At 42.4% G+C, this 144,179-nt stretch overlaps 9 protein-coding genes across 13 annotated transcripts; 5 read left to right on the forward strand and 4 right to left on the reverse strand.

Moving 5' to 3' along the window:
• The first annotated feature begins 5,354 nt into the window (after positions 1-5,354).
• On the forward strand, positions 5,355-6,552 carry LOC120064817 (zinc finger and BTB domain-containing protein 40-like). The gene is made up of 3 exons (XM_039015415.1): positions 5,355-5,936; positions 6,054-6,157; positions 6,289-6,552. Exons 1-3 carry the CDS (start codon positions 5,489-5,491, stop codon positions 6,550-6,552), a joined length of 816 nt encoding a protein of 271 aa, XP_038871343.1. The 5' UTR covers positions 5,355-5,488.
• Positions 6,553-6,738: 186 nt separating this feature from the next.
• Positions 6,739-9,018, forward strand: LOC120065349 (zinc finger and BTB domain-containing protein 40-like). Its single transcript, XM_039016273.1, has 2 exons — positions 6,739-7,031; positions 8,564-9,018. The coding sequence occupies exons 1-2, from the start codon at positions 7,001-7,003 to the stop codon at positions 8,797-8,799; spliced, it is 267 nt and encodes an 88-aa protein (XP_038872201.1). The 5' UTR covers positions 6,739-7,000; the 3' UTR covers positions 8,800-9,018.
• Positions 9,019-10,606: 1,588 nt separating this feature from the next.
• Positions 10,607-13,673, forward strand: LOC120065348 (zinc finger and BTB domain-containing protein 40-like). The gene is made up of 3 exons (XM_039016272.1): positions 10,607-11,131; positions 11,245-11,466; positions 12,574-13,673. The coding sequence occupies exons 2-3, from the start codon at positions 11,302-11,304 to the stop codon at positions 12,796-12,798; spliced, it is 390 nt and encodes a 129-aa protein (XP_038872200.1). The 5' UTR covers positions 10,607-11,131; positions 11,245-11,301; the 3' UTR covers positions 12,799-13,673.
• A 5,926-nt stretch (positions 13,674-19,599) lies between these two features.
• On the reverse strand, positions 19,600-29,814 carry LOC120064621 (ataxin-7-like protein 2). Its single transcript, XM_039015240.1, has 10 exons — positions 29,685-29,814; positions 28,442-28,510; positions 26,177-26,495; positions 25,599-25,972; positions 25,247-25,329; positions 21,768-21,982; positions 21,501-21,681; positions 21,229-21,350; positions 20,189-21,056; positions 19,600-20,038 (listed from the first exon to the last, which is right to left on the reverse strand). Exons 1-10 carry the CDS (start codon positions 29,812-29,814, stop codon positions 20,021-20,023), a joined length of 2,379 nt encoding a protein of 792 aa, XP_038871168.1. The 3' UTR covers positions 19,600-20,020.
• Positions 29,815-33,839: 4,025 nt separating this feature from the next.
• LOC120065350 (synaptophysin-like protein 1) lies at positions 33,840-78,824 on the reverse strand. Its single transcript, XM_039016274.1, has 6 exons — positions 78,614-78,824; positions 78,346-78,420; positions 39,513-39,631; positions 38,920-39,118; positions 34,434-34,607; positions 33,840-34,237 (listed from the first exon to the last, which is right to left on the reverse strand). Exons 1-6 carry the CDS (start codon positions 78,626-78,628, stop codon positions 34,112-34,114), a joined length of 708 nt encoding a protein of 235 aa, XP_038872202.1. The 5' UTR covers positions 78,629-78,824; the 3' UTR covers positions 33,840-34,111.
• A 2,832-nt stretch (positions 78,825-81,656) lies between these two features.
• On the reverse strand, positions 81,657-82,916 carry LOC120064622 (gastrula zinc finger protein XlCGF48.2-like). The gene is made up of 2 exons (XM_039015241.1): positions 82,668-82,916; positions 81,657-82,462 (listed from the first exon to the last, which is right to left on the reverse strand). Exons 1-2 carry the CDS (start codon positions 82,843-82,845, stop codon positions 81,708-81,710), a joined length of 933 nt encoding a protein of 310 aa, XP_038871169.1. The 5' UTR covers positions 82,846-82,916; the 3' UTR covers positions 81,657-81,707.
• Positions 82,917-99,084: 16,168 nt separating this feature from the next.
• On the forward strand, positions 99,085-114,920 carry LOC120065352 (zinc finger and SCAN domain-containing protein 31-like). 5 transcript variants are annotated; one of them, XM_039016275.1, is made up of 6 exons: positions 99,086-99,217; positions 103,721-103,921; positions 104,046-104,208; positions 105,419-105,564; positions 107,973-108,135; positions 113,799-114,920. In XM_039016275.1, the coding sequence occupies exons 2-6, from the start codon at positions 103,721-103,723 to the stop codon at positions 114,623-114,625; spliced, it is 1,500 nt and encodes a 499-aa protein (XP_038872203.1). In that variant the 5' UTR covers positions 99,086-99,217; the 3' UTR covers positions 114,626-114,920. The 5 variants fall into 5 exon arrangements, with proteins under 5 accessions (XP_038872206.1, XP_038872208.1, XP_038872203.1 ...); XM_039016277.1 differs by having other exon boundaries at positions 107,982-108,135; XM_039016276.1 differs by lacking the exon at positions 99,086-99,217 and adding an exon at positions 99,249-99,362.
• Positions 114,921-120,000: 5,080 nt separating this feature from the next.
• On the forward strand, positions 120,001-122,654 carry LOC120064623 (zinc finger protein with KRAB and SCAN domains 8-like). Its single transcript, XM_039015242.1, has 2 exons — positions 120,001-120,303; positions 120,918-122,654. The coding sequence occupies exons 1-2, from the start codon at positions 120,117-120,119 to the stop codon at positions 121,916-121,918; spliced, it is 1,188 nt and encodes a 395-aa protein (XP_038871170.1). The 5' UTR covers positions 120,001-120,116; the 3' UTR covers positions 121,919-122,654.
• Positions 122,655-131,564: 8,910 nt separating this feature from the next.
• On the reverse strand, positions 131,565-136,083 carry LOC120065353 (SUZ domain-containing protein 1-like). The gene is made up of 4 exons (XM_039016281.1): positions 135,872-136,083; positions 135,128-135,177; positions 134,752-135,021; positions 131,565-134,655 (listed from the first exon to the last, which is right to left on the reverse strand). Exons 1-4 carry the CDS (start codon positions 135,920-135,922, stop codon positions 134,541-134,543), a joined length of 486 nt encoding a protein of 161 aa, XP_038872209.1. The 5' UTR covers positions 135,923-136,083; the 3' UTR covers positions 131,565-134,540.
• Positions 136,084-144,179: the final 8,096 nt, after the last annotated feature.

A 144,179-nucleotide genomic window follows, 5' to 3' on the forward strand; every position in this document is an offset into this window, starting at 1 on the left:
CACTAGAGGGATATCTTCAACCACCAACTTACCATCCTGAGACAAGGCCGAGTATAGCCCACAAGATCTCCGCCACGGCACAACCCAAGGGGGGGCGCCAACCCAGACAGGAAGATCACGTCAGTGACTCAACCCACTCAAGTGACGCACCCCTCCTAGGGACGGCATGAAAGAGCACCAGTAAGCCAGTGACTCAGCCCCTGTAATAGGGTTAGAGGCAGAGAATCCTTGTGGAGAGAGGGGAACCGGCCAGGCAGAGACAGCAAGGGCGGTTCGTTGCTCCAGAGCCTTTCCGTTCACCTTCACACTCCTGGGCCAGACTACACTCAATCATGTGACCTACTGAAGAGATGAGTCTTCAGTAAAATACTTAAAAGTTGAGACCGAGTCTGCGTCTCTCACATGGGTAGGCAGACCATTCCATAAAAATTGAGCTCTATAGGAGAAAGCCCTGCCTCCAGCTGTTTGCTTAGAAATTCTTGGGACAATTAGGAGGCCTGCGTCTTGTGACTGTAGAGTACGTGTAGTTATGTACGGCAGGACCAAATCGGAAAGATAGGTAGGAGCAAGCCCATGTAATGCTTTGTAGGTTAGCAGTAAAACCTTGAAATCAGCCCTTGCCTTAACAGAAAGCCAGTGTAGGGAGGCTAGCACTGGAGTAATATGATCACATTTTTTGGTTCTAGTCAGGATTCTAGCAGCCATATTTAGCACTAACTGAAGTTAATTTAGTGCTTTATCCGGGTAGGCGGAAAGTAGAGCATTGCAGTAGTCTAACCTAGAAGTAACAAAAGCATGGATTAATTTTTCTGCATCATTTTTGGACAGAAAGTTTCTGATTTTTGCAATGTTACGTAGATGGAATTTAAATATGCTCCTTCTAATTCTCCTTCCCTCCCGGGGGACCTGAGCCCCTGGATCATGCCTCAGGACTACCTGGCCTGATGACTCCAGGCTGTCCCCAGTCCACCTGGTCCTTCTGCTGCTCCAGTCTCAACTGTTCTGCCTGCAGCTAGGAAACCTTGACCTGTTCACTGGACATGCTACCTTGGCCCGGACCTGCTGTTTTCGACTCTCTGTCTACCGCACCTGCTGTCTCTACCTCTGAATGCTCGGCTATGAAAAGCCAACTGACATTTACTCCTGAGGTACTGACCTGTTGCACCCTCTACAACCACTGATTTATTATTTGACCCTGCTGGTCATCTATGAACGTTTGAACATCTTGAAGAACAATCTGACCTTAATGGCCATGTAATCTTATCTGCGCCTGGTACAGCCAGAAGAGGACTGGCCACTCCTCAGAGCCTGGTTCCTCTCTAGGTTTCTTCCTAGGTTCCTGCCTTTCTAGTTTTTTCCTAGCCACTGCTTCTCCATTGCTTGCCTTTTGGGGTTTTAGGCTAGTTTTCTGTATAGCACTTTTTGACATCCCTTTGAGCCAGTCAGTACAAAGATACAGGTGTCCTTCCTATTGATTACACTTTGGGCGGTGTATCAATAGACCCAGTCAGTACAAAGATACAGATGTCCTTCCTAACTCAGTTTCCAGAGAGAAAAGAAACTGCTCAGGGATTTCACCAATAGTGATTTAATACAGTTACATAGTTTAATGGCTGTGATGGGAGATACCTGAGGTTGGAAAACAACATACTAACATACACAATACTAACATAAATGAGTGAAAAGGAAGCCTATACAGAATTCAAAAACATGCATCCTGTTTGCAATAAGGCACTATACAGTGGCGTGCCGTGGGCCTGGGGCCTGGGCCTTCAGTGAGGTCCTACACAGTCCCACCTGAATTAATCCACCTCTTATTACCATCATTATGATGCCATGGCTCTAGACACTATACATTTAGACAGAAACGCAGTATAACCAGGCGTTGCGTCACCTTGAAATTGACATTTTTGGGTAAACAGTGTTTACCCAAAAACATGACACAATCAATGAGTCTTTTCAATATTTCCCTTCACCTTTTCATTGTGCAGCTCCGTTGCCCTGCGCGCTTGTTCGTTGAGCTGTAGATCCACTCCGGTGTCCCCAAAAGTTTTCAAAAGCACCATTGCTTGTAAGTGCCCAGCCGTACTTTGGTGTCTCGTTGCTGCCTTGGTTAGACAACTCAAGTTTGCAAAGCCAGTGTGGCTCCAAACACCAAATCGATCACTTGCAAATAATAGGCATTCCCAGCAGTACAGTTTGCAGTGCTTCTCGGAGCCTGTGAGCCATTGATAGCGCTCGTAGTTGAAACTTTGAAAGTGGCGAGCGAACGAACCCCTTTCCCGCCTGTGACAGGCTTTGTGGCGTCGGGCGACCTCTCCTTACAATGTCTAACTTTTCTTGAAAAGTTCGTCTTGAGAATGGCGTTATAATTATATCCTCGACCAAATCGATATCTTCTCCTCCTTCCGCCATTGTGGGTTGAAAAAACAGCTTAGTAGTACGCGAATTAATTCGTTTATCAAATTCAGTTTCCTAGATCTGCATAGACCTGCCCATGGGACCTGCCTCTCAATATTGGTAATCCAATCAAAAGACGTGCACGCACTACGCCTGCTAGCTGGCTCCTGTGTAACACTGGAGCCAGCCAGCAGGCGTACAATAGCCAACTCTAAAGCTGATTGGTTGACACTAAATTTTCATTTCCATTCACTATAAACTACAAGCGCCCGCACTGTTGATTCTGAAGGCCTGAGGGCAGATTTTAGACCCCTGGCAACACATGATGGCTGAATATGATTGGATAAAAGATCTAACAAAAAGACCAGCCCTCCAAATCTCAACCTGGGGCTGGAAGCAGTGCAACCAAGAGGAAAGCTATGAAATGAAGAGTATAACTCTTACTCTGGGGAATAATTTAATACATATTTGTGGGAAAATATATTTAAAAAAAATATATATATATTCTGATGATGTTTAGGCCAGCAGAGAAGGCCTTGCTGGCCCTGACGGCCCACCACTGGCACTATAGTAAAACTGCAAAGAATGTGATAAAGAAAAATAACTTCTTGTCCTGAATACAAAGAGTTATGTTTAGAGAAAATCCCAACACATCACTGAGTACCATTCTCAATATTTTCAAGCGTGGTGGCTGCATCATGTTATGGGTAAGCTTGTCATCGGCAAACACTACAGAGTTTTTCGGGGTGATAAAAATAAGAATAAAGCTAACCTAGTTCAGTCTGCTTTCCAACAGACACTGGGAGACAAAATCACATTTCAGCAGGACAATTACCTAAAACACAAGGCCAAATATACACTGGAGTTGCTTACCAAGACGACATTGAATGTTCCTCAGTGGCCTAGTTACAGTTTTGACTTAAATCATATTGAAAATCTATGTATAATCCAGGTCTGCAAAAATCTTAGATTTAACCCCCCGCCCCCCATAAAATAAAAATGAATGTTCTAAAGTTAATTTCCTGCAATTCTACACATTTTGCCATGGGGCGTAGCGAAAATGTTTGTTTTAAAGCATGCTTTCTGCAGTTCTACATATTATGCCATGGGGCCGAGGTAATTTTTAGCAGTTTCTCAACCAGCTTCACCTGGAATGTTTTTCCAACAGTGTTGAAGGAGTTCCCACATATGCTGAGCACTTGTTGGCTGCTTTTCATCCCGGAGTTGCCTCTTCACTGTTGACGTTGAGACTGGTGTTTTGCGGATACTATTTAATGAAGCTGCCAGTCGAGGACTTATGAGGCGTCTTGTTTCTCAAACTAGACTATCTAATGTACTTGTCCTCTTGCTCAGTTGTGCACCGGGGCCTCCCACTCCTCTTTCTATTCTGGTTAGAGCCAGTTTGCGCTGTTCTATGAAGGGAGTAGTACACAGCATTGTACGAGATCTTCAGTTTCTTAGCAATTTCTCGCATGGAATAGCCTCCCTTTCTCAGAACAAGAATAGACTGATGAGTTTCAGAAGAAAGTTCTTTGTTTCTGGCCATTTTGAGCCTGTAATCGAACCCACAAATGCTGATGCTCCAGATACAGGGGGCGGCAGGTAGCCTAGTAGTTAGAGCTTTGGACTTGAGATCGAATCCCCGAGCTGACAAGGTAAAAATCTGTCGTTCTGCCCCTGAACAAGGCAGTTAACCCAGTGTTCCTAGGCCATCATTGAAAATAAGAATTTGTTCTTAACTGACTTGCCTAGTTAAATAAAGGTAAAATAAAAAATAAAATACTCAACTCATCTAAAGAAGGACAGTTGTATTGCTTCTTTAAATCAGAACAACAGTTTTCAGCTATACTAACATAATTGCAAAAGGGTTTTCTAATGATCAATTAGCCTTTTAAAATGATAAACTTGGATTAGCTAACACAATGACCCTGTCCTTCAAAGATAATTAATTAAAATCCAAATAACTTCACAGATCTTCATTGTAAAGGGTTTAAACACTGTCCCATGCTTGTTCGATGAACCATAAACAATTAATGAACATGCACCTGTGGAACAGTCATTAAGTGTGTGTGTGTATATATATATATATATAACATTTATTTTTTATTTAACTAGGCAAGTCACAATGACGGCCTACATCGGCCAAACCCGGACGACGCTGGGCCAATTGTGCGCCGCCCTATGGGACTCCCAATCACGGCCGGTTGTGATACAGCCTGCATCCGAACCAGGGTGTCTGTAGTGATGCCTCTAGCACTGAGATGCAGTGCCTTAGACCGCTGTGCAACTCGGGAGACGTGTGTGTGTGTGTGTGTGTGTGTGTGTGTGTGTGTGTGTGTGTGTGTGTGTGTGTGTGTGTGTGTGTGTGTGTCCCAAACTTTTTCACTCGGGGGGCCCCCCATCCAGCATTGGGGGACACCCCAAATCTAGCTTCTGATGCTAGCAGGGCTATCGTTAGGTTGTAGCATTTGGTTTACTTTAGATTTTAAAACCATAAATGTTTGTGATAACTAGCTAGCTAAGGTACTGTGTTTATACACACACACACACACACACACACACACACACACACACACACACACACACACACACACACACACAAAGAGCATTTGCTAAATGGCAAAAATGTGTTGTAACGAAGCTTGCAAGTAATTTCCATATTTCCTCCTTTACCACATCTGTGCAGCTAGACTGATTTGTAATGGAGCTGCCCAATTACAGCAGGCTGCTAATGCAGCAGCTCCGCGCCCTGAGGAAGGAGGGTAAGTTCTGTGACTGCTCTATCCTCGTGGGGGACACCCCCCATCGTGCCCACAAACTGGTGCTGGCCGCATCCAATCCGCTATTCAGGTGGAGTAATTAACCATTATTTTCAATAAAGCAGCTTTGTCACCTGTAGTGTCCAATGAAATAGCAATGGCCTTATTTATGAACATTTCATAGCCTACGGAACACACATTGTAATACATATCCTATAGTACACCCACAACAAACCACTCCTCTGTCTCAGGTCTCTGCTGGAGGGCACAGACAGCATCTGCATCGACACGGCCTTAGTGTCTTCCCAGAGTTCTCCTGCGTGCTGGACATGGTATACACCGGAAAAATGTCCCCAGGGAAACACAACTTCACCCGCATCATCGCCGCCGCAGACAGCCTGCAGATGTTCGACGTAGCTGTGGGCAGCAAGAACATCCTCACCAACCTGATGAGGCAGTCGACTACACAACCAGTCTCACCTCCACCCACCGCCACCCAATCACAGCTCAAACAGCTTCAGAGCCAGGGGGCCAAGCACACAGCTTCCCCAGAGACAGCTGCCTCTAGCATTGGAGAGTGTGGTGTGAAGATTCCCTTCCCCTGGACTCCAGAGGGGACAAAGGTGGGTGAGGGAGGTTTGGAAGGTGGAGTGACCACAGAAGCCAGAGTGACCACAGTAGCCAAACATAGCGAGTCAATGAATGTGAAAGAGGACAGGAAAGAGAAGGCCGGCCCACCATCTAAAAGAGCTCGCCTACAACTTCCAGAGAGCACGGGTGGGTTTCAATTCAAATGGAATAAAACTTTATCACAATGTTCTGTTCTGGCATTTCAATGTTCTGTATCCTGTTTTTTTATGCTCAGGTGACTAAGATTGTATTTCCTGGTTGCAGCTGACGTGGACCCCCTGTCTCAGGGAGGTGCCAATATGGAGGATGTGCAGCAGTGGCTGAGAGCACTGCAGACCTGGGACGATATCTCCACTGAGGAGAAACAGGTGAAACTTTGGCATGACTGGAAGACAGTGGTCTCTAATATGACAGAGCGCACAATTCAACACAACACTCCAGTCGTTAAAGTGTGTGTGTGTGTCGACCACTGTGTGTGTGAACCACTCTTCCTCCACAGCGTTTACAGCATTATTATCTCTGTCATGCTGTGAGGGAGATCCCAGGGGTCCTGCAGTGTTCCATAGGCTCCAGAACAGAGGTGAGGGAGAAAAGGAGTTTCTCAGCCCAGACACTACTCACCCTGCTGGGCCTGCTCAAGGAGTTTAACCCCAATTTGGCAACACTGCTGCTTTGCAAGGAGAGAACAGCAGACAGGGAGCTAAAGGTACAGAGTAGGGGAAATAAGGGCAGCGGCATGGTTACCAGTCTGTTTCAGTTTTAGCCAACAAGTCCGGCAAGACAACAACTGAGGTTGACTTAAGTGTGTTCAACTTAAGTTTGTTTATGTGATCCACCCATCTCTTTGTTGTGTTTGGACTTGTCTAGACCCTTCTCAGCCAACAAATTAATGATCAATCAATTCATAAATTATTTACTGCATTGATCCACAGGCTCCGAGGCTGAAGAACCGGAGGAGCAGCCCTATACACCCACTACTGTAGACGCAGACATAGCCGAGGAGGAGGAGAAGAATGAAGAGGAAGATAAGATTGAAGGAGAAGAAAGGGAGAGGAAGACTAGATCCAAGGCTAAGCAATCCTTTAACAATAAGTGTGGTATGATGGCCCACACCAAGCACTGTACCATGTCCCAGGAGACCATGCTGCAGCAAGAAGGCACACCCAGAGTCCAAAGCCGCCAAGAAGAAACGGCCACAGGTGTCCTGCGATATGTGTGGCAAGACCTTCGCTCACCCCTCGGGTAAGTTTTCCTGATCAGTGCTGCGAATGTATTGTGTTGGTGTAAAGGTTCTGTGTATTAAAACACTTTACATTGAAGGGGATTGACTCACCATCTTACCCACTACTTATGTATAGCAGACCTACCAGGTCTTAACCATTCTGCAGGAATACCTGCTGTGATATAAGTGTCTAAAGTTTCATTGACTCTGTGTGTACTCCTGCAGATCAAATCAAATGTTATTGGTCACATACACATGGTTAGCAGATGTTAATGCGAGTGTAGCGAAATGCTTGTGCTTCTAGTTCTGACCGTGCAGTGATATCTAACAAGTAATCTAACAATTTCACAACAACTACCTTATACACACAAGTGTAAAGAAATGAATAAGAATATGTACATATAAATATATGGATGAGCGATGGCCGAACGGCATAGGCAAGATGCAGTAGATGGTATAAAGTACAGTATATACATATGAGATGAGTAATGTAGGGTATGTAAACATTATATAAAGTGGCATTGTTTAAAGTGACTAGTGATACATTTATTACATCCAATTATTAAAGCAGCTAGAGATTTGAGTCTGTTTGCAGCAGCCACTCAATGTTAGTGATGACTGTTTAACAGTCTGATGGCCTTGAGATAGAAGCTGTTTTTCAGTCTCTCGGTCCCCACTTTGATGCACCTGTACTGACCTCGTATTCTGGATGATAGCGGGGTGAACAGGCAGTGGCTCGGTGGTTGTTGTCCTTGATGATCTTTTTGGCCTTCCTGTGACATCAGGTGGTGTAGGTGTCCTGGAGGGCAGGTAGTTTGCCCCGGTGATACGTTGTGCAGCCCTCACTACCCTCTGGAGAGCCTTACGGTTGTGGGCGGAGCAGTTGCCGTACCAGGCGGTGATATAGCCCGACAGGATGCTCTCGATTTGTGCATCTGTAAGAGTTTGAGTGTTTTTTGGTGAGGAGCCAAATTTCTTCAGCCTCCTGAGGTGTTCCCTCTGCTGTTTCCTGAAGTCCACGATCATCTCCTTTGTTTTGTTGACGTTGAGTGTGAGGTTATTTTCCTGACACCACACTCCGAGGGCCCTCACCTCCTCCCTGTAGGCCGTCTCGTCGTTGTTGGTAATCAAGGCTACCACTTTAGTGTCGTCTGCAAACTTGATGATTGAGTTGGAGGCGTGCATGGCCACGCAGTCGTGGGTGAACAGGGAGTACAGGAGAGGGCTCAGAACGCACCCTTGTGGGGCCCCAGTGTTGAGGATCAGCGGGGTGGAGATGTTGTTTCCTACCCTCACCACCTGGGGGCGGCCCGTCAGAAAGTCCAGGACCCAATTGCACAGGGCGGGGTCGAGACCCCACTTGTACCACAAGCGCACAGAGCACTTTGAGGAGAAGCCATTTGCGTGTGAGGAGTGCAGGGCCAATTTTGGGGCCAACTCGTCGCCTGAAGATATATTTCAAAGTTAGATTTTTTTTTTTTACATTTCTATAAATATGCCTTTGTTTTCACCCTCCTCTCTCTCTTTTTCTCTCCCCCCGCCCTGTCTCCAGACATCTCAGAGCTCCATGACTGTCAGAAATGTCATCTGACTTTTCCCTCGTTGGAGGACCACTGGAAGCACATCCAGGAGTGCCACCCCAAGGAGTTCCACCAGTGTCCTGAGTGCAACAAGATGTTCACCAACCCCGTCCTGCTGGAGAAACACATAGCTGTGCACGCTGGGGGAACACCATACAACTGCAAGCTTTGCCAGAAGTCCTACCTGAGAGAGAGAGATTCCCTGTAACACTGACATCCTTGGCTTGAAAGGAGTTTCTGTATTGTGACTCTATAACAATTACATTTTTTCTTTGCATCTTTGCATTTAACCTCGTTCTCTCTCAAACACACATTGGCCTATAGCACACACACATTTATTCTCATGCTTTACTATTAAAGGATGAGTTGGTAAAGCCTTGTGCTTGCAACGCCAGAGTAATGGGTTCGATTCCCGGGAACACCCATATGTAAAATGTATGTACGCGTGACAAAGTTTCTTTGGATAAAAGTGTCTGCTAAGTGAAATACAGTGGGGCAAAAAAGTATTTAGTCAGCCACCAATTGTGCAAGTTCTCCCACTTAAAAAGATGAGAGAGGCCTGTAATTTTCATCATAGGTACAACTATGACAGACAAAATGAGGAAAAAAAATCCAGAAAATCACATTGTAGGATTTTTTATGAATTTATTTGCAAATTATGGTGGAAAATAAGTATTTGGTCAATAACAAAAGTTTATCTCAATACTGTGTTATATACCCTTTGTTGGCAATGACAGAGGTCAAACGTTTTCTGTAAGTCTTCACAAGGTTTTCACACACTGTTGCTGGTATTTTGGCCCATTCCTCCATGCAGATCTCCTCTAGAGCAGTGATGTTTTGGGGCTGTTGCTGGGCAACACGGACTTTCAACTCCATCCAAAGATTTTCTATGGGGTTGAGATCTGGAGACTGGCTAGGCCACTCCAGGACCTTGAAATGCTTCTTACGAAGCCACTCCTTCGTTGCCCGGGCGGTGTGTTTGGGATCATTGTCATGCTGAAAGACCCAGCCACGTTTCATCTTCAATGCCCTTGCTGATGGAAGGAGGTTTTCACTCAAAATCTCACGATACATGGCCCCATTCATTCTGTCCTTTACACGGATCAGTCGTCCTCGTCCCTTTGCAAAAAAACAGCCCCAAAGCATGATGTTTCCACCCCCATGCTTTACAGTAGGTATGGTGTTCTTTGGATGCAACTCAGCATTCTTTGTCCTCCAAACACGACGAGTTGAGTCTGACCATATGACATTCTCCCAATCTTCTTCTGGATCATCCAAATGCTCTCTAGCAAACTTCAGACGGGCCTGGACATGTACTGGCTTAAGCAGGGGGACACGTCTGGCACTGCAGGATTTGAGTCCCTGGCGGCGTAGTGTGTTACTGATGGTAGGCTTTGTTACTTTGGTCCCAGCTCTCTGCAGGTCATTCACTAGGTCCCCCCGTGTGGTTCTGGGATTTTTGCTCACCGTTCTTGTGAACATTTTGACCCCACGGGGTGAGATCTTGCGTGGAGCCCCAGATCGAGGGAGATTATCAGTGGTCTTGTATGTCTTCCATTTCCTAATAATTGCTTCCACAGTTGATTTCTTCAAACCAAGCTGCTTACCTATTGCAGATTCAGTCTTCCCAGCCTGGTGCAGGTCTACAATTTTGTTTCTGGTGTCCTTTGACAGCTCTTTGGTCTTGGCCATAGTGGAGTTTGGAGTGTGACTGTTTGAGGTTGTGGACAGGTGTCTTTTATACTGATAACAAGTTCAAACAGGTGCCATTAATACAGGTAACGAGTGGAGGACAGAGGAGCCTCTTAAAGAAGAAGTTACAGGTCTGTGAGAGACAGAAATCTTGCTTGTTTGTAGGTGACCAAATACTTATTTTCCACCATAATTTGCAAATAAATTCATTAAAAATCCTACAATGTGATTTTCTGGATTTTTTTTCCTCATTTTGTCTGTCATAGTTGAAGTGTACCTATGATGAAAATTACAGGCCTCTTTTTAAGTGGGAGAACTTGCACAATTGGTGGCTGACTAAATACTTTTTTGCCCCACTGTATATTATATTACTTATCATATCTTTCCGCACACAGCAAATGTCAGGGCTGTGGTATCATAACCGTACCAACCACCCAGAGGTGTTTGCAGGACAGACCCACCGACAGCTCAAGTCTCTGATGCAGTGCAGTGTATGTTGTAAGTTCTTCCCTAGTGCCAGGAGCCTGGCCAAGCACCAGAGGAACCCAGGTGAGGACACCCACAGCTGGGGAGAGACCCAGGAAAGGCTTCCAGACCTAACCTACCCTGTCCATGCTATTACATTACAACCACCCCCCCTTTTATTTGCTTGGGTACACAACTGACGTAATATCTTCTTATTGTTGTTGTTGGATTAGTGTTGTCCATCCCTGTTAAGGAAAATGCCATTTGGGGTTTTCATCTCAAATTATGTATTTGTATTATGTATTCCTTCCAATCCCTTGTGTCTCCTAAAGGCATGTTTGATTCTGACGTGCTGCTGGTGGGGAATCCAGATCTGCCATCAGGTAAGAGCTGTGATGTCTTACTGCTATACTCCTAACATACAGTTCTATCTGTCTGTGGCCGTGTCTGCTCTGTGTGTATGTGTATTGAGCTCTTCTCCCCTGTATCCTCCCAGACTCGTCAGTGGTGAAGTGCCTGTACTGCCCCAGCCTGTTCCCCCAGCGAGGCTGAGATGCAGGAGCACGCCAGCACCAAGCATTTCAGCCAGGAGGGGGCAGTGTTCGGCTGCTCTCTCTGCCTGCTGGTATGCCCCTGCCAGCTGCAGGTCCAGGAGCACTTTCTCTCCTGCTACATAGGGGCGCTAGAGGAGCAGGAGCAGGCCTCCACCTCCCAGAAGGTAAAGTGCATCCTAAATCAATCCTTAAACTCTAATCCCTATGCACTTCCGAAAGGTTTGAATAGGGGTAATTAAGTGTAATTAATTAAGGGTTGACTAAGTGTAATTTTTCACCGTGTAGAGCCCCACAGTGGAGGTATCATAATACCCATAAAATCTAGTTGTCAAACAGGGAAATGGTTCCAATCATTTTTCCACCATTCATTTTTCCCATAGACGATTTTAGAAAGGCTTCAAATAAGGCCTGTTTCTTTCGTGTAGGCTTACCCTGGTGTGACGTTTTGATAACCATGTAAATCTCTCTAGGACAAGGTGACCTTTTTCAATTGTTTCGGCTCCTTTTACTCCGATTCAAATGCAATTGGCATCAAAATAGACATCATACAAAACTATAAATCCCCGCAAGGTCCTACAGGTCATCTCTAGCTGACACCTTTGCTAACAGTTATTGTGTCAATTTAAAATTTTCACAAGACAGTTCACAGAATTGTCCATTTAAGGAAATGTAGACAATTTATTCGTTACTACATTTAACTAACGTTAGATAGTTAATCCAGAGATTCTTAGCTTTGTCTCGATTCTGCAGTCTCGTCCAGATCATAATGGCATTTGTAGTTCTTTATGATAGCCACATTAGCAGCTAATCATCATTTCATTTTTGGGGGGTAAATACATGTCAATATATTGATAAGACACCTTGTCCTAGAGCGATTTACACGGTTATCAAAACGTCACGCCAGGGTAAGCCTATCAAAATACTTCCCTGTTTGACAGCTAGGTTTTATGGGTATTATGACTCCTACTGTGGTACTTTATTGCTTATAATATCCAAAGCACTTAGTCAAGTGTGTATACATTTTTTACATATGGGTGGTTCCGGGAATCGAACACACTATCCTTGCGGTGCATGTGCCATGCTCTACCAACTGCGCTACAGAGGAAACAGCACCTATCCAATCCTGTCAGCTCTACACTATTGAATAGGGGTTGGGATGACGGGGTGTGGCTTTGGCTCTAGGCGCTCCTATATGTTTTCTCCTATGTTAGTAACTATGAGAAGGTAGTGAAATGTGAATGACATGTCATTCCTCCTATTATGTGATTAAGACAGAGGAGGACACTGCTGGTGGAGCAGAACAAATTATCTCTGTGGACCAATCCCAGCAGGTGTTTGTTGCCCTGGGAGACGGAGAGGATGGTCTCTCAAGCACGGAGGTGATGGCGGTTAATGTGGAGGACCTACTGAACGGAACCGTCACCTTTATATGTGGAGGTGACCTCTGGCCCCTAGTCTCTACTTCCTGGAGAAGGAGGAACTGTCCTTCTCAATAGTGGCAGCTTGGAATGAATGAAACAAACTTGACACTGGCAATGCCACTGGTTTTGTATCCTGTAAGAGCTGTAAATATTGAGATGGTGTGTACACTTATACACTAAGTGACAAAGCGTAACCTTTGAACCCTCAGGATTGGTGTCTTTTTATTAATAATCAGTCACTCTGTTATTGCCCTGTGTAGAGCTGTATATGAATCTTTCTGTATTTATTTCCTTTTGAACTGGCGTGTGAAGGTTTGGTTGATAAATCTGTGAAATCCAGCACCGTATGAGTTTTTTTTTTATATTTTTTTTTTAAATACTACTTTCCAGAATCTTTAAATAATATTTACCTACAGTAGAATTATTCCTCAAACAAATAATGGGATTCAAGGTTTTTATTGAGACACAACACATCAGCAGGTTCACAGCAACCTTAGAGTTCTGTCTATGGCCGCGAGCTTACATTAATGGTTCACTAGACGGAATCATAGCGCAGCGTTAGTCAGTCTGGTGTATATACACGCTTGACTGAGGAGGTATGAGGTATGTGCCTCCTTAAAAAAAAAAAAAAAAGATGACTGACCATTAATATATACTCAGCTTATTCAATGAACACACTTGAGGTCGATGTTGCCGTCAAACACAGATCTATATATGATCAGATTTCCTCAACCTGATATTAATGCTAACAGGGGGATGAGAAAATATCTACTGCTGGATCAGTGGTTAGTGGCCACTTCTTCCTATGCTAATAAGCACACCGTTTGGGTTTGAAGGTCATAGCCCTGAGTAGAATAGCCTACCTACATTTGAGGTGCTCATTTCAAACATTGAAGAAATCGTACTGTGAACTTGTTGCATTTGGAAAATAAATATATTCTGCAAGTATACATACATTGGTTTGATTGGCCTGGTCCCCTCAACTCAAACATGACAGACTCATACCATATAATCACACTGAAAGACCACCTTAGAAACTACATTCAGTCACTCGTAATCAGTAAACGCAACAAGCCTTGTGTTAGTTAAAATGAGGTCATAAGCAGAATTTAAAAGAGGAAGTTGCATTGGTTTTGCAGGCAAGTCAAGCAGAGAGGAGATGTGTGTTTCACAACATGGGTACAATGCCATTTCATTAGCCATACACCAAGTAACTTGCTAACTTTGACCTACATCAGGGGTATTCAACTCTTACCCTACGAGGTCTGGAGCCTGTTCGTTTTCTGTTCTACCTGATAATTAATTGCACCCACCTCATTTCTCATGTCTAAATCCGTCCCTAATTAGAGGGGAACCATTTTAAAATACTCAGTGGAACTAGCTTCGAGGTCCAGAGTTGAGTTTGCGGGACTTACATTATATAGAATAGCAGGGAATATACACACAGGGGTCTCGGTGGGCGCTGAATACAACATTAACAACCATCTCCTTTACGCAAATGTTTTTTTAACGAGGTGCCTGTTTTTTATTCCTCGGGTCGCAGGGAAGACCTGAGGAATAAAAAACAGGCACCTCCTTAAAAAAAATATTTGATTATGGTCTCATAATATATTTTTCCCTTTTCGTGTGTAGTTTTACTTATTTACACTTTATCAAGCATAGAAATGGTCCAAATGGACCAACAACATTCTGGTATTTGGTCACTATTTCTTTAAATAGATAAAGGTAAATTGATCATTGTATTATGACCATTTGTTACATGTTTCTATCTACTGAACAAGACTGGGAGAAGTTTAGGCGTTGTGCTGGCACATCCAATAGGCCTTTGTGCGCCAGGGCTTTCAAACAAAGTTTAAAAATAGACCAAGACACATCCTCACTCAGAAAAAACAAATACCTTCAAGTGTCAATGAAACTGCCACAAGACACACAGTTCTCCCATTGACTAAGAAGACAAGACAACCAGCATGGGTTAAACATAAGTGGGTTAAAATAAAAACAAACGTGTCATAGAGGCTAATGTTCAGTAACATAGGGTGACTGACAACACACACAGACAAATCATGAATAGAACATATAAAGTAGGGGTCGGCAACACGCGAGCCAAAACCGTCCTGTGAGTGATTTTAGTTTTAGGTACAACTATACTAATATCACCAAGAATTCAGCTAAAAATGAGTTTAATTTAGGAAATCTTTTCCCATGTATTCTCACAAATGAAATAAAAAGATATGTGATTGTGTCTCAATGTAATCAAGGTATGAAATGATTGTTATTTAAAAATAAAATCTATTTTTGGACTTAGTTGTGGCCAATTTGCAGTGTTATTTGCAAATGTACATAATTATGTTCCGGCCCCCTGACAATTTGCTGACAAAAAACATTCCGCGGCTCAATCTAGTTGCCGACCCCTGATAAAAATGGGTTGGTAAAATACACATCCACATAGCTGCTCTGCTCACAACCACACATTCAGGTTGATACACAGTAAAGTAGGTACTGTATTCCCTTAAACCATCCAGATACAGTAGTGTCTCAGAGTTATTGTTTGCTGGATAAAATTTGCAAAGTAGCATCTAGAGAAACAGATGAAGCAAAGGAGACGACAGTTACATCCGCTCTGTCCCAGTAGTGGTCCGCTTTCATAAGCCTCTCAGGGCAGGTCCCATACAAGGTTATCAGGATACAACGGCCACACCCAGGTGTTTATAGGTGTGTGTGAGCACATCAAACGTTGTCTCTAGTTAGTCGTTTGTATATGTTTGTACTTGTGTAAGACTGAGTGCCAGGTGATAATCTTTCAAGATACCTAGTATGTATATCTGTGTCCAGTGGTGGCGGTGCCTGGAGTGGTAGTATACTGTAATTTTACCAAACATTTCCCTTAACAGCCTGCCTGGTGAAGGAAAGGCGCCCTGTGTGAAAAATTGGTAGAGCATGGCACTTGCACAGCCAGGGTTGTGGGTTTGATTCCCGGGGCAAACCATACATAAAATGAATGCACACGACTAAGTCGCTTTGGATAAAAGTGTCTGCTAAATGGCATATACTATATTATATACAAATGATATGAGAAACAGTGACATACACTCTGAATGACTTAAAATTATAAATCTCATATTAGTCTTATTAGTCATACACACTCTGTGCTGTGCCAGTAGGCTAATAGTAGGCCTACTACTGAAACATACATGAGTCTGTCATTCACAGGTTTCATTTTTTTTTTAAGCTAAACATTCTGATCTGATGCATCAGCCTTATTCATTGATAGGCGTATACCTTCACACACTACTTTTATACGCAATGTGGGGATTAAGGAGTATACGCAATGCCCACTGAAAAAGACGTGGGTAAACGGCATATACCGGCTTATACCCTCCACTACACCATTGTCTGTGTCTATCTTTTAAGATACCAAGTATGTACAGGTAACTGCCAAAATAAAAAAGCGGAAACACTTGAGTACCGAGGGACACAAAGTATATTGAAAGCAGGTGCTTTCAAACAGGTGTGGTTTCTGAGTTAATTAAGCAATTAAAATCACATCATGCTTTGGGTCATGTATAAAAATGCAGTGCGGGCCATTATTTTGGCGACCAAGGCATGAGTGGTTTGATGAGCATGACAAGAATGCCAAATTAGGAGAGGAAATCAAGTCATCATTATTCCTTGTTTGCCATTATAGCTAAGATCCAATGGTGGTTATTGGTGAGAGTGGAGATGTGCTCTATTTGAGGGATTGGGACGGGTGGCTGGGAGGGAGGGCATCAGACATTTCCCTGAAGTATGTGTGGTGCCTCTTCACTCATATTACTTCGGTCTTTCGGTGGACCCACTCTCCCCAACTAGAGCCCCACCAGCCACTATACTTTAATTCACAAGGTATTATAAACTGACCACAGTATTTAAAGATGCACTATGCAGAATGCAGAGAGGGAGGAGAGAGGAGAGGGGGAAGACAATCAGAGGATAATCAGAGGGTTAAGAATTGGAGGAGAGGATGAGGGAGGAAATGGGCAGAACGGGAGATTAAATCACCCTTAAACTTTGAATTTCTTCACTCTGATGTTACCTCAAGCGGTTTGTGTATGCATGTATGTAAGGGAGACATTTGTTGTGTATCTCTGTCGGGTCAGGAGTTCATGCTATGAATAAGTCCCTAAGGGACTGACTGGATTTATGAACACTATCTGAGCATAACGCACAGAGAGACAATGGACAGTGTTGTTACGTATGTGTGTGTTGTCAGTGTGAGAGAGGGAGAGAGATATTGTGTAGGTAGGAATCTCTTGTGGTAGGGAATTAGTGTTTATGAGATTTCTTAGAATGCAGTGTCAGTTCTGCCCAGTAAATCTCATCTGCAACCTATACTCAGCAGTGTCCCACTAAACAGTGGTGGGGTGACCGCTTTATAACTGTTTCAAGTCCGGACTTATAAATTAATGATATATACCAATAATAAATGTATGATATAAACCCTAGATTGCTGATGCTATGCATTGGCCATTGAGTCTTTGAAGCCCACAGGTCAGCTATGTTGGCACTCCCCAGTTGGAGCAGTCCTCCATAGAAATGAATGGAATTCTACAGTATTTCAATAAAAATGCTTTAATGACCAAATTACATGTATTTATGTATTTTTGTTGTAGTGGGGACATTTAGAAAGCTATAGAAATGCATTTATTCATGTTTAAATTGATTTTTGACACGCTTCTTCTATTACAGACACCTTAATGCATACTTTTAAATGATATTATGTGAACTAAACATATAGGAACATTTTATATATTTGTCCTTTAGTATTTAAAAAAAAAGATTTGTACTAATGTTACTATTAGTACTCTAAAATGTACTTTAAGGAAAATGTTATATATAGAGAGGAAAGAGAAAGAAGGAGAGAAATAGAGGTGGATGTATAATTCCTTTGCGGCCTCTCCGCGTCAGAGGCATGACATGACAGTGTACATGTCACAGCAGAAATAAGATGGTCATAGAGCTTAATCTGCCACAGTGACATTACCTTACCTAAAACTAGAAGTAGCTGGTATTTTGGTATAGTGGTACACTTCAGCCAGTGTTTGTGTGTGTGTCATGTTTATGCCATTAGGATCACTTACTGCGCTAGACATACAAACAGGATGCCAGGAAAAGAGACCTGAAACACAGATGCATTGTTTAAATGTAGGTTACTACTGTAGTCATCAACCCTAGTCCTTGGGATCAATGCTTTGCTGTTTTTTTCTCCAGCCCAGCACCAGAGCAACACTCTGATAATTGATCAACTGATACTTGATCAATACTTGAGGTGCTTTCGTGCTGGTGTGGAACAAAACCCACCAGTTCCCCAGGCCTGCAGGTTTTGTGCTGAAGAAAGGTTAGGATGTCATGTCAATAGGGCAACAAATTACTGTTGTATGACAACAGTACAGTTAGTAGTGACAGACATTTAGGGTACTCACTTGTTCCAGGGCGAGACAGTAGTGAAATCAGCACAGTGAGACCAAAGGCAATAACATGGGCAGCGATCACCGCGACCCTCCGCATCCACACATGGAGCCAGAACTCGCTCATCCCCAGCCCCTCGCCGACCGTGCTGTACTCCACATCAGCCCGCATCTCCCCTCGGCTATCTGATAGCATTCAGGCTGACTGTACAATGGCAAACCGACGGTCTCTGTACAGTTGCAGAAACATGGTGAATAGTTCGGAGATGAATATGGTCAGTTATTCTTCTTGAACCGTTGGCGCCAGTTTACCTGTGACCGCGCTGGGGACTTTAACTTTAGCGCTGCAACAATGTGTCACAAACTGTTGACCAAAACATCACAAGAAAGGGATGTCGCGAAACGATAGACATGCAGTCTCTTCAACGGATTAGTCGACACTCGACAGTAAATCCCCTCTCGTTTAAGAGATTATGAAAGGGTAGCGTTTTCCTGTTCCGCAACTCCATAGACTAAATCAAATTCCACACCGGCCGGTTTAATTCCGGGACATCCCGCAGACAACAAACCGCTTAAATCTAGCAGCCACTTTTAGTCCTGCGCACCTAAAATTACACTGTAATTACTACTGGTTCAAATCGATCAGGTGGGTTCTTCAATCCACTTCCTGGGTAGGACCAATTGGTGGATAAGACATTTTACAGGTTTGCACAGCCACAAAGTCAAAATGGCTATATCGTATTAAATCATTCATGAAAACAAAAATTAGCTTTTTGGACTTAACTTTATATTAAGGTTAGCCTGGTGGTTAAGGTTAAGTTTAGGTTCAACATCACATTTTAAGAAGATAAAATGTAGAAATGGGCTGGGCTAATGACTGTGGCAACTAGTGACGACCTTTTAGAGGCTTAGAGAAAGAAACATCGCGACCTCAGATCAGGGAGACATCCGGTACTTCAGCAGCACGAGCCGGTATCCTACCAGGAAGAGCGCGCATTGTCCTAATTGCACGCACTCGTTATAAATACGTAACGGTTGTTATGAACGAGAATGAGTCAAATGTGTCTATACCATATAAAAATATATATTAAAAATAAAAGGGTGTGGCCCCAATTGCATTGACATGACGTGAAGGAATGCGGTCCATTGAGCGATAAAATGTTACCGAGCGCTCCTTGACCTACCTTGACGCAGAGGTGTGTAGCCTACCCTACCAGTCTGTCACCACTAAATATACCGGCATCATACAACAGTAATTAGACAATACAGTGAGATAATTTCTCAGACTGCCATGCTTGTATAAAATAAAACAGTATTTGGGACACAGAAGTATCTGTCAAGGGTGCAATAAATAATATTTTGGTAACCCGCTCGCTCTACCTATACCAGCCTCATAATAAAGGAATGGCCACAACTTCAAGCAAGTGTAAAGGATATTTTTAATCCATTTTTATAAACCAACGTATTTATTTAGCAGCATAACCAGAAGGTCTTGAGGTATTTCTAAATTCATACACAGAAATTCACATGTCCCCTTTGTCCTGCACACACTCACCAACAGCAGCAAACTCACACACACTCACATCCGACTCAGGAACTGAACACATAACTCATACTTTATTGGTCGTAAGCACTCTCGCTCATTCTCTCTCACACACACACACACACACACACACCTACCTGTACACTCATATAGGAGTCAAAAGACATACACCTGCACACACACAAACATTGGCTTGAATATCAAGTCACACTCACACACATCTCTTGAGTCCTGTAGCCACAGTCTGAGGCATGATGTCTGACAGCACAGGCAGGGCTGACTCCCTCAGTAGCTTGTAAGGCAGGCACTCTTAATGGTGCAGTTTTGGCTGTGGAGAAAGCAGGACAGTCAAATGGCTGCTTTATAGTCACAAAAACTAGGATAACATAACAATTTAATTTGTACCATATGAAAATAACATATTCCTTATATAATCGTAAATTGCAACATATTACTTATAACAACTGCCTCAACCCACCTTCTGTGTGCCCATTTTCTTCTCCACCCCACCAGGCAGTGTTCCCCCCTTACTGTCCTTCCAGGGGTAGAAATTGGAGTGAGGGGAGGAGGGCAGGCGGTGCGGTTTGGAGGGGGGAGAGGGTTCACTGCTGCCCCCCTTGCGTTTCTTCCCCAGACCCCTGTGCTCGTACCCCGTCGCCCCCCTCCCGTGCAGTCCTGAGTCCCCCCTGCGGAAGTGAGGATCGGGTGGGGAGGAAGTGTGTCCAGAGGGTGGGTGTGTCCGTTTAAACAACCAGGCAGATGCTGGTGAATGGGGCTCCGAGGGGGATGGCTGGGGGCGGGGTTTGCTGCTGGGGGAGAGGGTGCCATTGGTCTGGCTGTGAGGGGTGGGCGGGGCGGTCTTAGAGGAACTGGTTGGGGGCCGTCCCCGGTCCTGTAGGATGATAGAGTTCCTGTCTGGGCCGGAGTGCTCATCCTCCAGTGATGGGGCTTCACGTTTACGGAGTGCTGCTGCTGCCGCCTCCTCCTCTCTGAATCTCAGTTGCTGCTTGCTGGGTCGCCCCACCGGGTTCTTGGGCCTCCCGGGACCTGGCGGCCGCCCTGGACCTGCCTGGCGGACAGGAGGGGGTGCAGGGGCTACAATATGGCTGCCACTGCCACTGGAATTCTCTGATTGGTTAATGGCTGTGGAGTGGGAGGCGATTTGTAGGCGTGTCTCCCTCCCTGGTCCGTGGGAGGAAGAGGAGGAAGGCCTGAGGGACGGGGTGGTTCTGTGGCTTCCTGTCCTGACTTTAGAATGTAGAGAGGAAGAGAAGGATGAGGAGGGAGAGGAAGAGATGCTCTTCGCAGAGGGACTTTGGGACTGGTCTGATGCTTGAGGTATTTTTCTGCAGAGAGAAAATATATCTGTATTAGATCCAGACAGAAAACTACAATTCAATACTTTGTCCAGAGAGGAAACAATCAGGAAAAGAGCACTATGTAGCTGTTATGCCAAACTGTTACACCAGTAGACCTCGTATACAGCTCCCACAGGACACACATTGAAAGAAATCTTACTTCCAGAGGTGTGCGCTGATGTGCTGCTCCACCATGGCATTGAGCGCTGACCGAAGGTGGTGGAGCCGCCGGTCAAAGGTGTACACACCATGACCCATCATATAACTGCCAAACGAACACCCCTAGGTAGAGGAGAGGAGACCGAGCACGGGGAATTAGGGGAGTGATAACATTGTCAGTGTTGGCAACATCCCTGCATTCTACAGCTGTCAAAAGGTAAACATACTGCAGTAATAATACTAGGAGTAGTTGTTGACATCCTGTAATCTTACCGCGGCTGGTTTAGGGTGCCAAGAGGACGAGGGGTATTCGATTTGTTCCTCAGGCCCCTCTCCCTCGCTCTCATCGCTGGAAATGCGCCCATGGGTGAGGGGTGATGGGGCTTGGGTGCTACCCTCCTCCTGATGAGGTTTTTCCTCCTCTGGAGCACTCTCCGAAGAAGCCCTGGACCGACTGAACACAGACATTCATATTTTGTCCACATCTACCACAAGACCTTAACTATGATTTGACCACAGCTGATAACATTAGTCCCCCACCTGAAGGCAGGGTTGTTGGTGAGGGGCCTCCTGCAGTGGGGGTGTGCTAGGGGGTCCCCGTGGGCCTCTGGGCTGGGGGACCGGCCTGAGCCACTCCCCTCCTGGGTCTGAGCCCCCCGCTCACGGATCCGGACACCCGTCTTCAGCTCGGTCACCAGCTGGTCAAAGTTTTTACTCCGACCAGAAACCTTCCTCCGCTGGTGAATAGAGTGAATCTAAGGAGAAGAGAAAGAAACAGACGAGGGAGACAAACTACACATTAATCATTGTTTTGTTTATAAAATGTATTTCTTACACAAAAGGTGGTTGGACAAAAATTTGGTCAACTTAAAAATGTTTAAAAAAATTACATTCTGCCTGTGCTTCTAGTACGGTGAATAAACGGGTGATGCTGTCCAAACTCCCTTCTGTTTTTGAAATGAAAACTATAGCGCCCAGCCCCTATGACAGCCAAGTCCTAGGAACCCCCGATGGTCTGAAATGAGTGATTGAAACCTATCTAGTTCACACATGTTTGGATATTGGTAAATCTGTTCTCTCATCAACACATTCTGAGACACAGATGGGTCTGAGACATGGTGGGATTCATTACCATTTAACTGTGTTGCTAGAGATGACCTGAATCACATAACATACGCCTGAGACAATCTGTTCAGAGCAGCACAAGGGTTGGGGATGAGGGGAGTGACAAACTATCAGGAAAGAGATGATTTGAAGGAAACAAGCATCAGAAGACCTGGCTTTGGTACTTCCAAGCAGACAGGAAACTAGAGCCTAAACCATCATGAGAGATTTGTAGAAAGCATTTAAAAAGAGGCAACATTTCATCAACAATATGTAGGTATAACAGCTGATGGCAATAGACTGCTGTATCAAATAGTCTTGGTAAAGAGATGAAGAAAGATACAGTGTGGCCGTCTGAACGAGGAGCGAGGCCGTCTGAACGAGGAGCGAGGCCGTCTGAACGAGGAGCGAGGCCGTCTGAACGAGGAGCGAGGGAAGCCGTTTCCTCAGGTCCTTTCCTTTTCCTTTCCATTTCCTGTACATGGGGTTCTCTACTCCTGCCTACACGTGACCCCTCTTTGCACTGAGCGACACGGCCGGGTTCCTCTTTTAGACAAACCAGCAGCCTGCGCCACACACACACACCCTTCCTGTGCTCCCAGCTCTAGACAGTGGCCATGTGAGTACCTTGACAAAAGCCTAATCTGAACTTGAAGTAATCACTGACCTAACATGGCGGGATGGGTGAAAGTAAGGTTTCTACTACTTTGCAGTCACCTTCCTAGTCATGTCAGATCAGTGATTTTAACAAGGAAAGGAGGAGGTCGTTTCTCTAACACTAACTAGACCAGGGCTCTAGGACTAGGGGTCATATTTAATTCCACAATGTCCTCAATGCCCTACACAAAATAACCCTTCCCTTATATGGCATATTTTTCAAATACTAAGGCAACACCACAATCACGAAGCAACATGATATTTAGACGCAGTGTATTATGCTGCTATAGCAACAAATAGCGGAAGTGTAGACAACAGGAGACAGGTGAGAGGAAGACAAAAGAGAACGTAAAATGGAGAGAAATTAGTCACCCCCATAATCCAAAAGGGGCACTCCGCAATTAGGCCTACTAGTAACGTCATCCATTTTTTGTTTAAAAGTGTCTGTATGAAATCCATGCCCGATGTAATTACTATGTTATCTACGGGATACTAGTTTTAAAGGGGACCATTATCATTGGAGCTCCTCCTATTATCATAGGATAGTAATAATAACCTAGATATGTCTCTTATCTGTGTCTGATAGTTCCCCTTTTCTAAATGTGCCGAATCATCACAGATAAAAATAAAGAGCCGTTATTACTCTCCAGTGGTGTAAAGTACTTAAGTAAAAATACTTTAAAGTACTACTTAAGTCGTTTTTTGGGGTATCTGTATTTTACTTTACAATTTTTATATTTGATAACTTTTACCTTACTACAATCCTAAAGAAAAAATGTGTACTTTCTACTACATACATTTTCCCTGACACTCAAAAGTACAATTCACACACTTATCAAGAGAACATCCCTGGTCATCTCTACTGACTCTGATCAGGCGGACTCACTAAACACAAATGCTTTGTGTGTAAATTGTCTGAGTGTTGGGAGTGTGCCCCTAGCTATCCGTAATTTAAAAAAAATAAAAATTGTGCCGTCTAGTTTGCTTAATATAAGGAATTTTAAATGATTTATACTTTTACTTTTGATACTTAAGTATATTCAAAACCAAATAGTTTAAGACTTTTACTCAAGTAGTATTTTACTGGGTGACTTCCACTTTTATGAGTAATTTTATATTAAATTATCTTTACTTTTACTCAGGTATGACAATTGGGTACTTTTTCCACCACTGCTGACTGTCTTTTGGAAAGGAATTCCGATCTCTTGCCGGTGAGACCTCCAATGAAAGAGCCAGATAAGTTATTCAAACATATACACATCAGTTGTAACCAGGGGTTAAAGTAGGTTTAATTTCTAACCGGCATGGTACCTCCTATGCGATTTTTTTGGCTGGCCTAAACATTGAATTACATATAGACTCCTAATTCATTTAATAGGATCTCTGTGGGCCTAATAGTAAAGAATTGTTGTTGAACATGTATTGCCTTTTAATGTGGCATTAACATAACCAGCAATGTTTTAATCCGATTGCCAAACAATCACTTCAAAAGGCCCCCTGCGCACGTTCGTCCACCTGAAAATAATTTCCGCAGCCATACAGTGCACCTGCCATTTGATGAATGTAAAGAGACATCTGTAACAAAACACCAATAAGTGTAAGGAATGACATTGACATTCGGTCTACACTTATAACGTGAATTGATGCATCCACTGTCCGCACGCGTCTCGGCCACGCGTCTCTGCCTTCGCAAAATGTTACTGTTATCGTCGAACCACCTCGCATTTTGGAGCCCATTCCACACGTTTTCCGGTACATTTGCAAATGTTTCATGCGGTTGACATGTGGTAATGATAAATAATAGTGTAACAGCCAACAGTGGTAATTGTTGTGACAGGCTCATGTTCAACCGGTATGGCACTATTTCTTCTACCAGTACTCGTCTCGGACAGACTTACTTTCACCCCCAGTGTTGCCAATGTAGCAACTTTGTCACTATATTTAACGTGTTTTCAGACCCCTCCAGCGACTTTTATTGGTAAAAGAGGCTAGTGACAAATTCCGCTACTTTTCAGGCTGCCTTTGGGGAGTTTTGACACTGAAGATTTCTATGGTTTTGATAGCATTTAGAGACTTTTCCCACTAAATTCTGCCGCAAACGAGAGTGTCACAGCCCTGGTGCACAAGGTGGGGAGTAGGGGAGGGGGGCTGCGGGAGAGGGGGCAAAATTGGTGCTGTGACGTCATCGCTAGGACAAGAGGAGACAGGGATAGGGGAGGAAGATGAGAGCTTACATGAGAGGGTGAGTGTGAACTTACATTGCAAGTTAGGAGACGAGTGCAGACTTTCTTCCTCTCGGAGTCCAGTACTCCGCAGTGCTTGTCTAGATCACACTCTCTCCCTGGAGATGAAAGGAAGAGAAGAATGTCTAAATAGCAATCAAACGGCTGTGAATCAATAGTCTACACTAGCTTCCTTTCCTTGTGTCTTTTCCTCTTTGATCACTAGACTGGTAAGATGTCACTATATTTTAACATGAATCTATTCAAGAGACTCTTGATCCAACAAACAGGTTCAGAGGGGGAGGCCTGTCTCTCTAAAAAAAAAAAAACATTTCATCTCAGTGACCCAAACCTGCATGAATTACAGTTAAAGGAAAGAAAGACTCACTGGAGGCCACTTTGTTGTAAGGTCTTGGTCCACGGAGATGGCCAGGGAGGGTAGGGACCGTTATGGCCTCCTTCCTCTGGGTGTGTGTCCTCTCACTGGTGGAGGGCCGGCCGGGCGGGGGGGTGGTGGAGGGCCGGCCGGGCGGGGGGGTGGTGGAGGGCCGGCCGGTGGAGGGCCAGCCGGGCGGGGGGGTGGTGGAGGGCTGGCTGGGCGGGGTGGTGGAGGGCCGGCCGGGCGGGGTGCCTCCATGGGGCCAGGGTGGGTCTCTGAGGGAGGGAGGTGGGGAGCTCAGGGGAGGCTCCAGGGGTGGAGGCTGCTTGAACACAGCTGATTCAGAATGGCCGCTGAGGGGGCTCTTATCCAGGTGGGAGTGGCTGAAGAGACAAGAGAGAGTGAGAACATGGTCAGATGTTTAAAACACGTAAATTAATAATCAGAATACATTTTAAAAATAAATCTCACAGATGGTTATGGATACAATAAGATGGTTTTCACCATGGAAAATAGAGAAAGATCACCCCCATCCTCCAATCCCCCCTCTTACTCAACCCCTGATCCATCTAGCCCTTCGCTCTTACCGTACTCCTTCCTTGGGGGGTTTGGTGTGTCTGAACTGTGGGGGTGTGGATGGGGGGGCTGCTCTTGGTGCCCCAGTCCCTTGCCTCCTCCCTTCCCAGGATGAGGTTGCGTGGGCGGAGGATGGGGAGTGGCTATGGCGGGGGCGCTGCTGGGGTGCTGGAGGGGGGGAGCGGAGGGGGGCGTACAGTTTGCTCAGGGGGCCGTGTCTCCTCTCACAATGCTTCTCAAAGGCCTGGGGCTTGACCACCTGGCCACAGTGGCTACACACCACCAAGTAGAAGTCATCTTGGCCCGGGTAGTGGCCGAAGATGGACATGTCTGGTGGGTGGGGAGCGAGAGGAGGAACAGGTGGTGAGAAATCACAGAGAAAGTATGTATAGATACAAACACACATCACTGTGTCTCCCTCTCTGTGAAACACAGGAACAAAAGCAGGCAGACAAACACACACGAGGCAGCGTCTGTCAGACATCTGCTGCTGCAGACTGCCAGGCTGGTTGCCAGAGGGCACCTGGGTACAGAGAACAGTGCCCCCCAACCCCAAATTCATCTCTTAAGACAAGACACCCACGAGCACAAAAGGAAGAGGAAACAAATCTGGAAAGACACGCACACATTGTTTGGGACATACAAACACACACTTTGTGCTGCAGAGGCATGTTTGGCTGTGGCTAGCTAAAATGCCCGGATTAGTAATGTTAGAGGTAAATCTAAACCTAAGTATGAAGGTTGTAATCTTACAAGCGTCCCAAAAAATACACTGCTCAAAAAAATAAAGGGAACACTTAAACAACACAATGTAACTCCAAGTCAATCACACTTCTGTGAAATCAAACTGTCCACTTAGGAAGCAACACTAAATTACAATAAATTTCACATGCTGTTGTGCAAATGGAATAGACAAAAGGTGGAAATTATAGGCAATTAGCAAGACACCCCCAATAAAGGAGTGGTTCTGCAGGTGGTGACCACAGACCACTTCTCAGTTCCTATGCTTCCTGGCTGATGTTTTGGTCACGTTTGAATGCTGGCGGTGCTTTCACTCTAGTGGTAGCATGAGACGGAGTCTACAACCCACACAAGTGGCTCAGGTAGTGCAGCTCATCCAGGATGGCACATCAATGCGAGCTGTGGCAAGAAGGTTTGCTGTGTCTGTCAGCGTAGTGTCCAGAGCATGGAGGCGCTACCAGGAGACAGGCCAGTACATCAGGAGACGTGGAGGAGGCCGTAGGAAGGCAACAACCCAGCAGCAGGACCGCTACCTCCGCCTTTGTGCAAGGAGGAGCACTGCCAGAGCCCTGCAAAATGACCTCCAGCAGGCCACAAATGTGCATGTGTCTGCTTAAATGGTCAGAAACAGACTCCATGAGGGTGGTATGAGGGCCCGACGTCCACAGGTGGGGGTTGTGCTTACAGCCCAACACCGTGCAGGACGTTTGGCATTTGCCAGAGAACACCAAGATTGGCAAATTCGCCACTGGCGCCCTGTGCTCTTCACAGATGAAAGCAGGTTCACACTGGGCACGTGACAGACGTGACAGAGTCTGGAGACGCCGTGGAGAACGTTCTGCTGCCTGCAACATCCTCCAGCATGACCGGTTTGGCGGTGGGTCAGTCATGGTGTGGGGTGGCATTTCTTTGTGGGGCCGCACAGCCCTCCATGTGTTTGCCAGAGGTAGCCTGACTGCCATTAGGTACCGAGATGAGATCCTCAGACCCCTTGTGAGACCATATGCTGACACATGCACATTTGTGGCCTGCTGGAGGTCATTTTGCAGGGCTCTGGCAGTGCTCCTCCTTGCACAAAGGCGGAGGTAGCGGTCCTGCGGCTGCGCCTCCATGCTCTGGACACTACGCTGACAGACACAGCAAACCTTCTTGCCACAGCTCGCATTGATGTGCCATCCTGGATGAGCTGCACTACCTGAGCCACTTGTGTGGGTTGTAGACTCCGTCTCATGCTACCACTAGAGTGAAAGCACCGCCAGCATTCAAAAGTGACCAAAACATCAGCCAGGAAGCATAGGAACTGAGAAGTGGTCTGTGGTCACCACCTGCAGAACCACTCCTTTATTGGGGGTGTCTTGCTAATTGCCTATAATTTCCACCTTTTGTCTATTCCATTTGCACAACAGCATGTGAAATTTATTGTCAATCAGTGTTGCTTCCTAAGTGGACAGTTTGATTTCACAGAAGTGTGATTGACTTGGAGTTACATTGTGTTGTTTAAGTGTTCCCTTTATTTTTTTGAGCAGTGTACTTACCTTCCTTCCTAAGAGACATTGCCTCGGCTGCTTTCTTCCCATTCTTGCTGCAGTCATCTCCATCGGAGCCTGAAAACAGAGACTGTGACTGAGGTGTACATACAGGATACACATGCAAGGCTAGTGTAGTAACCTTTGGGTGCCTCTCAATAGTCAAGAGGTGGTTCCTCCATTACATCTTCCTTTGATCCACAATGATCTGAAAGGCAGATCAAGTGAAAAAAACATGGAAAACAAACACCTTTGCCAGTCCAGTTCTTCAACATCAGAGGATAAGGGATGAGGAGATGAGGAAAGACACTATTAAGAGTCATCCCCTTGTCTGTGTTGACTAGACAGGAAGTCAGGAGCAGAACCTGGACCTCTGGTCTCATAACTGGCACACAGATCAGAGATAAGCAGCAGGTACAGGTTTCATGCAGGATGTATATATGGGAATTCACTTTCAATGTGGACGTTAAATTTGAAGAAAACTGGATAAGTGACTTAATTTTGTATGGCGAATTTGGCACCTCTGTTGCTTGATTTAGGCTACGAACATGATATTTGACCTAATACACGTGTGGACTGATGAAATTATGTTCATTCACACACACACACTTGGAGCTTTGAAGACACGGATCTCGCCTGGCAACTAAACAAATTAATTGTGTCTCGAATAAACAGTATTTCCAAAAACTGTTGTTTTATTAGGTTCACATCACCATTCCATCAATCGATAACTCAAAATACGCCCTGAAATAAAAAGCTAGATTACCTAAATGTTACATGGTGGAAACAGCATCAGACTCCTCCTTCGTCACCGGTGTCTATCATCCTGCTATAAGTATTAGCTTAGCTTCGTTGCTAATACGGCTAGCTAGCTTTTCATGGCAAGAAGTTGCTCGCCCAACCATCGCTACAACTAATACAAGACACATTCCGCTGTAGGGCCATAGTTCTATTTGGGTGTGTGCCGTTGTAATGAGAGAATATTGTCAAATGGTTGCCATGGTCTGTCTGTGTACATAAAACGACATAACGAGGATCAAATAGAAACGATTATCACTTATTTTATGGGAAGACGCCGTATGCGCTAGGACCTGGGAGAGAGCAACACGTTAGCCTCCCAGCGCTAGGACCCAGCCGGGTCTTTGTTTGGGTAACATGGTTAAGGCTGCCGCCCGTTTCCTCGAAAATAACCCTCAACAGAATGACCATCGGTTTGATATCTAACAATACCAATGTCAAAGTGCTCCCTTACCTTCCGACGCAGTCACACTGGCTCTCTCGGCCCAGGCGCTCCAGCTTTCGCCCACGAAATCATCGAGACTAGGCACCCGCCGTTCCAGAGCAGCCATTACTTTTACTGCGCGTTCACGCACCGCCATCATCACTGCGCGGCAAGTGACTTACGTCATATTCCGCGTTCACGACAGGGATGGGAAGTACCTGCGTGCGCATTCATGAAATGCCCTCATGTAGCCTGTTGAGTGGAGGTCACTTGACTCTCTTGAGTGTTTATGGATGCTATGGACGAGATGGGAAGGCGTAGCTATTTCAAGCTCTGTTGTGCTTTAGTAGTAAACTTGAAACATACAAATGTCGGGTGGCCAGCCCAGACTGGGTCCCCTGGGGTGCATGCACAACTCCAGTCCTTGAGGACCACAGTCTGCTGGTTTTGGTCTGTCATGTACAGTTCAATGCCATAAAATGACCAGGCATTGCTTCTAGTTTCTCAGCTAACCACGTTTTAGCAATCTGGTGCCCGACGGTACAGTCAATAACCTGGCGTGCAACCATTGGTTGAGGCATGCAACGTCTATACTTAACAGAGCCGTTATTTTAAAAGCATGGGAATCCGTTCATAATGTTCTTTCACGTTCCAGGCATTTTCCCCCCAGTACAATAGAAAAACACAAAGCGCCTATGCAAAGCCCTCCCTGTCACTCAAACTTATTCCAGTGTCTGTCTGCCAGCTGAAAATCTTTGCCAGTGTGTGCAGGCTACCTGCCCCTCCAAAGCATAGTCTACTATAGCCTACTGAAATTACAAGCGTGATTCAGAAATTAGGGATAGATGTGTTTTAAATTAGATTCAACGCTAGTTAAGAACATTGAATTTAAGTACAAAAAGTTAAGACGTAATTTTAATTATGCTGCTGCTATGCATGCAGATCCTTGTTAGCGAGCTCTCTGATCCAGATTTATTTTATTTTTAAAGGAAGATCAGTGTTTCCAATGACTCCAGTGTACATTGTGATCTTAACCAATTATGAGTAGGCATTGCCTAATTGGTTGATGTCATCTTTTTGACAAAACAAACACAATTTTTTGTCATTTTTTTTTTTTTACATATGTTGTTGGGGGTGGTGCTGGAGTGAATATGAAGCTGAAATGATCATTTCCCTTTAAGCCAACTCAAGTTGGACGACGTTCAAAGTTCCATCACAGAAGCCGCTCCTCTGTAGGTATAATTCTATGGGACTAATTCAAATAATGCATGTCATAACGAGATACCAAGCACTTCAAGCCAAGCCTCCATCTCTCGCCACCCACAAAATTTCAGTCACATCTCACGCCCTACACTTGTCTGTCCAATGCATGCAAATAGCTTGCCCACTCCATAGAAAGCTGCTCTCTGCACTGATTGGTTAAGTAGTTTAAAATGTTAGGCTAAATGTAAAAAAAAAAAATTACATTTGAGGTTTAAAAAGGAACGATAAACCGTTAATTTCTGGTTCCAACCCGTCCAGAACTTTATTTTGCTGGTCAACCTACCTCATACACTTGCACAACTTTTTTATTTAGTTTATATGTAGATACAAAAGGGTTTATGGTTGGGACTGAGCATGAAATTGTGCCTTCTAGTCAAATGCAGGAAACAGTACTACCCCCTTGTGCCCCCAAAAAAACATTGTTACAATTACTTTGCAGCCTTAGTTATATGAAATACAATACTACCATCTTGTGGCTACAACATTAACTGTAGTCTTAATTAACTGGTAACATTACAGTCAAAGCAGAGTGAACAAACATCAGTTGTTGCAGCTCTCGTCCTTTAATGCATTGTCAATACTGAGGATGTATAGACATGTTTTTTTTGTACAAACAAGCCACATTTTAGAAATCCCAACAGATAAAGGCCTACAAGCCTGATTTATCCTAAATAGCTAGATTATTTCTATTCAAATTAAAAATGGCACAAATAATCTAAAAGATCAGTGTCCTTTCATGACTGACTCAAGCCTTCCCTTTGTAAATCACTACAGAGGCCAAGGCTGAACAACCAGCTGTGTGGACGGCAATGTCTGCATATCCCTCAAATCCCAACACTCATAAGGAACAGGATGCCAAAATGACATTAATTACAAAATAATTAGTGCAAAGCAAAAAACACAAAAAAATAAACTAAATCAATAAGTTCCATTCACTTCCCATAGGAGCGTGAATACCGAAGGATTCATTAATTTTGGCACCTACATGTTGCCATGTGTTAAATGGCAGCGCCATTTACCATTCTTCAATGATAGTCTGTAGCTTGCCCAGTGGTGTGACAAAACAGAAAATACGAAATTACAACCACGAAGGCATAAAACTTACTCAGGGAGAGAAGTTGCACAAGTTACAGATATTTTCTAAACACACAGAAGCCATGAAAGGGCTTATTGTAAATTTACCAATTAATGTAGTTTAAAAAAAATATGACATTCAAAAGTTGCCTTTTCCTGCTCAAACTAGAGCTGGGCATCAGACAAAAATCCATATCACGATAAACTGCCTGAATTGATGAAATTATAAATAGAACTATAATTTTATAACAAGTTTAAAAATTACCCTTTAAACTACTACTAAGCTTGTTTATGGGTCAATTGACAGCTATAACAAATCCCCCATATTAGCAAACTTATTTCATTTCAAACTTTACATTTCTCTAGTATAGGCTACTTATCGTAGTGAATGTTATCTGCAAAATGCCTGCAATAAGTGGTCGGTGTCAATCATTTTCCGGTTTATCGTCCCAGCTCTAGTTCAAACATTTTGAGAAGTCAAATACTGTTGGGAACTTAGTGTTTTAATTGTTTCAATGTCACAACTTCACATAATACTTTAAAAAAAAGTTAGGCTTCATTGAGTAAACAATACACCAACCAGCATTGCGGTGAAATATAGGCACTGACAGTTTAAATAACTAAAACATTGACAGCAGTTACTAGAAATGTGTCCTCAAATTGAATGTAGTCCATATTAGTTAGTGTTACTGCTATAGTTGGTATAAATAACTAAGGCACTGTTCATATGTTCCTCCACAAGTAAGCATTTCACGGTTAGCCCACACCGGGTGTTTATGAAGCATGTGACAAAATAATTTTGAATCACAAAACAAAGACAAAAAAAACATACATTTCAAAGAGGAACGCATTGAACATCAGGAGCGATTGTGGGATCAAGTAGCTAACAACTGACGAGTTTAGTGCACCAAGCAGTAGGCTTTCAGAACATGACAGAAATGCAACGTCCATGTATCAATGTCTGTTTCAAAACATGTAGTAGTGGAATATTGGAATTATTGATATGACAGTAGTTAAAATTGTTTATTTTAATTTAAAGGACCAAATTTAGGCCTGAAAGGCAACAGAGCAGTGGATTTCAACATTACCTTCGACCTCATCTCCTTTATTAGATTAATGGTAAACGAGGGGACTGACGGTCAGACAATTTGTGTATTTCAACCACAGGAGGCTGCTGAGGGGAGGACGGCTCATAATAAATGGCCGGGAAAGGAGTAAATGGAATCAAACCATGTGTTTGTTGTGCTCAATACAGTTCCAGCCATTACTAAGAGCCCGTCCTCCCTAATTAAGGTACCACCGGCCACCTGTGATGTCAACGCAGCATTACTTAACATCCCCATATTAATCACAGTTCAGCTACAGTAGTGTGTCTGTGAGCCCTGTTGGGACATTTTGTACTTGGTCTATGCGTTTGAAAGTACCTGCTCTAGAGGAAGCGACCAAAATCAATCATTTTGAAAATCACACTCGATACCCAAATTCCTTTCAAAGTGTTCAAGCCATGTTCACTAACTGAATAGATGTTATGTACAGTTCTCAAGGCACCTTTTAGAATGTTTAAAAATAAACAGTAAAAAATAAATAAAAACAGTTGCGGTCACTCAGTTTTCAGGGTTTACACCTGTAAATTGGGGTCGTGTTGACTGCAGCTAGCAAATCATTCACACTAACTGACCAACTTCATGCAGAGTATAAAAACAACATCCAAGGGTAGCTGTGTTGGAGGTATAGAGTTGGGCAACTTAGGCTGTGTTTACACAGGCACACCAATTATTTTATTTTTATTTGGCCAAAAGGCCAATCACATCAGATCTTTTTCAGAGCTGATCTGATTGGTCAAAATACCAATTAGTGAGAATTTGTGTGTGTGTGTGTGTGTGTGTGTGTGTGTGTGTGTGTGTGTGTGTGTGTGTGTGAATTGGGCTGCCTGTGTAAACACAGCCCGACTACTTTCCCTGAAGCTTGAGCTTAACGCCCATCATTGAAAAGGGTTCTCTGTGGTAAGGGTGATTAAAAAACACAATTTTGCTTGAGGTTTTATTTCCCTTCTTAATAGGGTTAAATAAGAAACAGTGTGGGTCCAAAGCACCTTTGCGATTGGCATGGGCTCTATGCAATTAAGAGCTGGGGACTCCGCCCTCTTCCATGGTGGCTGGTGGGTTGTGGTTCTTGTGGAAGGGAGTCTCCTTAAAGATGAACCAACAGTTACCGGTCCATAGGATGAGGTTCAGAAATCCGAAAATCTGGACGAGCAGGAAAGTGTGAAACAAAGACAAAACCACAGGATACAAACAGAAAGGAATTACAAATGCTACATTAAGTGACACTTATACCTTTAGAACCGTCATTCATGCTTGACTTGTACATACCTGTAAATTACATTGAGAAATGGCTATAAATTCCTCTGAATTTTTTAAATTACTAAATCAAATTGCTCACCACAGAGGCATTGAGTTTTCCCATGGAGGGGAAGTTTCCAGGTGAGCACAGGGGCTGACAGTTCTCAACCAGGTGGTTTGGGTTGGTGGCCCACTTCACGTCAGTCAGGCCCTTCCCCCAGGCAGAGGAGGACACCAGCCACAGGAAGGCAAAAGCAGCAGTCACCAACAGGTCCTGAGAAAAACACAGGGGAGGGTTGTCACTATAGGACCATGTTGAAGAGGATGGAAGAACGCAGCTTTTAAATCATGAATCGCTTTTGAAAACTATTAGGCTCACAACTTAACCTGTCGTCTCAGCTGTTAGAGCCATACCAGGCTTAAAATATGAACCTAACCCATCAGCCAGAGACAAATGATTACATTGTTAAATCAACAGTTATTTAAAATCACAAAATACTTCACATTAAAACACAAACTGAGGATGTATGAAACTCACTTATTAGGGGCCTCCCGGGTGGCGCAGTGGTCTAGGGCACTGCATCGCTAGCTGCGCCACCAGAGTCTCTGGGTTCGCGCCCAGGCTCTGTCGCAGCCAGCCGCGACCGGGAGGTCCGTGGGGCGACGCACAATTGGCCTAGCGTCGTCCGGGTTAGGGAGGGTTTGGCTGGTAGGGATATGTCTTATGTCTTATCGCGCTCCAGCGACTCCTGTGGCGGGCCGGGGGCAGTGCGCGCTAACCGAGGGGGCCAGGTGCACGGTGTTTCCCCCGACACATTGGTGCGGCTGGCTTCCGGGTTGGAGGCGCGCTGTGTTAAAGAAGCAGTGCGGCTTGGTTGGGTATTGCTTCGGAGGATGCATGGCTTTCGACCTTCGTCTCTCCCGAGCCCGTACGGGAGTTGTAGCGATGAGACAAGATAGTAATTACTAGCGATTGGATACCACGACAATTGGGGAGAAGGGGGTAAAATTTACTCACTTATTAAAAGCCCAACTAAAAAGGTGGGTTTTTAAAAGTGATTTAAAAACCTCTTATCTGCCCCTCTTACCTGACAGAGCAAGGTGTTCCACAACTTTAGAGAACTAGCCTAGATTAAGCAAATACATGAACCAATTTTTCAGCATCTGGCTGAGAGATGGTGTCTAATTCAGAAAATGTAAATATGTTGTTTTAGATATGCTTTTCTTTTCTGCAAACTGCGCAGTGTGGCTAACATTACAATCACTATATCAGCTGCACATGCTTACTCTGTACAGTACACACTAGAGGTCGACCGATTATGATTTTTTCAATGCCGATACCGATTATCGGAGGACAAAAAAAGCTGATACCGATTAATCGGCCGATTTATATAAATAAATAAATGTTATATATATCATACACACACATTTTTGTAATAATGACAATTGCAACAATACTGAATGAACAATGAACACTTTCATTTTAACTTAATATAATACATAAATACACACAGCTCTGAAGTGACAATGATACTGAAGAGTCTGCTTAGGAGACAAATACTCTCAACTGTTTGAATAAAAATAGAGTTTAAGTTACCTGTGATGAATGTTGAAAACAAAAACTGTAATTTCTATATGCAGGAAATCCTATTTTAATAATGGGCATGGTAAGAATTGACGACCAAAGTGCGAGTCATAATTCCCATGACACCTTCTAGCAAAATCTGAAAAGCGGTTCCTTCATTTATTCCATAGGATATTTTTAGATTCACTTAAACTAAGGTCTGTGTTTCGTGTAGGCTTACACCACCTTGCCAATTTTATAACTGTGTAGATATCCATAGGACAAGGTAACTCTGATCAATATTAGCGAAGATCATTTTTTTTGTAGAGTGGATTTATGAAAATATGTTGACAAACGTTACCTTATCCTAGTGAGATTTACACGGGTATCAAAACATCGAGGCGGTTTAAGCCTGCACGAAACACAGACCTTATTTGAAGTAGATCAAGACAATCTCTATGGAAGACATGAACGGTAAAATAACGAAGGAACCCCTTTCAAGTTCAGCCGCAAGTTATTACAGGAATTATAACACGTCGACTATTTCTCTCTAAACCATATACCTTTGACTAATCCGGAAACTATCACCTCAAACAAAACGTTTATTCCGTTCCGTATTTTATCTAACGGGTGGCATCCATGAGTCTAAATATTCCTGTTACATTGCACAACCTTCAATGTTATGTCATAATTAGTTCGCAAAGAGCCAGGCGGCCCAAACTGTTGCATATACCCTGACTCTGCGTGCAATGAACGCAAGAGAAATGACACAATTTCACCTGGTTAATATTGCCTGCTAACCTGGATTTCTTTTAGCTAAATATGCATGTTTAAAAATATATACTTGTGTATTGATTTTAAGAAAGGCATTGATGTTTAAGTACACATTGGAGCAATGACAGTCATTGATTGATTGTTTATAAGATAAGTTTAATGCTAGCTAGCAACTTACCTTAGCTTACTCCATTCGCTAACAGGCAGGCTCCTCATGGAGTGCAATGTAATCAGGTGTTAGAGCATTGGACTAGTTAACTGTAAGGTTGCAAGATTGGGTCCCCCGAGCTGACAAGGTTAAAAATCTGTCTTTCTGCCCCTGAACGAGGTAGAACGTTCCTAGGCCGTCATTGAAAATAAGAATGTGTTCTTAACTGACTTGCCTAGTTAAATAAAGATTAAATAAAGGTGTAAAAAAAAAAAAAAAAAAAAAAAAAAAAGACGTACATTTTTATTATTTTTATTTTATTTATTATTATTATTTTTATTTTAAATCAGCGCCCAAAAATACCGATTTCCAATTGTTATGAACAATTAATCGGGGCCGATTTCAAGTTGTCGACCTCTAGTACACACACCATTATTGGTCTGCCAGTTGATGGGTTGCTTCTCAAAAAACCCTACAAACAGTCTCACAATGACTGGTTGATACTGATCTGGCAGTACACAGGCTGGTAGACCAGGTTATACAAATAGTCCTCCAGTAATGCTACACTATACGGTAACTAACAAACCCCACCCTGTTCGAATAAAATCAACTATATGTAGGCTACTTTGCCTGATGCGTCAAGCGCTGCAATTAAACATTTAGACAATTTACTAAAGCAGGAGCCAGAGATCCCGAATGGCGCAGCGGTCTAAGGTACTGAGTCTCAGTGCTAGAGGCGTCACTACAGACCCTGGTTCGATCCCAGGCTGTCTCACAACCGGCTGTGATCGGGTGTCCCATAGGGTGGCGCACAATTGGCCCAGCGCTGTCCGGGTTAAGCAGTCATTGTAAAATAAGAATTTGTTCTTAACCGACTTGCCTAGTTACCTTTTTTTAAACTAACCAGAAGAAAATTTCTCCTGCTGCTGCTGGCCTTTGCAGATTCTGCCATTATGCACCTGAAGTTGCCGGTAATAGACTACAACAGCGGTCAGCAACCTTTACCATTTAGAGTGGCAAGTTATCGTACCATTTCTACTGATCTGTGTGTCAGTTATGATTTTCATATGCACATTTTTGTGGAACAGTTTCATCTCTCAAAATCAATGTCATGTGGTTAATCAAAATTATAGTGAAGCCTCTAGCACTGAGATGCAGTGCCTTAGACTGCTGCGCCACTCGGGAGCTATGCATGGCCTGTCTGCAAGGAACTTGAAACATTGTATTAACTATTAACTTGGGTCTAGCCTGAAGCTCCTGCTAACAAACTTGCAACATTGTTTAAAATATTCTGGGCCCTGCCAGTGAGCACCACAGACAGACACAGCCGTAGGCTATTTGCACAAGGGATAAGAAGTAATCAGGTAGGCCTTTATGACATTTCCACCGGATCAGAGCATGACATTTCCCCCATTTCATGCTGAGTGGTTATCGAAAGTGGGAGAGCTGGAAAGATTTTTCAAATAGGCTACGTTGAGGAACTATTCACAATGGATGTCAAAACAGACAGTTTACTTTCTTTTTGAGGCGAAGAAAAAAAATTCTTTGAGAAGCTCCACAGTGATGGCAAGTTAAGCCAATCAGAAATAGTATCAGATCCCCAAATGTGCATATTTATAAGCCTACATTTGCGCCCAGGCCAGGTAGCCTAGGCCTGGTTCTATTCATAATCAGGTGCGTGTCCTTACTCAAGATTGTCTTTTGTTTGGAGAGCTCCTGTCAATGAATAAATTAACTCGTAAACAGAATGAAATAAACCTAAACTTTTCCCTCACAAGTGTAACCTAGGTTGTGCGTTCTACAAACAACATGTCCACTCCTACAATGACAAGACTGTAATAATAATAATATATTGAATCCATTAACAGAACCTGTAGACTAGAAATGGTAAACGTTCTACTTGTGTGCCATCCCCGAAGCCTTCGCAATGGATTAGTCCACTCAGACAGGTGTCTCGTGTGCCATAACATTTTTTTATATGTTTGCCACTGTTTGACAAAAAATGAATTAAGACAAAAAAAATACAATCTTGGTCGACCAACAGCCGATCTACCCAACAGATGACTAAAAATGGGATCAGCCCTAGTATCTTAGACTCACAAAGGTGGGTCCGCGGCCCTCGCGGTACACATGCTGGTATCCCAGGTATAGGACCAGGGTGGCGGTGCAGTACAGGAAGCCAAAGACACCGACACAGACGTAGAACTCAGCCGAGGAAGAGTAGTCGCCCTGGAGGTAAATCTCATTCGTGGCGCTCCCGTTACACGAGGGCACCTTTAAAGGGCCATAGCTAGGCAACCTAGAAAGTAGTGGGGTGGTGGGAGAGAAAAACTATTAAATTAGAATGTAATCATATTGCACAAATCCATTTCAACTATAAATGCAAAAACATTTAAGGGGCAACCATCAAAGACAAATAAAATTGATCTTGGTGGGAAGAATCTTTTGGTTTGTCCATGTGTGACTGCGTACATTTTACAACCAGCTTTAGAGTAAAAGGAAACTGCTCTTTGGAATTCCTGTTTACACATCAAACCCTTGAAAAGTTTTGCATTGCTTTTCAGGGAGTGCCAGGGATAAGCTTATTTACTGTACAGACCATAGGCAGGGGTTACTGGCAATTAAAAAACAGAAGAAACAATATGACAGCATACATGTCATTAATATGCAGCTCTATGCGAGAGGTGTTTTACCTGAAAGGGTATCCGAACCCAACGTCTATGTCCTTTAGCACCGCATCCCCACATTTCACACTGATGTGGGTCGTTCCAGAGTAACCACCCGTGGTGGCGAAGGCAAAGATGGTGAACACCTGCACAAAGAGAGAGGTGAGTTAGCGTGCATCTCAATGGTCTTAAGTTACTTCCTCTCATCTATTTGCCTTCACATCATTCTCATTTATGGCAGCTAAGAAAAGCTCATTCCTGGTGGGCTGACTTTTCACTAGTGTCTAGGCTTTGTTCAGGTCAATAAAGGAGACAAGGAAAGGTACTTTAGAATTCATAAACGGTTTCTCTCCCAAGGAACCAGAGTTATTGTGCACTCCTCTGATTATCAAAATAGTTCATTTGTTCTTTAAGATTTTAAATCAACACATAATACATGTAGCCTACATAAGACTGTATACAGCTATATTTAGCTAATCTTTATTATAGCTGATCAGAGGGCTGTTCTGAGTTGTGGTTGTGTAAATCACAACAGAAAGTGGTCCTCTCTAGGTAGAGCATGGCACGTGCCACGCCAGGATAGTGGGTTTTGACTCCCGGGATCACCCATACGTACAATGTATGCATGACTAAGCCCCTTTGGATAAAAGCATCTGCTAAATGGCATATATTATTATAATAAGAGGTGTTCCACTGGTAGGACACAGAGCTGGTTTTAAGTGGTCAAGTGTTCCTGCTGCAGCACACTTAACAGTCCTGTGTAAAAGTCATAAGGGTGGGGAGTGGTCACCCGGCAAGAAAAGCCTCAACTCCAGCAGAACGCCCCACTGGGGTCAGGTCAAACAGGAAGAGGCCCCAAGAGGCCTCAGACATGGCTCGTACCAAAAATCTTGAAACCTTGACTGGGCAGAACACTGGGGACCTCACCTCATCCACCCTGATAGTCACTTCCTCTACTCAGAGCAGGACAGTGGGGTGAGGGCAGACCCAGAGAGGGGAAGTACGGCAAACATACACGTACGCAAAATCATAGGCTTACACTTCTCTCTCCCAGACTAAGACTTTCCCTGTGCTAGAACCTTGACTCTTTCTCTCTCATGATTACTCTTCACCACATTAACTTCCCCTCCAGCCTCTTTCCACACAGGAAACTCCTTCCCTCAATGAGTTGGCTCTCTCAGCACTCACTAAGACGGACTGGCTCCTAACAGCTGAGTCTGACAAACTAGCAGCACGTTTAATGGGTTCTGTTTGAGAAAGGAGAGGCGCAGGTCTAATCTTGATCTGTAATGAGGAGTTAATTGGGATGTAAGGTCATTTGAGAATCAGTGATTTTTGTATAGTCTGATAGCAATGCTTGAGTAAGGTTTATTCTCCTAGGTGTAATAAAAATAAAACTTGGGAATACCACACCATCCGGAACTACAGAAAAACCTGCCTGGTGGGCTGATTCCATTTAAAATAGACTGCATAGAAAGGTACCCCATTTTAAATGTAGGACTAGGATGATGTTGCTGCCCCTAGATGTATACTGAACAAAAACAGAAAACTGCACAATTTCAAAGAATTTACTTTGTTAGACTTCATAAGGAAATAAGTCGTGAAATGAATTCATTAAGCCCCAATCTATGGATTTTACACGACTGGGAAAAAAGATCTGCATCTGCTGATCACAGACATCTTAAAACAAAATGGGCCTCAGGATCTCGTCACGGCATCTATGCATTCAAATTGCCATCGATAAAATGCAATTGTGTTTGTTGTCCATAGTTTGCCTGCCCATGCCATAATCACGGGGCACTTTGTTCACAACATTGACATCAGCAAACCGCTCACCCACATGACGCCATACACGTGGTCTGCGGTTGGGAGGCCGGTTGGACCTACTGCCAGATTTTCTAAAACGATGTTGGAGGCGGCTTATGGTAGAGAAATTAACTTTAAATTATCTGGCAACAGCTCTGGTGGACATTCCTGCAATCAGCATGCCAACTGAACGCTCCCTCAACTTGAGACATCTGTGGTATTGTTGTGTGTGACAAAACCCCACATTTTAGAGTGGCCTTTTATTGTCCCCAGCACAAATTGCACCTGTGTAATGACCTTGCTGTTTAATCATCTTCTTGATATGTCACACCTGTCAGGTGGATGGATTATCTTGGCAAAGAGAAAGGCTCACCAGAGGTAAACAAATATGCACAACATTTCAGAGAAATAAGCTTTGTGCGAATGGAACATGCCAGGGAATTTTCTTGATTTCAGATCATGAAACCAACACTTCACGTTGCACTTATATTTTTGTATATTTGAATACAAATTTGTTCCTGTGTTAGTTGCTGGTAGCAGTGTTCCAACAAATAGGAGTTACTGAACAGATCCCTCCAATGAAAACATGTGATGGGACATCAAGCACGCCAACTTCTTCTAGAATAATGCCCTTTGTTCTAAAAGTAGCCTAGTTGTCACGTTCCTGACCTGTTTTCTGTTGTTTTGTATGTGTTTAATTGGTCAGGGTGTGAGTTGGGGTGGGTAGTCTATGTTATGTGTTTTCTATGTTGGGTTAATGGTTTGCCTGGTATGGTTCTCAAGAGGCAGGTGTGTGTCGTTTCCTCTGATTGAGAGCCATATTAAGGTAGGTTGTTCTCACTGTTTGTTTGTGGGTGATTGTTCCTGTGTCTGTGTATACCACATGGGACTGTTTCGTTTGTTCGTTCATTTTAGGTAGTCTGTTCCTGTTCGTGCGTTCTTCGTCTATATGTAAGTTCGTTTGTTTCAGGTCTGTTGCCTTCGTTTATTGTTTTGTAGTTTGTTCTAGTGTTTTGTCAGTGTTTCGTCTGTTAAATAAATTCAGTATGTATTCATCACCCGCTGCGCCTTGGTCCGTTCAATCACCACAAGACGAACGTTACACTAGTCGTGCCCACATCGGCTCAAGCACGTTCCCACATGATCACAATCAATCAGAATTTACATAGCAGTTGAGAAGTGCAAAACAGACCACGAGGCCTTCTGAACAATAACAAATATCCAATGCAATAAACAGAGGGTCATAAAAAACAATGCCACAAGTTGCTGAGTGTAAAGGGGTCAAATACTGGTATTTCAGTAGCGGACTAAACTACAAAGTGAAGGAAATTGATTTTTATTTTGGGGGTAGAGCAGCTTTAAAGTTGCAGACAGATTGTGGCTTCCGTCAATGTAAATTGTCTGCATCATTTCCAATCCTCCATATTTTCTTTGTACATGATTATACAGTACCAGTCAAAAGATGACACCTACTCAATCAAGGGTTTTTATTTATACAATTTTCACACTTTGTAGAATAAATAGCGAAGACATCAAAACTATGAAAAAACACATGGAATCATGTAGTAACCAAAGTGTTAAAAAAAACAAATTATATTTAATAAATTAATATTCTTCAAATAGCCACCCTTCGCATTGACAGCTTTGCACACTCTTGGCATTCTCTCAAACAGCTTAACCTGGAATGCTTTTCCAACAGTCTTGAAGGAATTCCCACATATGCTGAGCACTTGTTGGCTGCTTTTCCTTCACTTTGCGGTCCAAATCATTTCAATTGGGTTGAGGTGAAAACACCAGTCTCAACGTCAACAGTGAAGATGCGACTCCGGGATGCTGGCCTTCTAGGCAGAGTTGCAAATAAAAAGCCATATCTCAGACTGGCCAATAAAAGACTAAAAGATGGGCAAAAGAACACAGACACTGGACAGAGGCACTCTGCCTAGAAGGCCAGCATCCCGGAGTCGCCTCTTCACTGTTGACGTTGAGACTGGTGTTTTGCAGGGAATTTTTAATGAAGCTGCCAGTTGAGGACTTGTGACGTGTCGGTTTCGCAAACTAGACACTACTGTACTTGTCCTCTTGCTCAGTTGTGCACCAGGGCTTCCCACTCTTTATATTATGGTTAGAGACAGTTCGCGCTGTTCTGTGAAGGGAGTAGTACACAGCATTGTACGAGATCTTCAGTTTCTTGGCAATTTCTCAGAACAAGAATAGACTGACGAGTTTCAGAAGAAAGGTCTTTGTTTCTGGCCATTTTGAGCCTGTAATCGAACCCACAAATGCTGATGCTCCAGATACTCAACTAGTCTAAAGGCCAGTTTTATAGCTTCTTTAATCAGAACAGTTTTCAGCTGTTTTAACATAATTGCAAAAGGGTTTTCTAATGATCAATTAGTCTTTTAAAATGATAAACTTGGATTAGCTAACACAATGTGCCATTGGAACACAGGAGTGATGGTTGCTGATAATGGGCCTCTGTACTCCTATATAAAAAAAATTAAAAGTCAGTTTCCAGCTACAATAGTCCCTTACAACATTAACAATGGTTTACACTGTATTTCTGATCAATGAGGTATTTTTTTTTCTTGCTTTTCTTTCAAAAACAAGGACATTTCTAAGTGACCCCAAACTTTTGAATTGTAGTGAGTGTACAGAACACACACTTTCATTCCCCCCCTAATTGGAGTAAATTAAATGGACAACAGGCGTCAACATACATTTTACAGACAATATATTTTACAATAGTCATCTTGTTTGTTTTTAGTCCCAGCCTTCAGCTACCCTTCACCCCTCCCATCTATCTCTGAAGACCATCCAGTTTCTATTTGCCATATATCTAACTGCGCTGTTTCACAAAACTTCTGAACCTATATACAGTGGGGAGAACAAGTATTTGATAACCTGCAAAATCAGCAGGTTTTCCTACTTACAAAGCATGTAGAGGTCTGTAATTTTTATCATATGTACATTTCAAATGTGAGAGACGGAATCTAAAACAAAAATCCAGAAAAATCCCATTGTATGATTTTTAAGTAATTAATTTGCATTGTATTGCATGACATAAGTATTTGATCACCTACCAACCAGTAAGATTTCCGGCTCTCACAGACCTGTTAGTTTTTCTTTAAGAAGCCCTCCTGTTCTCCACTCATTACCTGTATTAACTGCACCTGTTTGAACTCGTTACCTGTATAAAAGACACCTGTCCACACACTCAATCAAACAGACTCCAAACTCTCCACAATGGCCAAGACCAGAGAGCCATGTAAGGACATCAGGGATAAAATTGTAAGGCTGGGATGGGCTACAGGACAATAGGCAAGCAGCTTGGTGAGAAGGCAAAAACTGTTGGCGCAATTATTAGAAAATGGAAGAAGTTCAAGATGACGGTCAATCACCCTCGGTCTGGGGCATCAATGATCATGAGGAAGGTGAGGGATCAGCCCAGAACTACACGGCAGGACCTGGTCAATGACCTGAAGAGAGCTGGGACCACAGTCTCAAAGAAAACCATTAGTAACACACTACGCCGTCATGGATTAAAATCCTGCAGCGCACGCAAGGTCCCCCTGCTCAAGCCAGCGCATGTCCAGGCCCGTCTGAAGTTTGCCAATGACCATCTGGATGATCCAGAGGAGGAATAGGAGAAGGCCATGTGGTCTGATGAGACAAAAATAGAGCTTTTTGGTCTAAACTCCACCCGCCGTGTTTGGAGGAAGAAGAAGGATGAGTACAACCCCAAGAACACCATCCCAACCGTGAAGCATGGAGGTGGAAACATCATTCTTTGGGGATGCTTTTCTGCAAATGGGAACAGGACGACTGCACCGTATTGAGGGGAGGATGGATGGGGCCATGTATCGCGAGATCTTGGCCAACAACCTCCTTCCCTCAGTAAGAGCATTGAAGATGGGTCGTGGCTGGGTCTTCCAGCATGACAACGACCCGAAACACACAGCCAGGGCAACTAAGGAGTGGCTCCGTAAGAAGCATCTCAAGGTCCTGGAGTGGCCTAGCCAGTCCCCAGACCTGAATCCAATAGAAAATCTTTGGAGGGAGCTGAAAGTCCGTATTGCCCAGCGACAGCCCCGAAACCTGAAGGATCTGGAGAAGGTCTGTATGGATGAGTGGGCCAAAATCCCTGCTACAGTGTGTGCAAACCTGGTCAAGAACTACAGGAAACATATGATCTCTAATTGCAAACAAAGGTTTCTGTACCAAATATTAAGTTCTGCTTTTCTGATGTATCAAATACTTATGTCATGCAATAAAATGCTAATTAATTACTTAAATCACACAATGTGATTTTCTGAATTTTTGTTTGAGATTCCGTCTCTCACAGTTGAAGTGTACCTATGATTAAAAAAAATTAGACCTCTACATGCTTTGTAAGTAGGAAAACCTGCAAAATCGGCAGTGTATCAAATGCTTGTTCTCCCCACTGTACATACTAGAGTTCGACTAGAGGCCGATTAAGTTTTCAAAACATTTTTTTTTACAACTTTATTTAACTAGGCAAGTCAGTTAAGAACACATTCTTATTTTCAATGACGGCCTAGGAATGGTGGGTTAACTGCCTCGTTCAGGGGCAGAATGACATTTTTACCTTGTCAGCTCGGGGGATTCAATCTTGCAACCTTACAGTTAACTAGTCCAACGCGCTAACCACCTGATTACATTGCACTCCACGAGGAGCCTGCCTGTTACGCGAATGCAGTAGACGCCAAGGTAAGTTGCTAGCTAGCATTAAACTTATCTTATAAACAATCAATCATAATCACTAGTTAACTGCACATGGTTGATGATATTACTAGTTTATCTAGCGTGTCCTGCGTTGCGTATCATTGCTCCAATGTGTACCTGACCATAAACATCAATGCCTTTCTTCAAATCAATACACAGAAGTATATATTTTTAAACCTGCATATTTCGCTAAAAGAAATCCAGGTTAGCAGGCAATATTAAACAGGTGAAATTGTGTCACTTCTCTTGCGTTCATTGCACGCAGAGTCAGTGTATATGCAACAGTTTGGGCCACCTAATTTGCCAGAATTTTACGTAATTATGACATAACATTGAAGGTTGTGCAATGTAACAGGAATATTTAGACTTATGGATGCCACCCGTTAGATAAAATACGGAACGGTTCCGTATTTCACTGAAAGAATAAACATCTTGTTTTCGAGATGATAGTTTCTGGATTCGACCATATTAATGACCTAAGGCTCGGATATCTGTGTGTTATGTTATAACTAAGTCTATGATTTGATAGAGCAGTCTGACTGAGCGGTGGTAGGCAGCAGAAGGCTCGTAAGCATTCATTCAAACAGCACTTTCCTGCGTTTTGCCAGAAGCTCTTCGCTGTGCTTCAAGCCTATCAACTCCCGAGATTAGGCTGGTGTAACCGATGTGAAATGGCTAGCTAGTTAGCAGGGTGCGCGCTAATAGCGTTTCAAACGTCACTCGCTCTGAGACTTGGGAGTATTTATTCCCCTTGCTCTGCATGGGTAACGATGCTTCGAGGGTGGCTGTTGTCGTTGTGTTCCTGGTTCGAGCCCAGGTAGGAGCGAGGAGAGGGATGGAAGCTATACTGTTACACTGGCAATAATAAAGTGCCTATAAGAACATCCAATAGTCAAAGGTATATGAAATACAAATCGTATAGAGAAATAGTCCTATAACTACAACCTAAAACTTCTTACCTGGGAATATTGAAGACTCATGTTAAAAGGAACCACCAGCTTTCATATGTTCTGAGCAAGGAACTTAAACGTTAGCTTTCTTACATGGCACATATTGCACTTTTACTTTCTTCTCCAACACTTTGTTTTTGCATTATTTAAACCAAATTGAACATGTTTCATTATTTATTTGAGGCTAAATTGATTTTATTGATGTATTATATTAAGTTAAAATAAGTGTTCATTGTTCATTCAGTATTGTTGTAATTGTCATTATTACAAATAAATTAAAATAAATAAAAAAACGTCCGATTAATCGGTATCGGCTTTTTTGGTCCTCGAATAATCGGTATCGGCGTTGAAAAATCATAAAATCGGTCGACCTCTAATACATACAGTTGAAGTCGGAAGTTTACATACACTTAGGTTGGAGTCATTAAAACTTGTTTTTCAACCACTCCACAAAATTCTTGTTAACTTGTTTGGGATAGGGGGCAGCATTATCACTTTTGGATGAATAGCATGCCCAGAGTGAACTGCCTCCTACTCAGTCCCAGATGCTAATATATGCATATTATTATTACTATTGGATAGAAAACACACTGAAGTTTCTAAAACTGTTTGAATGATGTCTGAGTATAACAGAACTCATATGGCAGGCAAAAACCTGAGAAGAAAATCCAAACAGGGAAATCTGAGGTTTATAGTTTTTGAACTTACCCCTATCGAATACACAGTGGGATATGGGTTATTTTTCACTTCCTAAGGCTTCCACTAGATGTCAACCGTCTTTGGAATGTGGTTTCAGACTGCTCATGTGAAGGGGGGCCGGATGGGAGATGTTTTACTAAGGGGTCTGCCTACAGCCTCGTTCTCAGTCACGCGCTTTCACTTGAGGTTGCTCTCGTTCCAGGGCAATTCTACAGACTATGGAATTCTCCGGTTGCAACGGTATTGCACTTATGATAAAAACATCCTAATGATTGATTCTATACTTAGTTTGACAAGTTTCTTCGACCTGTAATATAACTTTTTGAACATTTCGTCTGAATCGAACAGATCGCGTTTTTGGACATAAATGGACATTATCGAACAAAACAAGCATTTATTGTGGAACTGCGATTCCTGGGAGTGCATTCTGATGAAGATCAAAGGTAAGTGAATATTTATATATGAATAATGTTGACTACCCAACATGGCGTATATTTCTCTGGCTGGTTTGGGCTCTGAGCGCCGTTCTCAGATTATGCTTTTTCCGTAAAGTTTTGAAATCTGACACAGCGGTTGCATTAAGGAGAAGTGTATCTAAAGTTCCATGCATAACACTTGAATTTATCAACATTTATAATGAGTATTTCTGTGAATTCATGTGGCTCTCTGCAATATCACTGCATGTTTGGGAACTACTAAATCTAACATACCAATGTAAAATAAGATTTTTGGATATAAATATGAACTTTACCGAACAAAACATACATGTATTGTGTAACATGAAGTCCTATGAGTGTCATCTGATGAAGATCAAAGGTTAGTGATTCATTTTATCTCTATTCGTGCTTTTTGTGACTCCTCTATTTGGCGGGAAAAATGGCTGGGTTTATCTGTGACTTGGTGGTGACCTAACATAATCGTTTGTGGAGCTTTCGCTGTAAAGCATTTTTGAAATCAGGCACTGTGGCTGGATTAACGAGAATTTTATCTTTAAAAAGATCGTACTTTTTGGAGAAATGTCCTTTGTTCTGATGAAACAAAAATAGAACTGTTGGCCATAATGACCATCGATATGTTTGGAGGAAAAAGGGGGAGGCTTGCAAGCCGAAGAACACCATCCAAACTGTGAAGCACGGGGGTGTTAGCATCATGTTGTGGGGGTACTTTGCTGCAGGAGGGACTGGTGCACTTCACAAAATGGACAGCATCATGAGGGAGGAAAATTATGTGGATATATTTAAGACATCAGTCATTAAGTTAAAGCTTGGTCGCAATTGGGTCTTCCAAATGGACAATGACCCCAAGCATTCTTCCAACGTTGTGGCACAATGGCTTAAGGACAAGAAAGTCAAGGTATTGGAGTGGCCATCACAAAGCCCTGACCTCAATCCTATAGAACATTTGTGGGCAGAACTGAAAAGGCGTGTGCGAGCAAGGGGACCTACAAACCTGACTCAGTTACACCAGCTCTGTCAGGAGGAATGGTCCAAAATTAACCCAACTTATTGTGGGACGCTTGTGGAAGGCTACCCAAAGAATTTGACCCAAGTTAAACAATTTAAAAGGCAATGCTACCAATTACTAGTTGAGTATGTAAACTTCTGACCCACTGGGAATGTGATGAAAGAAATAAAAGCTGAAATACATTTATTATTCTACTATTATTCTGACATTTCACATCCTTAAAATATAGTGGTGATCCTAACTGACCTAAAACAGGGAATTTTTACTAGGATTAAATGTCAGGAATTGTGAAAACTGAGTTTAAATGTATTTGGCTAAGGTGTATGTAAACTTCTGAATTACACTGTACATTTTACCTTGTTCTTTTTGTTCCATCCTTCAGCTCCACTCAACCCCTCCCATCTATCTCTGAAAACCATCCAGTTTCTGTTTACCATATATTACAACTGTGCTGTGATATTTCACACTGGCCATTATTCTAATGAGCTCCTCCCCCAAAACATCTAAACAAGAGACCTCGATTAATCGTTTATGTAAAGTTGTGAGTGTTTCCTTGTAAAGTTATGATGTTATATACTTTTTGATTTTGGATCCCGCGGCTCAGTTGCTGTGAACGCTACAATCTGTCCTGGGATCCTGACAGATTCCATGTAAAGAGAGAGACACGGAAACCCAGCTAGCTCAAGTCTCAAATGTAGGTCGCTATTGAACATTTAACATTGTAGGAGCTGTGTTTACTTTGCTTTATTCCGGGACAATTTGGACTGCCCAGACTTTCAATGTAGCAACTGTTTGCTTGCAGAGGACTACAGGGGCGAAGTGCCTACTCTTAGAAAACCTACTGGGGACTCCACCCCGCCTACTTTTTTTTAGTTTTCTACCCCAGTAGCCGGATGCCGCGCTCTGGTGGAAGTGTCGCCGCAGTGTCAGCTCCACACAGCCGACTTGGCCTGTACTCTGCAGGGATCCCTCCCAAAAGTTGTCTCCCCCTTCCCCGGAGAACAGAGCTAGTAGGATGCTCCTGTGGGATGTTCCTGTTCTCGACCCAACCAACCAGCCATGGAGATGTCACTCGCCATGGAAGTCGGGAAAAAAATGCATATTCTGGCAACGGGGGCCTCCAAGGAGATGTTAAGCCCGGACACAGAACAGAAACGGCTTAGTCACCCTGGAGGTGCCTTGGTCCTCTTGTCTCCCTCTCCGGTGGCGACTACGTCAGGTTTAGATACTCAGAGCAACCACCCTCAGACCGTGAGACTGCCTGAGATACCGGGCCATTCATCATCTACGATGGATACTACAGCCGACTCGGGTCCATCGGGCCCCACCGCTCTTCGGTCCTCGAGGGATCTTCTAAATCACTTGAGGCGAAAGAACGGCCGGACCTCCTCTGCTATTTCCCCAGCTGTCATCATTGGCAGCTCTATGGTGAGTGTCGTGTCTTTGGCTATGCCGGATTAATTGCTATGACATGATATTCTATAAAATACTTTCTCCGTAATTAATATTACCTGATTGAACTAATCATGTAAATATAATTAACTAGAGAGGGGCACCACGAAATAATATTTATAGAGCTGTTATCTTCCGAATAAACTCTTAAAGACCTAATAATATTTTACATCAATAGCAGTCAATATTAATCGTCATCTTATTCTGTCTCATCTGAAAGTTGTAAATCCTTGGTTATCTGCAAGAATCCTGGCTAACAAGTTGAATCAGCAATACAAAATTGGGTTTAATTATTTATTTACTAAATACCCAACTAATCACACAGAATCACACATACACAATTAAATCATAACTTGATTACAAATTGCCGTCATAAAGGAAAACGTCCCTAGCGGGCGGAACAGATATGACAGCTTGTTACACAAAGGGGGCTGGGTTTTAGTGAAAGAGCGGGAGACTGGAACAGAGGTGAAGCTGTGCTATCGTAAATACAGTATCTTATGCATTCTAAATTACCGCCCATTTGGAAAAGGAAAATACAATAAATATTTACTCTGAGCTGCGCTTCAGTAGGTTGGTGGTAGATGGAAGACCGTGTTGCCAAACCGAGTCCTCTGAAGAATGTATCTGGTGGTCACTGTATACGTTGTAGTAACGTCGTTGTGCAGTAGACGGGATACTCTGACTGTCCTTCCTAACCTGCGTTTGTAGCAGCTGTTGCTAACTCAACGGCTAGGAGGTATCACTTCTGTAGTGAATACGAGTTCAAAGTTCATACCATTCACAACCAAAGCTCATGCTGATGTTGGCTTAGTTCTGTAGTTATTATCTGAACCATTCTGACATGGGATCGTCACCCTCATATCCTCGGAACAGGAATTTATATTTTTGTCAATGGCTTATATAGGTGGAGGGAGAGGGGTGTGCCTGAAAAGTTTATTACCCATGTCTCTTCACAGGGGCGGGCCACTGGTTGAGCAGAGGCCCAAACTTATGAAAACCCAAATCTCTCATTTGGAAGCTAAAATTACATTTCATCTCTTCAAATAATTTCATATTCAAACATTTGAATTAAACAATTCCATGTGAATCCGATACCTCTGATGTTTAGACTTTCCACAGTAGAGTTTGTCATTCTATCATTGATTAGAATGTGTCAGAGGGCAACCGAACTGACATAATATACCTTAAGTACCACCGCATATGTTCAGTTGGTCGGATTACCAGAATATAGTTCATTTCCCCCCAACTTCTTATGTTCCCAGAATCTCTATGTTAACCAAGGGGTTTTCTTATGTCACATCAGTATAGCAGGGAGAGGGAAAAAGGGGGAAAGAGGTATTTATGACTGTCATAAACCTACCCCCAGGCCAACGTCATGACAGTGAGAAACATCAGTTCCCAGTGCAAAAACCCTGTGCTACCCAGGAGCATGAGTACAGGACACTACAAGGCTGCTTCCGACCGTTCTATGACTGCTGCCGGGGTCTGAGGCTGTCGTAGTCCATGTGGGGTCAAACGACATCAGGAGGGCTAGCTCGGAATTTCTGAAAATGTATTTTAAAAAGAACTGATTCGAGCAATGAAAGACTACAAAAAGCGGCAAATAATTTCAGGTCCGGTACCATTGTTGGGCCAATGTCTGAAAGATTCAGCAGGCTACTGGCATTACACATCTGGCTAGAAGACAACTGTAGCTCTGCTAGAGTCACTTTCATAGATAACTTTGACACCGTCTGGAAACAGAAGATACTCTATAGGAATGACGAAGTTCATCCAAATGAGCTTGGCTCCTGTACTCTGTCCAAGCATTTCCAAGCTGCATTGAGACAATGACTTATCAATGACCCAAGACCAGCTCAGTTAATCCCCACCATTGTGACGTTGTGTTGTCAATGCTGCATCAAATGTACATTATCACAGGGGCATTGGCAGACAATGTAAGTAACTGAATTAAAGTCCCCCTATGTTGATCCTACAGCTATTGTACGCTGTAATCATGTGCCTGCTGTATGAACCATAGTTATTACACTGTTAGCACTGAAGTGGTGTGCCCTAGTAGGTAGTCCACTCTGTGCAGCTCACCATGCACTATCAGCGCCAATGTAAACATGAGCTAGTCTACTTCTGATAAGCTTTCCAGTAAAGCATAAAAAAAACAAATCAGGCAACCCAGAGAAGTACTAAAAATAGCCCATATTAACATACGTAGCCTAAGAAACAAGGTTCATGAAGTCAATAACTTGCTTGTAACAAAGTACATTCATATTCTGACTCTTAATTAAAAAGGCCCTTAATTAAACAATACCTTTGATGATAGTGGCAGCAATAAAAAGTTAACATCTACAGAAAAGCCAACAAGGGCAGTGTTGCAGTCTATATTCAGAACCACATTCCTGTAAAGCTTAGAGAGGATCTCATGTTAAAAACTGAAGTAATATGGCTACAGGTTCATCTGCCTCACCTAAAGCCCATTCTTGTGGGAACCTGCTATAGACCAAGTGCTAACAGTCCATTTCTGGATGATGTGTGTGATATGCATGTGATAAACAAAAGTATATTTTCACACACGAAAAAAAACTTCAAACTAACCAGTGCCTGCAACCTGGTTCAGGTTGTCAGTCAACCTACCAGGTTAGTTAAACAGCACAGGAATGAACTCAACATTTATAAAATCACATATTTACCAATGCTGCAGAAATCTGCTCTAAAGCAGAATCCAAAAACCGTACATAGGAGAAAACAAAATAACCATGATAAGATATATTCAACGCTGATCTGACCAATCGGAATCCATGCTTCAAGATTGTTTTGATCATGCCGACTGGGATATGTTCCGAGTTGCCTCAGAATAACATTGATGTATACACGGACACGGTGACAGTTCGTCAGGAAGGGGATGTTGTTCCCACTGTGACTATTAAAACCTACCCAAACCAGAAACCGTGGATAGATGGCAGCATTTGTGCAAAACTGAAAGTGCAAACAACCGCATTTAACCATGGCAAGGTGACTGGGAATATTGTTGAATACAGTGTAGTTACTCCCGCCGCAAGCCAATCATACAGCAAAACGTCAGTACAGAGACAAAGTGGAGTCGCAATTCAACGTCTCAGACAAGATGTAAGTGGCAGGGTCTATTGACAACCACACATTTAAAAAATAAAAATAAAAATGTAAAAAGTGGGAAACCCAGCCTCGTCGGGGACACCGACAAGCGAAACATCGTCGCCCGCCTTGAGGGTAACAGTGCCATCGACGCGGCCCGCTCCCAAGGACTGTGGGCTCTTCTCCTCCGTGGTCGACGTGAGTAAGAGATTTAACCACGTAAACCCTCTCAAGGCTGCCGGCCCAGGCGGCATCCCTAGCCGCATCCTCAGAGCATGCGCAGACCAGCTGGCTGGAGTGTTAAGGGATGTATTCAATCTCTCCCTATCCCAGGCTGCTTTTAGATGTCCACCATTGTTCCTGTACGCAAGAAAGCAAAAGGTAACTGAACTAAACCACTATTGCCCTGTAGCATTCACTTCTGTTATCAAGTGCTTTGAGAGACTAGTCAAGGATCATATCACCTCCACCTTACCTTTCACCCTAGACCCACTTCAATTTGCTTACCACCCCAAAAGATCCAGACGATGCAAGCCCCATCACATTGGTCCTATCCCATCTGGACAAGAGGAATACCTATGTAAGAATGCTGTTCATTGACTACAGCTCAGCATTCAACACCATTGTACCCTCCAAGATCATCAAGCTCAGGGCCCTAGGTCTGAACCCTGCTATGCGCTACTGGATCCTGGACTTCCTGACGGGCCACCCACAGGTGGTGAAGGTAGGAAACACCTACACTTCACTGATCCTCAACACAGGGGCCCCACAAGGGTGCATGCTCAGCCCCTCCTGTACTTCATGTTGACTCATGACTGCGTGGCCACACACCTCCAACTCAATCATTAAGTTTGCAGACGTCAAAAGTAGTAGGCCTGATTGCCAACAAGACAGCCTTCAGAGAGGAGGTGGTGAGGGCCCTGGCAGAGTGGTGCCAGGAAGATAACCAGTCCCCAACAAAATGAAGGAGCTGATCGTGGACTTCAGGAAAAAGCATAAGGAACACGCCCATATATCACATTGACAGGATTGCAGTGGAGAAGGTGGAAAGCTTCAAGTTCAGGACGGTGGTGCGGTCTGCCCAACGCATCACCGGGGGCACACTCCCTACCCTCCAGCACATCTACAGCACACAATGTCACAAGGCCAAAAAGCTCAAGGACAACCACCCGAACCACAGCCTGTTCACCCCGCCATCATCCAAAAGGCGAGGTCAGTACAGGTGCATCAAAGCTGGGACAGAGAGACTGAAAAACAGCTTCTATCTCAAGGCCAGAAGACTGTTAAATAGCAATCACTAGCTGGCTACCACCCAGTTAATCCTACACATTAGAGGCTGCTGCCCTATATACACAGTACCAGTTTAAAGTTTAAACACCTACTCATTCAAGGGTTTTTATTTTTACTATTTTCTACATTGCAGAATAGTTAAGACAAACTATGAAATATCACATATGGAATCATGTAGTAAACAAAAACAAAGCAAAATACATTTTAGATTCTTCAAAGTAGACAACTTATGCCTTCATGACAGCTTTGCACATTTGGCATTCTCTCAACCAGCTTAACCTGGAATGCTTAACCTGGAACTCTTGAAGGAGTTCCGACATATGCGGAGCACTTGTTGGCTGCTTTTCCTTCACTCTGCGGAGCAACTCATCCGAAACCATGACCTGGCCTCCACAATCACCCGACCTCAACCCAATTGAGATGGTTTGGGATCAGTACTTTGAAGCAATGTGGCAGCAATTACAGCATTGAATCCTCTTGGCTATGACTCTACAAGCTTGGCACACCTGTATTTGGGGAGTTTCTTCCATTCTCCTCTGCAGTCTCAAGCTCTGTCAGGTTAGATGAGGATTGTCGCAGCAGTTATTTTTAGGTCTCCCCAGAGCTGTTCGATCGGGTTCAAGTCTGGGCTCTGGCTAGGCCACTTAAGGACATTCATAGACTTGTCCTGAATCCACTCCTGTGTTGTTTTGGCTGTGTGCTTAGAGTCGTTGTCCTGTTGGAAGGTGAACCTTCGACCGTCTGAGGTTCTAAGCACCACCACCACGCTTCACCGTAGGGATGGTGCCAGGTTTCCTCCAGACGTGACACTTGACATTCAGGCCAAAGGGTTCAGTCTTGGTTTCATCAGAACATAGAATATTTTCTCTCATGGTCAGAGTCCTTTAGGTGCCTTTTGGCAAACTCCAAGCGGGCTGTCATGTGCCTTTTACTGAGAAGTGGCTTCCCTCTGGCCACTACCATGAAGGCCTAATTGGTGAAGTGCTGCAGAGATGGTTGTCCTTCTGGAAGGTTCTCCCATCTCCACAGAGGAACTCTAGAGCGCTGTCAGAGTGACCATTGGGTTCTTGGTCACCTTCCAGACCACGGCCCTTCTCCCCCGATTGCTCAGTTTGGCCGGGTGGCCAGCTCTAGGAAGAGTCTTGCTGGTTCCAAACTTCTTCCATATTAGAATGATGGAGGCCACTGTGTTCTTGGGGACCTTCAATGCTGTAGAAATGTTTTGGTACCCTTGCCCAGATCTGTGCCTCGACATAATCCTGTCTTGGAGCTCTACGGACAATTCCTTCAACCTCATGGCTTGGTTTTTGCTCTGGCATGCAGTGTCAACTGTGGGACCTTATATAGACAGGTGTGTCTTTCCAAATCATGTCCAATCAATTGAATTTACCACAGGTGGACTCCAATCAAGTTGTATTAACATCAAGGATGTTCAATGGAAAGAGGATGCACCTGAGCTCAATTTTGAGTCTCATAGCAAAGGTTCTGAATACTTACGTAAATAGACGGTATCTGTTTAATTTTAATACATTTGCAAAAACATTTTTTTCACCTTGTCATTATGGGGTATTGTGTGTAGATTGAGAAAAGCATTTAATTTAATCAATTTTAGAATAAGGCTGTAACGTAACAAAATGTGGGAAAAGGGGTCAATACTTTCCGAATGCACTGTATTGTCCTCGGTTGTCTATGTTTTTATTCCTACCATGTTGATTCAAATCAAATTTTAAGTTTCTCACGTGCGCCGAATACAACAGGTGAAATGTTTACTTACAGGTTCTAACCAACAGTGCAAAAAAGGTATTAGGTAAACAATAGGTAATTAAAGAAATAAAAACAGCATTAAAAAAGACAGTGAAAAATAACAGTAGCGAGGCTATATACAGTAGCGAGGCTACATACAGGCACCGGTTAGTCAGGCTGATTGAGGTAGTATGTACATGTAGATATGGTTAAAGTGACTATGCATATATGATGAACAGAGAGTAGCAGTAGCGTAAAAGAGGGGTTGGCGGGTGACGGGACACAATGCATATAGCCCGGTTAGCCAATCTGTGGGGGCACTGGTTGGTCAGGCCAATTGAGGTAGTATATACATGAATGTATATTTAAATTGAGTGTGCATATATGATAAACAGAGAGTAGCAGCAGCGTAATAGAGGGGGGGGGGGGGGGGGGGGCAATGCAAATAGTCCGGGTAGCCAGTTGATTTCCTGTTGAGGAGTCTTATGGATTGGGGGTAGAAACTGTTGAGAAGCCTTTTTGTCCTAGACTTGGCACTCCGGTACCACTTGCCATGCGCTGGTAGAGAGAACAGTCTATGACTGGGGTCTTTGACAATGTTTCAGGCCTTCCTCTGACCCTGCCTGGTGTAGAGGTCCAGGATGGCAGGCAGCTTTGCCCCAGTGATGTACTGGGCCGTACTCACTTCCCTCTGTAGTGCCTTGCGGTCGGAGACTGAGCAATTGCGTACCAGGCAGTGGTGCAACCAGTCAGGATGCTCTCGATGTTGCAGCTGTAGAACATTGAGGATCTGAGGACCCATGCCAAATCCTTTTACTTTCCTGAGAGGGAATAGGCTTGTCGTGTCCTCTTCACAACTCTTGGTGTGTTTGGACCATTCTAGTTTGTTGTGGACACCAAGGAACTTGAAGCTCTCAACCTGCTCCACTACAGCCCCGTCGATGAGAATGGGGGCGTGCTTGGTGCTCCTTTTCCTGTAGTCCACAATCATCTCCTTAGGTCTTGGTTATGTTGAGGGATAGGTTGTTATTCTGGCACCACACGGCTAGGTCTCTGACCTCCTCCCTATAGGCTGTCTCGTCATTGTCGGTGATCAGGCCTACCACTTGTGTCATCTGAAAACTTAATGGTGTTGGAGTCGTGCTTGGCCATGCAGTCGTGGGTGAACAGGGAGTACAGGAGGGGACTGAGCACGCACCCCTGGGGGGCTCCAGTGTTGAGGACCAGCGTGGCGGATGTGTTGTTACCTACCCTTACCACCTGGGGGTTGGTCCGTCAGGAAGTCCAAGATCCAGTTGCAGAGAGGGAGGTGTTTAGTCCCAGGTTCCTTAGCTTAGTGATGAGCTTTGAGGGTACTATGGCGTTGAACGCTGAGCTGTAGTAAATGAATAGCATTCTCACATAGGTGTTCCTTTTGTCCAGGTGGGAAAGGGCAGTGTGGAGCGCAATAGAGATTGCATCATCTGTGGATCTGTTGGGGCAGTATGCAAATTGGAGTGGGTCTAGGGTTTCTGGGATAATGGTGTTGATGTGAGCCATTAACAGCCTTTCAAAGCACTTCATGGCTACAGACGTAAGTGCTACGGGTCTGTAGTCATTTAGGCAGATTGCCTTCGTGTTTTTGGGCACAGGGAGTATGGTGGTCTGCTTGAAACATGTTGGTATTACAGACTCAAATCAGGGACATGTTGAAAATGTCAGTGAAGACACCTGCCAGTTGGTCAGCACATGCCCGGAGCACACATCCTGGTAATCTGTCTGGCCCCCAGCCTTGTGAATGTTGACCTGTTTAAAGGTCTTACTCACATCGGGTACGGAGAGCATGACCACACAGTTGTCGGAACAGCTGATGCTCTCATGCATGCCTCAAAGCGAGCATAGAAGTGATTTAGCTCGTCTGGTACGCTCGTGTCACTGGGCAGCTCACGGCTGTGCTTCCCTTTGTAGTCTAATAGTTTGCAAGCCCTGCCACATAAGACGAGCGTCGGAGCAGGTGTAGTAGGATTCAATCTTAGCCCTGTATTGACGCTTTGCCTACATAAGGGACGCAAATGGCATTTGCTGTATGATTGATGAGGATCTCCATATTGCAACTGTACAGTCCTTTACTAGACGTCCGCTAATGTTTTTAAAATACAGACGGGCTCGGACCGTGCCCCAGATCTTCCGGGAAGTTAAATAAAGTCTCTCGGACATTTGGTTTCCGTTTTATAACATTTTCAAATTTGTCATTTTTCCACTGTTCCTGAAAATGACACCAGCAGATGGCTGCTTATTGCAAATGTACAAAACATCACCAATAATGACATGGCCATTTCTCCTAAATGGAAAAGTCTTCGAAGACGAAACTTGGTGGGCATAGGTTTGGCCTAATGGGCTGTTAGCCCAAAAACAAGACGGCGTCGAGGCCTCAACGCTTTGAGTTAAGGCCATTTCTGGGATTAAAGGTCAAAAATTGAAAAGGAGCGCTAATTTGACCGCTTCACGTCAAAGTACATGAACCTACGGTGTCAGGAAAAAAAGAACCAGACATTTATCTATCGTAATTTACAAGAAATTGTACAATGTACAATTGGTGATGGTCAAAGAAATTGTTTTTTTCCCCAAAAGAAGTTAGATCCAGTTGCGGCGTGTTCAGATGAAACCGTTAAGGCGGGTTTCGGAGCTCTACGTGATTTCTGTGATTTTCTGAAATCACACACAGTGAGGGGCTTAAAAGACAGAGCCTGCAATAGTTACCTGCGTTCGAACTATCAAAGAACCGTCAGACCTAGAGCTATGAAACTTTATATACACGTTCTAGAGCTTAAGTCAATCGTGCACAGTGCTCTAGAAGGTTCTCTGGCCGAGAAACAGCCTCGTACATTTGCAATGATTTCAATTCATTTCGACAATCGCGAAAAATGAACAAATTTATAAAAGTCAGAGTCACAAGTCTAGGTGCATTGAAACCGTCTCCGCCCATAGAAACGGACCCTAAAGTTTCTGTCCGATAGCTGTTTCAGGGACCCCATAGCAATGCCCCAAAAAAATGAATTTTCTGCACCAACTAAGGTCGCTGCTTGTGCTCCGAATGACCTATCAAGCCAAAACTCGGGGTCGCCTCAGGTAGCCCTAAACATAATGTCGGAACTGGACCTGCAGCTAGAACGTAACTACGTGTTTTAAGTTTTGATTGTTGTTTAACTTCTTATGGCTGAAATCCCGGTGACAGGATGATATGACAACAGCCACTGAAAGTGCAGGGCGCCAAATTCAAAAAAGAAATCATTAAAATTCCTCAGACATACATGTGTCTTATACCATTTTAAAGGTAATCTTGTTGTTAATCCCACCAAAGTGTTCGATTTCAAATATTATTTTCAGCGAAAACACTACAAACGATTATGTTAGGTCACACCAAACCACAATAAGCACAGCCATTTTTCCAGCGAAAGATAGCAATCACAAAAAGCAGAATAGCTAAAATTAATCACTAACCTTTGATTATCTTCATCAGATGACACTCATAGGACTTCATGTTACACAATACATGCATGTTTTGTTTGATAAAGTTCATATTTATATCAAAAAATCTGAGTTTACATTGGCGCATTACATTCACCAGTTCCAAAAACATCCAGTGATAGTGCATAGCCACATCGTTTCAACAGAAATACTCATCATAAATGTAGATGATAATATAAGTTATACACATGGAATTATAGATATACCTCTCCTTAATGCAACCGCTGTGTCAGATTTTTTTTTAAACTTTACGGAAATAGCAAACCATGCAATAATCTGAGACGGAGCTCAGAACAAGAGTCAAATTAGCCGCCATGTTGGAGTCAACAGAAACCAGAAATTACATGATAAATATTCCCTTAACTTTGATGATCTTCATCACAATGCACTCCCAGGAATCCCAGGTCCACAATAAATGCTTGATTTGTTCGATAATGCCCGTTATTTATGTCCAATTAGCTACTTTGGTTAGCGTGTTTGGTAAACAATTCCAGTCACAAAGCGCGTTCATTAAACGTAACGAAATGTCCAAAAGTTCCGTAACAGTCAGTAGAAACATGTCAAACGATGTATTGAATGTTGTTAACATACATCTTGAATAACGTTCCAACCGGATTATTACATTGACTTCAGTTGAGCGATGGAACGGAGCTGCCTCTCACGTGAACGCGCGTGGTCACCTCATGGCAGTGGTTACTCATTCCTGTCTCCTTCAGCCCCCCTTCACAGTAGAGTCATCAGACAAAATTCTATTGACTGTTGACATCTAGTGGAAGCCGTAGGAAGTGAAAACTCATCCATATCTCGCTGTAATTTCAATGGGAGCTTGGTTGAAAATCTACCAGCCTCAGAAACAATTCAAACAGGAAGTGGAACTTCTCAGGTTTTTGCCTGCCATATGAGTTCTGTTATACTCAGACATAATTCAAACAGTTTTAGAAACTTCAGAGTATTTTCTATCCAATACTAATAATAATATGCATATATTAGCAACTATGACTGAGGAGTAGGCCGTTTACTCTGGGCACCTCTGTGCACCTTTCATCCAAGCTACTCAATACTGCCCCTGCAGCCATAAGAAGTTAAACAGAATGATTTTGTGAATTTTGGGCCTGCTCTGAAATATGTGATAGTTGGCTTCTAAACGAGTAGGACAAAGTGGGTTTGGTGTCAGTTTGGTGTCAGAATGAGATCTTATTGACTGATGGACGCTGACTTGCTGGCTGACTTGTGTACATTTGCAATAAGTTTAAACAGTGATGAACCCTCACCAAAATGACAGACTGAAATCAACACTAAAAGAGTTGGGAAATGGCATCACCGTAGTCTCTAGGCCGTGCCGAGTTTGAGGATGCCCCACTTGACCATAGCTCGCAGCGACCGTGCAAGAAAGTAGGCCCAAAATGAAGCCTGGCCTAAATTTCAGGTGCTTTTGGGGGACAGCGGCAGAACCGTTAGGGTTAGAAGTACAATTCACCACAGGAACGTTCCTAAGGTCCTCCTGATCTATGCAAGCCTAACCCTGACCATGTGGCATTAACCCTTAAGTGAAAAGAGGGTTTTTTCATCTCACAGTTTGCAATGACATCTCTCCCCATAGGAATACATTGCCTGCTCCCCTAGATTCAACCTGAAGCCTATGTGGGTTATGAATGCCATATCAAACTGTCTTCGATGACAATCCATCAGGCCACTATGAGGACTACCTGTGTTGATTCTACGCTTCCTGGAGCAACCGGAAGTGGTTAAAATCCCCCTAAAAGTGTTTTGCCATACCCAACCTGCAGTTTGTGAAAAACAATGCATTCAACCCTGTGTTAAGTCAATTCTTAACGTAAATAATTAAAACGCAGGATTCTGTAAAAGCCTACCCCAATGAGGATATGTGTTTGCTTTCAGATTCCTGTGCCAACTGGAAGTGCCTTAAATTGGGGTCATACGGGCTGTTTTGAAGGGTTGAAAAGGACAGCTCTTTCCAAAACTTCATGTGTGATTAGGCAACCCTCATGAACTGTAAATCAGTCATTTCTCCCATCAGATTTCCAAGAGAAAAAAAACACACAGCAAGGATGGAGTGACAGTGTGGGGCTTAGACAGAGCTTGCAATAATTACCTTTGTTCTAACTATCAAAGAACCGTCAGATCTAGAGCTCTGAAACTTTAGAAACTTGTTCTAGAGCTCAAGTCGACAGTGCACGGTGAGTTGTGGCTCTAGAAGGTTCTCAGACAGAGAAACAGACTCGAACATTTGCAATAACTTATATTCATTTCGACCATCGCGAAAATAACGACATTTAGAAAAGTCCCTGAGTCGCAAGACTATGTTCATTGAAACCGCCTCGGCCCATAGACGGACCCTAACGTTTCTGTCCGATAGCTCATTCAAGGATACCATAGCAAACCCTGGAAAAAGTGGATTTTCAGCATGAATTAAGGTCGCTGCTGAGGCGCCGAATGACCTATCGAGCTGAAACTCGAGATTTGGGGGTCGCCTCAGCTAGGCCTACACATGTCAGAACTGGACCCGCAGCTAGAACGTAACTACGTGTTTTATATTTTTATTATGGTTTAAACAGAAGGCGCTGTGAATTTTGGGCCTGCCCTGAAATATGTGATAGTTGGCTTCTAACCGTGTTGGACAAAGTGGGTTTGGTGTCAGTATGATATCTTATTGATTGATGGACGCTGACTTGCTGGCTGACTTTTGTACATTTGCAATAAGTTTAAACAGTGAAAAACCATCATGAAATAAACACGAGTGATGGAGAGGAACCACTATCACTGCCCAGCCATCCCGAGTTCATCGGGCCAGTCAATTTCGCATTTCTGCAGTATTTTTGAGCATGTCAAATTCGTGATGGTAAATGCCCATTGAAACATATGGACAGCCATGCGCCTGGTGATTGGAACGGGTTACCAGCAGCACATTTTTGAAACGGTTTTGAATTCCTTTAGGAGGGTGCAAGGGGTCCACGGCTAGTTAGGGAGCACCACCCCCCCCCCCCCCCCCGTGCCCATCCAATAGGCCCCTGGTCATTACGACGTTTTTCAAAAAATTGTTTAAAAAACGACAGAGTCCCACTTTCCCCTCATCATACATGACACAGACTTAGGTTGATTTATGGCTTAACATAGTGCTATATCTCATTTGGGAAGTATAAATGTCATTTAGACATGGTTCACTGACTTTTGGGTTTGGAAACCGACTTATGATCATACATGGCAAATGGACATAACATCCTGATTTGGCACTTTCAATACTTTCATATTGCATTTGGACATTTGGTAATGGTTCACTGACTTGACTTCCTATGATATCATATTGCAAATGGACAAGTCAAAAAATGACAATAAATATGACAAAGGTATGTTCATGCAGTTCTTATGTATAATTGGCCAATTATTTTATTTTTATTTTAAATATAAAGAATCTCAAAATGGTCAAGAAAGCACTTTTTTAGAGGGTGATATTTTTTTAAATAAATGTTCAAATTTTGACACTTGGGTCTTGACTTGATGTCCATTTGCAATATGAAAATTTTGTGGAGCGCGCTCGCCCTCCTTTGGATTTTTGCTGTATGACATTTGGCATTTGCAATATGGTTTGAATGAATTGGCGTCCAATTGAGTGGTATTTGCCATCGTGTATATGTTTCGCCCAATGGCAATACGTTCCCATTCATTTTTGTCCAATTCAGGGGGGGGTATTCCCTTACCTGTTTGATGGTTCGTCGCAGGGCATAGCTGGATTTCTTATAAGCTTCCGGGTTAGAGTCCCACACCCTGAAAGCGGCAGCTATAGCCTTCAGCTCAGTGCGAATGTTGCCTGTAATCCATGGCTTCTGGTTGGGGTATGTACGTACAGTCACTGTGGGGACGACGTCCTCGATGCGCTAATTGATAAAGCCAGTGACTGATGTGGTGTACTCCTCAATGCCATCGGAAGAATCCCAGAACAGGTTCCAGTCTGTGATAGCAAAACAGTCCTGTAGTTTAGCATCTGCTTCATCTGACCACTTTTTTTATAGACCGAGTCACTGGTGCTTCCTGCTTTAATTTTTGCGTGTAAGCAGGAATCAGGAGGATCGAGTTGTGGTCGGATTTACCAAATGGAGGGCGAGGGAGAGCTTTGTACGTGTCTCTGTGTGTGGAGTATAGATGATCTAGAATTTCTCTCTGGTTGCACATTTAACATGTTGATAGAAATTAGATAGAACTGATTTAAGTTTCCCTGCATTAAAGTCTCCGGCCACTAGGAGCGCCACCTCTGTGTGAGTGATTTCCTGTTTGCTTACTTCCTTATACAGCTGACTGAGTGCAGTCTTAGTGCCAGCATTTGTCTGTGGTGGTAAATAACCAGCCACGAAAAGTATAGCTGAAAACTCTAGGCAAGTAGTGTAGCCTGCAATTTATTACAAGATACTCTACTTCAGGTGAGCAAAATCTAGAGACTTCCTTATATTTCGTGCACCAGCTGTTTACAAAAATGCACAGGCCACCCCCCCATCTTACCAGAGTGTGCTGGTCTATCTTAGCGGTACAGCGTATATCCCGCTAGCTGAATATCCATGTCAACAGTCAGCCAAAATTCCATGAAACATAGGATATTACAGTTTGATGTCCCGTTGGTAGGATATTTGTGATCATACCTCGACTAATTTATTGTCCAATGATTGTACGTTGGCAAGTAATATTGACGGTAACTTTCCCACTCGCCTTCTGCAGATCCTCACGAGGCATCCCGCTCTGTATCCTCTGTACCTGCGTCTCTTCCCCTTGCAAATAACTGGGATGTTGGCCTTGTCGGGTGTTCGGAGAATGTCCTATGCGTCCTGCTTGTTGAAGGGAAAAAATCTGTCTAATCCGAGGTGAGTGATCTCTGTCCTGATATCCAAAAGCAATTTTTTGCCGTAAGATACGGTTGCAGAAACATTATGTACAAAATATCTAATTTCTGGCTTTGGTGTTTCTTATATTTTAAGTGTTTTTTCAACAATTATCCTTTCTAATGCTATCTTTTGGCTGTTAATACTATAAATAGAAACTTGAATACTAATTATTTTCCAACAATCCCTATCCTGAATGGTATAGTGCATGTCATTTATTTCTTTATAAAATGTTGTATTTTGTTGTTTTACAATTCTTTTTACATTCCCTACCATGGATAGTATTGGGTGTTCCATTATTCGACTCCCTATGGGAACTTTGTATTATTTAGAATAGCCATGGAGTCTCAGAACAGTTGGTTATCAATGTACAGTTTAGACTTCACGTTTCCCTTTTAGTCTATTCATCTTGAAGAATAAGGTACAGAACTTTGCTAACCTTGTACCCAATGTCTGTCCTCTGTAGTTGCATGCCTGTTTGCTGAAATCCATAATTTTTCAGTTAATCAAATACAACTGACTGTTTGCTCATTGCTGTTGCGCAAAGATGGCAACTCAGTGCAAATGTGCATGTGCTAATTGAATCGCTAAAAGGAAACAGTCGGTGGTTGTATATGATTAACTTTTATTGAAAACTGTATGGATTTCAGCAAACAAAGAAAGCCACACAACTACAGAGGACAGACATCGGTTCAAGGTTAGTGTTTCATTATTTACATTTTTGAAGTACTGATCTTGGGCGAATCAATGTAGTCGGACCTAGATTCCACAAAGCCTGGTCTCTGCTCCACTCCATTGGTGGAGTTCAAAAACTTCCTAAACCATGGAGTGGAGTTTAGTCCGCTAGTATTTCAGGGGTATCCGAGCCATACAGGGGAGAAAAGTTTATCGTGATCGTAGTAGTAGCAGCCTGAGGTCAAGTGAACTTTGTGGGAACTGGTTTCATCTTTCAGGTGTTTGGTGAAGTAAAACATTTCCAATTGCCCCCCACTTAAACACCTGACCATTCCAGAGATCCCCTCACCTCAGCCGCTGACCCTCAAAATAAACCCTCCACTATGCAGTTCCCTGAGTAAGTAAGACACCCAACCTCCCACTGACTGAGAATGGGGGCACACCTATAGGCTAGTACAGTCACAGTGTAGTTAGGTGGGAGTTGATATGGGAACGTTAGCATGACTTTGTTTTAAAACCTGGTTCTAGATTTGTAGGTGCTTTGGCCAACTCCTGACTGTTGTCATGGTATACATATTATGAATTAGTCAGACGGCACAAACAGGCAGGCACTCGGCTATCATGTCAACTCCTTGACACTCATTCTCATAACAAACATGACATTAACAGCAAATGAATTAAGAGCACAAACAGATCTGAACCAAGCTTAAAAGTTGTTTTAACATCAATGAACAAAAGGCTTCCCGCCCATTTTCGTGGTCCATCATATAAATATTTTGAGAATTAAGCTAGGCTATGTTTCAGGGGTAAAGTCATGCTTCTGTTCCAACACTTCAACTGCATTTAGTCTATGCAAGTTCTTCAGGGGCCTGTGGCGTAGGCTGCAATAAAGTGTGGCAATTAAATGCTGCAATAAAGCTAATTCTAAAGAACAAATCTTAAAGAAGCAGCCACAGACATAGTATGGATACAGGTTGCCTAATTGGAACTTGTTAGTTCTAACCCCTCATGCACGCAGCAGCATGCAGGCCAGGGTTTAGCACCGGGATCAGTGGTGTGTATAAAGTAACCCCTGCCTCCACTCCCCCTCTGCACTGACGCTGAGAATGTAGTGTTGCAGCATTGGCCAGGATTTACAGTGCATTTCCTAGTAACTGGCCACTCCCCTCTCTAGCCAGAGAAAGGCATGTAGATAGTTGGCACAGCACATAGGGGAGAGGGAGGGTAATTACTAGACAGCCATGTTAGAATGCACAAAAGTGGAATTATGGTCAAAGCACATGAGCCATTTCTCCTTATTAATTTAGGTCAAGGTAGGGGTTGATGTAAAGCTTAGTGGTTTAAAAATGACATGTGGCTAGAAGGTGTACATTTCTATCCTTTCTAAGATGGCCAGATAGTGATAACTGACTGAGGGAGAGGTAGACTGCCTGGATTGAATTCAAGCTCCAACCTAAAGATAACATTGGCATTTATTGCCTACAGGGCCACTGGCTGCTCTGCTACTTAAGCACACAGACAGTACCTCAACTGCATTCAACAGTTAGCCAAGCACACAGGCAAAAATAGCACATTCATGATAGACTATGTAGTGCATACAAAGACACATACCGGTACTGTATACACTTACAGATCGTGTATACTGTGTACACACACACACAGAATGCTTGTTGATCAGAACCAGTGGTCCTCCTCCTTGTATCCTGAGACAGCTACTCAGACAGGTTACAAGTTCATGAATCCAAGCTATTTCTGTTATAGCTGCTGACAGTCTACACTTTGGCCAGCTGGCCACGTCTCTAAAAATGTCACTTCATCACATAGCAAGGCCTGCTCGAAATGTTACTGTCAGGTCTTTAGCAAAACGCCTCTCCTCAGGCCTACATACTGTGCACTAAGTCCTTCCAATGTGTTGGGCAATTCCACTTTGTCTGGGCCCAACTTAAAACATTCTTCGAGTGAGCGTTGCTTGTGAGCTGTTTGATTTTGGTTAAATGATTCTGACTTACTAATTCTTTGATGTAGCCTATAAGCAGCAGAAGCAAACAGAAATCAGCTAGTGACAAATGAAGGACAGTGAAGAGTCACTGGGCTTCACATCACAGTCAAATTCTCCACGTAAATTTAGCTCCAAGAGGCAGCACTACTAAGCTGCACTCATTAAGAAAGTCTGTTAGGAAATCAGTAACTAGGCTACCTGCCCTGTAGATCATAAATGGAATTTCCATGTCCATGTACTCAACAAAATGAAGTCAGATGCCTAGTTGCCCTGGTTACCAATGAGCATGAGGACCTTGCAAATAGGGTTTGCACTACGCACAGGATCCATTAGTGCTCTACCTCTCAGTTTGTGGTCATACTACATCTGCATTTGTTCCTCTCAAAATTACCAACAATCCATTCTCAAAGTCAACATCTAGCTAGGTCATAACAGGTAAAGCATCAGCCTAAACTCATGACATATAGCATATTATAGGTCAGTGACAACTAGCTAGCTAAAGTTAACTATTATCTGATGTGACAGTCTGGGCATGAATGCAGCTTGAAATACTATGCATTATCTAGCTAGCTGCTTTCATTCATGCACGCTAGCCAATATCTGGAATGACGAACAGTGGCTCAAAATGATAAAAGTGACATGGCTCAGTTAAACACACGTACAGTACATTGTATAATAATAGTGAAGACATCAAAAGTATGAAATAACACATATGGAATCATGTAATAACCCCCCAAAAAAAGTGTTTAACGAAATATATTATATTTGAGAATCTTCAAAGTAGCCACCCATTGCCTTGATGACAGCTTTGCACACTTAGCATTCTCTCAACCAGCTTCATGAGGTAGTCACCTGGAATGCATTTGAATTAAATAGGTGTGCCTTGTTAAAAGTTAATTTGTGGAATTTCCTTCTTAATGCATTTGAGTCAATCAAATCAGCTGTGCTGTGATAATGTAGGGGAGGTATACAGAAGATAGCCCTATTTGGTAAAAGACCAAGTCCTTATTATAGCAAGAACAGCTCAGTTAACACGTTCTTATTTTCAATGACGGCCTAGGAACGTTCTGCCTCGTTCAGGGGCAGAAAGACAGATTTTTAACCTTGTCAGCTCGGGGGACCCAATCTTGCAACCTTACAGTTAACTAGTCCAATGCTCTAACACCTGATTACATTGCACTCCACGAGGAGCCTGCCTGTTAGCGAATGCAGTAAGCTAAGGTAAGTTGCTAGCTAGCATTAAACTTATCTTATAAAAAACAATCAATGACTGTCATTGCTCCAATGTGTACTTAAACATCAATGCCTTTCTTAAAATCAATACACAACTATATATTTTTAAACCTGCATATTTAGCTAAAAGAAATCCAGGTTAGCAGGCAATATTAACCAGGTGAAATTGTGTCATTTCTCTTGCGTTCATTGCACGCAGAGTCAGGGTATATGCAGCAGTTTGGGCCGCCTGGCTCTTTGCGAACTAATTTGCCAGAATTTTACGTAATTATGACATAACATTGAAGGTTGTGCAATGTAACAGGAATATTTAGACTCATGGATGCCACCCATTAGATAAAATACAGAACGGAATAAACGTTTTGTTTGTGGTGATAGTTTCCGGATTAGTCAAAGGTATATGGTTTAGAGAGAAATAGTCGACGTGTTATAATTCCTGTAATAACTTGCGGCTGAACTTGAGAGGTTCCTTCGTTATTTCACCGTTCATGTCTTCCATAGAGAATGTCTTGATCTACTTCAAATAAGGTCTGTGTTTCGTGCAGGCTTAAACCGCCTCGACGTTTTGATACCCGTGTAAATCTCACTAGGATAAGGTAACGTTTGTCAACATATTTTCATAAATCCACTCTACAAAAAAAATGATCTTCGCTAATATTGATCAGAGTTACCTTGTCCTATGGATATCTACACAGTTATAAAATTGGCAAGGTGGTGTAAGCCTACACGAAACACAGACCTTAGTTTAAGTGAATCTAAAAAATATCCTATGGAATAAATGAAGCTTTTCAGATTTTGCTAGAAGGTGTCATGGGAATTATGACTCGCACTTTGGTCGTCAATTCTTACCATGCCCATTATTAAAATAGGATTTCCTGCATATAGAAATGACAGTTTTTGTTTTCAACATTCATCACAGGTAACTTAAACTCTATTTTTATTCAAACAGTTGAGAGTATTTGTCTCCTAAGCAGACTCTTCAGTATCATTGTCACTTCAGAGCTGTGTGTATTTATGTATTATATTAAGTTAAAATGAAAGTGTTCATTGTTCATTCAGTATTGTTGCAATTGTCATTATTACAAAAATGTGTGTGTATGATATATATATATAACATTTTTATGTATTTATATAAATCGGCCGATTAATCGGTATCGGCTTTTTTTGTCCTCCGATAATCGGTATCGGCGTTGAAAAATCGTAATCGGTCGACCTCTAGTGGACACCACATCAAATTAATGGATTTGGCGATTTCTGCCACACCCGTTGCAGACATAAAAACGAGGACACAGCCATGCAATCTCCATAGACAAACATTGGCAATAGAATGGCCTAACTGAAGACCTAACAGTGACTTTCAAAGTGGCACCATCATAGGATGCCACCTTTCCAACAAGTCAGTTCGTCAAATTTCTGCCCTGCTAGAGCTGTCCTGGTCAACTGTAAGTGCTATTATTGTGAAGTGTAAATGTCTAGGAGCAACAACAGCTCAGCCGCGAAATGGTAGGCAACACAAGCTCACAGAACGGGACAGTGCTGAAGTGTGTAAAAATCATCTGTCCTTACAAGGGTTGCAAAGGGACGGAAACTTTCCAGTAAATTTCCATGGGTAATTAAAACCAGGAATTTTGGGAATTTTTCTTAAATTCAACAAAAAAAAGTTAGCTTATAACTGTGAACCTTTTATGTTGGATACACATAAGGCAATTCTAGGTCTTGTGGCATATTTTGGTTGAACTATCCCCAAGTCAATGGAATTGCAACCCTCTGCATGCACAGTGCATCGTCCATCACATAGACAGCTGATTCTCAAGATCATGCACACTAAATGAGATGCTATTGAGCCCACACTACACTGTCTGAGCCGAGGACTACTGTCTGAGCCAAAGTTTTGATTACAATACTGGATGGGGGGGGGGGGGGGGGGGGGGGGGGGGGGGGGGGGGGGGAATATATTTTATGACATACATGATCTTTTGTTAACTAGTAAATAGTAGCCTACAGCAAAGTGTGTTTAAATCATTTCTAACTTGTTAATTTCTGCTAGTTAGTTTTAGCTTGTTGAGCCTGCTAACGGTGTTAATTCACCCGTTTCCATACACGTTTCATTTATCTTACAAAGGAGTTGTTTAATCTAACTGCTAAACTATTTATCTGTACATGGAATTGTATTTGGGGTTTTTTGTCATTCTTTTCTAATCTTTACAGGAAAATGCCACAGGCACTATCTGATGTGTGGAGACATTTTACTGCAGCTAATGTAGAAGGAAAAGCTGTGTACATTTGCAAATACTGTGCCAAATGTGAAGAATGCAACAGAGGCAGAATCATCTGGCCAAGTGCATAAAGTTCCCTCAGCGCTCACAACAAGCAACTTCTGACAAAAGTCTCTACTTCTAGTCGAGGTGAAAATGATGAATCAGACACCTTATCGATAGCAACAGCTCATGGTCCTCCTGGAATCAGAAGTTTTTTTTGACTCAATGGAGGAACGTAGTGAGAGAAATGCTGATGAATGTCTTGCTCGAGCTGTGTATGTAACTGGTTCACCTCTGATGCTCACAGGCAATGTGTATTGGAAGATATTTCTGAATGTTCTTTGCCCAGCATACACCTGTCGTGTCTTTGGCATCATTAAAAAGTGAAGACTTATTTTATCAAATCTATTCTCCAATTATTACTACGTGATTAAACAAATCATGTAAATGTAGTTATAGGAAGACGGGGCACCAAGGAAAATCTTCTGATTACAAAGTTATAATGTTCCTAATATAACTCTACAGATATTTTAATCTGATCAATTAGTCTTCTAATTAATGAATTATTCTTTACCTCACGTTAGTCTCATTCCAAATGTCGTAACTTGTTGGTTATCTGCACGAACCCAGCCTTGACTATGAATTATCCATACAATTGGCTTAATCATTTATTTACTAACGAACTAATCACAGAAATGCATAAACAAACAGTAGATATGTTACTAACAAGGATAGGGAAAATTCCCTAGTGGGCTAAACCGATATGACGGCTTGTTGGACAAAGGGAAGTGGGTGTAGACAGAGAGAGCAGGAAAGGAAAATGGGATCACTATACACAGTTGATAATTATATTAATTGAAATGCTAATCCTTTGCACATGAACGCTCACTCATTCGGGAATAATTGCAATATGTATATATATATTTTTACGTCCATGTGTCGTGATCGCTGTTGGAATCGTCAGTCCGTCTGCTGGAGTCAGTTCATCAGCGTCTCTTTCCCTCTCCATTTCCCTGAAGATCAAAGTCTTGGAGAATTTTAATTCCCTTTAAAGTTTAACTAACATTAAATGCTCATTCATACACAATAAGTAGATGCAAACCGCATAACGGAGGCACCTGTATAAACAGATATAGGGTAATGTGGCTGTATTGTCTTTCATGAGGTCACAAACATAAAACAAAACAGACCGGGTCGAAGCTGGCTTCTCCACAGACCGTTTACACATTCTCCAAAATATGGATATTATTCCAGTCTCAAATTCTGTAATGTAGTAGAATTTGGCGGGAGTTCCTTTGTTCTACTGTGGAACTCGCTCTCTTGCCATACTGCATGAAAAGGGGTAGAGTGTATCTGCCAGGAATTTACGACTTGAGAACAGAACCTGGCTGTAGGAGAGAGTGAGAAGCCATGATCTATACCCAGAAAAGGCCTCGTCATGACACACCCCTCCAACCAGACATGCTTTATCTACTCATTTGCTGGATGCAAAGTTCAGAGTTCAAGTGAAGGTCAAGCAAATCATAGAGAAAGCAGACTATTGCAATCATCTCTGATGGGTGGTCGAATGTTCGTGGGCAAGGAATAATTAACTACATCGTCTCCACCCCTCAACCAGTTTTATACAAGAGCACAGACATAAGGGACAGACACACTGGTCTCTTCATTGCAGATGAGTTGAAGGCAGTCAATGACCTTGGACCATAGAAGGTATTTGCACTGGTGACAGAATGCTGCGAACATGACGGCTGCTTGGTCTAAAGTAGAGGAGTCCTACACTCACATCACATCCATTGGCTGTGCTGCTCATGCATTGAATCTACTCCTCAAGGACCTCATGGCACTGAAAACAATGGATACACTCTACAAGAGAGCCAAGGAAATGGTTAGGTATGTGAAGGGTCAACAAGTTAACAGCAATCTACCTCACCAAGCAAAGTGAGAAGAGCACCACATTGAAGCTGCCCAGCAACACCCGTAGGGGTGGTGTTGTCATCATGTTTGACAGTCTCCTGGGAGGGGAAGGAGTCTCTCCAAGAAATGGTCATTTCACAGTCTGCCAATATGGACAGCACCATCAAGAGGATCCTCCTGGATGATGTATTTTGGGAGAGAGTGGTAAGCAGCCTGAAACCTACAGCAGTAGCCATTGCACAGATTGAGACAATGCCATCCTGTCTGCTGTTCAGACACTGCTTGCAGATGTAAGATAAGAAATCCTTACTGCCCTGTCCACTTCACTGTTGCTCCAAGCAGAGGAAACTGCAGTTCTGAAAAATATCAAAAAGCGTGAACACTTCTGCCTGAAGCCCATACACGCCGCAACGTACATGTTGAACCCCAAGTATGCTGACAAGCGCTCTCGGTCTAGTGCAGAGATAAACAAGGCCTATGGTGTCATCACTACCGTGTCTCACCACCTTGGCCTGGATGAGGGCAAGGTTCTTGGCAGTCTGGCGAAGTACACTTCCAAGCAAGGGCTTTGGGATGGAGATGAAATATGGCAGTCGTGCCAACATATCTCATCAGCCACCTGGTGGAAGTGAATTTGTGGATCTAAGGCTCTTTCCCCTGTTGCCTCCATCATCCTCCAAATCCCACCAACCTCACCCACATCAGAGCACAACTGGTCCTTGTTTGGGAACACACACACACACCAAAGCACGCAACAGGCTGACCAATACAAGGGTTGAAAAATTGGTGGCCATCCGGGCATATTTGAGGCTTTTTGAGCCTGACAACAAGCCATCCTCAACAAGGTTGGAAAGTGACAGTGAAGAGGAGGCCTCAAGAGTCTGATGTTCAAGAGGTGGACATTGAGGAGGTCCAGGGAGAAGACTTGGAAGCCTGAGAGGAAGACAGACTAGAAACTAAAGCTTTGGTTATCATTTTACAGATGTATGCTGAAAACGTTTTTTGGGAGATGTGACGGATCATTCAATATTCCCTTTTGTTGTTCAGTGAAATCATCCCATGTGAAGAGTCAACTCATTTAATTAAGGTTCAATTCATAACTACATTTTTATTTTTTTACTTCTATTGGAAAGATTTAATAATTTGCAATTATGTCTACTTATGATAAGGTAAAAGGTTTGTGTGTCTCCATATGCTAAAAAAATTTTTTTGCATTGGATCATTTAAAATAATATTAATATAAACTTGAATACATTTCCAATAATTCCCACGGAATGATTCCACCTCTGAATATTCCCCCAAAATGTGCAACCCTAGTCCTCACTATGAGTTCCAAACTGCTCCTGGAAGCAACGTCAGCACAAAAACTGTTTGTCGGGAGCTTCATTAAATGGTTTCCAGAGCAGCCGCACACAAACCTAAGATCACCATGCACAATGCAAAGCATGCCGCCATTGGAGTCTGGGGCAGTGGAAATACTTTCTCTGGAGTGATGAATCACGCTTCCCTGGCAGGTCGACGGACTAATCTGGGTTTGGCGGATGCCAGGAAAATGCTACCTGGCCCAACGCATACAGTCACCTGTAAAGTTTGGTGATAGAGGAATAATGGTCTGTGGCTGTTATTCATGGTTCGGGCCCCTTAGTTCCAGTGAAGGGAAATGTTTACGCTACAGCATACAATTACATTCTAGACAATTCTGTGCTTCCAACTTTGTGGCAACAGTTGGGGGAAGGCCCTTTCCTGTTTCGGCATGACAATGCCCCCGTGCACAAATCAAGGTGTGGAAGAACCTGACTGTCCTGCACAGAGCCCTGACCCTTAACCCCATCGAACACCTTTGGAATGAATTAGAATGCCAACTGCGAGCCAGGCCTAATCGCCCAACATCAGTGCCCAACCTCACTAATGCTCATGGCTGACGTTAAGCAAGTCCCAGCAGCAATATTCCAACATCTAGTGGAAAGCCTTCCCAGAAGAGTGAAGGCTGTTATAGCATCAAAAGGGGGGGGACCAACTATATACTTTTGGTCATGTAGTGTATAATAACTACTATAACAACCGAAGAACCTTACTTATATGATCATCTCAACCCAGAGCATAACGGACATAGAGAAAAAGCAACCACATCTCCGGATTCCTACCACAAGCTTTGAACCTTTACACCAGATCATCGCAGCTAGCTAGCTGCAATCCGAGTGGCTACTCCTGGCTAACGTCTCTGTCCCGAAGCAAGCACCAGTTAGCCTTGAGCTAGGCCCATCTCCCGGCTAGCTGAAGAGGTCCACCAGCTAATTCTTGGGCTACAATACCGCTTTTGCCAATTGGCCTGGACCCTTTACTGCCGACACGGAGCCCCGCCAATCCATCACGACTGATCTGCCGACGTAATAGTCCGAGGTGGTTTCAACAGGCTCTTCCATAGCGACGTCGCCGAAGGCCCATCTGCTAGCCCCGGCCAGCTAGCTGTCCGAATCGCCGTGTCTCCAGCTCGCCTAGCGTAGTAGCGACTACTGAATCAACTATTGCTACTCATTGGACACTATGATCACTCGGCTACACATGCCTCTCCCTAATGTCAATATGCCTTCTCCATTGCTGTTTTGGTTAGTGATTGTCTTATTTCACTGTAGAGCCCCCAGCCCTGCCCAATACGCCTTAGATATTCCCTTTGTCCCACCTCCAACACATGCGGTGACCTCACCTGGCTTAACTGGTGCCTCTAGAGACAAAACATCACTCATCGTCACTCAATGCCTAGGTTTATCTCCACTGTTCTCACATCCTACCATACATTATGCCTTGAATCTATTCTTCCACGCCCAGAAATCTGCTCCTTTTACTCTCTGTTCCCGAACGCACTAGACGACCAGTTCTTATAGCCATTAGCCGCACCCTTATCCTACTCTGGTGACGTAGAGGTTAACCCAGGCCCTGCAGCAACACGCCCATTCCCCAAGTGCTCTCATTTGTTGACTTCTGTAACCGTAAATGCCTTAGTTTCATGCATGTTATCATCAGAAGCCTCCTCCCTAGGTTTGTTTTATTCAATGCTATATCACACTCCGCCAACCCTGAAGTCCTGGCCATGTCTGAAACCTGGCTTAGGAAGGCCACCAAAAATCCTGAAATTTCCATCCCCAACAACAACATTTTCCGACAAGTTAGAACTGCCAAAGGGGGCGGAGTTGCAATCTTTTCTGCAGAGATAGAACTCTGCAGGCTGTCATACTATCCAGGTCTGTGACCAAACAACTCGAGCTTCTACTTATAAAAATCAACCTTTCCAGAAACAAGTCTCTCACTGTTGCCTCGTTATACACCCCCCTCAGCTGTGCCTTGGACACCATATGTGAATTGATTGCCCACCATTTATCTTCAGAGCTCGTACTGTTAGGTGACCTAACCTGGGATATGCTTAACATCCCGGCCATCCTACAATCTAAGCTAGATGCCCTCAATCTCACAAATTATCAAGGAACCTACCAGGTACAACCCTAAATCCATAACCATGGGCACCCTCTTAGATATCATCCTGACCAACTTCCCCTCTAAATACACCTCTGCTGTCTTCAACCAGGATCTCAGTGATCACTGCATCATTGCCTGCGTCCGTAATGGGTCCGTGGTCAAACCACCACCCCCCATCACTGTCAAACGCTCCCTAAAACACTTCAGCGAGCAGGCCTTTCTAGTCGACCTGGCCCGGGTATCCTGGAAGGATATTGACCTCATCCCGTCAGTAGAGGATGCCTGGTTGCTCTTTAAAAGTGCTTTCCTCACCATCTTAAGTAAGCATGCCCCATTCAAAAAAGAAGAATAATGTAGAACTAAGAACAGATTGGCTCACCCCAGACTTGACTGCCCTTGACCAGCACAAAATCATCCTGTGGCGTTCTGCATTAGCATCGAATAGCCCCCACAATATGCAACTTTTCAGAGAAGTCAGGAACCAATATACACAGTCAGTTAGGAAAGCAAAGGCTTGCTTTTTCAAAACAGAAATGTGCATGCTGTAGCACTACATCCCAAAAGTTTTGGGACACTAAAGTCCATGGAGTATAAGAGCACCTCCTCCCAGCTGCCCACTGAGGATAGGAAATACTGTCATCACCGATAAAATCAGTGAGCATTTTTCAACGGCTGGCCATGCTTTCCACCTGGCTACCCCTACCCCGGCCAACAGCTCTGCACCCCTTGCATTAACTTGCCCAAGCCCCCCCCTGCTTCTCCATCTGAAAGAGCTGCAAAATCTGGATCCCTACGAATCAGCTGGGCTAGACAATCCGCCGAAATTGTTGCAACCCCTATTACTAGCCTGTTCAACCTCTCGCATCATCTGAGATCCCCAAAGATTGGAAAGCTGCCGCGGTCATCCCCCTCTTCAAAAGGGGGAGACACTCTAGACCCAAACTGTTATAGACCTACATCCATCCTGCCCTGTCTTTCTAAAGTCTTCGAAAGCCAAATGAACAAACAGATCACCGACCATTTTGAATCCCACCATACCTTCACTATGCAGTCTTTTCCAAGCTGGTCATGGGTGCACCTCAGCCACGCTTAAGGTCCTAAATGATAACCGCCATCGATTAAAGACAGCTGCACAGTACTGTCTTCATCGATCTGGCCAAGACGTTCAACTCTGTCAATCACAGTATTCTTATCGGCAGACTCGACAGCCTTGGCTTCTCAAATGACTGCCTCGCCTGGTTCACCAACTTGTCGCACTGCTTTGTTTTATCTTGGCCAGGTCGCAGTTGTAAATGAGAACTGGTTCTAAACTGGCCTACCTTGTTAAATAAATGTGGGGGGGGGGGGGGTTTGCCGAGGAAACCGAGGAAATCTAGCTACCATATGCCTTGGAGGTTCAGCTAACTAACGTTAGTGTACTAGATAAGTGTATTGATGCAGATAGCTACCAAGTTAGAACATTACTCCGAAATTAAACTACAAAAAAACAAGTAACTAGCACGCAACATTAACATTAACCAAGAACATGACAAACTAGCTAGTTAATTAACGTAGCTAACAAGTTTAGTGTATGTGACAATTGCGAGACAATAGACATAGCAATGGGTTGCAACACATTACATTTTGGCAAAGTCCTCTAAAAGGATTAAGAGGTTATCTTACCCATTCCAGAATCCGAATAAATCCCAAAGGTTCTTTCAAAGGTCCCAGGTCAAGATTGAACCCCGACAGAAGTTTCTTAAATTGGAGAAGAAAAAAATCTGAATCATGACCGTGGTCAAGCGAGATGTATTTTTCATTAATTTTTTTAATTGGTAGAAGTATCCAGCTAGCTAGCTCCCAACACTAAAATGTCACGAATGTTGGTCCCCTTCACTAGCTAAAGTTAACTGTTTGCTAATATAACGAAAACTCGTGTCAAACGACTTACCTTAACAACTTCCATGTTCGATTTTCAGCAGTTCGCTATACCGGAAGAAACCCTATATTCTCCCAAACGTAGAAATATTGTAGCGGGGTGAACCTTAATTGCATTAGACTGAAAGACAGCAGAAAACAGCTAAACACACAGCTAGGTTAGCTGACGTTGTAAAACTGCTGTCAAACTTTCTAAACTTCATAAGCACACGTGACAAGCAACTTGTTCTTCTTCTTTAAAGTTTTATGGCAGAATACACCTATTGATGTATTGTCGCCACCTACTGAGCGGGCAATTTGTTCTTAAAGAGAAAGGGCATATTTATTTGAAATCCGAACCAGTTGCAGTCATTTGGGCCCTGATCTGCTCATTCTTGTTCCATTTGAAAATGTGTTGTAATGTTTATAATGTAGCCACAACCTAGCGACCTCTTGGCTTAAAGAGAGACATTTACATTACATTACATTTAAGTCATTTAGCAGACGCTCTTATCCAGAGTGACTTACAAATTGGAAAGTTCATACATATTCATCCTGGTCCCCCCGTGGGAATTGAACCCACAACCCTGGCGTTGCAAGCGCCATGCTCTACCAACTGAGCCACACAGGACCACCAGAGACTTCTGGATTGTGGCAATGAGTCCCTTTATCTACTTCTCCAGAGTCGGATGAACTCGTGGATACTATTTGTATGTCTCTACGTTCACTTTGAAGGAAGTTGCTAAATAGCATTTGACTGGAAGTCTATGGGTATTTGCTAGGCATTAACGCTAGTTAGCATTGGCTCGTGAAAGTACCTCCAACTTCCTTCATACTGGACACAGACCAGGTTTCCATCCAAACTTTTTATGCGAGTAAATTATATATCGGATAAAACATGTCATGACAGGCCAGATGGAAACACATTTGTTTGGTAAACTTTCCAAATGTTGACAAAACCAAATATTCTAGACAAGGTGCGATCTTTTTGTGCCTGTAATATGTATTATGCGGCAAATGTTTGTGTCAACACTTATGTGCAAATATTTATATAGTAACCATCATATTGAAGGCGATGACATCTCCCACTACTACGTTGGAAAAGCTTGCAGTTTATTAAACTACAGATTAAATAAATTATGATGAACTTCACAGGGTGTTGAAAGTGCAAGGTGATAAACTTGATGCTCCTTTCCAATAAATATAGTGGGGATTATTCTCATGACATAATCATTGATGCTTTGCTGCCATTTGACAAATAAAGATAATCTCACTCGTTTGTCCATAATAATCTCATCATGTAGGCCAGGGTTACTCAACTCTTACCCTATGAGGTCCAGAGCCTGCTGGTTTTCTGTTCTACCTGATAATTAATTGCACACACCTGGTGTCACAGGTATAAATCAGTCTCTGACTAGAGGGGAACAATGAAAAAGTGCAGTGGAACTGGCTTCAATGTCCAGAGTTGAGTATAAGGGATGTAGGCTATATGTGCACTCTAACCCAGAGTTTCCCAAACTTGGTCCTGGGGCCCAACCTTGGTGTACTTTGTTGTTGTTGCTCTAGCACTACACAGCTGATTCAAATAATCGAAGCTTGAGTGAGTTTGTTACTTGAATCAGCTGTCTAGTGCTAGGGCAAAAACCAATACCTGCAACCAGGGTGGGCCAAGACTGAATTTGGAATACTCTGGGCTAGAGTGCACGTTCCAATACCAGAGTGGGCACACTCCCTATATACAATTTTTGTGAGAAAACCATCAGTGAAAATGCGATGGAAAGCAATTTGAACTTGCATTTTTTTATTTAACCGCAATAGTTTTTTTTATGGGCACTTCATCATCATGCACAGCCTTTTATCTGCAACAAGTCAATTTGATGGAAACACATCTCTGGTGGGAAAATATGCATATTGTTTTTATGCAGATTTTTAAATATTCGCATGAATATTGCAAGGTTGCAAATTGGATTGAAACCTAGTTACTGAGACATAAAAATGGTATCCACGAGTTCATCTGGGGAAGTAGATAAAGGGCATCATTGCCAAAATCTTGAAGTATCCCTTTAACGTTTACGGTGTTGGCTTTACAGTCGGTGGACCCGGGCTGGACTAAGTCCTGGTCGGGGATACCCCCCAAATTTGCTACATTGGTGTCAGAAGTAGGATGGAAGCCTGTGGGGCCATCAGAGAGGCGTATCCACGTGAGGGACTCGGTACATAGAAGTGTGGGGACATGCTCTCCCGAAGGAATGGGTTAGTGTAGTGACCTTAACCCAACACCTATCAACCCTATTCAAGAGGTTTGGCCCACTTAGCCTAACGGTTAATGTGTTGGCTTGACAGTCGCTGGAATCGGGTTCGAGACCCGGTCGAGGCTACCACCCGAATTTGCTACAGTAATATTAATACAGTTCATGTCCATGTGTAAACCAATGCAGGAACAACATAACACATGGTCTGTGTGACTGAGCGATAAACAGTTTGATAAGATTAGCATTCCTTTAGAATCCAGATTTTATAGGATCTCTGTGATAATCTCTCTGATTCCAAATCAAAAATGTTTTAAAATACAGTTGGCTAGCAGTGCAATGTATGTTTAGGACATTTTTCGACCATGCCCTGTCCTGTGATCTCCAGGGTCCAAGATCTGAAGGGCCTTCAGATTGACGTAGCAAGTCCAAGTCAAGCAATACTAATGGCTATGAAACACCCCAATGGAAAACAGATATGTTCAAACACCACAAAATATGCAATAAAGACATTCATGTACAATAGTCACATTTTCTGTTTTAAGCAACAGTATTCATACCACAACATGAACAGAGATTAGGCCTACATTTAGGGTCCAATGAGTGCCAAGAGTGAGTCAGTACAAATATGTTTCTGAATGGATTTCATGTGTACATTGGTAAATAAGACTATAACAATTGGGGTCAATTTGGGATAATGCTATTTCAACTGCCACAGGACAAACAAACAAATGCTGTCCTGCTGAACTGAGTGGAATGGTAGGCATAATATCTCCCACCCCTATAAATAAATAGCAAGAACACTTGTTTTCAAACAAAAAACAGCAATCTTTATTATTTTTTTATTCATAGTTCGACACAAGAGAGGGTGCATCTCCCTCATAGGCCGGATAAATAGGCCCTGTGCCGATTGTGTGTTTTAAGGTGTCTGTTGACTTCGCCAGACTGGCTGAAACATTTCCCACACTCTGGACAGCTGAATGGCCTCTCTCCTGTGTGTACCCTTAGATGTGTTCTAAGTTTGGACATGTGATGAAAACTTTTCCCACAGACGTTGCACTGGTACGGCTTCTCATCAGGGTTCTTTTTCACAGTCTTCGCTGTGCATATTCTTTGCCCTCTCCTGGCACTGCTCGGTTGATTTGGCTGTGGTACCTCAAACTCAGAGGGAAGTCCATCACTGTCTATCTCATTGAAATATATACCATTTTCACTCTGAGCTTCAGCATTGTCTAGATTCATGGCATAGAAGGATTGTGGATTGCTTGGTTCGGATATTTCAAAGCCCTCTCCTTCGGGTTCTGGTTTGATTGCTTCAGTTTTGTTGGCGGGGAGAGACGGAGATTTTCCCTCTCCGACCTCCACAGTTTGAATTTGGTAAAGATTTATGGGCTGAGGCGAATCCTGATTATAGTCACTTTTCACACAGGAAGGTGTGAATATGGATTCCGTATCCGATTCCAGCCCTTGAAACTGCTCTTCCAACTGACTGGTCCTGAGCTCCTGTTCCTCTTTAAACTGTGTTGGCTCTGGGTCCTCCTGGCCCAGACTGGGGCTCCACTCTTGTTCACAGTGCTGCTGGTGCTTAGGGGAAACCTCCTCATCAGAGGCTATAAGCTGAATGGGCTGTTGTGCTAGCGAACAGAGGAAAAGGAAGATATGTAGTCAAAAATTATATGGTGGATAACAGTGCACTGTTCTGACATTCGCACGTACAGTACCACCATGGAGGGGATGTTAACATTTATTTAAATTACATTTACATTTAAACGATTACATTTAAAATAAAATAATGATGAAACATTGTCACATTTCTAGGCTATCGGTCTGCAGCCTAACCTGGCGTAAACTGGAAAGCGACGTCCAGTAGCCCGCGAAGACGGTCATTCTCTGCCTTTGAACGAGTGATTTCTTCCTGGTATTCGATTAAAATATTTTCCACCTCTATAAATATTTCTTTAGCAGCTACAGCTAATCTCTCACTTAAAAACACATTTAGCAGCTTCAACTTTGTCATTTTGTGAATAAAATACCACCGTATTGGCGTTTTAGGCAATGTTTCCAAATCGTAGTCCGATGGCTAGTAAACAGTCGAGAAACGTAGAATGCGTAGATTCTGGGTGCGTTCCAGATACACATTTTCGGCGCAAATCTCCTCATATCACAATGCGTAGTCATCTCAGGAACCACATTGATATAACAATCCTACCTGGAATGCTGCAGAATCTTATGAATAAGGGTAAAATAGGAAGGAAATGAAAACAGCAGGAAAACTCGCTCTATATGTAACATATTTGTGTTTCACTCTCTGTTTCACTCTCACTCTCTGAATAGGCTACTCCCATATAGCTGACTTGCCTAGTTAAATTAAGGTTAAATAAAGACACTAATCCTTTGGTAAGTAGAGGGATTGAAGAAACACTGTTACAATGGCCGTGTTCGAGCGCATCAAAACAACTACTGACTGACTGATCTACAAATCATAAATAACACTCATTATTATTTGTAGATCAGTCCGTCACAATTTACCCACAATACATTGTGGTTTTGAGCCTCTCGAGCAAGGCCATTATCAGCACCTGATCAGGGAACTGTATATAATGAGATGCTTTTGTCTCCACCCTAACAATGGGAGTTGTCCCAAAGGCAGGCAGGCAGGCAGGCAGGCAGGCAGGCAGGCAGGCAGGCAGGCAGGCAGGCAGGCAGGCAGGCAGGCAGGCAGGCAGGCAGGCAGGCAGGCAGGCAGGCAGGCGAGCGACAGACAGACAGACAAGCGACAAGCTTAAGTCCAAAATAAGCCCATAGAAACGCATGGGCTTATTTTGGCAAGAGTGAAACCTCTGGCTCGTCCTCTCTCACCTGATCCATGACTATGGGCTCGTTTGAGGGGTAAGAGAAAAGCAACTGACTGTAGATGAAAGTCGAGGAGTGAAGTCGGGGAAGGTGCATCTGCAACAGCCGAAAGTTGGACACTAGTGTGGTTTTCCAACAGCAAGGTACAGATGAACATGGCAGTGTTGCCATTGTTTATAAAAGTGTCTTTATAATGTCGAAATTAACATGTCTCTGACCCCCATATCACACACTCACAAACTAAACTCGTGTGTGTACAATCATTGAGAGAGCCTCAAATATCACATTCATTTGTTTATATCCACTGTATGAATCGCAGCAAAGTTGGTTCCTGTTTGTCATGTCTTTGGTCATGTTCAGGTGGGTCAAACAAAAACACCCTAATGATTGGTTGACAATAGAGCCTCCCACATTGCAGGCGATGGCTGAAGGATGAAGTTGGTGAAGACTAACTGCAGAAACTGGCAATCAAAACATCATGGCCTTTAATCACATTATTTTTGTAAAGTTCATGCATTCGGAAGCTAGACGGAAGCTGGACAATTTTTATCCCCATAATACAAAACACTTTGAAAGGCGTCACCGACTTGACAAAAGGGATCTGTTCGAACACGCCCAATGGGTGGACTGATATTGCAGCCGACTTTTTAAAGGGGTCAAGTCTAGATGGGATACAGCTTTTGTCAAATTTGGTTTCAAAATTAGACTTTTTTATGCATTTTAGCTAACCCTTTTCCTAATCTTAACCTAATTCTACAAAACCTGCTACGAAAAGTAAATTATGCCAAAAACTGTATTCCTTTTAACTTTAAAAACGAGACTGACTAATCTACAAATCACCTTGCTTCATAAATAACTACTCAATGTTATTTGTAGATTAGCCAGTCAATCACGATTTACCCATGACACATCACGGTTTTGATGCCGTCGAACACGGCCATTCTCAGACGCTAGATACGTCAATTTATTTTCCATTTTTACGATAATCCCGTAGTAGCGCCCCTGTCAGCGGGATACACGGGTGTCATCCAGAAACAACCTCTCACTAAATCTTGAGGATGTTGGGGTTGTTTCTGGATAAAGCCAGCAGCCATATGGAAGACCAGAATCAGTAGAGTTCAGGAATATAATAGCTCAATGTAAGACTAGAGATCATGATGAATAAGTTCTGAAATAGATGGCTCAAATCAAATGAGTCCATTATCTCAAAATAATTAATTTTTTATATTGGTCACATGCAGATGTTATTGCGGGTGTAGCGAAATGCTTGTGTTTCTAACTCAAACAGTGCAGTAATATCTAACAATTTCACAACAATACACACAAATCTAAAGTAAAGGAATGGAATTAAGAATATATAAATGTCGGAGACGCATAGACTAAAATACAGTAGAATAGAATACAGTATATACGTATGAGATGAGTAATGCAAAATAGGTAAACATTATTAAAGTGACTAGTCTTCCATGTTTAAAGTGGCCAGTGATTTAAAGTCTATGTATATAGGGCAGCAGCCTCTAAGGTGCTAGTGATGGCTATTTAACAGTCTGATGGCCTTGCGATAGAAGCTGTTTTTCAGTCTCTCGGTCCCAGCTTTGATGCACCTGTACTGACCTTGCCTTCTGGATGATAGCGGGGTGAACAGGCAGTGGCTCAGATGGTTGCTGTCCTTAATGATCTTTTTGGCCTTGCTGTGAAATCAGGGGCTGTAGGTGTCCTTGAGGGCAGGTAGTTTTCCCCCGGTAGTTGGTCCCCCTTGCGGAAGCGGGTGGTGCAGTTGCCGTACCAGGAAGTGATACAGCCTGACAGGATGCTCTCAATTGTGCATATGTAAAAGTTGGTGAGGGTTTAAGGTGCCAAGCCAAATTTCTTCAGCCTCCTGAGTGACCATCGGGTTCTTGGTCACCACCCTGACTAAAGTCCTTCTCCCCCGATTGCTCTAGGAAGAGTCTTGGTGGTTCCAAACTTGTTTAATTCGAGGATAATACAGTGACACCGTCGCAGCCCGTTAACAAGGACTGCGCCCCCCCCCCCCCCCCCCCCCCTCCTTCTCTGTGGCTGACGTGAGTAAAACATTTAAACGTGTTAACCCTCGCAAGGCTTCTGGCCCAGACAGCATCCCTAACCGCGTCCTCAAAGCATGCGCAGACCAGCTGGCTGGTGTGTTTACGGACATATTCAGTCGCTCCCTATCCTGGTCTGTTGTCCCCACATGCTTCATTGTTCCTGTACCCAAGAAGCCAAGAGACTAGTCAAGGATCATATCACCACCTTACCTGCCACCCTAGACCCACTTCAGTTTGCATACCCCCCCCCAACAAGTCCACAGACGACGCAATCGCCATCACACTATACACTGCCCTATCCCATCTGGACAAAAGGAATACCTATGTAAGAATGTTGTTCATTGACTACAGCTCAGCATTCAACACCATAGTACCCTCCAAGCTCATCATCAAGCTGGAGTCCCTGGGTCTCAACCCCGCCCTGTGCAATTGGGTCCTGGACTTTCTGACGGGCCGCCCCCTCAACACTGGGGCTCCACAAGGTTGTGTGCTCAGCCCCCTCCTGTACTCCCTGTTCACACACGACTGCATGGCCATGTACGCCTCCAACTCAATCATCAAGTTTGTGGGCTTGATTACCAACAACGACGAGACAATCTACAGGGAGGAGGTGAGGGCACTCATGGAGAGGTGTCAGGAAAACAACCTCTCACTCAATGTCAACAAAACAAAGGAGATGATCGTGGGGTTCAGGAAACAGCAGAGGGAACACCCCCCTATCCACATCGAAGGGTCAGCAGTGGAGAAGGTGGAACGCTTCAAGTTCCTCGGCGTACACATCACAGACAAACTGAAATGGTTCACTCTCACAGACAGTGAAGAAGGCGCAATAGCGCCTCTTCAACCTCAGGCTGAATAAATTCGGCTTGTCACACCAAACCCTGACAAACTTTTACAGATGCACAATCGAGAGCATCCTGTCGGGCTGTATCACCGCCTGGTAAACCACAAGGCTCTCCAGAGGGTGGTGCGGTCTGCATAACGCATCACCAGGGGCAAAATACCTCCCCTCCTTGACACCTACAGCACCTGATGTCACAGGAAGGCCAAAAAGATCATCAAGGACAACAACCACCCGAGCCACTGCCTGTTCACACCGCTACCATCCAGAAGGCGAGGTCAGTACAGGTGCATCAAAGCTGGGACCAAGAGACTGAAAAACAGCTATCTCAAGGACATCAGACTGTTATACAGCAATCACTAACTCAGAGAGGCTGCTGCCTACATTGAGACCCAATCACTGGCCACTTTAATAAATGGATCACTTGTCACTTTAACAATCCACCCTAAATAATGCCACTTTAATAATGTTTACATATCCTACATTACTCATATCACATGTATATACTGTATTTTATACCATCTATTGCACCTTGCCTATGCCGCTCGGCCTTCGTTCATCCATATACTTACATGTACATATTCTCATTCACCACTTTAGATTTGTGTGTATTAGGCAGTTGTTGGGGAATTGTTAGATTACTTGTTAGATATTACTGCGCTGTCGGAACTAGAAGCACAAGCATTTGCTACACTCGCATTAACATCTGCTAACCATGTGTATGTGACAAATTTGATTTGATGAAACCAAGATTGAACTCTTTGGCCTGAATGCCAAGCGTCACGTCTGGAAGAAACCTGGCACCATCCCTACGGTGAAGCATGGTGGTGGCAGCATCATGCTGTGGGCATGTTTTTCAGTGGCAGGGACTGGGAGACTAGTCAGGATCGAGGGAAAGGTGAACGGAGCAAAGTACAGAGAGATGCTTGATGAGAACCTGCTCCAGAGCGCTTAGGACCTCCGACTGGGGGCGAATATTCACCTTCCAACAGGACAAGACCCTAAGCACATAGCCAAGACAATGAAGACAACACTGGAGTGGCTTTGGGACAAGTCTCTAAATGTCCTATATTTATTATATATTTAGAGACTTATATATATGTGTGAACCCTTTGTCTACATTGTCTAATAATATTGAAGACATAAACTATGAAATAACACATATGGAATCATGTAGTAACCAAAAAAGTGTTAAACAAATCAAATATATTTTAGATTTTAGATTCTTCAAAGTAGCCACCCTTTGCCTTGTTGACAGCTTTGCATACTCTTGACATTCTCTCAACCAGTTTGAGGTAGTAATCTGGAATGCATTTCAATTAACAGGTGTGCCTTGTTAAAGTTAATTTGTGGAATTTCTTTCCTTAATGCCTTTGAGCCAATCAGTTGTCCAAGTTTTTGGCTATCGATTTATATCTGTGTTTTCAGCTAAAAAGGGGAAAATCTGATTTATTTGTTCTTTGAATGTGAATCCGTGAGAGAATTTTGGGAAAACCTTGCAGAATACTTATTTACCTTTTTGAACACTACCCATGTTTTTGACATGAAGGATATATGTTACTATTGCAATGATAACAAGACCATTGAAAGGATTGTCAATTTTTTTATTCTTGTTGTCAAATACTTTATACACCAAACAAAAATTCCAGAATTCTATACCGAAATTACAAATATTTTTGATTGAATTTAATCTTGTTAGTATTTATCAGTATTTATGCTGCAGTAGTTTGTGTCGGGGGGCTAGGGTCAGTTTGTTATATCTGGAGTACTTCTCCTGTCTTATCCAGTGTCCTGTGTGAATTTAAGTATGCTCTCTCTAATTCTCTCTTTCTTTCTCTCTCTCGGAGGACCTGAGCCCTAGGACCATGCCTCAGGACTACCTGGCATTAAGACTCCTTGCTGTCCCCAGTCCACCTGGCCGTGCTGCTGCTCCAGTTTCAACTGTTCTGCCTGCGGCTATGGAACCCTGACCTGTTCACCGGACGTGCTACCTGTCCCAGACCTGCTGTTTTCAACTCTCTAGAGACAGCAGGAGCGGTAGAGATACTCTCAATGATCGGCTATGAAAAGCCAACTGACATTTACTCCTGAGGTGCTGACTTGCTGCAACTACTGTGATTATTATTATTTGACCATGCTGGTAATTTATGAACATTTGAACATCTTGGCCATGTTCTGTTATAATCTTAGACATGTTTGATGTAGCGATGTAAATTGTTGATTATTTTGTATTATGAATAAAAAATATAAATAAAAAATGCAGAGAGAAAGTTACATACAGTGCTTAATTTGTAAATCAGGAGGTGCCGGAACAAAAAGTGAGTGTATTATTCTCATGATTACTGTAATGAAAGGGCCTGCCCTGCCCTTGTGCCCTCTCTGGGGCCCAATACTGTGATGAGCAAGCCACTCTCCTCTCCCCCAATGTGCTCAAGAGAAAAATGCATTCTGATGTATAACATTTTGAAATGCAGTTGTAGGAAATTCTGGAGTCCTATTTTGACAGTACAATATAATAAACTATAGTCTAATTGTCAAGACAAAATTCATGACAATCACTGGATTAGGTTGCACGTCAAAATAGGTTGAATCATGCATTCCTGCTTGGACGTGTTAGACGTATTTCTTGAATACGTCAGTAGTCTTAACTATTATAGTTCTTAATAAAGCCCTATGAATGACTTTATAAGATGTTGGTTCAGAACAAATCATGTTTAGTGGCACCAGTGAAACCAGGGGAAAATGTTAGGCTGGAGCCCTGCAATAGTAATTAACACTTAACACTTACGGTCAATGTGGCCTCAGGGCAATTTCTATTATTCTGTATGTAAATCTGTGACAGTACATAAGAGCCACTCTCAGCGAAGTGTCAGCCTCCTGGCAGAGGCACCCAGGTTTTTAGCAAAAATCTCCTGGTACTCGATAAAGTTCATGATGCCTTTGACCTTAACAAGGGCCCCAGGACCACTGGAAGCAAAATAGCCCCATAGTACCAGGACATTTAAGCCAAAAACTTGCTTGCCTCTGCCAGGAGGCTGACATTTGCCCGCAAGTGGATCTTCCAGCAAGACAATAATCCAAAGCACACTTCAAAATCCACAAAGAAGTGGTTAATTGACCACAAAATCAATATTTTGCAATGGCCATCTCAGTCTCCGGACTTCAACCCAATTGAAAACCTGTGGTTGGAATTGAAGAGGGCAGTCCATAATCGCAGATGAAGGATAAAGTATTTTGAAAGATTATGTATGGAAAATGGTCAGAGATCCTTCCCAATGTGTTCTCCAATCTCATAAAACATTTTATAGTTGGCGGCTTGTACAGTGATGTTGGCTTGTGTGCATAGAATGCCAGGGCCGAATTCTTGTCCCAGTCTGCCCCGGAAGGAAATATCTCTGTTACCAATGACATGGAGTTAGCTAGCTCCAGTTTCAAACAGAGTTCTATAATTACCAGTTAACTAAATATTTGTATTCCCCATTTCATCTGTGCGGGTTAGCTAGTATACGAACGGAACTGCTCGACAATCACTCAAATGAAAATGTAAAAACTAGTCTTTGAATGTGTTTGTTACTGAGAAATGAACAGTGTCGGCTGTTGAGATATGGGGCAGTGGAAAAAAACAATAACAGACTATGAGGAAGAAATTTCCCGCTCAAAGGAGGATCATCACCGGTCAAAAGTTTTAGAACACTTACTCATTCAAGGGTTTTTCTTCATTTTTACTATTTTCTACATTGTAGAATAATAGTGAAGACATCAAAACTATGAAATAACACATATGGAATCATCAGCCACCCTTTGCCTTGATGACAGCTTTGCACACTCTTTGCATTCTCTCAACCAACTTGATGAGGTAGTCATCTGGAATGCATTTCAATTAACAGGTGGGCCTTGTTAAAAGTTCATTTGTGGAATTTCTTTCCTTCTTAATGCGCTTGAGCCAATCAGTTGTGTTGTGACACAGTAGAGGTAGTATACAGAAGATAGCCCTATTTGGTAAAAGACCAAGTCCATATTATGGCAAGAACAGCTCAAATAAGCAAAGAGAAATGACAGTCCATCATTACTTTAAGACATGAAGGTTAGTCAATGCAGAACATTTTAAGAACTTTGAAAGTTTCTTCAAGTGCAGTCGCAGCGCTACATCAAGCGCTATGATGAAACTGGTTCTCATGATGACCGCCACAGGAATGGAAGACCCAGTTACCTCTGCTGCAGAGGATAAGTTCATTAGAGTTACCAGCCTCAGAAATTGCAGCCCAAATAAATGCTTCACAGAGTTCAAGTAACAGACACATCTTCAACATCAACTGTTCAGAGGAGACTGTGTTAATGAGGCCTTCATGGTCGAATTTCTGCAATGAAACCACTACTAAAAGACACCAATAAGAAGAAGAGACATGCTTGGGCCAAGAAACATGAGCAATGGACATTAGACCAGTGGAAAATTGTCCTTTGGTCTGGAGTCCAAATTGGAGATTTTTGGTTCCAACCGCCGTGTCTTTGTGAGACGCAGTGTGGGTGAATTGATGGTCTCTGCATGTGTATTTCCCACGGTAAAGCATGGAGGAGGAGGTGTTATGGTGTGGGGGTGCTTTGCTGGTGACACAGTCAGTGATTTATTTAGAATTCAAGGCACACTTAACCAGCATGGCTACCACAGCATTCTGCAGCGATACGCCATCCCATCTGGTTTGCGCTTAGTTCCACTATCATTTGTTTTTCAACAGCACAATGACACAACACACCTCCAGGCTGTGTAAGGGCTATTTTACCAAGAAGGAGAGTGATGGAATGCTGCAGCAGATGACCTGGCCTCCACAATCCCCCGACCTCAAACCAATTGAGATGGTTTGGGATGAGTCGGTCCACAGAGTGAAGGAAAAGCAGCCAACAAGTGTGCAGCCTATGTGAGAACTCCTTCAAGACTGTTGGAAAAGCATTCCAGGTGAAGCTGGTTGAGAGAATGCCAAGAGTCTGCAAAGCTGCCATCAAGGCAAAGGGTGGCTATTTGAAGAATCTCAAATATAAAATATATTTGATTTGTTGAACACTTTTTTGGTTACTACATGATTCCATGTGTTATTTCAGTTATAATGTCTTCACTATTATTCTACAATGTAGAAAATAGTAAAGATAAAGAAAAACCCTTGAATGAGTAGGTGTTCTAAAACTTTTGACCGGTAGTGTATGTCAGCCTACTTCCCTGATGTTAATCTCTACATCGCTCCAGACCCGCAACAGCTCACTTTCCATGTCCCTGAAGAGGAGGTTCCCACTGAGCAGCAGGAGTGGAGCCCCAGTCTGGGCCAGAAGGACACAGAGCCCACTCAGATTAAAGAGGAACAGGAGGAGTTTGGGACCAGTCATGAGGAAGAGCAGCTTCAGAGTCTGATATCAAAGAGTTCAAATTCTCTCTTCCCTGTGTGAAAAGTGACTATGATCAGGACCCACCTCAGCCCTCACATCTTCCCCAAACCCAGATTGTGGAGAACGTAGAGGACTTTCTACCAACACACACATCTGAATAAATCAAAACAGAACTTGATGGAGAGGGCTATGGAGAATCAGAACCAAATAGTGAATTGAAGCCCCTTTCTCCAATAAATTCTGATTGTTCTGCAGCTCATATTGGGAACAGTCAAAGTGACAATGGGATGGACAGTGGAGGACTAATGTCAGGGTTACAGCCACTCAAATCAAAGAGAACATGGACAAAGAAAGGATACAGCTCAGTTAAGACCAGGGAAGCCAGTGAACTGAAAGTTCCATTGAGGGCGGCTCACTCAGGGGAGAGACCACACAGGTGTCCTGTCTGCAGGAAATGCATTGTGAAAATTAGCATTTTAAAATCACATCAGAAAATTCACACAAGGGAGAAATTGTGTTGCTGCAATGTATGTGGAGGAAGTTTCAGTAAGAAGGTAAACCTGACAGAACATACAGTATGAGAAGTCACACGGGGGAGAAAACACATTGCTGCAAAGTATGTGGCAAAAGTTTCATCAGAAGATAATCCTTACCAGGCATATGATGACGCATACAGGGCAGAAAGTGAATTGTTGCAAAGAAAGTGGCAAATACCTCAGCCAGAAACATAACCTGATAGTCCATATAAGAACACAAACTGGAGAGAAACAATATCAGTGCAGTGAATGTGGCAAATGCTTCAGTCATATTATATGCCTGAAAGAACATATGGTGACTCACACAGAGGAGAAATACAAAACACATCAGTGTAAAGAATGCTGTAAATTATTGGCAGATCATAAGATGAGTCATACAGGAGAGAGACCATATCAGTGTTGTTATTGTGGCAAACAATTCACTCAGTAGAAAAGCCTAAAATATCGTCTTAGTATTCACACAGGTGAGAGACCATATACGTGCCACAAGTCTTGTAAGAACTGAAGGTGAGGATGAACCCAGAGGGAGAAACATGACAGTCCTGCTTAGGGCAAAATCAAACTCTTACTTGTTGGTGAACTGTTTAATACTAAAAAGCAGGTGTTCCATTTAAAACAAATTTGAGCATGGCACAAAAATGGATATAATATGTTTTGTAGAACTTAGTAGATATTTTTTTTTTTTTTTTTATTCCACATTTTAAGTGTGTCCCAACATTTGAGTCCTCTCCCCCACTTGGACTATCCCCTGAAGTACTAGTACATTGGTGTTATCAAAATATTTCAAAGATGCTTCAGATGCTACTGTAGCACATGGGGATGTGTGAAACTTACTCCTCAGCCTGAAGTATCCCCGCTTACGCCAGTGAATAACTAGCTTTTCGCGTGGCACCGACTGGTCAAATATGCTAGCAAGGCAGGGGTCCTAAGTTCGCGCCAGGTATGGGTCGAATCGGGAGGAAGTTGTACTTGCTGACACCTCATGTCCAGCAGACGCATCAAACTCTTAGCGTTCCGTCAGAAGTCATTCATTGTCAATGGAGCAGTCCACAGTGCTACACTGGAGGTGCCGCACTAGGCTGCGGTGCATTCTGTGTACCACATGCATTCAATATTTTCAACTCGTGCTTTACCATGGTACAAACGGAAGTACGCACACAAAATCCAACTAGCTAGCTTTTAGCTCATTTGAAAAGTGAAGCACATGTGCATCACGTATGGAAAATGCAGGCTAGATATCTGGCAAAACCAAAAAGCATATGCATTAGGTGGACATCGGGCATTATGGCTCTACATGGTCAATTCGACGTCTGCAGTGGCCATACAGCATTTACTGCAATGCGGCCTCCAGATAAGTCAGAGCATTCATACTTCTTGCGCTTCGCGGAGCAGAGCTGTTGTGAAGGAAGTTGACAAAGGAAGTGAGTTTGTGTTTAAACAGGAGTTCCTGCCCCCATCTACCGTCAACCAATCATGTCAATGCAGAGAATTTGGGAGGTGCATGGCGATGCGGTACGGAGCTCGATTTGGCCTTCACAAGCCTCTAGAGGCGCCACAATTGCATCACACCCTCTGCACTGAGCCTCCGGACCACATTTACAAATCAAGTATAAATTCGCATTAAATGTTAGGCAAAGAAAACAGCCAAATATATCCAAATTGGTTTTTAATAACCATAAATCATGGCGGATTTGACAAATATACACTTTGTTAGAGCAGATTTGTTGAATGTGCGCCAATCCAACGTCCTTCTATCCCACGCGGTCTGCATTCCATTGACCTCTATACCGCATCTATCCCCATTACCTCCCTGATCGCTTTCCAGGAGTTCAAACTAACTTTCGTGTTTTTGAAATCCCTACACATGGTATTATAAAGATGTTGTTTATTTGTGAACTTGTTCTGATATCCTTTAGTCAAAGTTCTTTATATTTGTTATCAAGGAAGTTGTCAAAAGTGAGTTTGTTTTGATACAGGATGTACCGCCCCAACCTACCGTCAACCAATCATGCCAATGTGGAGCTATACAGAGCTATACGGAGCCCTAAGCATTGCTAAAAAATGTGGGAGGCACACAGCGATGTGGTACCAAGCTTGATTTGGCCTCCGCAAGCCTATTGCGTCACACACTCCATACGGAGCCTCCAGATTGCATTACAAGATCAAGCATAAATTGGCTTTAAGCATAAATTGGCTTTTAGGAAGCAGTGTGACATCCTTTACACTACCTAACACCTGTAGTAGGAGGACAAACACATCCCCAGAAGGTGATTGATATTGGTTGAATACATTGTAAATGTATTGAGGAATAAACATGCACAAGAAGCCTACAATGCATTTTCAGCATATATATACAGTGGGGAGAACAAGTATTTGATACACTGCTGATTTTGCAGGTTTTCCTACTTACAAAGCATGTAGAGGTCTGTAATTTTTATCATAGGTACACTTCAACTGTGAGAGACGGAATCTAAAACAAAAATCCAGAAAAATCACATTGTATGATTTTTAAGTAATTAATTTGCATTTTATTGCATGACATAAGTATTTGATACATCAGAAAAGCAGAACTTAATATTTGGTACAGAAACCTTTGTTTGCAATTACAGAGATCATACGTTTCCTGTAGTTCTTGACCAGGTTTACACACACTGCAGCAGGGATTTTGGCCCACTCCTCCATACAGACCTTCTCCAGATCCTTCAGGTTTCGGGGCTGTCGCTGGGCAATACGGACTTTCAGCTCCCTCCAAAGATTTTCTATTGGATTCAGGTCTGGAGACTGGCTAGGCCACTTCAGGACCTTGAGATGCTTCTTACGGAGCCACTCCTTAGTTGCCCTGGCTGTGTGTTTCGGGTCGTTGTCATGCATCTTCAATGCTCTTACTGAGGGAAGGAGGTTGTTAGCCAAGATCTCGCGATACATGGCCCCATCCATCCTCCCCTCAATACGGTGCAGTCGTCCTGTCCCCTTTGCAGAAAAGCATCCCCAAAGAATGATGTTTCCACCTCCATGCTTCACGGTTGGGATGGTGTTCTTGGGGTTGTACTCATCCTTCTTCTTCCTCCAAACACGGCGAGTGGAGTTTAGACCAAAAAGCTCTATTTTTGTCTCATCAGACCACATGACCTCCTCCTATTCCTCCTCTGTATCATCGGCAAGCTTCAGACGGGCCTGGACATGCGCTGGCTTGAGCAGGGGGACCTTGCGTGCGCTGCAGGATTTTAATCCATGACGGCATAGTGTGTTACTAATGCTTTTCTTTGAGACTGTGGTCCCAGCTCTCTTCAGGTCATTGACCAGGTCCTGCCGTGTAGTTCTGGGCTGATCCCTCACCTTCCTCATGATCATTGATGCCCCACGAGGTGAGATCTTGCATGGAGCCCCAGACCGAGGGTGATTGACCGTCATCTTCAACTTCTTCCATTTCCTAATAATTGTGCCAACAGTTGTTGCCTTCTCACCAAGCTGCTTGCCTATTGTCCTGTAGCCCATCCCAGCCTTGTGCAGGTCTACAATTTTATCCCTGATGTCCTTACACAGCTCTCTGGTCTTGGCCATTGTGGAGAGGTTGGAGTCTGTTTGATTGAGTGTGTGGACAGGTGTCTTTTATACAGGTAACGAGTTCAAACAGGTGCAGTTAATACAGGTAATGAGTGGAGAACAGGAGGGCTTCTTAAAGAAAAACTAACAGGTCTGTGAGAGCCGGAATTCTTACTGGTTGGTAGGTGATCAAATACTTATGTCATGCAATAAAAAGCTATTTAATTACTTAAAAATCATACAATGTGATTTTCTGGATTTTTGTTTTAGATTCCGTCTCTCACAGTTGAAGTGTACCTATGATAAAAAAATTACAGACCTCTACATGCTTTGTAAGTAGGAAAACCTGCAAAATCGGCAGTGTATCCAATACTTGTTCTCCCCACTGTAGTTACCTTCTCATTTTGTTCAGAACAATACACGGTACATTTCAATGACTTTCTTCTAGCTGTACTAAAAGCAGCACATCTTTTGCTTCAACAAGGCTCCTTGTTCAAATGTGTCACCTCGCCAGCTCTAGTCTGTCATTACCTCTTATGTCTGTGTAGTGGGTTTGACACCACTGCATGGTGTTCTTTCTCATAAACAAAACATAGCCCCAGTCCATGTAATGCCATGCTATGTTGTTGTGAGCATCTTAGAGTGGATTGGTATACCATGCTTCTTGTGAATACATCTTTTCATTTTTACTTAGTGTAAATCATTATATTTAAATTGTAACATTTGTTATAGAAGGCTATTTTATAGATCAGTTAGTACAGGACTCAAATTAGCTCAAAGAAATTGAGTAGTTTCTCAATCTTTATTTTTTACTAGACATAATACAGTATACAGAGTGGTACTACAAAGCAGGATGAGTTAGCCAGCTAACTTTGATAAACAATCAGAAATAACTATTGGTTTTCTGGTTAATTTATAAACCTAAACTTAGATATGCCATTTTTGGTTGTTAACCACGCCCATTTCAGAATATGATCTGATCACTGATCTTGCTTTGCAGTATACCCCTCTGGTAGAGATGTAGAATATTTCACATTAGCCTACTACTACTACTTAACTTTCGCTGTGTTTGATTGTGATATTTTTTGGGACCATAAAGAATGATAGAGGCCTCTAGTGTCCAAAAGGCTGTATTAGCGTAGGCAGTGCCATTGAGGGCTTCCGCCATTTTAAAGTAGTCAACTGGGTGGGACTTCCAACTTCATTGGCTGATCCTTCCTCGTAACCCTGTTGGAGTCATGTCTAACTGAGTCATCAGGAGGGATCAGCCAATCGCGAAGAAGATAATGTACCACTGACACAGACACAAAGATGAATCCTCTATCTATCTCTATGTTTGGGACACTTGGCGACAGGTGACTGTTTTGTTCAGATGCGCTACAACTCCAGTACAGCAGGCGGCGATATGACAATTTTACCTCGTGCAGGTACGAATTCAAAGACTAGGAAGAGTTCGCATTGTTTACCTCGGAAGCGGATGCTTGCTGGCCACCATCAGAGACACAATGTTTGATTGTGATATTTTTTGGGACCATAAAGAATGATAGAGGCCTCTAGTGTCCAAAAGGCTGTATTAGCGTAGGCAGTGCCATTGAGGGCTTCCGCCATTTTAAAGCAGTCAACTGGGTGGGACTTCCAACTTCATTGGCTGATCCTTCCTCGTAACCCTGTTGGAGTCATGTCTAACTGAGTCATCAGGAGGGATCAGCCAATCGCGAAGAAGATAATGTACCACTGACACAGACACAAAGATGAATCCTCTATCTATCTCTATGTTTGGGACACTTGGCGACAGGTGACTGTTTTGTTCAGATGCGCTACAACTCCAGTACAGCAGGCGGCGATATGACAATTTTACCTCGTGCAGGTACGAATTCAAAGACTAGGAAGAGTTCGCATTGTTTACCTCGGAAGCGGATGCTTGCTGGCCACCATCAGAGACACAATGTTAGCAGCAAAACAATAAACACATGCACTTTCCTTTCCCTCAAAATGTCGAAAATTAAGCTGTTGCAGGTTTTTCTAAATGAGTGATTAACTGCTACATAAAAAAGCTTAATCTATAGAGCTCGCCAGCTTGAACTTCCTAAAACCAGGGAAATGTTTTACCTCTGGTTCGTTCAGCCAATTATATGGGGGAAATGAATGGAGAAAGAATAGGGTTTTGGGATAAACGCAGAAAGTTAACAGAGGCTTAAGATATATTGTACGATTTGTTATATGAAATATCAGTCAGTTAACATGACCTTTATGAATTATGAAGCCTTAATGTGCTTTTTTTAAATGACATACATGCTTCAAAATTAGCTGATGAAGATGATCTCATAGCCTCAAACATATAGCCTTTGATCTCCTAAGCCTGTTTACCACATACCTTATTTTCGGCGTTTATCCAAATCCCTACAAAAACTCCATACATTTTCCCAAAAGCTGTGTCCAACGAACCTTGGCGGAGTTCGTGCATATACAAAATTGCCACTGCTCTGTATTGGATAAGCAGTTTCTGCCTATCTTCATAGATCACGAAAACTATGCGCACACTTCAATGGGGCAAGTCCGTGAGTTTTGATTCTGGATAGCCAGATACCAACAATGACAAGAAACTGCTATGTGGGGAATTTTAAGTGACCCGGTTCAGCTAGTTTTTTTTCTTGTTCTTGATATCATGCCTTGTTTTGATTGATTTCAGGTCAATGCTAAAATTCGCTAGCTAGCTAACCAACATCTGTGATGATGCATTTGAGAGACAAGTGCTCATTGTGCAAATGTATTTGTTATAAATAAACATTGAAGACTAAATATAGTTTACATGTTGTCAACAATCTAATCCAACCCCCGCTGTTTTGCCCTATAGTTGCGCACGTGTCGGTTTTGTTGCTAAACAACCAACCTGTCTATACCGTACTGTCTTTGGGTTTGCAACGGGAGTATCTATCTCTGGCTGCATCAAAGCTGCATCACTGAAAATGTGATGCATCCGGTAGTTGGCAACTCCGTGCTGTTGCTCACAAGCGTATATGCCCTGGTTAGAATGTTCCCGCCTCTTCTCGACAATCTTGTCTTCCGGTTTTGCGGACATTTTATTCTCTTTGTTTAGAGCGGTCGATTCAGTCCAGTATCTTGTCAGTGTGTGTGTTATGTGTGTATACAGATAATCTTCGATCCTTCCTGATCGTGGTACGTAACAAAATTGTGCACAATAGCTTCTCGGTGTTTCTTTAATTCGCCTAGTGTCGGCATACATTTTCATAACTACTAAGCGATTGTTGGATAACTTTTGCAGCTGTTGTTTTTACTCTACACCAACATCAATTTTTTACAGGTAGTTTAGTAGATACAGTAATGTTATGAATTTCTGTAGTGCTAACCTGACAGGATTGCTATGATGGCAACTGTATCTTCCAGACTTCGCGGTTGTTGCAGTGTAGCGAAATGCTTGTGCTTCTAGTTCCGACAGTGCAGTAATATCTAACAATTCCACAACTACGTTATACACACATATCTAAAGAATATATACATGTATGGATGAGCGATGACGGAGCGGCATACATAGGCAAGATGCAATAGATGGTATAAAATACAGTTTATACATATGAGATGAGTATTGTAAGATATGTAAACATTATTACAGTGGCATTATTAAAGTGACTAGTGAACCATTTATTAAAGTGGCCAATGATTTCGAGTCTGTATGTAGGCAGCAGCCTCTCTGTGTTAGTGATGGCTGTTTAACAGTCTGATGGCCATGAGATAGAAGCTGTTTTTCAGTCTCTCGGTCCCAGCTTTGATCCACCTGTACTGACCTCGCTTTCTGGATGGTAGCGGGGTGAACAGGCAGAGGCTCGGGTTGTTGATATAGATGGGAGGGGTTGAGTGGAGCTTTAGAGTGGGACTAAAAATAACAAGATGACAAATGTAAAATAGACTGTGTCTATAAAATGTATATAGTATTGTAATGAAACAGGCAGGGAGCAGGCCTCGAACCATCCACCTTCACGCCAGAAGTCCAGCGGGCTATCGACTGTGCCCCATAAGCATACTCGTGCGGCAGAGACGATATCCGCGCTTATAAAACCAGGGTCGTTACAATACTTTAGTACCAAAAGTAAAAGTATAAATAATTTCAAAATCTTTATATTAGGCAAACCAGACGGCACAATTTTTATTTTTTTATTTACGGATAGCCAGGGGCACACTCCAACACGTTGTCTTGGCTGTATGCTTAGGGTCGTTGTCCTGTTGGAAGGTGAACCTTCACCCCAGTCTTAGGTCCTGAGTGCTCTGGAGTAGGTTTTCATCAAGGATCTCTCAGTACTTTGCTCTGTTCATCTTTCCCTTGATCCTGACTAGTCTTCCTGTCCCTGCCGCTGAAAAACATCCCCACAGCATGATGCTGTCACCACCATGCTTCACCGTAGGGATGGTGCCAGTTTTCCTCCAGATGTGATGTTTGGCATTCAGGCCAAAGAGTCGAATCTTGGTTTCATCAGACCAGAGAATCTTTTTTTCTCATGGTCTGAGAGTCCTTTAGGTGCCTTTTGGCAAACTCCATTTTACTGAGCAGTGGCTTCCGTCTGGCCCACTCTACCATAAAGGCCTGATTGGTGGAGTGCTGTAGAGATGGTTGTCTCTCTGGAAGGTTCTCCCATCGTCACAGAGGAACTCTGTAGCTCTGTCAGGGTGACCATCGGTTGTTGGTCACCCCCCTGACCAAAGCCCTTCTCCCCTGATTGCTCAGTTTGGCCGGTCAGCCAGCTCTAGGAAGAGTGTTGGTGGTTCCAAACTTCTTTCATTGAAGAATGATGGAGGCCACTGTGTTCTTAGGGACCTTCAATTCTGCAGACATTTTTTCGACACAATCCTGTCTCGGAGCTCTACGGACAATTCCTTCGACCTCATGGCATGTTTGTTTTTTTGTACACTAGAGGGGACTTATATGTTGGGGTCACTGGTCACGTGTAGGCATATAGGTAGCACAGGTGACCAGGAAGGGTTGGCACAGGTGAGAGGAGAGCACATGCAGTTGAAGTCAGAAGTTTACATACACCTTAGCCAAATAGATTTAAACTCAGTTTTTCACAATTCCTGACATTTAATCCTTGTAAAAATTCCCTGTTTTAGGTCAGTAAGGATCACCACTTTATTTTAAGAATGTGAAATGTCAGAATAATAGTAGAGAGCATGATTTATTTCAGCTTTTATTTCTTTCATCACATTCCCAGTGGGTCAGAAGTTTACATACACTCAATTAGTATTTGGTAGCATTGCCTTTAAATTGTTTAACTTGGATCAAACGTTTCATGTAGCCTTCCACAAGCTTACCATAATAAGTTGGGTGAATTTTGGCCCATTCCTCCTGACAGAGCTGGTGTAACTGAGTCAGGTTTGTAGGCCTCCTTGCTCCCACACGCCTTTTCAGTTCTGCCCAGAAATGTTCTATAGGATTGAGGTCAGGGCTTTGTGATGGCCACTCCAATACCTTGACTTTGTTGTTCTTAAGCCATTTTGCCACAACTTTGGAAGTATGCTTGGGGTCATTGTCCATTTGGAAGACCCATTTGCAACCAAGCTTAAATTCTTGACTGATGTCTTGAGATGTTGCTTCAATATATCCACATCATTTTCCTCCCTAACTGATGCCATCTATTTTGTAAATAGCACCAATCCCTCTTGCAGCAAAGGACCCCCACAACATGATGCTGCCACCTCCGTGCTTCACAGTTGGGATGGAGTTCTTTGGCTTGCAAGCATCCCCCTTTTTCCTCCAAACATAACAATGGTCATTATGGCCAAACAGTTCTATTTTTGTTTCATCAGACCAGAGGACATTTCTCCAAAAAGTACGATCTTAGTCCCCATGTGCAGTTGCAAACCGTAGTCAAGCTTTTTTATGGCGGTTTTGGAGCAGTGGCTTCTTCCTTGCTGAGCGGCTTTTCAGGTTATGTCGATATAGGACTCGTTTTACTGTGGATATAGATACCTTTGTACCTGTTTTCTCCAGCATCTTCACAAGGTCCTTTGCTGTTGTTCTGGGATTGATTTGCACTTTTTGCACCAAAATACGTTCATCTCTAGGAGACAGAACGCGTCTCCTTCCTGAGCAGTATGACGGCTGCGTGGTCCCATGGTGTTTATACTTGCGTACTATTGTTTGTACAGATGAACATGGTACCTTCAGGCATTTGGAAATTGCTCCCAAGGATGAACCAGAATTGTGGAGGTCTATAATTGTTGGGGGAGGTCTTGGCTGATTTCTTTAGATTTTTCGATGATGTCAAGCAAAGAGGCACTGAGTTTGAAGGTAGGCCTTGAAATACATCCACAGGTACATTTCAATTGACTCAAATGTTGTCAATTAGCCTATCAGAAGCTTCTAATGCCTTGACATAATTTTCTGGAATTTTCCAAGCTGTTTAAAGGCACAGTCAACTTAGTGTATGTAAACTTCTGACCCACTGGAATTGTGATACAGTGAAATAATCTGTCTGGAAACAATTGTTCGAACAATTACTTGTGTGTCATGCACACAGTAGATGTCCTAACCAACTTGCCAAAACTATAGTTTGTTAACAAGAAATTTGTGGAGTGGTGGAAAAACAAGTTTTAATGACCCCAACCTAAGTGTATGTAAACTTCCGACTTCAACTGTACAGTTGTTACCGTATCACACACACAGCTTATAGAATGCATCTCTTTGCACCTTTTGTATAGGAATATGTGTATTGGAGCTATTTATATTTTCTATGCTCAATAAATGGGAACTTCACCCAAAAATAATAATGTTTGGAAAGCCGATCCTTGTGGACGTATTATGGACAGCTCACTCCTGTGCCAGTGGCTTTTCATAGGGAATCGCCACTACAGTTACATTAAGGACAGGTTAGAAAAGTGTGTTTAAAAGGAGATTTTGGTAATGTCCCTTATCTGCTTCTCCAGTCAGATTTATATGTACATTCAGTTTAACGTTGGGGCCTAAAGAATCTAATTCATATTGACTGCAAGTTACAGTAACCAACATTGGCCCAAAATCTTTCTTTGCAGCCTATTGTGTTTGTGGATTGCTTGTTTCCTTCCTTGCTTAGGCTTGCTTGTTTATAACCCAATCCAAGGGCTTTTCTAAGAGCCATTCTCTCTCTTACCTTCTTTCTCTGTTGATCTATCTCTCTCTATCTAATACTCTGTCTGTCAGTGCGTTTAGTCTGTCTGTGTCTTTAGTGTCACTGTCGGTCCGTCAGTCAGCCTGCCTGTCTGCCTCCATCTGTCTCTGCCATTCCACCTCAGTCTGTTGTCACTTGTCTGTGTGTCTGTTATTCTTCCTGTCCGTCTGCTTGTCTGTCTCTCTGTGACCAGCCTACTCATTCCAATGTAAGTGTTTATATTGTAGCCTATTGTAGATTACATTTAGCTATAGAAAATGCTTATATAATATCAAGAAAGAAGCCCCTCTCAAGTCGGCTTCAAGTGGTGTGATGTTATTGAATTATGACATTGTAACCATACTTTTGTATTCAGCACCACTTCCCAATCTGATAGCTGGTCGACTGAATGTTTACACCTGTCCTAATTTCATGGAAGTAAAATGATAGTAATCTGGTATTTTACCGTATCATAATTTCTGTTTGCTCATTTTCCCATTTCTTCCACAATTGTAATGCCAATCTTGTTTCTTGTTAATTTCAGATGCCAGGTTCAACATTCAAAAAGTGCTGTGCATGTGGTGGAGACATCAGGGTGGCACGTCGCAAATGTGACTTGTGTGGGGCAGCACAGCAACTGAAAAAAAAACTGGAGTCGCAGAAAGATCACTACAATGACAACTGGGCTCGAAACACCCTTAAGGGAAACAATGTTGCCAAGGTTCTTAATACTGCCCATTTACTGGTGAGCTAGCGATAATGACATACTTACTATCCTCCCTATGAATTATTCAAGTGTGTAGGCAAATGTATGTGTAATGTATGTCTAACTAGTTGTATGACTGAATTACTGTCTTAAATCGTTTCAGATCCACAAGCTGGAAAAGCTGGGGATGGTCCCTTTGATCCTTGTGGGACGCCCTAACAATCCCTCCATTGGCTGGTCTGACGTTCTGTGTCCTCAGGGCTTCAAAGACCAACAGGCCAAAACTGTGGAAGAGATTAAATTGATATTTGACACTGCCATGAAAGGTATAACTTGGACAGATCGATATACTTTATTAGTCCACGCAGATGGAAATTTGTTTTCAGCTTTCATCCAACACACACACACAACATACACACACACAAACACACATTAGGTTGGAGAGGCTGGAGGAGAGAGCAGCCATAGTGCAGGGCCCAATAAGCAGTTTAGGTGGTTAAGTTCCTTGCTCAAGGGAACATTGTCAGTAGGTGGATCCTGAGATATTGATGCCCCCGGTAGCCTCAAAGTAAGAGAAGCGGGCCAGCTACCAGAGGGTTGAGAAAGAGAAGGAGAGAGTCTGTCAGCACAACCTTATCAATATTCTGAATTTGTTTGAGTTCTGTGTTAGGCATCTGTTGGTGTAGTTATGTCCAGCCAGTTCAGAGGAAGTGGTAATCGGTCCTTAAATCAGAATGGCACAGTAAAGGCATAGCTATCATTTTCTTTAAGAGATTACAGGGTACCACAGGACAAGGTCTGCCTATTTTTTTATTTTCTTGTAGGTGCATGTGTGTAGGGTATAGTATGGGGTTTGTCTTAATTAATTGAATTCTACCTTACCTAGTGACTTAAACAGTGTAGTAGTTGTTCATTCTTTAAATAACCACATCATTGAAGGGGCGGTACCTATGGCCGGATGGGAGGAGTGTAGTGGTGTTGATGTCTGATAGGTTGGGTGTGGGAGTCTAGTGATTTCAGAGGCAGTGTTATATTTTAAAAGTTAGTTTCAGTTTGAGACTGTCAGACCCTGATTGTGTAATATAGATGAAGAGGGGTGTAGGCAGAAGGGCTAGGGTGGCAAGGAGAAAGGCTCAGCAGCCCCGCTCATTCAGGAACCTTATCGATGCAGGCACAAAGCTGGAGAGGCCTCTCTTCGTTGACATGAGTAGAGATCGTATCATAGGCTGTTATGGTAGAATGGCATACTGGCCAGACTGGATGAGAGGGCAGAGATGATGTTCTTGCCCTTTTTTGGTTGCCCACTGTATAGCTGGGTTACCAATATTGTTCCTCTCACTGACACTATCCTGTCCAGCCTGTTGTGGTTAGTGAAGGTTAGAGAGCCCCAAAACAGGATGTTATACTGAAGGTCAGGATGGACTCTATGAAGCACCTGTGGAAGGCTTGCAGAATGGATGTGGTCAGCAGGTGGTTGTCTTTTTAAGTTGAAGTATACAAAATAATAGCATTGTACTTTTTCTTTGTTATTCCCAGCTTTACATGAAAAAATTACTCAAGAGGTGGCCCCAACCCCAGTCGAAGATTGGCCACCACCCCATTACAACCACACATGTCTCCCACCTACACCCCTCTGTAGCAGCTTAGCTAACGCTGATGTCGGGACCTTGACAAAGTTGACAGTGAGTGATGACCATGAAAACACACAAGACTGAGGGCTATAGCTATGTTCAACAAGTATATTATTCTTCTGGCTTTATCTAGCTCTATTTGTGATATTTTACCTTGCCTAGGTGGCTTGGTAGGTAATCAAACCTCAGATGACATCTGCAGTGTTGTAGATGATAACTGTCTGATTGCGTGTTTGTTAACTTGCACGAGCTGCATTTAAAGTAGGAGGATTCTGTATCCACAAACCCCTTTCTGATTTAAACCTGCGCGCAAAATGTTTTATGAGTCCATACCTTTTGCTGTGTTTGACTAGCATATATTTGGGACACACTTGGATCCAGGTGGAGATTGTTCTGTTCAGATGCGGTAGGTCTCCAGTAGAGGTTGATTGATTATGATTTTTCAATGCCGATACCGATTATTGGAGGACAAAAAAAGCCGATACCGATTAATCGGACAATTTTTAAATTAAATATATATATATTTTTTTTAATATATATATGTGTGTGTGTGTGTGTGTGTATGTATATGTAATAATGACAATTACAACAATACTGAATGAACAATGAACACTTATTTTAACTTAATATAATACATAAATAAAATCTATTTTGTCTCAAATAAATAATGAAACATGCTCAATTTGGTTTAAATAATGCAAAAACACAGTGTTGGAGAAGAAAGTAAAAGTGCAATATGTGCCATGTAAAAAAGCTAAAGTTTAAGTTCCTTGCTCAGAACATATGAAAGCTGGTGGTTCAATATTCCCAGTTCTTCAATATTCCCAGTTAAGACGTTTTGGGTTGTAGTTATTATAGGATTTATGACGCGTCGACTATACCATTTGGATTTCATATACCTTTGACTATTGGATGTTCTAATAGGCACTTTAGTATTGCCAGCCTAATCTCAGGAGTTGATAGGCTTGAAGTCATAAACAGCGCTGTGAGTCAAGCATTGCTAAGGGCTGCTGGCAAACGCAGTCAAGTTTGAATGAATGCTTACGAGCTTGCTGCTGCCTACCACCGCTCAGTCAGACTGCTCTATCAAATATCAAATCATAGACTTATTATAATATAATAAACACAGAAATACGAGCCTTTGGTCATTAATATGGTCAAATTCGGAAACTATCATTTCGAAAACAAAACGTTTATTCTTTCAGTGAAATACGGAACTGTTCTGTATTTTATCGAGCGGGTGGCATCCATAAGTCTAAATATTGCTGTTACATTGTACAACCTTCAATGTTATGTCATTATTATGTAAAATTCTGGCAAATTAGTTCGCAACGAGCCAGGCGGCCCAAACTGTTGCATATACCTCTGCGTGCAATGAACGCAAGCGAAGTGACAGAATTTCCATAGTTAATATTGCCTGCTAACATTAATTTATTTTAACTAAATATGCAGGTTTTAAAAAATATACTTCACGCAGTGCTAGCTGTGCCACTAGAGATTCTGGGTTCGAATCCAGGCTGTGTCGCAGCCGGCCGCGACCGGGAGGCCCATGGGGCGGCGCACAATTGTCCCAGCGTCGTCCGGGTTAGGGAGGGTTTGGCCGGCAGGGACATCCTTGTCTCATCGCGCACTAGCGACTCCTGTGGCTGGCCGGGCGCAGTGCACGCTGACACGGTCGCCAGGTGTACGGTGTTTCCTCCGACACATTGGCACGGCTGGCTTCCGGGTTGGATGGGCATTGTGTCAAGAAGCAGTGCGGCTTGGTTGGGTTGTGTTTCGGGGGACGCATGGCACTCGACCTTCGCCTCTCCCGAGTCCGTACAGGAGTTGCAGCGATGAGACGATTGTAACTACTACCAATTGAATACCACGAAATTGGGGCGAAAAAGGGGGTGAAAAAAAAAAAATATATATATATATATACACTTCTGTGTATTGATTTTAAGAAAGGCATTGATGTTTATAGTAAGGTACATTCGTGCAACAAATGCGCTTTTGTTAAATCATTCCCCGTTTGGCGAATTAGGCTGTGATTCGATGATAAATTAACAGGCACTGCATTGATTATATGCAATGCAGGACAAGCTAGTTTACGTAGTAATATCATCAACCATGTGTAGTTAACTAGTGATTATGTGAAGATTGATTGTTTTTTATAAGATAAGTTTAATGCTAGATAGCAACTTACCTTGGCTCCTTGCTGCACTCGCGTAACAGTTGGTCAGCCTGCCACGCAGAAAATGCCGATTTACCGATTGTTATGAACTTGAAATCGGCCCTAATTAATCAGCCATGCCGATTAATAGGTCGACCTCTAGTCTACAGTACAGCAGGCGGCGATAACAATTTTACAGCTTGCAGGTATGAATTCAAAGACTAGGATACATCTTTGACTAGGAAGCGTTCGCATTGTTTACAATTAACCTATCCACTTTCCCTTTAAAATTTCTAAAATGTAGCTGTTGCAGGTTTTTCTAAACGAGAGATTACCAACAGTGGCTGCCGTGGAAAAAACGGTATCGGAGTACCAGGAAGAAATTTCCCGTTCAAAGGAGGAGATCGATCGTCTACGAAGGCTGCTGGATTTGGCTTTCAAACCAGACAAAAAGTTACATATTGCAGGTTAGTAGTGAGTAGCTATGATCCCGCTATAAAAATCTAATTGAACCACCTAGCCAGGCCACTGCCACTAAACTATCGATTCATTCAATTCTTTCTCTGTAACGTTAGAACTGTTAAGACCTTATGAAATGGTTTTCCGGTTTAATAAATAGAGAAGAAGCTCGCAGACGAGGCTCCTACGCATTAGTTAATTTAGGCAAATTTTTACTTTACATTCCACTTTCTTATATATCAGATTTGATTGATGAGTTCGTAAGTTACCGTTTTGATTCAAGTGTCACACAATCTGAGGAGCAGAAGACCTGTAACTAACGTTTCAACCACGATGGCTAATGGGAATGGTAATGGCGCTGACTCCAGTCCAACTGTTACGGAGTCTCATGCGGTCACACTCCCCACAGATCTTCAGAACTTCAGTACGGTTCTGGAATTGGAAATTACAGCTACCATTGCTACTCAGCTCAAAACTGCCATCAATGCTGCTCTGGCCCCCTTCTCCGCCGTCCTGGATGATGTCCGAACCGCTGCGGATGAACAAGGCTGCCGACTTGACGGCTTTGAGCATGACCTGTGTGACTACAGTGATCTCATAGTAGACCTTGAGAAAACGGTCGCCCATCTGAGCTCCGAAAACCAAAAGCTGATTGACAAGACCAATGACCTGGAATCCCGTTCTCGATTTTGCAATCTTCGGATTATTGGTAACCAGATAAATTTGGAGGGGACTCAGTTAAGTTCATGTCAGACTTCTTCGCGGAGGTGCTGGGTCCGGCCATCATTCCATCACCCCCGAAGCTGGACAGAGCCCACCGCATTGGCCCCTCCTGTCACGTTCACTGTCTTGGGGAATCAGACGGGTAGCAGCGCTGCGTTTTAATTGGTGTGCGAGCAGATGACTTGCCCTGTCGCCATGTTCATAATAGGTACCACGTGAATGCAATAGTAACCGTTCTGCATCTGTAGTGGACAAGAGATTGAATTGAGATTGGAAGTTCAAGCGTTGCTTATATATCTCTGGAGATGGCGTCAAGGCATATAGGTGGTCTAAGTCAAGGATGGCTTTAGAGAGTTCTTCTAGTTTAGCTTTCCGAGTTTAATAAGAAATAATTTCTCCTCTAAGGCAGGCCTTAGGTGATTCCCAAAAGAGAGCGGTTGAGCTTGTCTGATTTGAAATAAGAAAATGATCAATAGAAGTTACAGTAACGTTAGAAGAAGAAGTTATTAATAACGTTACAGACATCTGCATCAGACAGGAGAAGAGAATGGAATCTCCAACAGGGAGGAGTTCAAGTGTGTCCTGATAGAACTTTGTCGAGGGCTAAAGGTGTATGATCAGAAATTACACCGGGTAAATATTCAGAAGAGGTGACATTTGGAAGTAACTTATGATTAATAAAGAAAGTCAATATGAGAAAAAGAATGGTGTACATGTGAAAGTAAATAATACTCTCTTGCCTGGGGATTCTGAAATCACCCATTCTGAACCATAAAATCTGAGAAGGACTTTGACATAGCAGCAGGAGACATAGTTCTGGGGTTGGAGCGGGCTAAAAACACAATTCAGATCGTCAGCAAATATCAAAAGATGGGTGTTCAGAAGAGGGATTTTCCCCAGCAACCCATTGGCAAATTCAACATCAAAATTGGGAGCATATTGTTGGATTCAGGGTCAACTTTGAACATTGTTATAAGCATAGTATATAAAGGAGTGGAAGAGACTGGTTTATTTTCGGAGGTTAATGGTTCTCTGTAGAAATACAGATGGCTTTGGAATGTGTTGGGTGGATGGGAGGAGGTCACAGGATTGCATTAGGGGAAACGGATGGACATCTGTGGATTAGGCGAAGGAGGAGTTGAGGTCAGGTTAGATCCCCTGAAGGGAGAAATTATGGTTCATTCCCCTATTACCCTCTTCCTGTAGAACCATAAGATGTAAGGATTGGAGAGAAGGAGGAGTGCCTAAAGTGGAGTATATATACTTGTAGTGATGGAAACATGTCTTTGTCTGAATACAGCTGTGTCGACCCTTTGGGAAGAATTAAACTTGGTTAAGCTTCTCTAGTGTCCGTGAGTTATTTACTCTGAAAAATTAGAACCTAACAATATACATTGACCAATACTACAGGTGTGTGCCAAATGGTGCCAGTTATGATTAAATATCTCCCATTATTGTCTGAAATAACAGTAGTAGAGAAATCTATTGTTTTACTAACCAAAATTGCAACCCCTCTGGCTTTGGAGTTCAAGTCTGAATGGAAAACCTGACCTATTCCAATATTACTATTATTAGCGTTGTTAGCCATCTAAAATATTGAAAGGAAAAAGGTGTGAAACCAGACCAAGTATTTGCAAAAATAAGAGAAAACTGATGAAAAAAAGCAAAGAAAAAGAAATAAAGAAAAAGGAAAAGAAAAAAGGTCACTCCCCCTCCCACCCACCCTACCCAAACCCAAAGTCTCCTTCCCCAGCGAATGGAGACAGCAGGTTGACGTTTGCGCAGCGTCGGTGCATATAAACAGAAAATCTTCCTATCCTAACGCGGAGAGGCTCCATAGGACGAGTAGTGAAATACATTTGAAAAGGCATTCACAAAACGGCAAAGTAGGTCAACAGATAACCAAACAAAGACAGAAAACCCCATAACAGTAAAACGGAACTGTCCTGACTCAGGGAGTCTTCAATAAATGCAACACTTACAATGTGTCTTAAGGATGGCCAAATAAGTGTCCTGCAGTTTGTTACCCTGTTAGAAAATAGAAAAGGGGCAGAGTGTCTGTACGAATGATCAATGGGGCGTAATAAAGTAGTGAAAAGTCCTTCAGTAAGTATATAGATTAAAAAAAGGAAAGCTCTGTAAAAGCCTGGAATTGTAGCCATGCATTACTACGCTAGCAATCTAGCCAAATAAAAAGGACCTCCCGAACATGTAGCTTAAATAACCACACAAGACAATATTAGTCAATTTTATCAGAGTTCAATAGAGTTTCTGCAGAGTAGAAAAGGAATGGCAACAGGGGGGAAAAGGCCCTGCCATAAAAATTAAAACATACCTTCAACTTGGAGGGTAGGCTAGGCTATGCATACTACCTGGCAAGAGTAGGTAATTCGAGCCAAGATACGGCTCAGAAGTGACCGTCTAACCAGCGCTGGGCATCCTTGTGGGAGTTGAGCGGTTTTCTTGGCGACGCTCGAGCTGAGGTCAGGAAAGATGAACACCTTGCGTCCGCAGAAGTGTGGCTGTTCTCCGCCCTGCCTCTGGAGGATGCGCTCCTTGTCACAGAAGTGAAAATTAACGATAAACACTCTAGGCTTGGAGTTGTCGTCTCCGGCCGCTGGGGAGGTGTCACGCCCTGACCTTAGAGAGCCGTTTTATTTCTCTATTTGGTTAGGTCAGGGTGTGATTTGTGTGGGCATTCTATGTTTTCTATTTCTTTGTTTTTGGCCGAGTGGGGTTCCTAATCAGAGGCAGCTGTCTATCATTGTCTCTGATTGGGAATCATACTTAGGCAGCCTTTTTCCCACCTAATGTTGTGGGTAATTATTTTAGTTTCTGTGTGTGTTTGTGTGCGCCACGGTTGCGTCACGTTTGTTTCTTTTTTCCCTGTTCTTTTTGTGAAGGTTTCACTACGATTAAAAGAAATGTGGAATTACATGCACGCTGCGCCTTAGCTCATCTATGACAGGGAGTTTGAAGACAGTGAACGTGACAGAGTTACCCACCACAAAAGACCAAGTAGCGTGCGCCAACTTGGAGGACGAGCTGGACTGGGAGGAGAACATTTTTCAATTTGGGGACAAATTTAACTCATGGATCTCTCTTGTATACATTCCCCCAGGCCAGTGTCTGTACCAATGACACCTGTTCTTTCAGAGATTGGGTAGCTTACCACTATCACTTATAGGAAGGATTAATGCTGTAAAAATTAACAGTTTACCCAAATTCCTTAATCTATTTCAATCTATCCCATTGTTTTTACCAAAGTGTTTTTTTAAAGTCAATCAATCAGGCTGTTACCACATTTATCTAAGGAGGAAAGGTACCCAGAGTCAGTAGATCTTTACTTCAGAGATGCAAGTTTAGTGGAGGGCTTGCACTACCCAACTTTTTATACATTTACTGGGCAGCCAACTTTCTGAAATTGCCATTCTGGTTACATGCTCCAGATACCCCATGGTGCCACCTAGAGGCACATTCTTGTATTTCTTCTCTTCCTGCTTTGCTCTTCTCTCCCAACATCCCCCTCTCGCTATACTCGCAATCCTGTAGTGCTTTCCACACTTAAGATTTGGTACCAGGTTCGACAGCATTTTAAATTCTCCTCTGCATCTAATATGGGTCCTATTGCTAAGAGTCACTTATTCCCTGCTTCTCTAATAGATAATGCTTTCTCTTACTGGACAAGGAAAGGTATTAAGTCCTTCCAAGACTTATATGTAAATTGAATTTTGTCTAGTTTTCCCAACCTGGCCTCTAAATACTCTTTGCCTCCGTCTCACTTTTTCCGTTACCTTCAAATTAGGCATTGTGTCTCTTCCCAATTTTCTGGCTTCCCTTCTCCACCCCCTTGCCAACCCTTGAATGGCATATTGACTCAATTACCTTGACAGAAAGCAGTAATTTCTCAGATCTATCTGTGGTTTATGTCATTGGACAAACACTCCACCAACAAAACTAAATCTACTTGGGAACGGAAATGGGTGTTGAATTTACACAGGGGTGGTGGGATGAGGCGATTGATAGAATACGCTCCACTACGTCTTGTGCTCGTCTTGGTCTCAGACAATTTAAGGTTTAACATAGGGTGCCTTTTTCCAAATCCAGATTGTCTGACATATATCCAAATGTAAATGATGAGTGTGATAGTCACATGTTCATTCAATGCTCTAAACTACAAAATGACTGGGATTCTATTTTTTATTTTATTATGAGGAGCTTTAAATTAACCTGCAGCCATGTCCCTTGATAGCTGTCTTTGGTATTCCAGAAGACTTGTTCTCCTTGGACCCCAAACATGCCGATACTGTTGCTTTTACATCCTTATTAGCTTGACGTAGAATTCTTCTCCAGTGGAAGTCTGCTCAGCCCCCCTCTGCTTCTCAATGGCTCAACGATGTAATGTTCTTCCTAAAGCTTGAGAAAATTAAGTATTCTCTTAGGGGTTCCAATGATACATTTGTCAGAAAATGTCAACCATTTATGTCATACTTTAATGGCTTACAGAGTCTCCCCTCTGAGATACTTTTAGGTTTCCCAGTAGACATTACATAATAGGTACAGTCATCAATATAATGCTATCCAGTCCAAGCAAATTTGTCTAAGGTTTACGGATAATTTATTTACTTATTTATTTCTGTTTTTGTTGCTCTACCTTTTGTATCATGAATCTGTATTGAGTTGTTTGTATGTGAGACATTTTTTTTCTGTATTCTTGTTTGTTTTTGTTATGATATCTCTGTAGAATTTTAGTTGTCTAGGACAGAACTGAGGGTGGGTTAGGTATATGAGGTGAATAAAAAAAAAAGATATATCTCTATATCAAATAATAATAACTTATGAAATGTAACATTCCAATTGTAGTTTACTGTCGTTAATCTAATAGTTGGGCTCAAGGCCACATTGAACTTGAAACTACATCTAATTGATACCCTATTCTTCTCTTCAGACTCCCAGCAGCTCACTCTCCCTGTCCCTGAAGACATTCCTCCTGAGCAGCAGGACTGGAGCCCCTGTCAGGGCCAGGAGGACCCAGAGCCCACTCAGATTAAAGAGGAACAGGAGGAGTTTGGCACCAGTCAGGAGGAAGAGCAGCTTGAAGGGCTGGAGTCTGATATCAAAGAGTTCATATTCACTCTACCCTGTGTAAAAAGTGAGTATGATCAGGACCCTCCTCAGCCCGTATATCTTCCCCAAACCCAGACTATGGAGAACAGAGAGAGGGACTCTCTTCCCACCAAAACAACTGAACAAGACATCAAAACAGAACCTAATGGAGAGGGCTGCAGTGCATCAGAACCAACAAGTGAATCTCAACCCCTCTCTGCAGTACACCCAGACTGCTCTGCAGCTCAGATTGGGAACAGTGAAAGTGACAATGGGGTGGACTGTGGAGGACTACTGTCAGAGTTACAGCCATTTAAATCAAAGAGAACATGGACAAAGAAAGGACAAAGCTCCCAGATCTCTACCCGGGTCGATAAAGCCAGTGAACTGAAAGTGCCATTGAAGGCTCACACAGGGGAGAGACAACACAGATGTCCAGTATGCAGTAAATATTTTCTGAAAACGAGCAATTTAAAAATACATCAGAGAATTCATACTGGGGAGAAATCAATTCACACTGGGGAGAATTCATTTCACACTGGGGAGAAACCATATCAGTGCAAAGATTGTGGCAAATGCTTCATCCGGATGGGAAACCTGACTGAGCATATGAGAATTCACACAGGGCAGAAATTAGTCTGGCTGATACCAAACTCAAAGTCCTCCTGACTTCAGGGTCTATAGAGACTGTTTGATGTTGTCAGCAGGATGGCGTATGGAGTTCTGTTCACATTTTGTTCACATTCTGTTCACATTTTGTGAAGAAATAGTAGTCATTTTGGGTATGTACATTTTTTTATAGTATGTGACATTTCGATACCATTTGAAAGGAAACACTTTGAAGTTTGTGGAAATGTTAAATGAATGTAGGAGAATGTAACACATTAGATCTGGTAAATGATAATACAAAGAAAAAAAATGTTTTTTTTGTATAAAAAAATGATACCATCCTCTTTGAAATACATTATGGCCTTTGTGTTGCATTATTCCAGCCCAGGCACAATTTAGATTTTGGCCACTAGATGGCAGCCGTGTATGTGCAAGGTTTTAGACTGATCCAATAAACCAAGGTATTTCTGTTCAAAATGTTGTATCACGACTACCCAAATGTGCCTAATTGGTTTATTAATACATTTTCAAGTTCATAATTGTGCACTCTTCTCAAACAATAGCATGGTATTATTTCACTGTAGTAGCTACTGTAAATTGGACAGTGCAGTTAGTTGAACAAGAATATAAGCTTTCTGCCAATATCAGATATGTCTATGTCCTTGGAAATGTTCTTGTTACTTACAACGTCATGCTAATCGCATTAGCCTACGTTAGCTCAACGTCCCGCGGGGGACCCACCGATCCTGTAGAGTTGTTAATATCTTAAAACACTAATATATCTTGATTAGATAAGTATTCAACCCCCTGAGTCAATGACATGACATGCTAGAATCACCTTTTTGGCAGTGATTACAGCTGTCTTTATGGGTAAGTCTCTAAGCGCTTTCCACACCTGGATTGTGCAACATTTGCCCATTTCTTCTTTTCAAAATTCTTCAAGCTCTGTCAAATTGGTTGTTAATCAATAGACAAACTTGTTTGTCTAACCTTGTGTTTTAGGTTATTGTCCTGCTGCAAGATGAATTAATTGGGCCTCCCGAGTGGTGCAGTGGTCTAAGGCACTGCATCGCAGTGCTAGCTGTGCCACTAGATCCTGATTCGAGTCCAGGCTCTGTCGCAGCCGACCGCGCCCGGGAGACCCATGGGGCGGCGCACAATTGGCCCAGCGTCGTCCGGGTTGTGTTTTGGAGGACGCGTGGCTCTCGACCTTCGCCTCTCCGAGTCTGTATGGGAGTTGCAGCGATGAGACAAGACTGTAACTACCAATTTGGATACTACGAAATTGGGGAGAAAAAGGGGTCAAAGTTTTTTTTTTTTATGTTTTAAACATATATATATACACTGCTCAAAAAAATAAAGGGAACACTTAAACAACACAATGTAACTCCAAGTCAATCACACTTCTGTGAAATCAAACTGTCCACTTAGGAAGCAACACTGATTGACAATAAATGTCACATGCTGTTGTGCAAATGGAATAGACAACAGGTGGAAATTATAGACAATTAGCAAGACACCCCCAATAAAGGAGTGGTTCTGCAGGTGGTGACCACAGATCACTTCTCAGTTCCTATGCTTCCTGGCTGATGTTTTGGTCACTTTTGAATGCTGGCGGTGCTTTCACTCTAGTGGTAGCATGAGACGGAGTCTACAACCCACACAAGTGGCTCAGGTAGTGCAGCTCATCCAGGATGGCACATCAATGCGAGCTGTGGCAAGAAGGTTTGCTGTGTCTGTCAGCGTAGTGTCCAGAGCATGGAGGCGCTACCAGGAGACAAGCCAGTACATCAGGAGACGTGGAGGAGGCCGTAGGAGGGCAACAACCCAGCAGCAGGACCGCTACCTCCGCCTTTGTGCAAGGAGGAGCACTGCCAGAGCCCTGCAAAATGACCTCCAGCAGGCCACAAATGTGCATGTGGTCACCACCTGCAGAACCACTCCTTTATTGGGGGTGTCTTGCTAATTGCCTATAATTTCCACCTTTTGTCTATTCCATTTGCACAACAGCATTGTGTTGTTTAAGTGTTCCCTTTATTTTTTTGAGCAGTGTATAATTAGAAGATGAATCAAAATGTCCCTTTTCCTCAATTCAAAAGAACATGAAGAGGTTGAAGCAAGGGTGTGGAAACTAATAACATGGTAATAATATAAAAGGTTTACTGCCAGGAAGGTCCTCCATAATGTCAGCATCAAAGCCACTGCCACAATGAGCTCCCATTGAACTCTGTGGGTTGCACAAGGCTGCCATACCAGGCTACCTGGTAGAATGGAGAGAAACTGGACAAACGGATATAAATCACATTAACATCCATTGAGGACTTTTACATCAGATTGCATGACTTGTTGTTCTTTTTAAGTAAAATTTCATCACACCCCACTAGTGATGGGTCGTTTACGAATGAACGGCTATTTTTGAACAGATTTTTTTGATGAACGTCGGGAACCGAATCGCATCGGTGAACGAGTCGTTTATTTGGCTCCCTGATTTGCATTCTGCTACTACTGCTTTTTGAGCTCAAAACAGCATTTTTCTGCAGATAAGTTACAAAATAAGTATCAAAGAAGTTGAGTCCTCACTGCAGAAACAATAAATAGTGGGGAGAGCACGTCAATCTGGTCCACGCTGATTTTTTTTGCAGGCTATCTAATAATTTGTCCTGAAAAATTTCACAATCGACATAATGGTAGCCTACCTTTTTGGGTTTACATTGGGCATGTGCTATTTTTTCATGGGTCAAGGTCGATTTTTTTAAAGCATTTTGAACAAAGAGCTGTTTGGGAGCCAAATGAGCCGGCTCATCAAAAAGACTCTGAATTCCCACCACAAATATCAGTTCAATATCTAGTTTTGATTTACATCTGGTTATCAACTAATGTGAATTCAATGTGGAATCAACAACAAAAAATGTCTCACTGTCATTGGATTTAGGTAAAAAGTTGTGAAAAAAATACTAAATTCCCTAATATCGATGACTTTGCAAATCCCATTAGTTGTTCACTTGATTCAACATCATCACATTGATTTTTGTGTCATCCTCGATGACTGAATGCATTATCCATGTGTGGTTGTATTGTGTTTTAAATTGTCAAATAGACAGATGTATCTACACTTCCGTTCAAAAGTTTGGGGTCACTTAGGAATGTCCTTGTTTTTGAAAGAAAAGCACATTTTTTGGTCCATTAAAATAACATAAAATTGATCAGAAATACAGTGCAGACATTGTTAATGTTGTAAATGACTATTGTGGCTGGAAACTTCAGATTTTTTATGGAATATCTACATAGGATTACAGAGGCCCATTATCAGCAACCATCACTCCTGTGTTCCAATGGCACATTGTGTTAGCTAATCCAAGTTTATCGTTTTAAAAGGCTAATTGATCATTAGAAAACCCTTTTGCAATTATGTTAGCACAGCTGAAAACTGTTGTCCTGATTAAAGAAGCAATACAACTGGCCTTCTTTAGACCAGTTGAGTATCTGGTGCATCAGCATTTGTGGGTTTGATTACAGGCTCAAAATGGACAGAAACAATGAACTTTCTTCTGAAACTCGTCAGTCTATTCTTGTTCTGAGAAATTAAGGCTATTCCATGCGAGAAATTGCCAAGAAACTGAAGTTCTCGTACAACGCTGTGTACTACTCAGCGCAAACTGGCTCTAACCAGAATATAAAGAGTGGGAGGCCCTGGTGCACAACTGAGCAAGAGGACAAGTACATTAGAGTGTCTAGTTTGAGAAACAGACACTTCACAAGTCCTCAACTGGCCGCTTCATTAAATTATACCCGCAAAACACCAGTCTCAGCGTCAACAGTGAAGAGGGGATGCTGGCCTTCTAGGCAGAGTTGCAAAGAAAAAGCCATATCTCAGACTGGCCAATAAAAAGAAAACATTAAGATGGGCAAAAGAACACAGACACTGGACAGAGGAAGATTGGAAAAAAGTGTTATGGACAGACGAATCTAAGTTTGAGGTGTTCAGATCACAAAGAAGAACATTCGTGAGACGCAGAAAAAAATGAAAAGATGCTGGAAGAGTGCTTGACACAATCTGTCAAACATGGTGGAGGCAATGTGATGGTCTGGGGGTGCTTTGGTGGTGGTAAAGTGGTAGATTTGTACAGGGTAAAAGGGATCTTGAAGAAGGAAGGCTATCATTCCATTTTGCAACGCCATGCCATACCCTGTGGACGGCACTTAATTGGAGCCAATTTCCTCCTACAACAGGACAATGACCCAAAGCACAGCTCCAAACTATGCAATAACTATTTAGGGAAGAAGCAGTCAGCTGGTATTCTGTCTGTAGTGGAGTGGCCAGCACAGTCACCGGATCTCAACCCCCAGCTGTTGTCGGAGCAGCTTGACCGTATGGTACGTAAGAAGTGCCCATCAAGCCAATCCAACTTGTGGGAGGTGCTTCAGGAAGCATGGGGTGAAATCTCTTCAGATTACCTCAACAAATTGACAACTAGAATGCCAAAGGTCTGCAAGGCTGTAATTGCTGCAAATGGAGGATTCTTTGACAAAAGCAAAGTTTGAAGGACACAATTATTATTTCAATTAAAAATCATTATTTATAACCTTGTCAACGTCTTGACTATATTTCCTATTCATTTTGCAACTCATTTCATGTATGTTTTCATGGAAAACAAGGACATTTGTAAGTGACCCCAAACTTTTGAATGGTAGTGTACATCACAGAAGCCTGAAATATAACAAAACCATTTGACATAGAAACACCGGATTTTCAGCTGTTTAAAAAAAATAGTCTATTAATTATTAAATTATTAAAATATTAATAACATTCCACCAATGAGGCCACTAGAGGTTGATTTGGTCATTTGACTGTAGGAAAGAGTTTTAAAAATCTGTGAGAGCAGTATGGTTAATCTACAACCTGTTATTTTTTATTATACATTTTCCAAACAATATCATTGCATTCACAACTCTAAATTGTCTACAAAATGCTTCCCCAAGCTGTGACCACTGGGTAGATATTGTTCGGAGCGTGTATGGTATATCTACAGCCTAGTCTGAGTGCCTAAACCATTTTATAGAGTCCTGGAGTTATGCTCATAGAAATAATAGATTTCTATTGTTATGCTACTTGTGAATGTGAATACAACTTTTATTAGATAGGACAGGGCTCAAATGATATTTAAAAAAATGTAATTTCTCAACCTTTATGTATTATAATTGAGTTTCTCAAACTTTACCTTTAGACACATTATATTGAGATGTAGGATATTTCCCATTACAGCAAAACTTTTGGTGTAATTTGTTTGCATATTTTTTGGGACTCACATGTTGGTGCCAGGTGGAGATCGTTCAATTCAAATGCGCTACATCTCCAGTACAGCAGGCGGCGACATCTCCCTCGTTTACCGATACGTAAAGAAGAAACGTTCGCGTTGTTGACACAAAAGGGGAAAATAGCCTATCTTTTGCGGTCTCGAAAGGATGGTCGCTTGCTAGGTACCATAGACACCGCGTTAGCAGCACATAGCATAAACGTGTTAACTTATTCTGTTCGTCACATTCCCTCAAAATGTCTAAAATGCAGCTGTTGCAGGTTTATCTAAACGAGCGGTTAACAGCGGTGGCTGTTGAGATATTTGGGGCCGTGGAAAATACCATAGGAGAGTACCAGGAAGAAATCTCCCGTTCAAATGAGGAGATCGAACGTCTACGGAGGCTGATGGATTTGGTTTGCAAACCTGACATACAGAGACCAGGTGAGCAGAGCCATATGTAATTAATAGATGGCTCTGGTAGTAATGACCGCCGCTAGATCAATTAATGTGATTGAACCAGCCAGGCCTGGCAATCAACCGATTTGTAGATATTTTTCTGAAAATTAATGTTAATTTGAACTTGGCACATAGAACTACAGCGTTCACCAGCTTGTAGTCCTAAAAACCGGTCCCGTTCGTTGAGCCATTCCTACGGGGAAATAATAGGCTTTTGGGATAAACGCTGAAAATAGGATCAGAGGTTAACTTAACACAGGCTTAGGAGATCTTATGTTTTGTTATTTGAGATAATCAGTCAGTTAACATGACCTTTATGAATTCTGAACTCTTTGGGGGGTTTTATTACATAAATGCTTCAAAATTCACAAAAAGTGACGTTAGCTGATGAAGATTATCTCATAGAACTAAACATAAGATCTCCTAAGCCTGTGTTGACCTCTGACCATATTTTCTGCATTTACCCAAAGCCCCTACAAAAACTCCATTCATTTTCCCATAGGTTTTATCCAACGAACCATGGCGGAGTTAGTGCCTACAAAAAGATGCCATTACTATTGCTCTCTATTGATGACTAATTAGTTATCCAATCCTCTCAGACCCCCAGCAGCTCATTCTCCCTGTCCCTGAAGAGGAGGTTCCCACTGAGCAGCAGCACTGTGAGCAGGAGTGGAGCCCCAGTCTGGTCCAGGAGGACCCAGAGCCCACTCCGATTAAAGAAGAACAGGAGGAGTTTGGGACCAGTCAGGAGGAAGAGCAGCTTCAGGGGCTGGAGTCTGATATCAAAGAGTTCATATTCTCTCTTCCCTGTGTGAAAAGTGACTATGATCAGGACCCTCCTCAGCCCGTATATCTTCCCCAAACCCAGACTATGGAGAACAGAGAGGGGGACTCTCTTCCCACTAAAACAACTGAAGATATCAAAACAGAACTTGATGGGGAGGGCTATGGGGTATATGAACCAAACAATGAATTAAATCCCTTTTCTCCAGTAAATTCTGATTGTTCTGCAGCTCAGATTGGGAACAGTGAAAGTATAGGGCTAATGTCAGGGTTACAGCCACTCAAATCAAAGACAACATGGACAAAGAAAGTACAAAGCTCTATTAAGACCAGGGAAGCCAGTGAACTGAAAGTTCCATTGAGGGCGGCTCACTCAGGGGAGAGACCACACAGGTGTCCCGTCTGCAGGAAATGCTTTCTGAAAATTAGCATTTTAAAAACTCATCAGAGAATTCACACTGGGGAGAAACCATATTGTTGCAATGTATGTGGCAAGAGTTTCAGAGAGAAGAGAACCCTTACCAGTCACAGGCTGACTCACTCAGGGGAGAAACCATATCAATGCAAAGAATGTGGCAAATGCTTCAGTCAAAAGAAAATCCTGACCATACATATGAGGACGCACACTGGAGAGAAACCGTATCAGTGCAAAGAATGTGGTAAATGCTTCACTCACAGTGGATCCCAAGCAGCACATTTGAGGATTCATACAGGGGAGAGACCATATAAGTGCCCTATGTGTGTGAAATGCTTCAGAACAGCAAGTCATCTAAAACGGCACCAGCGAAGTCACAGAGGAGAACAACCACATTGTTGACTTTTTTTGTAGTAAACGCTTCACTTGTAAGAATGACATTTGCCGACCTCCGCATAGCAGTTTTTTTAGCGGTGTCGAGTTGGAACTGCATTAAGAGCTGTGAAATCTACAAGCGCTGCTTGTGTTGCCTTTTTGCAGACACTGCCATTGGATGCAACGAAACCACACCCTACTTTATATCCGACAATTCCCATACAGCCACGTTACAAATTTAAACACTTGAATGTGTGATGTTCTATTGTCTACACTTCAATTAGGCTGAGACTATAAATCCTCTAATCCCAAATGAACATGAAAACATGCCTGTCGTTATTTCTAACATCAATAGAGCCTACACTTTATCGTCGTTTTTCAACTTCTAACGTGTTGTTGATAATAAGGAAGGGAGATGTTGGTGACACACAACAGTAGCCGCTCACCGATTTGTCAGCTCATATTGCAGTTACACCTCCCAACACCGCCAAAACGCAGGTCAACGCCTGGAAGCCTCGATCTAATTGAATCGAGGCCATAGCGTACCGGTATGTGGGTTAAAAATGACAGATTGGGACACTGATAAGTGCCTAAATTGCAACGCATTGGCTGTACAGTAACATGCTATACAGGACGTCAGAGCTCAAGTGTGGTTCATACACATTCTGACAGATGACATTTTAGGAATTTTCCATGACTTTTAACCAAATTTCCATGACCAATAATTGGTGGCATCTCTATATAAAAATAAAAAATGTGGTATTGACACTAACCAATGAGTGTCAAATAATACAAAGCTTATTTATAACTTATGACACACTTTGATTTAAAATAATAAACATTGATGAATACATTTTGTATAGCAATACCTTAACAGATACAACAGAGAAAAATAAGTTTAAAAAATAATACATAACAAGTGCATTATTTGTGTGTCTGAAAGTCCAGGAGTTAAATACTCTCTAACACACACACACACACACACACACACACACACACACACACACACACACACACACACACACACACACACACACACACACACACACACACACACACACACACACACACACACACACACACACACACACACACACACACACACACACACACACACACACAAACCTGAACATAACCCTGAACAAGTTGTTTGTAAACGTTTCTTTTTTTTCCACATTTCTGACTGTCCATGAGTTAATCTCTCTCTCTTTCTTCTCTCTGGTTTGTTCTCCTCTTCTCACCATCTCCACGTACTGTTTTACGTGCGGCCAGAGCAGTGGTCCGACACATTTCCATTTTCTATCCATCGGTACATGCAGAAGTACATGCTAGTGCTACAATCTGTGGCTCTTACAAAGTCTTCGTTATGTGCAGGGCAATTGTGAAAAAGCCAGTAAAGACTTGTGCTCTATATCCCAGTCAGCGGCTTTGCATCCATTCCGGAATGCTTAATGCAGGATGTGCAATCCACAGGACTTAATGTTGATCAGCGATTTGTTGACATCTCAACATATACTTCTGGAGTATGTTGAACACAGTGGCGGTCTGTGCCATTTTAAATTGAGGGAGGACGATTATTTGTTTTAATGAGCATGGCCTTATTTCTATTACAGCATATTGGATTACTCTCATTCATATTCCATTCACTCAGCTCAATGTAACATCGAATTTTCCCTATACCCACCATGAGGTTGCTACAACCTAGCCAATGAATGAAAGTTTACAAGGTAGGTTGACGTGGTAATTTCCTGTATTACTCAATGAAGAGAGATAGCCAACCACACACATAAGTCAGAGTTATATTATAAAATCCATCTTTAATATATATATATAAGCTTCACCAAAGCCCTTTTTTTGACTCTCAGATCAATTCAGTGTCTATAAATGAATTCTCAGAGTCCTTACAAAACAATTCTTAGTTTCATTTATAGCCAAGATACACCCCTCTCAACTTACAAAGAATCATTTACTCGAAAGAGGAGTATCCCATAGCTAGACAGCATCAGCTATAAATCATCTTTCAGTTTGGTCTCCCAAAACAAGGTTTCAATCTCATTCTTGGTACTTCACTGTCTACCAAAACATTACCTCATCCAATGGCATATATCAATTGTCAATCCTAGATACTCCCAAACCTGGACAAACTCACTGAAGACAGTGAACCTCTTAGGTCATATACCAGATCAAGATAAGGGCAACCTCAGAGGGGACATACAATGGTTCCAAACACTGCCTTACTCCTTCCCCCCATGAGAAAAGTAGGGAGTGACTGGCGTACAGACATTGTATGAGATAACTAACTGGTTCCCCATTAATAACGCCATCCCTTCACATGGTTTAGGAATAGTTACATACAGATTCCCATAAGAAAACAATGTTCCATTCTGTCCTCCTCCCCTTCTGATATTCTACATAGCACCACATGGTTTAACAGATACATTGACATATGAAGACAAGCCTGACCTCTCCCCTCTCTGGGCCCCAATTGACTCAGCCCTAGCTCAGAAGGGGAAAATGCACTGCCAACCCTATAGTCCAAAGGGCACCATTCTAATGACAAGTATCTCATAAGCATATGATGAAAATAACATCTTATCTATCTATGTTACCTAGCTAAATCTGATTCAGCCATGACAAGATGCACAGGTCAAGAGAAATTTGAGTAATCAAGGTGACAGACATTGACACATTCAATACTGCCTTGTGCACACTTGCCTGCATCTAGCTGATCTAGGATGTAATCATTAGTCCAACAGTTGCAAATGAGAGTTTCTATTGGACAAATTCAGGTATGTTTATCCCCATTTCGTTCCGTTTAAGAAATGTTTTTTAACAGAATCGGCGGAATGAATACACCCCTGATCACACCTTTTGTTTTATATGTAATGTAAGTGCCTTAATGTGTTGGGACCCCAGGAAGAGTAGCTGCTGCCTTGGCAACAGCTAATGGGGATCCTTAATAAATACAAATACACACAAGCACAGTTCACTTTCATAGCAGCCACATACAAACAGCATGATCCTTTTGATCGTTGTATAATTCCTTTTCGCATCTATGCGCTCTTCTCCTCTCACCTTTTCCCTTCACTTGTGGACTTCAGTGCACAACACATCAGCTGTCTGTAACCAGGAAGAAAAAAAATCCAAACCGCTACACACAGCCTACATCGTTGTCACCATATTAGCTAATGTCATAGACAACATAGCTACTAAAACCAACGTGTTAGTAAACCCGCTACAATCATGCACCATGTACAGTCAGCAAGCAGTTTAGCAGTTACACCGGCTGGCCCCGGTGGCAATAAATTAATAAAACCAAAAACTTACCTTGACTTGGAAGAGTTTCAGTGTTGGATAGCTATAGCCAGCTAGCAAACATTGCACCCCTCTGTTTAAGCCAGGTGTTTGAATAGGCTAAACTAGCTGCATTCACTAGCTAAGTGAAAAAAAATACAAATTATAGCAAGCTCTCTCCCGCTTGCTTCCCCTTAATTTTTAAAGAAATTAATTTGTTCAAAACTGTTCTAGTATAGTAACTACTCACCACATTGTATGCACTGCAGTGCTAGCTAGCTGTAGTTAATGCTTAAAGTACTAGATTCATTCTCTGTCAGCATGTCAACATGCTGCAAGAGCTCTGATAGGATGGAGGACGTCCTCCGGAAGTTGTCATAATTACTGTGTAAGTCAATGGAAGCGGTTGAAAACCACAAGCCTCCTAGGTTTTGTATTGAATTCAATGTACCCAGAGCACTGACAGTGGTTCTGAACTTGAGCACAATGCTGGACAAAAAGTTGCTCCCATCACTCCTGCGAATTGGGTAACTTTTGCAAATGCTTTATTGTCTGAGTGAGGGAAATGCTGTAAATAAAGAGGACTCGATGTGTTTTGAAAGATGAGATGTTGAGGATGATAAATACCGCTTTGATGTCATATAAGCAAGCCAAACACACGTCCAAATGTGCACTTCACTTTTCCATATCATAAAACTCATGAAACTTAGTGCAAACGTTTTTGATAACTATGCTTGATGTACAGTTACAAGGCTGTATCACAACCGGCCGTGATTGGGAGTCCCATATTGCGTTGCACAATTGGCCCAGCATCGTCCGGGTTTGGCTGGCGTAGGCCGTCATTGTAAATAAGAATTTGTTCTTAACTGACTTGCCTAGTTAAATAAAGGTTAAATAAAACATTTGTGGGGAACACTCATCTGAATGCACGTGTGACTATTCTATGCGCACCAAAATGATGATCTGCTTCTCTGAATTGCCTTGTGAACGCCTAACACTGTAAGATTGTATTTTGTAACTTAGCTGGCCATGTCGGCAATAGAACACCCTTTCAAATAATGCCCACCTAACCAGATTGAGATTTATAATGGACTGTTTTTGGAATGCGCAAACAACAGTATGTGTGTGATGGCGGGGATGCAGGGCTGTGTTCCAAACAAAACAACTACTAGTCTGCTTTGCTCTAGTTCGTCAACAACACAGCTAGGAAAGCTCAAAATAACACCTTATAGTTGAACACTTCTTTCTCATAGAAGTGCATTGAAATGACATAGTCTGTTGCTAAATCACAAACTGCACACTTTGCATTTGTATTTATTATGGATCCCAATTAGTTCCTGCCAAGGCAGCAGTTACTCTTCCTGGGGTCCAGCAAAATGAAGGCATTTATTAAAAAACTTCAACATTACAATACATTCACAACACATGAAGTGTGTGCCCTCAGGCCCCTACTCTTATACCACATATCTACAACACAAAATCCATGTGTACGTGTATGTATAGTGCGTGTTATTGTGTGTGTGTATGCATGTGTCTCATATGTTTGTGTTTGTGTTGCTTCACAGTCCCTGCTGTTCCATAAGGTGTATTTGTATCTGTTTTTTAAATCAAATTTTACTGCTTGCATGAGTTACTTGATGTGGAATAGAGTTCCATGTAGTCATGGCTCTATGTAGTACTGTGCGCCTTTCATAGTCTGTTCTGGACTTGGGGACTAACAAAAACCTCTGGTGGCATGTCTTGTGGGGTATGCATGGGTGTCCGAGCTGTGTGCCAGTAGTTTAGACAGACAGCTCGGTGCATTCAACATGTCAATACCTCTCACAAATACAAGTAGTGATGAAGTCGATCTCTCCTACACTTTGAGCCAGGAGAGATTGACATGCATATTATTGTTAGCACTCTGTGTACATCCAAGGGCAAGCCATGCTGCCCATTGTGGCACCTGACCACACGACTGAACAGTAGTCTAGGTGCGACAAAACTAGGGCCTGTAGAACCTGCCTTGTTGATAGTGTTAAGAAGGCATAGCAGCGCTTTATTATGGACAGACTTCTCTCCATCTTAGCTACTGTTATATCAATATGTTTTCACCATGACCGTTTACAATCCAGGGTTACTCCAAGCAGTTCAGCCACCTCAACATACGTAAATCCAACCACAACTCTCTCCTCCTGATTCCTGCTTACAAGCAAAAATTAAAGCAGGAAGCACCAGTGACTCGGTCTATAAAAAAGTGGTCAGATGAAGCAGATGCTAAACTACAGGACTGTTTTGCTATCACAGACTGGAACATGTTCCGGGATTCTTCCGATGACATTGAGGAATATACCACATCAGTCACTGGCTTTATCAATAAGCGGATTGAGGACGTTGTCCCCACAGTGACTGTACGTACATACCCCAACCAGAAGCCATGGATTACAGGTAACATTCACACTGAGCTAAAGGGTAGAGCTGCCGCTTTCAAGGTGCGGGACTCTAACCCGGAAGCTTACAAGAAATCCCGCTATGCCCTGCGACGAACCATCAAACAGGCAAAGCGTCAATACAGGGCTAAGATTGAATCATACTACACCGGCTCTGACGCTCGTCGGATGTGGCAGGGCTTGCAAACTATTACAGACTAAAAAGGGAAGCACAGCCGCGAGCTGCCCAGTGACACAAGCCTACCAGACGAGCTAAATCACTTCTATGCTCGCTTCGAGGCAAGCAACACTGATGCATGCATGAGAGCATCAGCTGTTCCGGGCGACTATGTGATCACGCTCTCCGTAGCCGACGTGAGTAAGACCTTTAAACAGGTCAACATAAACAAGGCTGCGGGGCCAGACGGACTACCAGTACGTGTGCCCCGGGCATGTGCTGACCAACTAGCAGGTGTCTTCACTGACATTTTCAACATGTCCCTGATTGAGTCTGTAATACCAACATCTTTCAAGCAGACCACAATAGTCCCTGTGCCCAAGAACACAAAGGCAACCTGCCTAAATGACTACAGACCCGTAGCACTCACGTCCGTAGCCATGAAGTGCTTTGAAAGGCTGGTAATGGCTCACATAAACACCATTATCCCAGAAACCCTAGACCCACTCCAATTTGCATACCGCCCAAACAGATCCACAGATGATGCAATCTCTATTGCACTCCACACTGCCCTTTCCCACCTGGACAAAAGGAACACCTATGTGAGAATGCTATTCATTGACTACAGCTCAGCGTTCAACACCATAGTATCCTCTAAGCTCATCACTAAGCTAAGGAACCTGGGACTAAACACCTCCCTCCACAATTGGATCCTGGACTTCCTGACGGGCCGGCCCCAGGTGGTGAGGGTAGGTAGCAACACATCTGCCACACTGATCCTCAACACTGGAGCTCCCCAGGGGTGCGTGCTCAGTCCCCTCCTGTACTCCCTGTTCACCCACGACTGCACGGCCAGGCACGACTCCAACACCATTAGGTTTGCAGACGACACAACAGTGGTAGGCCTGATCAACGACGAGACAGCCTATAGGAAGGAGGTCAGAGACCTGGCCGGGTGGTGCCAGAATAACAACCTATCCCTCAACGTAACCAAGACTAAGGAGATGATTGTGGACTACAGGAAAAGGAGCACCAAGCACGCCCCCATTCTCATCGACGGGGCTGTAGTGGAGCAGGTTGAGAGCTTCAAGTTCCTTGGTGTCCACAACAAACTAGAATGGTCCAAACACACCAAGACAGTTGTGAAGAGGACACGACAAAGCCTATTCCCCCTCAGGAATCTAAAAAGATTTGGCATGGGTCCTGAGATCCTCAAAAGGTTCTACAGCTGCAACATCGAGAGCATCCTGACCGGTTGCATCACTACCTGGTACGGCAATTGCTCGGTCTCCGACCGCAAGGCACTTCAGAGGGTAGTGCGTACGGCCCAGCACATCACTGGGGCAAAGCTGCCTGCCATCCACCTCTACACCAGGCGGTGCCAGAGGAAGGCCCTAAAAATTGTCAAAGACCCCAGCCACCCCAGTCATAGACTGTTCTCTCTACTACCGCATGGCAAGCGGTACCGGAGTGCCAAGTCTAGGACAAAAAGGCTTCTCAACAGTTTTTACCCCCAAGCCATAAGGCTCCTGAACAGGTAACCAAATGGTTACCCGGACTATTTGCATTGTGTGCCCCCCCCCCAACCCCTCTTACGCTGCTGCTACTCTCTGTTTATCTTATATGCATAGTCACTTTAACTATACGTTCATGTACATACTACCTCAATTGGCCCGACCAACCAGTGCTCCCGCACATTGGCTAACCGGACTATCTGCATTGTGTCCCACCACCCGCCAACCCCTCTTTTTACGCTACTGCTATTCTCTGTTCATCATATATGCATAGTCACTTTAACCATACCTACATGTACATACTACCTCAATAAGCCTGACTAACCGGTGTCTGTATATAGCCTTGCTACTCTTATTTTCAAATGTCTTTTTACTGTTGTTTTATTTCTTTACTTACACACACACACATACACATACCTTTTTTTCACACTGTTGGTTAGAGCCTGTAAGTAAGCATTTCACTGTAAGGTCTACACCTGTTGTATTCGGCAAACGTGACAAATAAACTTTGATTTGATTTGAACTTGCTCAATTTCTACATTATTCATTACAATATATAGTGAATGATTTGTCCCAAATACAATGATTTTAGTTTTTGAAATATTTAGGACTAACTTATTCCTTGCCACCCATTCTGAAATGAACTGCAGCTCTTTGTTAAGTGTTGCAGTCATTTCAGTCGCTGTAGTAGGTGACGTATATAGTGTTGAGTCATCCGCATACATAGACACACTGGCCTTACTCAAAGCCAGTGGCATGTCATTAGTAAGTATGGAAAAAAGTAAGTGGCCTAGACAGCTGCCCTGGGGAGTTCCTGATTCTACCTGGATTATGTTGGAGAGGCTTCCATTAAAGAACTGTGATCTGTTAGACAGGTAACTATCTACAATATGTTTTATTTAACTAGGCAAGTCAGTTAAGAACAAAATCCTATTTACAATGACAGCCTAGGAACAGTTCTGCCTTGTTCAGGGGCAGAACGACAGATTTTTACCTTGTCAGCTCGGGGATTCGATCTAGCAACCTTTCGGTTACTGGCCCAACACTCCAACCACTAGGCTACCTGCCGCCCCAATATAGCAGGGGGTGTAAAGCCATAACATAGTTTTAACAGCAATAGACTATGATCGATGATATTAAAAGCAGCCCCCACAATCTTATCAATTTCTTTCAGCCAAACAGTAATTTGTTTAAGTGCTGTGCTTGTTGAATTTCCTTCCCTATAAGCGTGCTGAAAGTCTGTTGTCAATTTGTTTACTGTAAAATAGCATTGTATCTGGTCAAACACCAAAAAGAGTAAATGAGGCTTTACTATTCTTAGGTAACGGAATGACTTTTGCTTCCCTCCAGGCCTGAAGGTACACACTTTCTAGTAGGCTTAAATTGAAGATATGGCAAATAGTGGCAATGTCATCCAGTAATTTTCCATCTAAGATGTCAGACTCCGGTGGCTTGTCATTGTTGATAGAATGTGGAAGAGGTGAAAAAAATGTCTAAGGAATTCAAAATGCTTGTCTTTCATAATTTGATTAGATATACTTGGATGTGTAGTCAGCGTTTGTTGCTGGCATGTCATGCTTAAATTTGCTAATCTTGCCAATCAAAAAATAATTTAAGTAGTTGGCAATATCAGTGGGTTTTGTGATGAATGAGCCATCAATCAAAGAATGATGGAGCCAAGTTTGGAAAGGTGTGTCACCTGGAGACACCATTTAGACCTTTCACTCATACTCTTGTAATTGTTTTGGTCATATGTTGCACCTACCCCAAATTGCCATTCTTGTGTTACTGAATGTATCCAGAGTATTTTCAGATTTCGTTATCAACAAATGCAGTGAAAAATACAGTAAATGTAAAATTCACAAAATCAAGTGTAATGCTTGGATTCAGTCCTCAACTTTAGTCTAATTATTTTCCCATAATCTCCAAACTGTTCCCTTTTAATTGCTACCATCTTTATCCATATGCTCTTCATGTTTATTCTGTAAGAAACATGACTATTTAGCCCTATCCATATAGGCCAATTTGCGCAAATGTAAAGGGTTAACTGAGCATAAGAGGATGAACGCAAAGGGAGAAACATGACAGTGCTGCTTGAGACAATCTTAATCACTTTTAGGAGGACCTTTCCATAGTAAAACACTGATGTTTCATAATAGCCTTTCTGAGCATGGCACAGAAGTGGATATGAGTTTAACTTAGTTACATCTCAAATGTTTATTTTTGCCTAAATAAAAATGTACATCCTTGCGTCTTAAAGGGGCTAAAGGTTTTCAGAATAAGTTCTCTAATTACTGCAGTTTATTCAAACAAAATAGAACACAGAAGCAACATATCCAGGACGTTAGGCTAGACAAAACAGGACAGTTACTGTAAATTATGACATATCCAAGGAGACATACATTAGGATGACAGACACATTTATAGATCATGCTCAGGTTTGTAATAACACAAGACACATGTCAATGGTGCTTACTGCATTAAAGGAGATTTTCTCACCGGAAAGATCTCTATGCAATACCTCCACAACATGAAGGAAAACAATATCAGATTTCTGGCACCAAACTAATTTGAAAGCTAAAACAGCACAATAAAATTAGGGAACATTTAATCGTACATGGAGTTGTTACTGCCAAGGTTTAAATTTGAATAATTTCAAGCATTAGCCTAACTGAAAGTAAACAATTGTTTTGTACCTGAATAGAACTTCAAAAGCACAGCTCATTGGGCACTTAACATTGACAACCATGGTCACATTAAGCATTTCTGAAATGCAATAACATTTGTCAGTTGTGCAGAATGTCATTCACATTTGATTGTTTAAAGAATTCTGTAATAAATGTATTTGAAATGCTTCCTGTAGACATTGAGTTATGGGCCGTTTAGGGTTACATTTTCAGCTATACATGTCATCTGTAAAACTACTAATATGACTAAGTCCATGAACATATCCCATTTTACAAATTAGATAAATAAAATGCTGTACACCAAACATATTTGCAATTTTGTGTTTCGCTTGTCAATAAGTTTATTAAAGTTCATAAAAAAATAAAAATAAAATCGTTACAGGCTGGTTTGTCGTTTTCATGTTTCCACATGACAGAAGATCCTCATCTCTTCATTGTCACCCATAACCGATGGTTACTGGAGCTGTGCAGGCGCAAATGCAGGGGTGAGGTCAAATCAGTTTACTATTCATATGGACTTAAATAATTACATTAATTCACTTTCTGAATTAAACCCAACACTGACCAGGAGGATCAGAATCCTCCATGGCTAGTCTCCTCCCTTTTCCAGGCTTATCTCTGATCTGGCAGGTGTGGAAACCGCACTCAGGGGGTTATACAATACACCTGCGTTTCTCCACCATATTGCTTTCAACTGTCTAGCCAGCTGTGATCAATAATCCTAATAAAGGAGAAGATTAAAATTACTTTTCAAGTGGCCCAGATGTAACATACTTTAGGTATACTCCAAATGAAAACCAAATCATACCCAAAAGAGGTTACCGTATGTGACTTTCTTTACAAAGTAGGCTATACAACAAGTCCAGTCAGTCACCATCTCTGGGATTACAGTTGAGCAGAACCACGATTTAGCTTGTCCAGCATTAAAACCTCCCTGAGAGAGGGGCCAACAAAACCACCTTCCTGGGGTTCTTAGGCTGGCCAAATGACAGACATGAGAGGCAAAGGGAGGACATAAAATTAAACAAATCACAGCATCCAAAAGCATTAACCTGAGGTGCCTTGGTAACTGTGGGGTCCAATATGAAACCAAATAATTTAAGGCATTTTGAGTTTACACATTTAGTATGGTTTAAAAACACCCAAGATGTAGTTTGTCATTTCATTAACAAAACTAGACAGATTGAAAGCTATGACATGTCCCACCTCCGCTGGGGAAAATTGGTTCTCTGTTCAACTTTGGCACTCTACTTAATAACATTGCCTTCTAACCAAGCAAATTGGAACATCCTTATCAATCTCTCTCGCACTCTATTGTAGTCTTTATTCCAACTTGTCTTTACCATCCTCTCTCCAAGTAAGGCAACCCTGGAGGGACAAAAAGAAAGACGGGGCAGAATAGAGATCCTGCTTAAAACACTCCTCCAGCCAATGGCTTCCTATTCAAACTCTGAATTAAAAAAAATAAGCTTTGGCCTACTTATTCTCCTTGAAATCTGTGGCCCCTCTTTCTTGCTTGTCTCTCTGCCCAAGAAGCAACAAGGCCACGCAGTTTGGATATTTTTCAGGATTACTTTTTGGCTGTCTATAAAATACAGTATTTTATCCTAATCTCAACATATATACTTACAGTATATTTTAATAATGGCTACTACGTTCAATGACCATGTGTATAAGATCCTATAAAAACATTCAGCTTCACTAAATTGTATATTATATAATTTGTTTTTCTTCTACTGTATATCATTGCCACTTTGAAAACAGATTAATAAACAAAAGCATCTAGATGCAAGAAAGACATGAACCTAATAATTCCAAATGCACCCTTCAGTTCCTGCCCAGTTTTTAAAAACAGGAAAATAAAACAAACCAGGAAAGTTGTTAAAAATTGAATTAAAAACATAAGACAAATATTAACATATACTGCCCAGGCAGATGGGCAGTTTAGCTAGATAAGCCGGGATTTCATATTGATTTCAGAATTATTGCTTGAATATGCCAACACGTCGTAGTGGCACCTTGTCACTCCCCTGCTCTATCCATGGCCCTCCTCCACTCATGTCTGTCGATAGGTTCATTCCCAACTTTCCCCTGGCCACCTTGAAGTCCCACAGACTCAGTCTGTCATTCACCTGGAGGGCAAGGCGGGCATGCCGCGGACCCTGGAAGACCCTGGTCCTCAGCAGAAGAGGGGCACTGGAGAGGAGCATGGGGAAGCTCAGGGTGCATCATGGGAGATATCACAGTGTATGGAGTCCTGAGGCAATGCCCTGGTCATAGTGTGGGACAGACAGGGGCTCTGACCCAACCCTCAGCAATCTCCCTGCAACCCTCCGCGCAGGCTAGAAACACGGCAGAGGGCAAAAGGCAAAGAGCGTGCCAACAGTCAGCAGAAAGGGGTGGTAGGGATACTTCAACTCATTCTGTGAGCCAATAATTTGTCTCTGTTGACCATCTATCAACACCACAACTTTTACATTTCATCCCACCACTGCGCTTCACGCACCATGCTACCTCCCCTTTATCCTCTGCACACCATGCCCACAAGAAGAGACGATGGATCCCCCTCTATCTGTAGCGACGGAAGCCTGAGGTACCGTCTGGGCCTGTGGGTTGGCGGATCACGTGATTGTTCAGACTAACCAGTTCTGGCTGTGGTGGTTGGGCACTCACTCGCACTGGTCTAATGGGGAGAGACAATGAAATATACTATAAGTGATTGAGAAACAGCTAGGTAATATGTTTACATAACCCATACCATTGAGTGTAGGTGCCTCACCTTTCTGGCCTGGGTTTGTCCTGAGGCGTTTCTTCAGAGCTAGCACTACCCAGAATCCTCCTGCGGGCCTCGGCATACTCTGCCTCCCGCTGGGCCAGTGACTTCGGCTGCTGGGTGGGGCGGTTGGATGAACCAGAGGACCCCAAGGAACCATTACTTGAGGGGCGCTTCAGAATTCGGATTTGAGGTGGGGGGGCTGCAGGTAGAGATTCATCCTGGATAACCATGGCAGTTCGTATAGGGGAGCTACCTGAGCTGATGCTTGCTTTCCTGAGGGAAGGGGCAGAGTTTGTATTAATCAACAAATCAAAACAAGTTGTGTTGTATAGCCATAACGTTATTATGGATGTTTTCAGTAGGATTTTATTTCACTCACTTTGCTTTCTGGCTTATCTTCAACTTTGCCTCAAGTCTTCTCTCAATTTCCTGAGAAACAGGCAAATAAACAGAAATACATTTTAAGTCTTCATTCAATTATTCAGTGAAAGAATAGAGCAAGAGACTCAGACAACGTTACATTTTTGTGATGAGCTGTGGGTGAATGGGTAGGTGACAGGAGACTTGACGTGCCATGATTTGACTCGGCATGCTAACTAGTTCCGTTGAATTCCAGTACTCAAATTTTTGTGTTGAAATTTTAAAATAGCCGCAAAATTTACTTTGGCTAAGCAAATTAGCGGATTTTAACCTTAGAGAATACAGTTTACTACTGTAGCTGCTAGCCGATAACCAACTGCCAGGGTACGTACCATGATAGTACAAGCGACACTTTCCACAACCTGGCTAGCCAATTAGTTAACGTTAGCCAACTTCATAATATTAACTTGCCGCTATCTAACTTCAACAGATGGTTGTGGACTCACTTTCTCCACTCATCGACTACAAAAATAAACCATATGATATAGCTAACGTTATGTTCTCCCGGCCAGGCCTTTCCAACACAATACCCCGGCTAAACTTGGGCCTGTAGCTACCGTTAGTGGAGCCTGGCTCAGCCATGGCGACAGGCTGCTCACTTCAGTTTCCTCATAAGGCATTGAACGTTCGACAGGCCAACCACACACAGTTCATGGCCTAAAAAAATATATATTAAAAAACTTGTATCGATTTTCTTCCTCACCCCACTGTCTGCAGCTTCCTCCCAACTTTCGCAAACCTCTTCATCTTCCATAATACAGCGTCCAAGTCAGACACGGTAGCCTTAGCGTTTACAGTTCTTTCACAGACAGAACAATTAGCCAGACATTTGACCGGATGTATAAACGTGAAGCATCCGGTTGGCGTTTCCACTCACGACCAAATATAGTGATGAGAGGAAGCCCAGTGGACTGCATTTTGTAGACTTTACCCATTGCCAAAGTACAAAAAAAAGCGTTGTTTATGGCTAATCGATATAATGCACACGCGCACTTCACAGAGTAGGTGTTCTTCTTCGATGATGTTTAACCACGGTTGGCATCCAATAAATGTTGCATTACCGCCACCTATTGGACTGGAGTACAACTCCCTTATACTTTGCTAAAAAATAAAGGAAATAAATCTACAGAACCCTACCATCTAACCCTACACTCATTAAAAACCCACCACCCTAACTCCACTATTTAAATATATATATTTCCTACCACAGGCCAACAACCTGAAAAGACGGGACACCACCACTCAACATATCCTGTAACTCTTCTGACTTCAAGTCGTGTACACCCAAATACATTTCTGCAGCTGCCACCACAACCTCAATTTTCTGCGACTTACGTTTTTATTTTTTTATTTAACCCCTCCACCACCCCCCTCTTCGGAGGACAAATATCTTATTTATTTATTTTTTACAGCTTTTTTGCGACATATACATACATTTTACCTATACATTTTCCATACACATTTAACATCTACATTTTACATACATGGAACTTTTATATATAACAACAATACATTACCAAACAAACTCTTTAATCCCAACACTCAGCCACTCTCAGCCCATCCCACCTATCACCATAGACCGCCCTTGTTTGGTTTCCATATGCCATATATTTTTCAAATGTGCTGTGATGTTTTACAAAATGTTGGAATCTTTCTAATCGTATAGTATCTACAGATTGTGAGCTAAAGAGGAAAACCTTTCCTACAAGTATTATTATATTATTTATTGACTGGCTATGGCTTTCCAGATCGCCCAACACTGCTATTTGTAAGGTAATATTTTTGTGAATGTTGTGATTTTTTAACCATTCCTTAACCTGCGACCAGAAACAAGCCACATACGGGCAATACCAGAATAAGTGATCTATTGATTCTGTCTCTTCGCAACAAAATCTACAAACTTGAGATTGTTGTATGCCCCATATATACAGCATTCTGTTGGTGGAAAGAATTTTATATAATAATTTAAATTGAAAAACTCAATAAACTAATTATTGAGCCATGTGCCATGGAATTGGTACATCGAAAATCTCCTCCCGTTTACTTTGCAACCTGTATGGCGCAGCTGTCAACATTTTTGTCCTCAGATGAAACTGGTATATTTTTCTATTTATTCCAGTTCCTTTCAGTCAATTTGTATCTTTAATATATGGCAGGCAAACAAGTTCCCTACCTTCTCCATTTTCCACTTGCCTCCTCCATTTTTGTGATAGTGCTGCAATCACTTGGTTTTAAATTTGGATTGAGCAGATATTCCCATTATTTTCGATAACAGCATATGTGACATAACTCCTCCATTTCTATTCATAATATCATTAATAAATATGATAAAATGCTAGAATTTTTTTTCCATAAAGAATGTTTTTTTAATCATAATATCATTAATAAATATGATAAAATGTTAGATTTTTTTTTCCATAAAGAATGTTTTTTTAATGAATCAATATATTTGAGTTTAACCATAACATTTGTTGTAATATTTGTTCTAACTTTTCTGGAGGATAAAACTGAAATTGTAACCAGCTTTGTATGGCTTGTTTAAGAAAGGGCGATACTTTAAACAAAATTTAATTTTCAATTCGTTGGAAATGAGAAGTTGTAATCTATATGAAGGCGAAAAAGCTATTTTTTAACAAAGGATGAGCTTTTCTTAATAATCTACTGGAGAACCATTTGGGGTTTAAATAATTTATGCATGAGTGAAGCTTTTAGTGAAAGGTTTAAAGCTTTAATATTGAATCATTTTAGCCCCCCAAACTTATATTCATTATATAAATAGGCACGTTTAATTTTGCCTGGTTTAGCGTTCCAAATAAAATGAAATATTTTTTGCTCATATGATTTTAAAAACGAATCATCTGGAGTAGGCAATGCCATTAGTAAGTAAATAAACTGTGATAGGACCAAAGAGTTAATCAATGTAATTTTTCCATCCATTTTCCATCCATTTTTCATAAATAGACAAGTATTTACCTCTCCATGGTAACCTCTCCAAAATCATATCTATTTTTGCTAACTTTCTATTGAAATTAATTGTGGTAAGTTAATTTAGATTTTTTGAGATGTGAATACCAAGTATGTCTACTTCACCATCCACACATTTTATTGGTAAACTACAAGGTAGTGTAAACAATATATTTTTTAACGATCCAATACGTAATATGGTACACTTGTCATAATTAGGCTTTAATCCAGAGAGGCTAGAAAAGTGATCAAGATCTTCAATGAGACTGTGCAGGGATCCAGATTGCAGACTTAAGAAGAAACTAGAGTCATCAGCATACATTGACACTTTTGTTTTTATTCCCTGGATTTCTCGCCCCTTGATGTTCTTGTTGGATCTAATTTTAATAGCTAGCATTTCAATGGCCATAATAAATAGATATAGAGACAACGGACAGCCTTGTTTTACTCCTCTTAAAAGCTCAATACTTTCTGAGAAGTAACCATTTTTTACCATTTTACCTCTAGGGTTGCTGTACATAACTTTAACCTATTGTATTAGAGATTCACCAAATTAAAATATTCCAGGCATTTATATATAAACTCTAATCGTACTATATCAAATGCCTTTTCAAAATCTGCTATGAAGACCAGACCTGGTATCTTCAATGTTTCATAATGTTAAATTGTTTCAAGTAATTGTCGTATATGTAAAAAAAAAACTGTCTGATCAGGGTGAACAATATCTGGTATAACCTTTTTTATTCTATATGCTATGCATTTTGCCAGGATTCTTGCATCACATCTTGTTGAGTACCTGAAAGTCTACCATTTGTATAAGAGTAATTAAAACATGCTAATAATGGATCTTTGAGTACATCAAAAAACGGTCTGATATACCTCTACTGGTATACGTCAAGCCCTGGTGTTTTTCCAGACTGAAAAGATTTTATTGCCTCAAAATGTTCCTCTTCTGTAAATTGGCCTTCACACTGGTATTTCTGTAAATTTGTTAATTTTACAATATTATTATTATTGTTATTATTAGTAAAGAAATCCTTACAGTTAACATCATTCAGTGGAAATGGAGGAGACTGAAAAGAAAACATATGCTTAAAATATTTTTGCTTCCTCTTTCAAAATATCATTTGGTGATTCATGGATAACTCCATCATTTGTAACGAGTTTCTATAAATTATTTTTGGTAGAATTTCTGTGTTGAAGAATTTTGTGCATTTTCCCCCATTTTCCATCCAATTCGCTTTTTTTGTAATACATTACACTTGATCGTTCTTGAATAAACACCTCCATTTCTTTTATTTTTCCTCTAACCTATTTTGTGCCTCTATAGTACAGTTTCCATTACCATCTACCTGCGCTGTTACTTCCGGTATTTCCTATAATAGTCTAATCTCTTTTGACCTAAACTGCTTTTGTTTTAATGGTGAGTATTGTATTGAATGGCCTCTAAAAGTGCATTTGAAAGTGTCCCATACAGTAAGGGGATCTACTGTACCTATGTTGTACAACAAAAAGTAAATTATTAATTATTTTGTCTTAGTTGAGCACAAATTGTCATCCAATAGACTTTGATTCATTTTCCAATATCCCCGTCCACGTGGAAATTCTATAAGAGTTATATGGAAGCCAATTAGATGGTGGTCTGAATCGCATTCGGTCTCCTATTAATCGTTTTTTTGCAAGAACTAGACTAGGAAGTAATCAAGACGTCTATGGGGTCATATAGCCTCCTCCATGTATATCTCACTAGGTCAGGGTTTTTCAACCTCCATATATCCACTAGTTCTAATGTATCCATGATCTTTGTAATCTCCTTAAGTGCTTGAGGGTGATAGCTTGTAAAATGATTTCCTTTACAATCCATTGAGGTATTTAAAACCTGTTTGGGATAGGGGGCAGCATTTTCACGTTCGGATGAAAAGCGTGCCCAGAGTAAACTTCCTGCTACTGGGCCAGAGTAGCAGGAAGTTTACTCTGGGCACGCTTTTCATCCGAACATGAAAGTGCTAAGCTAATATATGCATATTATTAGTAATATTGGATAGAAAACACTCTGAAGTTTCTAAAACTGTTTGAATGATGTCTGTGAGTATAACAGAACTCATATGGCAGGCGAAAACCTGAGAAAAATCCAACCAGGAAGTGGGAAATCTGAGGTTTGTAGTTTTTCAACTCATTACCTATCGAATATACAATGTCTATGGGTCATATTGCACTTCCTAAGGCTTCCACTAGATGTCAACCGTCTTTAGAACCTTGTTTGATGCTTCTACTGTGAAGGAGGGGGGAAGGAGAGCTGATTGAGTCAGGGGTCTGCCAGAGGGGCATGAGCTGATCATGCGCGCTCACGTGAGAGCGACCTGCGTTCCATTGCAATTCTAAAGACAAAAGAATTCTCCGGTTGGAACAATATTGCAGATTTATGTTAAAAACATCCTAAAGATTGATTCTATACATCGTTTGACATGTTTCTACGAACTGTAATATAACTTTTTGAACTTTTCGTCTGAACTTTCGCCTTCTCTATATTATCCAGAATGTTTGTTTCATAGTTATCAGCTAATCCTCAATTTGTGTGATTAATTAATGAGACAAGCTGTGCCTACCACGCTGCAACGTCATCACCTCTACCATTTCCCCTAAAGTTGATAACTATTGCTATAAACGCTAAAAATCCAATCTTACTTAAACATATATCACTTGTTGGCCTATCCCTCTGTACTGGTACAGCTCTACTACTCACACCACTCATCTCACCCCTCCTCCCACCTTGACCCATCTTCCTCTACTTTCTTCACTGCCTCAGCAGAGGACAACTTCTGTACTACTTCGACACTGGAAACCTCAACCGGACATTTCTGATCCCCAGCCCTATGGGCACCCCTACAATTAACACATACTGCTTCTATCTCCAATGCTACACATTCCTTTGTCTCATGACCTTCTGCACACTTCTCACACCTAGGGACCTCCCTCCTACACACTGCTGCCACATGCCCATAAGCTTGACACCTGTAAAAATGTAATGTATTCGGCACAAAAGCTTGTACGGGATAACTTATCTCCTAACACCACTGTTGGTGTAACGGCTGTCCTCGCTGACAGAAGGAGAGGACCAAAATGCAGAGTGGTTAGTGTTCATTATTTAATGAGAGTAAAACAGAACACTTCAAGATACAAAACAACAAACGTAACCAAACCGAAAACAGTCCCGTGTGGCACGAACACTGACACGAGATACAAACACCCACAAAACACATGTGAAACCCAGGCTGCCTAAGTATGATTCTCAATCAGGGACAACGATTGACAGTTGTCTCCTATTGAGAATCATACCCTGCCGAACACAAACATCCCAACATAGAAAATCAAACATAGACAAACCCACCCAACTCACGCCCTGACCAACTAAATAAATACAAGAAAAAGGAAAACAGGTCAGGAACGTGACAGTTGGGCAAAAACTCAATATCAAAACTCAAAAGAACAGGCAATGACTCTTCTGTTTCACCACTCACGCCACCCTGTCTTCGTCGCACTAAACAACGAGCATCACAAACACCGGGAATCTTCCTCTTCAGTTGGTCAACTTTCACATTTACCACTACCCCAGTAATCACTACCCCAATTCACATCTCTTGTCCCCGTTCTATTAACGCTGAAGCACCTGCTCCCTCTGACCAGCAGAAACACAAACAATTATCACAAGACCAATCAGGGTTGCCAGGTCTTGCTAAAATTTCCAGAACAATTACCACTCTAAAACAGCAAGAAGGCCTGAAAACTAGCCAAACTTCTTTTCACAGTAAGAGAGGAATTGCAATATTTATACAATAAACAATTTTTCCACAACATTATCGAGCCAATTAAGAAGGAATATAGTTGTAACTTGTAAGGTTAGAAGCAAAGTTTGTTTTTCCTCAAAATAATAATTATTGCGAGCTATGACATGATGTAATAAAGTCATTTAAATATGTCGCAAGAGAAAAGATCATTTCCCTTATCCATCAATGGATTTCGATTTAACTTGTTTGACAGGTATGATCGGCACATGGCGGTATGGTATTTGGCCAATATACCAAGGCTAAGCACGGAGTGCCTTGGTACAGCCGTTGGCCAAATACCATTGCTATTATAAACTGGTTACGAACGTGATTAGAACAGTAAAAAGTTTTTTTGTTGTTGTCTTACCCGTGGTATAGGGTCTGATATACCACAGCTTTCAGCCAATCAGCTTTCAGGGCTTAAGGCTTAACCAGGTTTATAATTGTAAATAAATTCTCTTTGCACATGTGCATAAATATAGATAAATCCGACAGGAGAGTTTGAGTGATGAAAGGTGGACAGAGGACCTCAAAATCTCTGAGCAAAAAACACTTGGACTAACATAAAAACATCTAATGTTAGGCTATTTTCTAGCAATTGTGCTGTTATTATGTGCCAGATGTTAAGACTACAAACTGTTATAAATGGCCCATTTGCAAGATTGACTTGTCATTTCAATAGGCATAGGCTACAGACTAAAATCTGGGTTTATGACAGTAATTCAACTTTGCCATGGTTTTCTTAGATAAAGGCAGGTTGCCTATAGCCCCTGATAGGCCTACATCTCATGTCATGTAATCTACAGTAGCCTAGACAAGATGTAGGCAAGATGTAAACTGAATGATTTAGCAGCTTGCTTAGTTAAAATTAACAGACTAATTTATTCAACATGAATAGCGAGGCGATTTCGAGGTAAGAAGTGCTTGTGTTTCCCAATAGCCTGCTGGAATAGGCTACTGAGGATGGGGTCATACTTTCAATCACAGAATTAAATATTAATAATATGTATATGAACTGAATATGCTTGCCAACAACAGACAGTGTTTATTTGTAAAAATATATTTTTTAGCCTGTAGCGTAATCTGACTACTGTTACCGTCAATCTAATGCATTCTAACAACTGATCTGGAATTGCGATAGAGCTTTGATATATTAAACTTTAATTAACATCTACGGGATCGGTGTCCAACAAAAATAAATCCCAGGACATAGACATATCTGATATGGGCAGAAATCTTAAATTCTTGTTCAACTAACTGCACTGTCCAATTTACAATAGCTATTACTGAGAAAAAATACCATGCTATTGTTTGAGGGGAGTGCACAATTATGAATTTGAAAGTGTATTAATAAACCATTTAGGCACATTTTGGCAGTCTTGATACAACATTTGGAAAATATATACAATGGTTCATTGGCCCAGTCTAAAACATTGCACATACACTGCTACCATCTAGTGGCCAAAATCTAAATTGTGCCTGGGCTGGAATAATACATTATGGCCTTTCTCTTGCATTTCAAAGATGATGGTACAATTTAAAAAATATATTTTACCAGATCTAATGTGTTATATTCTCCTACATTCATTTCACATTTCCACAAACATCAAAGTGTTTCCTTTCAAATGGTATTAAGAATATGCATATCATAGCTTCAGGTCCTGAGCTACAGGCAGTTAGATTTGGGTATGTCATTTTCGGCAGAAATTGAAAAAAAGGATTCGATCCTTAAGAGGTATTAACAAAACATGTCCATTAATAATTGCATAATAACACAAGGCTACAACAACAATAAATTGAAGTTATAGGCTTTTTATTAAATTGGTTTGCCAGGTTCAGTTAGGCTACACAAGTGGCACAAATTGATTTGCAATGACCTCAGTGATATCGTAATTTCAACATATTTATTGTATCAAATGGTAGCCTACAATGGCATTTAAATGAATAGGCTACTTGATGGCCAACAGAGGCAAATGTATCATTCTCCAAATTTAATGTCAGTTTCATTGAGTTTCATTAAAATAACCACCCGAAGTAGTCCTATAATTTCCATTTCAAATTTCCACTTTCCACAAATTTCCACGAGACCCAAGAACTGAGAATGCATAAAACTCTTAGCTTGATACCGTTTCCTTTAAGCAAAGTCAACATTAGAACGAGGTTCAAACAACCTCCAAGCGAATTTAGTAATTTTCCAGTGCATTGTCTACATTATTTATTGAT

Source organism: Salvelinus namaycush, chromosome 20 (assembly GCF_016432855.1).
Source record: "Salvelinus namaycush isolate Seneca chromosome 20, SaNama_1.0, whole genome shotgun sequence".
In the NCBI taxonomy this organism is placed as follows: domain Eukaryota; kingdom Metazoa; phylum Chordata; class Actinopteri; order Salmoniformes; family Salmonidae; genus Salvelinus; species Salvelinus namaycush.

Bases quoted from the DNA above. Each gene is read 5' to 3' on its own strand.
- LOC120065350 (XM_039016274.1), bottom strand. The intron at 39,119-39,512 runs GTAAAACACCTC...ACTACTTTCTAG, and splicing joins GGGTTCGGATACCCTTTCAG to GTTGCCTAGCTATGGCCCTT. The intron at 34,238-34,433 runs GTGAGCAATTTG...CTGCTCGTCCAG, and splicing joins GAAAACTCAATGCCTCTGTG to ATTTTCGGATTTCTGAACCT.
- LOC120065349 (XM_039016273.1), top strand. From the start codon at position 7,001: ATGTGTGGCAAGACCTTCGCTCACCCCTCGG. The intron at 7,032-8,563 runs GTAAGTTTTCCT...CCCTGTCTCCAG, and splicing joins GACCTTCGCTCACCCCTCGG to ACATCTCAGAGCTCCATGAC.
- LOC120064817 (XM_039015415.1), top strand. From the start codon at position 5,489: ATGGTATACACCGGAAAAATGTCCCCAGGGAAACACAACTTCACCCGC. The intron at 5,937-6,053 runs GTGGGTTTCAAT...TCCTGGTTGCAG, and splicing joins ACAACTTCCAGAGAGCACGG to CTGACGTGGACCCCCTGTCT. The intron at 6,158-6,288 runs GTGAAACTTTGG...CTTCCTCCACAG, and splicing joins TCTCCACTGAGGAGAAACAG to CGTTTACAGCATTATTATCT.
- LOC120064621 (XM_039015240.1), bottom strand. From the start codon at position 29,814: ATGATGGCGGTGCGTGAACGCGCAGTAAAAGTAATGGCTGCTCTGGAA. The intron at 25,330-25,598 runs GTGAGTCTTTCT...TTTCATCTCCAG, and splicing joins TTACAACAAAGTGGCCTCCA to GGAGAGAGTGTGATCTAGAC. The intron at 21,983-25,246 runs GTAAGTTCACAC...TCTTCTCCTTAG, and splicing joins CTCGTCTCCTAACTTGCAAT to ATTCACTCTATTCACCAGCG.
- LOC120065352 (XM_039016275.1), top strand. From the start codon at position 103,721: ATGCCAGGTTCAACATTCAAAAAGTGCTGTGCATGTGGTGGAGACATC. The intron at 103,922-104,045 runs GTGAGCTAGCGA...AAATCGTTTCAG, and splicing joins TTAATACTGCCCATTTACTG to ATCCACAAGCTGGAAAAGCT. The intron at 108,136-113,798 runs GTTAGTAGTGAG...TCTTCTCTTCAG, and splicing joins CAAAAAGTTACATATTGCAG to ACTCCCAGCAGCTCACTCTC.
- LOC120065353 (XM_039016281.1), bottom strand. From the start codon at position 135,922: ATGGAAGATGAAGAGGTTTGCGAAAGTTGGGAGGAAGCTGCAGACAGT. The intron at 135,178-135,871 runs GTGAGGAAGAAA...CCTGTTTCTCAG, and splicing joins AGGAAGCTGCAGACAGTGGG to GAAATTGAGAGAAGACTTGA. The intron at 135,022-135,127 runs GTGAGTGAAATA...CCCTTCCCTCAG, and splicing joins AAGATAAGCCAGAAAGCAAA to GAAAGCAAGCATCAGCTCAG.
- LOC120064623 (XM_039015242.1), top strand. From the start codon at position 120,117: ATGTCTAAAATGCAGCTGTTGCAGGTTTATCTAAACGAGCGGTTAACA. The intron at 120,304-120,917 runs GTGAGCAGAGCC...CAATCCTCTCAG, and splicing joins ACCTGACATACAGAGACCAG to ACCCCCAGCAGCTCATTCTC.
- LOC120064622 (XM_039015241.1), bottom strand. From the start codon at position 82,845: ATGACAAAGTTGAAGCTGCTAAATGTGTTTTTAAGTGAGAGATTAGCT. The intron at 82,463-82,667 runs GTTAGGCTGCAG...TCTGTTCGCTAG, and splicing joins CGCTTTCCAGTTTACGCCAG to CACAACAGCCCATTCAGCTT.
- LOC120065348 (XM_039016272.1), top strand. From the start codon at position 11,302: ATGCAGGAGCACGCCAGCACCAAGCATTTCAGCCAGGAGGGGGCAGTG. The intron at 11,467-12,573 runs GTAAAGTGCATC...TATGTGATTAAG, and splicing joins AGGCCTCCACCTCCCAGAAG to ACAGAGGAGGACACTGCTGG.